At 43.1% G+C, this 144,179-nt stretch overlaps 1 protein-coding gene across 2 annotated transcripts; it reads right to left on the bottom strand.

Moving 5' to 3' along the window:
- Positions 1-83,762: 83,762 nt before the first annotated feature.
- On the bottom strand, positions 83,763-134,414 carry Lrig3 (leucine rich repeats and immunoglobulin like domains 3). Of its 2 annotated transcripts, none has more exons than XM_036170214.1 (19): positions 133,912-134,414; positions 128,287-128,358; positions 127,984-128,058; positions 104,329-104,460; positions 103,112-103,255; positions 101,919-102,062; positions 101,469-101,612; positions 100,916-101,059; positions 100,046-100,126; positions 98,864-98,935; positions 96,721-96,792; positions 96,073-96,236; positions 92,547-92,867; positions 91,036-91,317; positions 89,399-89,851; positions 88,648-88,806; positions 86,066-86,209; positions 85,700-85,969; positions 83,763-84,482 (listed from the first exon to the last, which is right to left on the bottom strand). In XM_036170214.1, exons 1-19 carry the CDS (start codon positions 134,148-134,150, stop codon positions 84,238-84,240), a joined length of 3,357 nt encoding a protein of 1,118 aa, XP_036026107.1. In that variant the 5' UTR covers positions 134,151-134,414; the 3' UTR covers positions 83,763-84,237. The 2 variants fall into 2 exon arrangements, with proteins under 2 accessions (XP_036026107.1, XP_036026108.1); XM_036170215.1 differs by having other exon boundaries at positions 88,681-88,806.
- Between the last annotated feature and the right edge of the window lie 9,765 nt (positions 134,415-144,179).

Genomic DNA, 144,179 nt, shown 5'->3' with positions numbered 1-144,179 from the left:
AAAATAAGATGGATGGCTTTTGAGGAATAACATTGAAGTTGACATCTAGTCTCCATTTACACCACACACACACACACACACACACACACACACACACACACACACACATTTGTTATTCATGAGAAGTAAACCTAGTAATACTAGCAGGAGGTTAGAAGCTACTCACTGCAATTCTCATGGATAACTTTGAAAGATTTGAAACTGATAAGGAAGTTACTGCAGATATGGGAGAAATAGCCAAGAACTACTTTTAGAAGTTTGCTAGAAGACCACATGCACCTGGAGGATTATGCTAAGTGAAATAAGCCAGAGACAAAAGGGCAAAAACCCCCAACACTACTCATGCCTGGAATAAAAATAGTCAGATTCATAGGAGCAAAGTATGATAGTGGTTTCCAAGGGCCAGGATGTGACTCTTGGGTGGCCACAGAGAAGGGAGACTTGATGTTAGTCTTATGTGGTAAGAGCTTGCTGTGCTCATTTGGGTATTCATCAGACTCCCCCGGGTTTTCTTGAAGTAATTTCCTGCACTATTTTGGTCAAAGAAAAAAAAATATATAGGCAACCTTTGTCAAGGTTGCATATCTATCTCAGACATCAGAAATCAGCCAATAAACAACTTTCTGGTCAGGCATGGAGCAGATGCTTGATGAGTATCTGTTGCATGAATTCAAGAATCAAACTTTATTCATGAAGAGAATGATCATTTTTTACCGAGAAAACCTCACAGTTTGAAGTTTTGACAAATCTTCCTAGTTTTAGAATTACCTTTGTCTTAACTTTATAAATATTTTGAAGGGTTTACTAGAAAATGTATCTTAGTAGCAGGATAACTGCCTGCTATTTACAAGGTCATTGGATCAATGCCCATCACTGCTAATAAAAGAACAAAGCAAAATCATTGCCCACACTCAGACAGCCCCCCCCCCCCCCCCCCCCCCCCCCGCATCCATGCTCATGACAGCAACCCTGGTTAAATGCAATGAGTTGCACACAAAAAGACATGAATGTAAGCAGGAGGCTTAGGAAGAAGGAATTTGGCTGAAGGGTAAAGGGAATAAGAGAAGCTAACGAGGGCTGATAAGATGGTTCAGTGGTTAAAGGCACTTGCTACCAAGCTGGATGGCCGGAGTTCTAGACCAAGATAGATCAAGAACCCACATTGTAGAACTGACTCCCACATGTCCTTTGAACTCCACACATGTGCCAAAGTGTTCATGTGGACCCCCCCTACCACAAGTAAGAAAAATAAATGTTAAAAACTGTTAAGAGAGGACAGAAGGTAACTTTATTCAAAGAACATTATATAAATGTGCCTATAGAATATGAAAATGTAACAGAATAAGTCAGTTTTAAAAACAGTCTGGTCTGATAATGCCAGTTATGGTTTTATTACAAAGGTCTCCTATGACCCACATCCAGGATTGGTTAGTTCATCATTTTCCATATCACTGTCGAGATGCAAGTGATTGCAGAGATGCATCAAACTTTCTTTGCAGAGGTTGGGATTGTTGTGTTCCTGAGCCTGCTCCTGTGTGGTTCTTGGTGAATTCTGGGAGCAGCTGCATTAAGAACAAGTACGTGGGAGCAATTCTATCTTTTCTTGGCCTCTGTCACCTCCTGGCAGCAAGACTTTGCTCTCATTTGTCCTCAAGAGCTGTTCTTTCGATCTGTCCTTCCTCAACCCTTTCCCAACCCAAGGCTTGTTTCAGGCATAACTTTTCAGAATACACAGAATCTACTCAAAGCTAAGTAGGAGAGCTATCACGTGGTACAGATCTTTCCTGAAATCCCCATTTCTGTCTGTTAATTCATCAAACACAAAAGGAGATGAAGAGGAAGGGAAATGGATGGGGAGGAGAAGATGAGGGAGATAATGATGAGAAGGGAATAACACCCCCCACTTTCAACCTGAGGCAGAACCACAATATAAGGCCTGAGCAACTCCAGCAGGAGCCCTGGGAAGGACTCAGCCCTGAGCAAAGGGAAAGACCCCTTAAGTCTCTGTCTGCTTGCGTTTGTACAAAGGACTTCCCCATGGTGGGATCTATGTGGTAGCCGTGACTCTGACACAGTATTTCACCCAGGGCGACTGTCACAGGTTTGAGGATTTATCCTCAGGCAAGGTTGAGCATCTCCATTCGAACCCAATACTGACAGGAATTTATCATCCCATTTAGACCTCTCCAGTCTACTGAGTGTACACTTTAACAGCATGTTAAATTAAGCTGATTGTGAAAATATTTTATTGTTTTTCTTTTTTTTTCTTTCTTTTTTTTTTAAATTCAGTGTTCTAAAACAAGTGCTGAGAAGGATTGCCGGTGATTGTATAAATAAACCAGGACTTACAGAGTGGAGGGCTAGTGGCTGGCCCTGGAAAAACGGTATTAAATGGGATTGCACTAAGAGGTGCGGTTCTGGATGTAGACGACCTGTTCACACTCACTCATCACCCATTTCAAAGGCTTGGAGAAATTAAGTGTCTCTAAATGAACAACATAAAAAGAATACTAAAAGGGGTTACGAAAATTTTATAAGCCTTTCTTATCAACAGAGAGATCGTGTTTTCTATACACATGCTCAAAGTTAGCTGTTTATCAAAATGACAGGGATTTACTTAATTTCCAAGTGTTTTGCTTCCCTAGAATGTCACTGAAGGGCCAGTAACAGCATGAACAATCATTCCACTTACACTGTGAGGTCGCCAGTGTTTGCAGAGCCCTTGTAAGGGAGAGGTCTATCTCCTTGTCCTCATGAAGGGGTGGGGAGCAGGGAGAGAGGAAGAGGTAGACAGAGAGAACTTGAAAAAAACAATCATGATGTCTTAAAACTCTGTCCTGAGTCTCAGAGCACACTAGAACACACACACACACACACACACACACACACACACACACACACACAGAGACACACACACACACACACACACACACACACAGACACACACAGACACACACACAGACACACACACACACAGAGACACACAGACACACACACACACAGACACACACACACAGATACACACAGACACACAGACACAGATACACACACAGACAGACACACACACACACACACACAGACACACACACACACACACACACACACACACACACACACACACACACACACACAGACACACACACACACAGACACACACACAGATACACACAGACACACAGACACAGATACACACACAGACAGACACACACACACACACAGACACACAGACACACACACACACACACAGACACACACACACACACAGACACACACACACACACACACACACAGACACACACAGACACAGACACACACAGACACACACAGACACACACACACACACACACACACACACACACACACACACAGCTGGGGTATGGGGGTAGAATAACAGAGATCTGTCCTCATACATATCCAAAGTATTTAAAATACTAGATGGGCCAAAGGAACCACAATGCTCTTTCCAGGTGGCTGAAATCACAAGGAATTAATCCTTATAGTGTCTCTGACTTTGGGGAGAATTGCGTCCAGTCAAGCATTCTCTCCTTTCTTTCCAGTTAATATACACATTTATTTAACAGTTACTTTCTTTAACAGAACAATATCCGGGGACACTTCAGGGCAATGTGGCTGATATAACCACCACCTGGCTAAGCTCACATCTTTGGTGTCTATCCTGATTCTCCTACCGCATTCTTTTTGTTTTTTCCTTCCTTCCTTCCTTTCTTTCTTTCTTTCTTTCTTTCTTTCTTTCTTTCTTTCTTTCTCTCTCTCTCTCTTTCTTTCTTTCTTTTTCTTCCTTCCTTCCTTCCTTCCTTCCTTCCTTCCTTCCTTCCTTCCTTCCTTTTTTTTTTCTTTTTGTAACGTTATTCAAGATACGTAATTTAACTAAAAGCTTCAGTAGGGTAATTTTCAGATCCCTTGAAGGCCATCCATGTGCCCTGATCGCGCTCCTTGTCTTCCCATGTCTAACACCCCCCCCACCCCCCCCCCGCGCGTGCGCAATAGTTTTCGGTGTGTATTCATTGGAGTTTAGTTAAATTCCTAGTGGCCGGATCTCTAAGGGAGGGAGAATGAGTCTTTTCTCTGCCTAAAGCCGTGCCAGAAGACATCTAGTGAGAAGAGCCTTGTGGTGGCCAGAGCCAGCTCTCCTGTGCCACAGGGCTGCCACCACCTGCACCACAGGGCTGTGGCCCAGCAAGGTGTAAGGTGTGATGTGGGGGGTGGGGTCAGCTCTCCCTAAGGGCCAGGTCTCCTGCGAGGGGTGGGAAAGAGTTTTCTTTTATATCCATTCATTTGCTGTTTTTCCCCTCATCCTCAGTTCGCTCGAATACACAGAGCTTGAGGAAAGAATTCTGTACAGATAGTTTTTTTGAAGGTTGTGATGGTCTGTTTTAATTGCCAATTTGACACAACCAGAAATCACCTGGGAAGAGTTTCAAGGAGGGATTGGCTACACAGGTTGGCTTCTCTTGAGGCCTACACTGCTTGGCTAATGTTGATATGAACAAGGGGATGAAAAAAAAAAAAAAAAACAAATAGAATCAGTTTGCAAAGCGAGGCAGTGAAACCCCATCAAAAAACTGACCTTGAATTTTGGTGGGAGAGAGAACAGAGGGGGCTAATGTTGATATGAGCAAGAGGGGAGAAAAAAAAACTTGGAATTTTTCTTTTTGTTTGTTTGGTTTTTCGAGACAGGGTTTCTCTGTGTAACAACCTTGGCTGTCCTGGATCTTGCTCTGTAGACCAGGCTGGCCTTGAACTCACAGAGATCTGCCTGCCTCTGCCTCCCGAGTGCTGGGATGAAAGGCGTGCGCCACCACCGCCTGGTGCTTAAAGATATTTTTATTCTTTGTGTGTGCATGTATGCATTGGTCTGTCTGTCTCTCTGTTGGTCTGTCTAGGCCGTGATCAGAAAAGGGTGTGGATTCCCTGAGGCTAGAGTTACTGACAGTTGTGAGTCATCTGTGGGTGGTGGGAACCAAGCTTGTATCCTCTGGACATGTAGAGGACTGTTAAGCCATCTCTTCAACCCCACGATAGAATCTTAATCTTATGAATCAAAATTATGTTTGTTTGTTTATTTATTTATTAATTTCAAGAAACCTTTTATTTGCCCCAAATTTGTGGTAATATCTTTCCCCCATTGTAAACACACATGGAAGAGTATTCCATTGAGAACATGGGTAGGGGCCGTGCAGGCTTTAAGCCGCCATTCTAATAAGAATGACATCTGTACCCATTCGCTGTGTATTGAGTCCCAGTGGATGCCAGGCTATGTCCAAATTCTCCTTTGCAGTTGCGGGCTTTATTTCTGCAGCCAGATGTGTCTCTCAGCTGTCAGCCCCCTTCATGGTGTATGTCAGCTCAAGAAGCCACCTCTCAGACTTGCTTCTTCCCCACAGTGGGCTGTGTCTACCGGCTCATCAATGTGAGACACCAGTCTTAGTCCCGTCACCTAACTGGGGACAACCCTAAAGTGTCTTCCTGCTTCGGTGACTTCTAGGGTGGACCGAATCCTCACAATAACTTCTTCCGTGACCCAAGCATCATAAATGGGTTTTCACAGTACGATAGATAAAACATTAGTTGTCTGCCATTGTTTTTACTCTAATATGCAACGGTAAAATGCCAGTTTCTCGTCTTCCCATTTTCCAGGGCCTGTTTTGATCTCTCTCTGCCTCCTCTGCTCCCCCACCCTCTCCTAGCTCCCCACCCTCCTCACCAGACTTACTGTGACTTCTCTAGCTCGGCTCTCGCACTCACTGCTCTTTGCCCAGTGCCTTGGGTTGAACCCGGACTTGTCTAGCTCCTTGTTGGGATTCTATTCATTCTTCCTAGCTCACCTTATACTTCGCCTCCTCCTTCCTTCCTTTGCGCCTTTCTATATTCTTTGATCTTTCTTTTGTCTACACTTATATCATAATTTCCTCTACGCAGCAACACAGGGCTTTCTCTTTCTGTTTGGAGTTTGTAGTTACATGTGTGCATGCCTTCCCTATTCAAATCAGATAGCTAAGTCTCAAGCAGAACTCTAGGCTGCTCCTTCTTTCTAGTCTCTAATACCCAGCACTGAGTAGTACCTATCTTTTAGTAAGCATTTACCAAGCACCAAGTACTAAACTAATTCCAGTGCTTGGTACTTCTTCATACTAGACCACTTTATTTTTTTTTCAAATACTTAGTGGAGCCTACACTGCCGTTATTCTCATTACTTCTGCTTTGAAAGTAGTGGAACCTCACAGAGGCTGAGGAATTGCTTGGGATCCCAGATGGAAGCGGAAGAGCTTCATCCCCCCTCGCTGTCAAGACTTAGTTCTGAACCTCCTTCCTACATGTTAACCATGTGTCCAAGAGGCCTTCGTGGGTCAGCTGATCTCAATCTAAATCACGTAGTATGGGACTACTTTGTGAGAGCCCCAAGGACAAGATGAAATCCTCATCCTCTGGGATGCTTTGCTCTTTTTTTTTTTTTTTTTTCAGTGAGCAAACAGCTGTGAGCAATCCCTCAGCCACCACATGACTTCCCAGCATCTCTGCTTTGGAGTAAGGTTGGCAGCAAGTCATTCATTTGTTCCCTAAATGCAACTTGGCATTGCTCTGTGCGTTTTAGTCATCGCAGGGGCAACAAAGTATTAGTCACGGTCCTCAAGGAGCTTTCACGGCCCACAAGGGCTGCAGGGAGATTGCGGGTGTTTGCACTCGGCAGAGCTGGGATTTCCTGGGAGGGACTGGCTGCGGGCATCCTGGCTATGTTCAGAAATCACACATATAATAAAACTCATGAGCACTCCTCAACGCTCGCTGTTTATCAAGCATCACTTGAATACAACGATCTGAAACAGTCTTCAGAACACATCGTACTCAAATTAGCAGACATCTGTGGACCACTTGAAATCATGAGATGTGTATTGTTTCAGCCTGTGAACTACGGCTTGTCCACTTCAACTACTGCCCTGGCCGTTGAAAACAAAGACCCTGCTCTCCTCAGAATGGCTCTACGTGCGTTTAATTTTCTATGTAGTTTTAGTTGTAAAAATTAAACTTGTGCCAAATAGACTTTCAAAGGAAAGGGATAGGCACTCATGTCATTGATGGACGGATACGTTGAACAACTATTGATGTTCTTAAAACAAAAGAATCAGACGGAGCTCACATTACCTATCAGGTTTAATATACAAATTCTCCTTTTCATTCCACATGAACAATACTTTGAGGTTCATATGGATGTAAGTAGCAGCATTTGAAAAATATTTCATCCCTCTTAGCCACTTCTGCTGTGAATGAGGGGAGCAACTCATCATGATATACTATTTCAGACTACTTGGGTGGACATTTTGAGAACATCCTCTTTGCCAGGCCATCAATTCTTGTCCACAACACAAGTAACAAGGGACCGTGGTCCACAGGCCACTCTCTTTCAGCCTCAAGGAAACAGTATTCAAATAGCTACATTAGTGAGAGAATGTGAAATGGCTGGTCCATCTCTGCATCCCTGAATGTGGAACTGTCAGGCATTTTAGGTCTCTGATGTGGTAAGTTTGAAGCATGTAGCGCTATCTAAAACTCCATTCTTACCAGAAACATTGAGCCTAAACTTCACCATAATTTGAGAAGTTAATTTCTTCATATAGAAAATAAAAATACAGGTCATGGAGAAGAAAGTGAAGTGACTCCATGAGGAACCAAATAGCCAATCTAGGGCACTGAATGTTTTGTTTTTGTAACAAGTAAACTATATAGAGGAATGGAAAAAAGATAGGCATGGAAGGTGGATTTATTTAAAGCAGGTTTGAAGGCTGCATCATATAAATGTAAAGTATGGATCTTGTGTTGATCCTGCTTCAAGTAAGCCAACTAAGGAGACAATTTTAAGAGAACTGATAAATTATATCTGTGGATAATAGATGACATTGAAGGATTATTTATTCTTTCTTTAAAATTCTGAATGCATTACAGGCATACAGAAAAAAAAATTAAATTTGTATTTGCAAAACTGAGGATTTAGGGGAAGAATGACATCATGTTTTTAAGTGCTTTAGTAAAGACAAAATGGTCCTCAATATAGCAAATTGATAAACGTTGAGTCTGGTGGATAGGCTTGTAAAATTTCACTGGTTGTCTTTATAAGTTGAAACTTTGCAGTTCATAGACATGTCATTAAACAGCACACAGGGAACATTTTAGTGCTTATAGCTTTTTTTTTAGTTCACCCACAATTTTTTCTATTTATTTATTTTATTAATTTATTTATTTTTCTATCATCAGCTTGATACGGTATAAACTCTTATCCTAATTGTGAAATGTTTCACTGAGGCTTGCCCAGTGATTGAGTAAACCAAAACTTACTATAAGCCACAGTCATCCTAGGGTCCCCCTGCTATATATATAGTCTCCCTGGATCTGTAGGTTGCAGTCTGATTGTTCTTTGCTTTATATCTAGAATCCACTTATGAGTGAGTACATACCATGTTTGTCCTTCTGGGTTTGGGTTACCTCACTCAGGATGATGTTTTCTAGTTCCATCCATTTGCCTGCACACTTCATTGGTGCTTACAGTTCTATACAATGCAGCTCAGTATATATGAGTGTAAATATAAAACAAAAGCCACTTGAAACTTGTTCGTTGAGAAATGACTATTATTGACTGCTAGTATTTTCTTAAGCAAAGGCCAGCCAGATGGTTCAGCAGGTAGAAGCACTACACAGAAGCCTGACAACTGAAGTCCAACCACACATAAGAAGAAGGATAAAGTGTGTATCTGCAATCCCAACACTCTGACCATCAGAGACCGACCAAAGAGACCAGAAGCTCATGAGTGGACTAGCCTGAATCATGCAATGCAGCAGAAACAAGAGTGATCTTACCTCAAACAGGGTGGGAGAAGAGAGCTGATGCCCAGAATTATTACCTTCTGACCTCCACATGTCCAGTGTGGCATTTGTGCCCTCTACCCCCATACCATACACATACATAGGTACCATAGAAACACACACAATAAAAACAATGGTTTCATAAACAGAATAAGGCTGAAAATAAAAGTTCACACTTGCTAGCATTCACTCAACCAATGTCAATATACATGTAAGATATGGAACTAACCCCTGGAGAAAAGAAGTGTTTAAAAGTTTATAATTGTGAACTCCTTTACTGTGCGCGGTATGTAATAGCTTCTACCGTGTGGTCTCTTTTTGGTTTGGACTTGAGATATGCCTCCTGAGAACAGCTACAGATAGAGGTAGCCACTCTTTAGGAGAACCACGATGGGAAAAGTGAAGTTCTGGGGGTGACAGGTGAGATAAAATGGGGAAGTGAAACCAACATGCAAGACAGAGGGGATAGCTGTGCCTCACAGGCTCTGGAGAGGCTAAGAGTGCGTGCAGGAGATCACCTGGAAACCAGGAGGCAGCAGGGTGCTCCACCTATGGGACAGGGGAGAGAGAAGAAGGACCCATAAATCCTAGCTTTTATGAACATAGATGTCCACAAGATTGTCCCTTGGGCTTTGTCATGGAGCTGTGGATTGGTTAGTTTAAAGGAAAGGCAGGCACACAGGAGAACTTATTTTACTGTTCCAGTATTCACCATTAGGCTTTGCTGTGGTTATGCAGGAGCAGAGCTGTGGGGTGTGTTAGATTTGGGGTAGTGAGATGGTGGAGCAGCGGCTAAGGCACAGACAAAGTCACAGAAGTCGGCACATGGAATGGTTTTCAAACTACTCTTGTTGGATCTTGTTGTCCGGCTGTTTCCTCTTAAAAACAAACCTTCCCACCTCAGAGGAAAGCTCCTCAAGATGTAGGATGTCCTAAAGGGAGATGAAACATTCCACCCTGTAGGGAAGCTCCTTAAGCTCAGGGAATAAACAACTGAAAAGCTTCAGGAAGTCCCTGAAACTAAACAGATACACTGGTTCCTCCCTTCCCACCCATCTATCAGCCGTAAGGACTGCCGAGAGACACTCTAAGGGAAGACAAGCCACCAGAAAGACAGAGACCAGCTAGCTGCCTGGGAGAGACTCAGAGCAGCTGAGAATGCCAGGAAAGGACATTCTCCAAACTGTTGAGCTGCCTGCAGGCTGCGCAGTGTGCTCCAGGTTTCTAGCGTTAAGGAGCTGTCACCTATGTTGGGTGAGCTTTCAGTTACACAGTTGTCTTTGAGTCATTTCTATTCCTTTTAGCAATCCCTCACCCATATTCCTATTATAATCCATATAAACCCATTGATTCACCAAAGTGGACTACGATGGTGGTATTAAGTGGATGTCTTTTGTGTCTCTACAGGAGTAGTGCTACCCAACAGGTCTAAAAGTAGATGCTGAGGGAAAAAAGCTATATTTGTAAAAAGTAGTTAATATTTAATAGACTAACCACTAACTGCAATGCTGTTCGAATCTGTTCAGTTTTACACATTATTTTGCGAAACTCATTTATTTTTCTTGGTCATTTATTGAAACTTTTGATAAAGAACATTTTGCAAATTAACAATTAATTCAGCAAATATTTATTGCACATCTACTCTCTGCCAAGTGTAGACGTGAGAGAGTGCACTGATAAATCCTGAGAATGGAAGTCCATTAAAATGCAGATTTATAAACTCAAAATCATAGTGAAATATGACATGCTCTAGTGCAGTGGTTCTCAATGTTACTAACGCCGTGACCCTTTAAAACAGCTCCTCACCTTGTGCTGACCCCCAACCATAAAATTATTCCATTGCTACTTCATAACTATAATTTTGCTGCTGTTATGAATGGTAATGTAAACATCTGATATGCAGGGTACCTGCTATGTGACACCAAAGGGGTCACCACGCACAGCTTGAGAACCGCTGCTCTAGTGGACGTACAGAGAAGGTGTTGTACAGCAGAGAGGAGGGAACAATGGACTTTTCACAAGAAAGTGAAGGAAAAATGCAGAGTTTCATCGAGCTGGGGTATTTGTGCTGCGTTTTGAAAGGTGGCTCAAGTTTGGGGTAAAATAACAGTGAGGTATTCATGGTCAGGGTTTGGAGAGATGAAAGTTAGGTGACATGGAGTCAAGTTGTGCGTTTGGCCCTTTAGTTCAGTGAGGGTGAGAAGCAGTGAAAAGTAGCTCATGGGGCTCTTAGAGAAGTCAACATAAAGGTAGGTATAGCTGGCTATACCAAAACTTTACACAAAACAAGGCTGTGCCATCCTGGCATTTGGGATTGTGGTCAGGAGTTCAAGGTTACATGCTTTCCTTTTCAGGGCACAATATAAATGTTAGAGTTTTTCACATCTAGGCCTCAGGACGGAGGCAAAAATAACAGATAACTCTGTAACACATGCACAGAACTGTGTTCTGGAAGAGAGTTCTGGTAGCTTTCAAGTCTGGCATCTGCTTGGTTGCAGCTGAGCACTGTGTTGAAGCCAAGCCATCCTGCAGGGGCTCGCTTGTCTCAAGACAGATTTTAGATGTGTTGGTTTTATTACAAAACTGCATAGATTCCACCCAGAGGAAGAATTTATTTGACAATCCAGAAACTATACAAGATTTGTTTTCTGTTTTCCTTACGTGCATATTCCCTTATGAGAAAACAAATCTGCTCTGTTACTGATTGGGCAAAGCATTTCAAGGCATTATGGAGTCACGCTGCCAGTCTGGTCAGCTCTGGCATTCTATTCACTTTTCCAAAAGTTTAGTTCATAGCACTGATGGAACAGCTCAGTAAAGACTGGCATTTTTCTCTGTATCTGTGGATCTAGTGTTGAGATGTTGAACACAAGACTGTTTGATGTTTTTTTAATATGAGTTTTTCTTTTAAACTTTATAGAACATCTTCTATTGCTCATTCTTTTTTGAAAGAAAAGACAAATTTTTTTTTGTTCCAAGTAGATGGACTGTAAATTCAAGTTTTCTCCTTTCTTTGGATGCATGGAAACGTCTTTTTGTCGCGCCCCCCCCCCTCACCCCAGAACTGCACAGAGCATCTCCTTAGATGATGTCTTGTTTCCAAGGAGAGACCAATATACTCTTCACAAATGAAAGTGTAAAGCAGCATGGAGTAAAAGCATTGCAACCCTTCTTAATCTCAAGTGCACCCAGCACAGCTCTGCCCCTGAAGCCGCTCCATCCTTTAGGTACCTCCCATGCTGCCCCTGAAGCCGCTCCATCCTTTAGGTACCTCCAATGCTGCCCCTGAAGCCGCTCCATCCTTTAGGTACCTGCAATGCTGCCCCTGAAGCCGCTCCATCTTTTAGGTTCCCCGTGTGATGCTGTCATGTAAACAATCCACAGAGATTTCTTTTTATCCCACCAGCTGCAAATTTAATTGTTGTCAAACACTGGAAATCTTTTGCTGTACTTTCTTAATATGAAAAATATGTGAAAATAATCACAGCGTGTGATTCTGACATTGCAAGCCTGGAGAAGGCACCTGTGCAAATAGGAACAAGAAGAAAGACAGGAAGTAATTTTCATGAAGTGAAATGGTCTCAACTCTACCTGGTGATGTCAATGACTCTTCTTCCTCACAGGGTTTCATACTCCCCCAAACTCAGCAAGTTATAGTACAGAAATTTATCTTTTAACCCTTTAAAAAACAGTGTGATCTGGAGAGAAGAGCAAGCATTATAAACCAAGGACAGCTGATTTTTTTAGGCCATTCCTTTTGTGAGCCTGGTTCTTCAACAATAGAAAAGTCTGTCCAAATTCTAACGTATTATTTATGGAGACATGTATACAACAATTAGATATAAATACATAGATGAAATACCATTTAGTACAGCCATCTAAGACTGTCTGCCCCATAAAGTGTATTTGGAAGTCTGCATGAAATATCTTTCTGGAGAGAGATAATTCAATGACAAGAGTATCAATGCTAAGTGCCTTTTGTAATACACATATGCATGGTTGTATACATGGTGTGGACACACACACACACACACACACACACACACCTCTAATGATGCTCTGATTACACACAGGCCATAATCATCAGTCCTCAGTACAACATCCTAAAACAATCCCTAAGGGCTGATGCATGCAAATCCTACCCGTTGCTAGGATACTCGAGTCCCCTTACCTTCTGACATTTCAGTACCAAGTTGGGAGCAAGTGAGAAAACCATTCCTAAAACAAGATGGCAACCTGAGAAGCAAACTGTTTCCATTATGCATTTGCTTACAGAACAGCACATGTATTAACCATCTGGAAGACCTCTTCCATAAGTGAAAGACTCGCCAAGATGTGGAATTAGAAACAACAGAGAAGTTTAGTTTGAAAGAGCTGCTGAAGTCTGTGTCATAGTGGCAAACCAAACTAAACCCATGCCTCTTCTTATTTGTGCTGAGCAGGACTTAACATGGGTTCAGTGAAAAAACAGTGTTTGAATATGTTGAAAAGCCTGGAAAAAATGTCGTGTTGTTATATCTTTTGAAAGAGGACAGGCTGCATGAGTGCAGTTATTAAATCACTCTACGGGCTTGCCCACTCTCTCCTAACCGATACACGGTCCCAGAGTGCATCCCAACAGTCCTCCCATTTCCCCACTTCTCAACACTGTAATTACTTTTTCTTTCTAATTAAAACTTCTCCGTTTTCCTGTGCCACTTGCAATTCCTGAATTGGAAAGCCTTGGTCAAATGGCTTTGTGGCCAGGCCATTAGTATTTAAATTTGTGCAAGTTGTACAGGTCTGCTACAGTAATTATTTTTCACATGTTGTATTGGCTTACACATAGTATTAATATTTCCTGATGCTGGCAGCATTTGAGTGAGGCATCTGGGGAGACTTCTATGTGATGAATCAGACCATCAGCATAATTTGAGCGTCTGTAAGACAGTTCTGAGTGGTTGTCTTGTTCCTGGAGGAAGACATCACATGATGGAGCAGCAATACAGACATGTCTGTCTGCAATGTTCACAGATAATATCGCTGGCATTGAGGCTGCCACAGTGGCAGGAACTTTTCTGAGGAATAAGGAAACATGTCACGGGTGTTGTGGTTTTTTTGGTTTTCTTCCCCCACACAAATACACTCAACTACCTTTGAGCAGCATTTTTCTTTCTGTTCTCAGCTGTATGCTCTGAGCAGCACTGTACCATGAGAAGACCATTTAAAAGGACTCCTGGGACAGGGTCATTTATGTCAAGCAAGGTGTTTGTGAAATTAACACATTGTACTTGTCATGGGGCCATTGTAACAGAAATCTATTCCTCTGCAGTCGCCTCCAGAGACTACAAATCATTTTCCCTGCCTGGGGCCGTGTTTTCCAGAAGAAAGCCAAGAGATGGTTTTAGGTTATTATGGAGGTGACATTGTTGGCAAGCTTAAGCTGACATATGCTGGGCACAAGAGTGGTCAGGCTCACATGATTTTTTTTTAAACAGGTGCAATTATTAGAAAGGTACTATGATTTTTTTTAAAAAAAAAAAATGAAAAATTCCTAAATTCTTAACTTTTGAAAATATTCTTTATGTCAGAACATTTTGAAGAATGAGATGGTGGGACTTGGAATTTCTAAATCATTTTTTTCTTGTGGTTATAGTGACGTCATCAAAGGACAACTCATTTCTCTGGACTTCTGTTAAGCCGTGTGCAACTGCGAACACCACAGAACCATTATAGCCTTTGCCGTTATTTGTAAAATAAAGAGATTTCCATCATGCCATGTCAATTTTGTTGTATAACTTACATTATGAGATATTTAGATTAGTTCAAGAAAATAACCACAAAACCACAAATCTTGGATCTCTGTGAAGCAAATGGGGGAAAATTGTGAGTTTCGGTGTTTCCTTGTAATTTAGGCATTTTAAGCTTTCTATAGACCTCACAAACAGCCTCCTGCCAAGTTGACTCAAGAATGTCATGTTGCCAGGCATATAGGGGCATTCCTTTAATCTCAGTGTGCCAAATTTTGATGCAGGAGAATAGCAAGATCAAGGTTAACCTGGGCTATAGACTGAGACATTGTCTCAAAGGAATAAAAGAAAGGAAGAAAGGAAGGAAGGAAGGAAAGAAGGAAGAGAGGAAGGAAGGAAGGAAGGAAAGGAAGGAAGGAAGGAAAGGAAGGGAGGGAGGGAGGAAGGAAGGAAGGGAGGAAGGAAGGAAGGAAGGAAGGAAGGAAGGAAGGAAAGAAGGAAGGAAGGAGGGAAGGAAGGAAAGGGAGGGAGGAAGGAAGGAAGGGAGGAAGGAAGGAAGGAAAGGAAGGAAGGAAAGGAAGGGAGGGAGGGATGAAGGAAGGAAGGAAGGGAGGAAGGAAGGAAGGAAGGAAAGAAGGAAGGAAGGAGGGAAAGAAGGAAGGAAAGGGAGGGAGGAAGGAAGGAAGGGAGGAAGGAAGGAAGGAAAGGAAGGAAGGAAAGGAAGGGAGGGAGGGAGGAAGGAAGGAAGGGAGGAAGGAAGGAAGGAAGGAAGGGAGGAAGGAAGGAAGGAATGGAGGAAGGAAGGAAGGAAAGGAAGGAAGGAAAGGAAGGAAGGAAAGGAAGGAAGGAAGGAAAAGAAGGGAGGGAGGGAGGGAGGAAGGAAGTAAGGGAGGGAGGAAGGAAGGAAAGGAAGGAAGGAAAGGAAGGAAGGAAGGAAGGGAGGAAGGAAGGGAGGGAGGAAGGAAGGAAGGAAGGAAGGAAAGAAGGAAGGGAGGAAGGAAGGGAGGGAGGAAGGAAGGAAGGAAGGAAGGAAAGAAGGAAGGAAGGAGGGAAGGAAGGAAGGAAAGGGAGGAAGGAAGGAGGGAAAGGAGGAAGGAAGGAAGGAAAGGAAGGAAGGAAGGAAAGGAAGGGAGGGAGGAATGAAGGAAGGAAGGAAGGGAGGAAGGAAGGAAGGAAAGAAGGAAGGAAGGAGGGAAAGGAGGAAGGAAAGGGAGGGAGGAAGGAAGGAAGGAAGGAAGGAAAGGAAGGAAGGAAGGAAAGGAAGGGAGGGAGGGATGAAGGAAGGAAGGAAGGGAGGAAGGAAGGAAGGAAGGAAGGGAGGAAGGAAGGAAGGAAGGGAGGAAGGAAGGAAGGAAAGGAAGGAAGGAAGGAAGGAAAGGAAGGAAGGAAAGGAAGGAAGGAAGGAAAGGAAGGGAGGGAGGAAGGAGGAAGGAAGTAAGGGAGGGAGGAAGGAAGGAAGGAAGGAAGGGAGGAAGGAAGGGAGGAAGGAAAAGAAGGAAGGGAGGGAGGAAGGAAGGGAGGAAGGAAGGAAGGGAGGAAGGAAGGAAAGAAGGAAGGAAGGAAGGAAGGAAGGGAGGGAGGAAGGAAGGAAAGAAGGAAGGAAAGGAAGGAAAGAAAGGAAAGAGGGAGGGAGAGAGAGAGCCTGAATGGTTCCAAGTGAGCTAATGGTCTCTATTGTATTTCTGCAAATATAGTTTGTAAAAGACTATATAAAATAAATACTCTTTCACTATTTCATCTGTATTTGAAAAAACCAAAACATTATATTTAGCATAGTAGATAGAGCATAAACAACACTATCAAGCCTGAGTGGTTACTACCTTCATTAGAATCTATATCTCTGACTGACATTAAGCAGAGCCCAGCCACACCCTGCCTTCAAGGCCTGTACACAGTGTTGCTTGCTATTGTAGGCCATTTGACCTCACTCATAACCACCATGAGGTAACTACTGATGCCATTAACTGGAAGAAATGATTATCAGTTAACAATAACTTTAATTGGGCCCATTCAATTTTTTTATGAACAATTGGGATTTGATTATTCCAAAAGTGTTCAAGTGGATAATTTGGGAAATTAAAATTTGTTTGTGCAGGCTTCCCTTCATGCACTCTTCTGTGCCACCATTATACTAAGATAATAAATGAAAAGAATTGCCAACTCTACCTAGTCTACTCACCTTAACTTATTTTTTCACTGGAAACTAAAACCTTGTTTTTCCAGTTACTGGTAACTTCTTATAAATGTTGTTCACACAACATTCAGATGAGTAAAACACCAATGTGGTGATATTATGTTCCCCCAAATATTGTACACCCTAGTAAACTTATCAGAGAACAGAGTCACTAGATATACAGGCCAGAAAATGGTGGCACACACGTCTTTAATCCTAGCATTCCAGAGGCAGAGTTCTGCACCTGGATCTCTGTGAGTTCAAAGCCACACTGGAAACAACCAGGCATAGTGATTCACATCTTTAATCCCAGGAAGTGATGGCAGAAAGGTATATAAGGCGTGAAAACCAGAAACTAGAAGCTTTTAGCTGGTTAAGCTTTTAGGCTTTTAGCAACAGTTCAGCTGAGATACATTCTGGGTGAGGACTCAGAGGCTTCCAGTCTGAGGAAATAGGATCAGCTGAGGAATTGGCAAGGTGAGGAAGCTGTGGCTTGTTCTGCTTTTCTGATCTTCCAGCATTCACCTCAATACCTGGCTCCAGGTTTGTTTTTATTAATAAGACCACTTAAGATTCATGCTACAGGCCAGGCAGTGGTGGTGCACACCTTTAATCCCAGCACTCGGGAGGCAGTGGCAGGAGGATCTCTGTGAGTTTGAGGCCAGCCTGAACTACAGAGTGATTTCCAGAAAAGGTGCAAAGCTACACAGAGAAATCCTGTCTCAGAAAACAAAAACAAAAACAAAACAAAACAAAAAGATTCATGCTACACACCAAGGGCAACCTTCTGTGATTGAGTGAGGGTTGGGATGGGTTGAGACTCGGGGGCCTCCCTGTGCACACGTATTACTTACAAGACACTGTGCTCAACAGAAATGTAAGAACAAACTCTGAAACCAGGAGAGGATTTGTAACAGCATACGCTTTTTCTTCCCCCAAATACGATAATTCAACTGTAAAGATGCATTACTGGTCTATAAAGGCAAGGGTGGGAAAATCAAAATGTCATACCTCAACAGCCTCAGCTTTCACTTTATTTTATGATGATTCACAAAATTAAGCACACCTTTCATGGGCAATAAAATAAATTTCATGAAAGAAGAATACAACATTCTGACAGTGCTCTGGAACCAGACTTAATCATCATTATAATTAGTGATCCACAAATCAAGCACATGTGTTAATGAAGGTATACCAAACACAACCCTTTAGTATGATGGTCAGAATAATTTATGACAATCGAGTCTTTTCTTATTTTTAAAGATCCATGTGATTTTTTTTATGTGTCTGAATGTATTTTTGTGCTCACATGTGAGTGGGTACATGCATCTGTGTGCACACGGAGGCCAGAAGAAGGCATTAGATCCCTCTGTGCTGGAGTTACAGTTGTTTGCAGGACTCCTGGCTTATTACGTGAATGCTGGGACCCAAACTCTGGTTCTCAGGATTGCACAACAAGAAGCTTCAGCCCCATCTATCCAACTCTGTCCTTTCCATTTTTAAAATTAACATAATTGAAGTTGGTAGTAAAAGAGGACTTGGTTAATATGGAAAACTAATCTACCTTAAATCAAGAATAAATATTCGGATTATCAGTGAAACATTATAAGCATCGTTATTACAAACTACTCAAGAATTTTAAAAATAGTAAGACTGTAGAATTTGAGGCAAGAAGACCAACGTTACATGTGCTCTGTCCTTTCTTCTTTTACTTTCATTCAGTAGCAACTTGAATACAAGATCTATTTACTAGGCTCCAATGATGTGCTTGGAAATTGGGGAGACCTCAGGGAGTTTAGTGATGAGCAAATGTAGTTGTTGTGTGTGGGGTGTCCTTAATCTACAGGAAATATATTTGAACAGACAATTTTAGGTGGTTCTGACACTGTGGTGATCAGGGCTAATCTGGTTGCTAGGGAAGCATGTGAGCAGAGAACCCACTGCAAGAAAATAGCCTTTACACTAATTCTCACCAACAAGAATGGGCTCCAACAGTAGAGTGAATCAAAGGTGAGTGTAGGATAAAAATGCAAGGACAAGGATGTAAAAAATATGGACCTACGCACGATGCTGTAGATGTCCAGGGCAGTTTTTAAATGAGTTAGATCTTCCATTAACTCTAGATTTTGCTGTATCTTGGAAATCAAAACACATCATAATCAAATCTCTTTCCAATGTGAGATGCTGTTGTTAATGTAGGAAAAACTTTTGTCACTGTTTTGACTTGGTTCCCAGTCATAAAAATGATTTCCTGTTTGCTAGTTCTCGAACTGTGCTGTGGGATGTTCTGTATGTCAAATGTGTTGCTCTGTTTGGTTAATAAATAAAACACCAATTGGCCAGAAGCCAGGCAAGAAGTATAGGGGGACAAGCAGAGAAGAGAATTCTGGGAAGTGGAAAGCTAAGGCAAGAGATATACTGTCAGCTGCTGCCATGACAAGCGAGATGTAAGGTACCAGTAAGCCACGAGCCATGTGGCATCTTATAGAGTAATAGAAATGGGTTAATTTAAGATATAAGAACTAGATAACAAGAAGCCTGCTGCAGCCATGCAGTTTGCAAGCAATATAAGAGTCTGTGTGTTTATTTTATAAGTGGGCTACGGGACTGCTGAGGCTTGGAGGGACCTGGAAAGAAGCTCTCCAGCTACAGAAATGCTTCTTACCTTTTATAATTCCTTGACTCAAACATCACTGCCTTCCCTTTGAGTTTACACTGATCACCATTACAGAAAGTCCATAATATTTCCATTCTTCTCAGTGCACTGGGGCTTTCATAGGACTGTGGGGCTATATAACACTGTCTTCAGAAACCTTGCACCATTTGTTATGTGTGGTAGACATTTGATGAGGTACTAACTGGAAGTCAGATGGGGTTAATATCAAACTGGAAGTTGCCTTCATGGAATTCTTAGTCTTCCTCATGGTTTTACACCCTTCAAATCTATAAGCAAACATCTGGAATTTTCGGTGTGTTCTGTTGAGCAAAACATGTCTCTAAAAGTACGTTCTCCCATTTCATTTCAATGAGATGTCTTTGTCTTTCATGTAAGCTTTATCTTTGTAGATGGAGTTCCATTTGGAAAGACATCAACGTCTCCACAGCATCTTTGTCATAGCTGTGTTTTGTTCAGTGGTTTTTCCAAGACAGGGTCTCACTGTGTAATCTAAACTGGCTTTGAACTCAAGATATAGCCCAAATTGGCTGTGTACTCACTGTGATTCTCCTGCTTCTACCTCCTGCATACTGGAGTTAGGGATATATACCACCACGCCCGGCTCTTTGTGTCATAATCTACTGACAATTTTCAGAATATGAATTTCAAATGCCTGCTGCATGTCAGTGTGCTACTACTCCCTTAGCCAGATGCGTTCTCCGGCTATCCATCACTGTGAGGGAAAAAAAAAAAGACTTGAGAAAATCAACTTGGTAAAGGGAGAAAACATTCTCAAAATGTTCTGGAAATGGTAGTGCAGGATAAAGTCTGGAAGAAAAGTCAGAAGGCCTCATGCTGCAGTTCATATCTGGGGTGTCCTCCACAGCTGGTATGTTGAAGGGTTGTGCAAAAGGAACACCCTGTGCTGTGAGATGTGCTGGAGCGTTTAGGAGGCAGAGCCTGGTGGAAAGTAGGATCCATCATGGAGGCATGCCCCTTCCTCTTTTCATGCATCGATTCCCAGCGTTTGCTCCTCAGTATGATCCTGCAAATATGATTCCCTCCCCGTGAGCTGAAAAAGAGCAAAGCCCATTGATCACAGACTGAAATCTCTGAATCGATGAGCCAGAACAAGCCCTCCCTTGTCATCAGTGACTTTCTCAAGTGTGTTTCTCACAGTGATGGATAGCTGGTGAACACATCTGGCCAAAGGAATAGCACACCAATACACAGCAGGCATTTGCAATTCATATTCTGAAAATTAACAATAAATTACTACACAAAGAGCCAGGCATGGTGGCATATAGATCTCTAAACCCCAGGACTCAGGAGGTTGAAGCAGGAGAATTACAGTGAGTGCGCAGCTGATCTGGGCTACATTTTTAGTTCAAAGCCAGCTTAGATTACACAGTGAAGAAAAACACCCTGGAGATGATACAGAGGGTCTGGAAATGAAAACATTGTTATCACGGCTTTAAAAATCACACCAAAAGCCCTTTGCTTTAAAAATCATAGATGGCAGCTTCTCAAGAACTATTTGTTCTCAACTAATAAGCAATTGTTGGCATGTTTTCTTATGGGATGTTCACATAAATTTCATGTTGATGCCAACAAAACAAGTAACAAAATTACCTCCATTGCTGCCTCCGTGTTTCTTCCGAAACCGTCGTGTTGAAGCAAATAATGGAGCGTGTGTGGATTTTACCCCAAATCATCTAGTGAAGCATGCCTCATTGACATCTCAGTCTTTAGGATAAAGTCTTGCTATTTCAGTGGCTCTGAAATGTACAGTTTTATTGAAAGTCATTATTTGTAAGATTTTGTGTGTTTTTTCACTTAACCTGGTGAATCTTGCATATGTCAACAAACTCAGTGGTTACTCATGTACATAGTATTTATAACTCTACCTATAAATGTTAATGAGAGTTATCTAAAAACACATCACACTTTGTGGGATTTTTATTGTTTCTTAAGTTTTCTACATTTTTTGAGAATTTCACAATAAGTATATCATATTAACATAATTTCTACATCTCCCTGTCCCCATTCCAACTACTCCTGTGCTCTCCCTCTCTTGAATTCATCACTTCTTCTTCTATAATTACTATTGTTTTACACACACACACACACACACACACACACACACACACACAGAACCTATTTAATGTTGCTCATATGTACAAGTGTTTAGGGTTGAACACTGGAGATTGAAAAACCTACTGGGGACTTGTCACTGGGAAAACTGATTCTCCCTCTCTTAGTGGCCATTAACTGTCTGAAGTGCTTTACCTAGGGGTGGGTTATTGTGAATGTTCCCCCATCCACCTTGGCATGTCTCCTTATGGGGTCATTGCACAAGTCCCGTTTAAGTGACTTTATTGTTGAGATTTCATGGGTGAAGTGTGCTTGTCATGTCTAGAAGACATGACCTCACAATAGACTTCCTGGTCCTTGGGCTCTTAGAACCTTTCTTCCCCCTGTTCTACAATAGTCCCTGAGTCTTAGGTGTATGTTGGAGCTGGGCAACCCATGGTCACTTATCTGTTTTTTGACCAAGTGTAGATCTCTATGGTAAACTCTATCTGCTGCAAAAAGAATTTTCTTTGATGAGGGGTGAGAGATAGACTTATCTATATGATAAGGATATGTATTTGGAATACAGCTAGAAGCTATATTGATGTAGGAGTGTGGCAGTCAAAGGCTCTCTTTTAGCATCTATGATCTTGCTAGTCAGTAGATCATAATAGTTAGCTGGATTTCCAGTAACACACATTATTTCCCTTCTGTTGGTTCCCTTAAGCCCAATTAGATAGATGTTGATTATCTTCAAGTTGTAAGTGGCGCTCTTGCAAGGTTTGAAGGTAACACTTTAGAATGGCTGCTGAGAGAGAGGATTCTATTTTAGACTTCTGAGTACTAAGGCATCCAAGAGGGTTTGTTGTGTTGCAGACACCGCCCCCTCTCTCCAGTGACAGAATGAAATCACTGAGTTCTGTGACCATGATTCCTTTACTCAAATGAACACTTTCCATGATGTAAGTAGATGAACCTGGGGCTTTTCAGGGTCACCAGTGATTCTGTGGAAAAGACATGAAGCTGAAAATCCCATGAGATGTCCCTAAAGGTCTTCTCTTTGACTGGGAAGCCATGATGAAGAGTTGTTCTTAACACCCACGTTTAGACATTATCCTGTGGGCCATAGTGATGTTCTTCCATCTGGAGCCCAGGCCCATTGAAGACTTTCCTGTCTGGTGGACTTTATTGTTGTAAGTCTTTATTTTGATGCTCTTAGGAAACATACCCATTGTTTCATTTGTATTTACTGGAAAATTGAATTGTGGGCCAATATCCGTTTAGCTTCCCAACATATTCATGTCCAGGAATTTTTCAATTATAATATCCAGTAACTCAAAATTTCTAAATTCGCTTTTGTGTTATTGATGCCTTTCTTTGTGGTCTCAGTATAATTTACATATGCTTTATTTTTTTTCCTCTGTAAATGAGCTTTGATTTCACACTATAAGGCTTAAGAGCTTAGCTTTTACACACTTGATAATCAGAATTATAAAATAGCCTTATCACTGGGGTTGAATTGGATAGGTCCCATTAAAATTGTCTATTTCTTGACTATAAGACAATTTTCTGATAAACTCAACCACACTCTTTGGTTTATTTTTCACTTTATTGTCTACAGTAACATTTGCTGAAGGTAGTAGAAATTATGTTCAACTCATTCTTTTTTTTATAATTTTTTCTTTATCATTATGTGTTTTAAATTTTATACATCAGTCATGGGTTCCCCTGTCCTCCCCCCTCCCATCCCCACCCCCACCTTCCTCAGCCCCTCCCCTCCATTCCCATGTCCTCCAGGATCAAGGCACCCCTGGAGATTCATTTAAACATGGTGGATTCAGTACAGGCAGGTCCTGTCACCTCCTTCCAGACTGAGCAAAGTGTCCCTGTATAAGCCCAAGGTTTCAAACAGCCAGCTCATGCACTAAGGACAGACCCTGGTCCCACAGACTGGGTGCCTCCCAAACAGATCAAGCTATTCAATTGTCTCACTTATCCAGAGGGCCTGATCCAGCTGGGGCTCTAAGACTACAAAAAGCACAGGGACAAATAGCCAAATGAATGGAAGCACATGAATTATCAACTCATTCTTTATTGGCTAAGTTATCACTTCTATACCTTGTTCTATTCTTGAAAGGATCAGCTGCCAATCTTGTGCCTGGTAAATGTCTCCCATAAGGCATGGTAATCTCAGATAACTAGCCACTCTTAACACATTCCATGTGTCACTATAGCTGTGTTAGATTCTAAATTGAACTCTTAGAGGGCAGACCCTGTGCTTAAATTTACAAATACAATGCTCAATAAGGAAGTTCATTTTTTTCCAAGACAGGGTTTTTGAGCCTCTGTAGTTGTGGAGCCTGTCCTGGAACTCACTTGGTAGCCCAGGCTGGCCTGGAACTCACAGAGATCTGCCTGCCTCTGCCTCCCGAGTACTGGGATTAAAGGCCTGCACTGTTACCACCCAGCAAAAAGTTCATTTTTGAAAATTTGCTCAATTGGCTGTTCAGTTCACAGCCTATCAAATAATCATAGTAAATGTTTAGTTCAAATCAATCACATAGACAGATGTTGTTTTTAACATAGAATTTTCCATTTTTATCTCTGAAATCCAGCAATGAGAGGTGAATAGGGGTAAGCTAACAACCAACCTAAAGTTCCCCGGACATGTACAATGAAAACATTTCTCTTGACCACATTTCAGTAAGGCAGACTGTGCTAGTTTGAAATAAAATGGCCCCCAAAGGTAACGGCACTATTAGGAGATATGGCCTTGTTGAAGGAGGAAGTGTGTCACTATGGGGGCGGGCTTTGAGGTCTCTTTTTCAAGCTTCACTCAGTGTGACAGTCAGTCAACTTCCTGTTGCCTTCTGGTCAAGATGTAGCCAGCACCGTGTCTGCCTGCATGCCACCATGCTCCTCACCATGAAGATAATGGACTGGACCTCTGAAACTGTAAGCCACCACCTCAATTAAATGTGTTCTTTATAAGAGTTGCCGTGGTCATGGTGTCTTTTCACAGCAATAAAAACCTAGCTAAGTGCTGTGAGATGTATTTCTGTGTGCTGTGAATATGTGTTGCTATGATTGGTTAATAAAGAAGCTGCTCTGGCCTATGGTGAGTCAGGTTATAGCCAGGCAGGAAATCCAAAAGAGAGACAGGAAGAAGAAGGCAGAGGCTGACGAGAAGCTGCGAGCCACCGTCATGTTGGGAAGCTGAGGAAGGTGGAATCAGCAGCCAGGGCTGAGGCTTTCTTCCTAGCCATGCAGTTTAACAGTTTAAAATCTCTCCTGGTCAGAGAAGGATTATAGATTCACAATAAGACAGATTCAGATGGAATACTCACACATTTGCTCACAGGCATACAAATATTTGCAGATATACACATACACACACGCACATAGACATACAAACACACACATACAAACACATGCAGGCATATACATACATACAAACATGTACACAGACATACACACATGCACAAGACATGCATACACACATGCACACACATGCAGGCATATATATATATGTATACATATATATACACATACACACAGGCATGCATATACATGCACAGAAGCTCACAGGCACACACATGCACATTTGTACACAGACATACAGACACACACATACATACTTGCACAGCCATATACACATATGACTAAAGGCATACACACAAATATACATATGCATGCAGGCACATGCCCATGTATTGCACAGTTATTTTCAGAATCATCAAGAGACTAAACAACAATTTTAATAATGTGTTCAACTCAGTCTTAAGGACATCCTCCCCCTTAAAAACAAAACAAGAAGGATGTGCCTACAAATATGGCCATGCCTCACTCTTTTGAGAATTGCCTATTTATGGTTTGGAGGAGAACACAGAAGGAGCATTCAAATTTAATACTGCATCAAATATTCTCCAAAAGGATTTAAGGAGGTCTATGCAGTGGATCTCTCATTGAAATATAAACATTTCTGTAGATAGAAAAGTGTCCTTTTTAGTTTTGGTAGGCCAAATGCTCATTTTGCAATGACAGAGAACAGACAGATTCTTACTGAAGTGGAAAGAAAGACGCTTACCACCAGTGAAGGACGGGGATTAAAAGGATGCAGGGGGAGAACATATCTCCAGGCCCACCCACTGTGAGGAGCTTTTCAGCTGGATCCAATAGCAGTCTAAAACCAACACGACAAGAAACAGAAAAAAGAGCTGAGCACTTGGACTGCGCTCCTGCCCACACACAGGCAAGGCTGTGGAAAATATCAGTGAGCTCAGTGGCGTCTGAGACTTTGCACACTCAGGGAACACTCAGCCAGTGCTTTCTTGTTTGTGTTTGGTCTGAATGCTGTTTTTTCTTATTCTACATTAAAAGAGAATTATGGACACATTAATCAAAAGAATGTACACTATTTTCATTCATCAGAAGATGATGGAAGCTACAGGAAGAAGTAAAAGCAGTGAGTAAGCACCCAGGAAAAGGTTACCTTGTGTCATTGTTGTAAAATTATGTATACTATATTCAAAAGTGAAAGCCATGATTCAGAAAAGTTTCCTTAATCATGAGGGACTGCCATGTCAGTTTTACAAACCGCTTGAGGTAGGAAGGCACCAGATTTATTGACTTAGCTTTAGTAACAAATCTTGTACGTTTCAACACTGATAACTTGTGACTACAATGATTCATACTGCACTGGAGTCCTTTATATTAAATTGTTAATATACTCTTATTCTGCTTTGTGTTTCTCTTCAAGAATAGTTGTGGGTGTTTCACACAGCAAACACCCAACATACTTGCCATGATCAATAAGAACCATAAGAGTGCTGGGCGGTGGTGGCACACGCCTGTAATCCCAGCACTCGGGAGGCAGAGGCAGGTGGATCTACAGAGTGAGTGCCAGGACAGGCTTCAAAGCTACAGAGAAACCCTGTCTTGAAAAACAAACAAACAAACAAACAAACAAACAAACAAACAGAACCATAGAGTAAGCATGATGACTATGCCTGAGATAATTATTTCTTATGATACAATGGTTTTCAAGTCAGTTTTGTTCCTGGGAAGCCTGTTTGGACCAGTGGCCGGCATGGAAGATTTAAATAAGGACAGGGCCCCTGTGCCTGAGCTAATCCAAGCAACCTAGCCATTCCCCCCAAGACCACTGGGGTCCTTCAGCAGCAGTGGTACCCCAGAATGGGGAGACAGGATGGCTCATGTAAAATGTCTATGGATTATGGAGGACTAGATGGGTTAGTGTTCCTCATTGCCGTGACTGTGCCCCAAATTGTTCTTTGACAAAGAGATTGGTAGAAAGATGAGATATTTTCAGGGTATATTAAACGTTTGCTAATATTCCTTTGTTAGTATCTCATTTGCCATTCAACGTCAACTGGCATTTCCTTCAGATGGATGGCTGAGCCTCCAGAGATCTTGGCAGTCATTTGTAGGAAGGTGTTACATAAGTCTGATCCTGACTGTCCTGCCCGTTTGTAAAAACATCTGGAAGAGAGTAAAGGCAGGGGTTAAGTAGTTTAAACAAAGGCACCTTGTGTTCGTGTGCGTGTGTGTGTGTGTGTGTGTGTGTGTGTGTATGTATGCGTGTGTGTATGTGTGTGTGTGTGTGTGTGTGTGTGTGTGTGTGTGTGTGTGTAAAGGGCACTCTTAGAAACCCTCAGATTGCTAGGTAAAAATCCCTCTGTGTTGTTGGCCAGAAAGGCCCCTGAGACACCATACACCACAAATCCTATCCCTACTGCTGTTCATTATGTACCCAAACTAGATGGTAAGAACCTATTGATAAAGACACCACACAGAGAAATAAAACTACAGTTGAACTATGAGCCTTCTTGCTGTCTTGCTCTCATGGTACAAGCTGCTGAGGGATAATTGGCACTACCTTGCTACAACACTGTATATGTGACTTTTCTGTTGCTGTGGTAAAACACCAGGACCTAGGACACTTATACAAGAAAGGGTTTAATTCAGAGGTCATGGTTTCAGAGGGCTAAAGTCCATGGTCATCATGACTAGGAGCATGGCTGAGAGCTTACATCTTGAGATATAACCACAAGGCAGAGAGAGAGAGTCACATAATCTTCTGAAACCCCAAATCCTACCCACAATGACACAGCTCCTCCAACAAGGATACACCTCCTAATCCTTCCAAACATTTCCATCAACTGAGAACCAAATATTCAAATATATGAACCCAAGGAAGCCATTCTCACAAATCACCATAAAATATTAACGTGCCAGGTGAGATGTGCCCACTAGTGCAATAGTGGCATGGCCTTTATGGGTGCAATCAATGGTTTCTGGTTGGCTTTAAGGCCTGCCCCACAGAAAGTAATGAAAAACTGTTACTTGGAAGCCTAGCTAACAGCTTGAGGTTCGGAGTCAACAGGCCAGAATGGGGGAACAGTTATGTTTTATTGGATGACTGTCAAATTAGCTTATAAATATGTATGCTTATGCCCATGAATCTTTGTTACTGTCAACCACAGTCATTAATAAAAGGAAACTTTCTTTGTTCAACAGACTCAAAAACACCAGCAAAACTCCTAAGAACAAATTACTGTGGCTGTGGCATAGTCACATGATGCTTGGCCATAAGTAGATGTGTATGTCACTCCTTCCAAATTCAAGAGACACTATAGAAGAGGAGGCAGAAAAATAGAAGAACCAGATGAAGAAATGTATTTTGTAGCAATTTCCTCTAAATTTAGACATTCCCTGGTAAAGGGAAGAAGTAAACACACCAGACTCAGGAGGTAAACAACAGAGTCCCTGAAACTTAACAAGACTCATTAAGCTCCTCTGAAAGGTTATTTTAACAGTAGTGATTTCTGGGAAGAGGAGACTGTCTGACTTGTCAAACTGCCTGGAAGCCATGAAGAACATCCCAGGGATGTTGCTTTTGTGAGTTGTCATCTAGGCAGAGGTAGGCTTTTCAGTGACATGACTGCTTTTGACTGTCCATGCTCCTGTGCTTAACCTCAGCAAGCTCATTGGCTTACCAAGTAGGACGTTGTTGGAATTATTAGTTTTGTCCGTCAAAAGTGCGCTATCTAAAGTGAACAGGGGATCATAAAATCATGAATAGATACAACAAGGAGTAATGAAACAAAACATTATTGATGGTTAAAAAAGAATGGAATTTTGAAATAAGCTCTGACATTCAGGAACATGGAAAACATGCAGACACAAAAGTCACACAGAATACTCCGATTCTGTTCATATGAACTCTTCACAGTAAGCAATGAGTGATGGAGTAAACTAGTGGTCACCAAAGGCTGAGCAACGGTGGCTATAAACATGCAATTTCTTTCATGAGTGTTAAAAACTACTCTAAAATTAGTGGATAAGGTTGTATCATTTTAGGAGTACACCAAAAAAAAACAGCACTGAATTGTTCATTTTACCAGGGCAAATTATTAATGCATAAAATGTGTTTCAACACAAAAAGGATTGATTTTTGAGGATTTTCATCAAAGTTCTTGATGTTGCAAGAATATATGAGCTACATCTAATGAATGCTCTATTTCATACACAATTTACATAACAGTTATTTCCTGTTCTTGATCATTTCATCACAATGCATACTTAATACAATCATTGATGTCATTATTGTATAATTGTCCACACAAATGAAGTATAAGACTATGACAGACTATAATCAACACACAAAATTGGCTGACAAAAATCATTAAATCATAGTAGCTGGTTGGAAATTGTAAAATGTATACTGCAAACATATTTACAGATATTAGTGATGTTTGGGTGTAGGGTCTATTTCTGTGAATATTTGTATATATGTATGTCAGAAAACAGCAGTAAAGAAAAGGTATGTTTGAAGGATACATTACCAGAAATGTTAATTATCACCACTGTTGTAACTCATGGAAGACCTCCAAAGTAGAAGATTCACTGGTTAATTCAGTTTGGAGATGAAATATCTTCCCTATAAAGGCCCATGTGTTGATGAGTTGGTCTCCTGATAGTGGTACAACTGAGAATATTGGATCATGAGGCCCTACCTTCTTAGGTGGATAAACTCATTGATAACTTTACAGTTTGATATTATTCACAGATGATGGATGCCAGGATATGGGACTTGGTTGGAATGTGACTTTGAAAAGTATGTCTTGTCCCAGGTTCTTTCCTCTTTCTCTGCCTCATTTATCATCTATCTATCTATCTATCTATCTATCTATCTTTATCTATTATTATTATTATCTACCATCTACCATCAATCAATCTATCTATCATCTATCTATCTATCTATCTATCTATCTATCATCTATCTATCTTCTATTTATATATATCATCTATCTAGCATCGATCTATTATCTATCATCTATTTATCACCTATCATCTATCTATCTATTATTATTATTATTATTATTATTATTATTATCTACCATCTAACATCAATCTATCTATCATCTATCTATCTATCTATCTATCTATCTATCTATCTATCTATCTATCTATCTATCTATCATGTATTATCTACCATCTACCATCTATCTATCTATCTATCTATCTATCTATCTATCTATCTATCTATCTATCTATCGTCCATCATCTACCATATAATCTTTCCTCATCCTACTGTTCTTTCCTCTTCTCTCCTTCCTGGATGCCAGAAAGTCACACAGAATACTTGATTCTGTTCATATGAACTCTTCACAGTAAGCAATGAGTGATGGAGTAAACTAGTGGTCATCAAAGGCTGAGGTAAGAAGGAATGAGCAATGGTAGCCCTATCCTACCATGACCTTTAACCATGGTACTCTGCCTCATCATAGCTCCAGAAATAAGGGAGCCAGTTTACTACTATCCAGTTAACCCCTGGGGACCATGAGCAAAACAAATTCATTCTCCTTAAAGTTGTCTATGTCAGGCGGTCCCCTCCCCACACTGTGACAAAGTACAGAGAGACATTGGTTATTCGTTCCTTTTCTGTTGCTGTGATCAAGTACCATGACCAAAAGCAGCGTAGTAGAAGAAAGTTTATTTGGGCCTACGGTTCTAGAAGACTAAGAGTCCATTATGATGTGGAGCTAAAGAGGTAAGCAACAGGAATCCTGACAGGAGCAGGAAGCTGGGAAGTCACACCCTCGACTGCCAGCCCGGAGCAGGAAAAGCCAACTGAAAGTAGGGCAGGACTAAAAACTCTCACTGACACATTTCTTCTAACAAGCCTCCCTAAACACAACACCTGGGGACCAAGAATACAAGTACCCTGGCCTGTGGAGGACGCTTCTCATTCCAACACATACTGGTGTGTGGTGATAGTGTGTTCCCCCATATATTGTGCACCCTAATAAATGTATCTGGGGTCAGAAACAGAACAGCCACTAGACAGACAAAGAGGCCAGAAAATGGTGGCACTCACACCTTTAATCCTAGCATTCCAGAGGCAGAGATCCAACTGGAGCTCTGTGAGTTCAAAGCCACACTGGAAACAGCCAGGCATGGTGACTCACTCCTTTAATCCCAGGAAGTGATGGCAGAAAGCAAAAAGGTATATAAGGTGTGAAAACCAGGCACCAGAGCCTGGTTAAGCTTTTAAGCTTTGAGCAGTACAGTTCAACTGAGATTCATTTTGGATGAAGATTCAGAGGCTTCCAGTCTGAGGGAACAGGATCAGCTGAGGAATTGGTGAGGTGAGGTGGCTCTGGCTTGGTCTGTTTCTCTGATCGTTTAGCATTCACCCCAACACCTGGCTCTGGGTTTGTTTTTATTAATAAGAACTTTTAAGATTTGTGCTACAAGTGTGTACTGTGACAATTTCTTACACCATCCCACAATTCAACAGGGTCCTGGACTCATGAAAATGAAAATGAACAATGGCTAGAATTTCCCAGTGAGTTACCTTGTCACATGAGCAAAGATAATTTTTCATTTCGTTTGAAAATTTTATTTTAAATAATGGAGCATTTTTTCCAATAATGTTCAATACTTTTTCAGTGATTTTTTTAATGTTTTATACCCACACAATGATTCTTTTAAAAATCTCATAAAAAAGAGATTTTTCATTTTAGTACTCACATTATAATTTCAGTGCCAGGATTTAAATAAGGTGTGGGACCCATTTCTCTAGTCATTTTAAGTCTAAAACTGAAACTATCAGTTAATATACGATTTCAAGAATGTCGTAGAGATTTCTTAATAATTTGTTATTAATAATTTTAAAACATTTTTCTTATCATATCCAATTATATTTCATGCTGGATTCCTTCTTACATAATTTCTACATGTTTCTTGTTAAATTCTTTGTTGTAAATAGTTGGGGTTTCTAATAGTTACTGTAGAGAAATAAATGTTTTCATTCCTATTTATGATTCAACCACATGATTATTTCTGCTGCTATCCCTCTCAAAAGTAATTTTTCCTTTCTAATTTAGTGTTCTGAGACACATGTATTTGTTCTCATTTGAGAATTTTCTGGATAAAATTATTATTATATATCATACTTCCCATACAATAAATGGATTCAGTGTCTCATCTTCATTTTTATCTACTCTCTAAAGAGTGACTTCTGGAATTGCTAATGTTTCTAGTTTTATTATATTATCCTAACTGCTGGATTCTACAGCCTTTGAGATTATATAATAATAAAATTAAAGGGAAATAAATGACCAATCCTCGGGGGTGAAAAAGAGAGAAAAATGGCTGTGAGTTAGGTGGGGGAGGGAAAGAGTGAGTCAGACTTCAGCTTATTTCTATTCTCTTACAAAAAAATTAAAAACTGCATAACCTTAGCTATGCGTTAAAGAGTTTTAAAAATGTTTACAGAAATCGGGATATGCTAGTGTTGGTTTGCAGATTTCCAGCGAGCCTTTGGTAGCTCCATAGAACGTATTTCTTTTCATTACTTCATGGGGGTAGTCAGATGAAGACAGGCCAATAGCAAACTCTGTGAGCTGTGTCTGGTGCTTTCATAAAAGCCTGGGTCATGAGTTTGGACTATTTATGTGCTTTAGATATGTGTGTGACAGTTCAGCCATTTTTTTTTTTCAGAAGTAAAAGACATTTTACATTAAAAACAGGTTTTTATTTCAGTAATTATAATAGGAAAGTATGCACGGACCTGCTGTTAATTGGCTAATACGTACAGTATGGTGCAGGTCTATTTTTCTTCGAGGTTCTTCCATGTTGGTAGCTATTTGGTTTCTACTATCCACTTGATAGTTTTATTTTCTCTGTGAAGAAGAGGAGGTGTCCATGCTGTTACTGTTGTTTGGGTGGCATTTCTGTGAGTCAAAGAAATTTCCCCTGAAATGCAGCCGCATAAATAATGGTGTATTAGGAGAAAATCCAGTTCATTCTTCTAATGAACAAATAGTTCTGAAAGTCCGTGGTCCTGTTCAAACACACAGTTAGCTTGAGAAGGAAGAGATCCAATAGTTCACCTCACAGAGTACCACACGTGGCGCCAGTGTAAGGACGTCACGCTGTGGGAGCCAAGGGGAACAAAGCTGACTGAGACCAGAATCCTAGGGACCTTCACAAAGAGGGAGCGCTCTATGTGGGCTTTGAAGAATGAGCGGTTTGTGAGGTAGAATCAATGCGATATCAGAACAGGCAACAGTTAAAGACTGACCCATTTATTGTGAAACCATGTGACAGTCAGTCTGAAGGCTTCCCTTGAGGACTCCATACTAAGTGTCAATGGCTTACGAAGTAGCAGCTCTGGCCCAGAAATTAGATTTTTAGCCTGAAAAACAGCCATACAATAAGCACGAGTCATTTTCACCAGAAATTACTGACAAATTTCTTTGATCTGGAAACAAAACACAGAGGTTAAGAGAAACTTCTGAAGGCCAAGCTCTGCCTGATGGGTTGTATTCACAAGCAAATAAATCTATTCCCTTCAAACCAACACACTTATCTGAGGTGAACTGCAGGGATGATACTCCAGTTCTCACAAGCAGCATCAGGACCAGCTCTGGAAAAGGCTGTTAGCTGTCCTCACTGTCTTCAGGGGTGAAATCTCCAAGGTTTGTCATGTTTACTGAACAATGATGGGGCCTCTTGGTCTTGTCTGTTACTGATTATAGTAAGATAAGCAAGTTCGGGGTGATAGAGAAGTATGTGGGTGGTGGTTTCTGTGGCATGTTCTTCGAGGTGAGGTCCATCTTTTGTTTTGCTTCCTGAGATGCAGGGTTGACTGAAGAGCTAGAACATAACGGAGTAGGAAGCTAGGGGCTGTTGTGTGATATTTTATTTGTGTTCTGACAAAGAAAGTGTGCCTGGAGATCAGAGTGCAGAGCTAGCCACCGGCTAACCATAGAGGCCAGGCAGTGGTGCCTCACTCCTTTAATCCCAGAACCTGGGAGGAGGAAGCAGGAAGATTAGGAGTTCAAGGCCACCTTGGGCTACAGGAGATTGAACCAGTCTAAAAGAGAAACAGGTGGCTCACATCTTTGATCCTAGTACTTGGGATCTCAAGTTTTTGATCCCAGCACACGGGAGGCTCACACCTCTAATCCCAGCACTAGGGAGGTGGAGACAGGAACATAAGGCAGATGGAGACAGGATCTCACCCCATTCAGTCTGAGATTCCAGAGAGATAAGAAGTGACTGTGGCTGCTTCTTTGTTTCTCTGAGCTTTCAGTTTTCACGCTAACATCTAACCCTGGGTTTTTATTAATACTAATTAGGATCACACTTCAGAGAGCAATCCAGGGGCCAGAGCAGTGGTCCAACCTTAGATGCCTATAGTGAATAAAAATAATCAAATTCTAGTTGACAGAGGCGGTAAAGAAGAGAAGTGGTTAAAAGCTTTGGCTGTTTCTCTAGAGAACCTGAGTTTGGTTCCCAGCACTTATGCTGGGTGACGCACAACCATCATGAGCTCCAGTTCCTGAGAACAGAGATCTAGAAGACCCTGCCTTACCCACACATCAGAGAATGTGTGTTGGGGGAATTATAATGCATGTTGTTACAGTATTTAAGAAAATAAAAAGGTGTGTTACTTATAGCCAAACTAATTAACCCCTCAACTAACTCCTCTGTAGAGCTTTCAATCTATTATATAGATCTATGATTTATTTCTCTTCAAAGAGGTATTCTTTTCTAGTTAGTAGATTTATTCCTTCTTTTGTGTGTGATATCTACTCTATTTTTTCTTTTTCTTTTCTTCTATTTTTTTGTTTTTTTTTTTTTGTTTTTGTTTTTGTTTTTGTTTTTTGAGACAGGGTTTCTCTGTGTAGCCCTGGCTGTCCTGGCACTCGCTCTGTAGACCAGGCTAGCTTTTAACTCACAGAGATCCGCCTGCCTCTGCCTCCGGAGTGCTGGGATTAAAGGCATATACCACCACTGCCTGGCTGATAACTACTCTATAAAAAATGCATAAATAGAAGGAGAGCCTATTTGGGTTCTCCATAAAAAGCAAGCCAGTGTTTCCAACAGTGAGCTTTCCCCAAAATGTGCAATGCCTTGCATGGACACACACATTGAATCTTGCTGGCTCTAATGAAGTATTTCCCATGATTAACTTAGTTAATCCTTCCAACAGCCCTAGGAAGTAGGTACTATTTCCAGCCCTGTTGTACAGCTGGCGGTGGGGAGGGAGGGTGCTAAGCACTGTATCTGAGTAACGTCTCCCAGCTGGAGAGGAATGAACTTGGGCTCTAGTGTACAGCTTAGCTGTTCAACACTGCTCTCACCACCCCCAAAGGTATACACTTGTTCCTGAAACCGGGTGTCTTAGTTTTTGTCCTCGGGAGAAAAGGAAAAAACATGGGGAAATGGACAAGTGAATAGCACGGGATGAGACATCTTTGTTAGTGGATCCCTCAGTTCTTAATGTTTTCTTTCTGTTGCTGAGATGTTGATAGAACAGGTTCCTGCTTTGCCCTCCATGACTGAGCTTTATGCTCCTGAATCCAGAACATATTTATTGTAACCCTGATCTTCATGGTCAGACTCTCGGAGCCTGACCATGGTCGGGACCATTTGCTGTCAATAATTATCTTCCTCATCCAATTGTTCTTCAGCTCCTTACTTCTCTCATCTCCCTGCAGCTTGCTTTCCATGGCTTGGAACCTTTGTCCCCATTCTGTATCTGGCTTGCCTTTGGAACCTGCCCTAAAGCTCTAGAATTGACCATGACACTGTTGGTTATGGTCTAGATTCCCACCGCATCTGTGGCCTATCTTATTCATCAAGCCATTATGGATCCCTGGTCACGTGCCAACTACTGTACTGTGCTGTGACCATCATGCATTATCTCCTATCTTTGTAGAGTATTTAACATCGCAAACAAGAGCTGTAATAATGAAACATAGTTATGACGGTAAACAATGATTCGAATAAAAACAATAACACCTAACAATACTGGTGATGAACATAAAGCAAAGAGGTCATCAACAAGCTGAGTGGAGCTTGAATACTGTTTCCACAAGCTGTGTGGTCCACCAGCTTGACTCAGGGGGAAGGACGTTACCATCAATAGACAGGTTTAGCAAGGCACGGAAGCACGACCCAGCACAGCTCAACGCTTGCGTTGAGACAAAGGGAATATAGCTGGAGGTGATATGGAAGAAAGATTTGAAATGCCCCGTGTGCCCTGTAGAGAGGAACTGGGGCTTTGGAGGGATTCTGTCCAGCTAGTGAAATGCTGTCTGTTTCAGGTCTACCCTCTCTGTTAGGATTCTGCACATCAACCTGCCATCCACCCAGTGAACACACAGAAGTGATTAATGATCTCTGTGACCACCCAGAAAACATTCCTGGCAGCGGCAAGCCCCAAGACACAGCCAGGAATCTGCTGCTCTGGCAACATTTAAGGCAGAAAAACGCCCCCCTTCATAGAGCTCAGCTGTTCCTTTAATCACACCTCCATCCCCGACCTCCCTACCACAGTATGCGGCTGCTGCCTCTTTCTCTGTGTTGTGTTTAATATCGAATGCTAAGATCACTGGATACAAAGGACATTTCTATTGCCTCCATTTTAAGCTAAGACTGACTACAAGTATAAAATAATGTGGCCACACACTTTAATTTCTCACAGCCCCAAATACAGAGATGCCTATTTCCCCTGTGAAATAAAATGATCATATTATAGCAGAAAATGGCAATGCATTCTTGAGAACGGCCTCTTGAAAGTCTCTGATGCCTTCCTGAGACCACCTGCCCCTCTTAACCCTAGACTTCCAAAGGCTGAAGGACCAAGGCGAAGATGTTGGCTAGGCTCCGTGGCTCTACCTCCATGAGCATTGAACTTCATGTGTGATTTTTCATCTTTCGACAGTATTGAGCGATGTAGCCTATTAATAACAGAGATTTATATAGCTAGTGTTTCCATCAATAGAGAGGGAGGTCCTTGCTTTCCATTTGGAACCCATAGAAAGCACCAAAATCTAATATTTAGAAGATGGAGAAAGTGTGTGGTCCTGAATACATTATAGAGCTGTGTGGTATTCTGCTCATTTGGAGACTTTTCAAACCTGGCCTAGGGGATCTATTTCATGTTTCCTTTTAATACGAGAACAACATTTTCCTCCCATTGTACAATGATTAAAATTCCCAGTGCCTCAACTCAGGCCAAAGGAAAAGAATATAAGCAAATAATAATAATAATGACAGGAGAGATGGTTTTCCTCTGTGCAGCAATGCCAAGAAATGAATGCGAAGATGTGGACTGTCTCCTTGACTATTTCATTTTTAATAAACGCAGAGTTGGCTACAAGAAGAAACGAAGTGTTCACTGGCAGGAGCAGCAGGGAAGGGGGTTTCCCACCTGATGGCCGCCAGCTCTCTGAGACAGTCTAGATGTCTTCTTGCAGACCAGTAATTGGAAATTAAATATTCCTCATCTAAAGGAGAGGCACCTGCTTGCAACTTTGTGTTCTATTATTCCTGCTTTTCCTCCTTTGATGCCTGATTTTCACGTGCTTGGAATAATTCATGAGAATTGCTTTAAGACTTCAGGGGAAAGAAAAAAAAAAGCAATGCATGAGAGCTTGCTACCTAGGAGAAAATTAGCTGATTTCTGAGTTTAAAAAAAAAAAAAAAAAAGAAAAGAAAAACAAACAAACAAAAAAACCCCCTGGGATTCTTCTTTTTCTGCTCCACAAAATAGGTGTCATTAAAAAATGATTTCAGAGCCAGGAAACTTGGGCACAGGACCCCACACTCACTGATAATGAATCAGATGTCTTTGTAAAACTGTATTTACATCAGTAAGTTCCAGTCATGTGACCTAAAAGAAGAAAGGGAGGAAAGAGTCTGATGTCACTAAGGACCTTGTTATGGATTGTTTATTTTGGGTTAAGTATAAGTGAACTATAAATAAGACACAGACATTTAAGGCATTGGCATAAATGCAGCTGGGGGTAAGGGGACCACCGGAACGCTGGGGCTGCTTCTACCCCACAGCCTATGCCAGGGTGAGCAATGATGTATTTAAACATGATATCTGGATGCAGAAAAGGACATGTGGACTTAGGACAAGGGAGCCAAGGGAAGTCTACTAAAACATACTTCGGATGACAAGGCTATAATAAAATCTAATATTTTGTATGCTGTTTAAAAGTTGAAATAAAAATCTATAAACATGGAGCTTTGCATATGAAAATGTATTAAGTAGGACATGGTTTACCAGATTTACAAAGCTTATTCTATCCCTCAATTGTTGAGAGTTTTGTTTTGAAATGCTGAAAGGGTTACAGCTGACATCCACTTGCAAAGGAAAACTTGGTTTTCTCCAGTGGAGTCTCCTTGGGGATATTAACCACACTTAAGGGTGGGGCCCTGTGCCCAGGAGTAGAAGTAGATGGCCAGTACAGAAAGAACTCAGTTGTAGACTTTTTGTCTCATATTACTTTGGTTTTGCTATTGGTCTTTTGCTTGTATAGTAGGGTTTCTGAGTTTGTATCTTTATAGTGTGTGTGTGTGGGGGGGGGTGTGTTTTCTCTTTGTTCTTGTTGATTTTAAACTCTGGTTTGTTTGCTGTTTTGTTTGCCTGTTTGTCTTCCAAAGAAAGAGAGAGAGAGAGAGAGAGAGAGAGAGAGAGAGAGAGAGAGAGAGGCGGTATAAAGTTGATGGGTGGGAAGTGGGGAGGATCTGAAAGGGATTAGGGTAGGGGAAACTGTGACCAGAATATTGTATTTAAAAAAAAAATGTCTTTCAGTAAAAATAAATAAATAAATAAATAAATAAATAAATAAATAAATAAATAAATAAAACAAAAGAAAAGGTTACAAGTTTAACTATCATTTTTATATCTATGAAAAACAATAATATGTTTTTTCCCTTCACAAGTAGGAATTTAATAAGGCAGAAATATAGGACTAGACAACCAACATGAGTCGGGGTCCTGATACAAACTCCCCTGCAGTCCACGAATATTTGGCACTCAGAGAGTGAGGTCATAACTCATAGGTGGAGCTCTTTCTCCACCTTTCAGACTTTTTCCTCAATGGTATTTGACAACAAGAGATAGCCTAGAGCTTCTGCCTTGAAATATCAAGTCATTTGGAGCCAGGAATTATTACATATTTAAGGTGACCTGCTTGAATAATGAAATAAAAGCATATCCTCTGAAGTGCAGATCCTGGCTTCTGCAGAGATCCAAGGGTTATTTTAAATGAATTTAAATAAATTTCCTTTTTTATTACGTTGAAAACATTCCTATAGAGATGCACATTGTCAATTGAAGATTGAACTGGTAAAGTACTTAATAAGGCAGCAATATAGTGGCTTAGAGCAGGACTTGGACAATTAAGTGATAGATCCTATCTGTGTTGGGATGTTACAACGTCTGGAGTAATTTCCCTTTAATAAACATCTGCATTCCAGAATGACTGTAAATATCTCCCTACAGGTTGTTGATTTTAGGCATGGTTTAAATCAGAAAAAAACAGTGAAAAATAGCACAGTGAGGCTTACTGTTGCCTGGGTTTGCCTTGATTACCAAACACCACAGGCACAAACAGTGCAATTTTCCTGCCAAAAAGAAAGAGGAAGCCGACTCAGCATGTCTCCAATACATCCTAGACAATAGGGGTTTCAGAAGGGAGCTCCATCTGAAAGTGCTGGAGAGTCACATTTTTGTCCTTGGCAGCCTTTAGTAGTTCAACCAACTTAAAAAAAAAAAAAAAAAAAAAAAAAAAAAAAAAAACCCACAGCCCTGTACCATCTGCAGCTTATCTTGCAACGTTTTTTCTAGACCGCCTTCTACAGATTGCAGCATCCGGTGTTCCCATGTTTTTGGTAAGGTAAGATCAATAATTAGAAAAAAAAATTCTGATTTCTCTTGTAGTACCAATTCCAGATTTCTCAGACCCAGCCTGGGACAGTTGTGTAGTCTCTGAGTTGGCTGATGTTGATGACAGTTCAAAGGCCACATCGTTAAAATATTCTCCTCTCACCAGTGGATGAAAGGGGTTACTATAAACCTATCAGGAAGCATTGGCATAACTCTTATTGTGTAGAAATATGCTAACCACCCCTAGCTTCCTGGAACACACGAATAAGTGTTCTCTAAAACCTGCAACTCCAAAACTACCTCGCTTACCTTTCTTCAGCTTTCCCAGATAAAATTACAAACAGTAGATATGGGACCCAAAATCATTTTTCCCCAGATTGTGATATAATGACCAGAAGCATCACTCTCCACGGCCATGTTTTGGGTGCTACACTGTACTTTCTTTTCAGTCCTCCGACACTCATTCATATAGTTCTGTATCAGAATGTGCCGCATATTCAGTGAAGGGTGGAGAAGAAAAAAAAAAGGTAACATCACTGAAATAAAATTTATATTTAGTTGAAAGAACGGGAAAAAAAATGTTACAGTGTAAATCAGTCCTTGACTCTCGACATCGCGTGGTTGCATATTTTTTACTCTGCATTTGTTAGCAACACTTCCAATGGCAAACAAAGTGGTGCTTCAGTTTGCGTGTCATTGTTTCCTATAACCAGCGTCTTTCAGCAACGATATGAAGGTGGCATTTGGGGAGATTTCTCTGCGGTACCTTGGTTCTTCATTTTTTTTTTTTTTTAAATTCGTTCTTGTTCATAGGCTTGATCTTTGTGTCCCTTCTGGGGCTTTAATTTCTATAAAATATTGGTCAACTGTCAGTTTTTTTAAAATATCTATTTGTAATCAGCCAATAGAAGAAGGTTGTAGAGCTGTTCTCTTTGAACCCCTACCCTGAACATTCAAAGAATCTACTTTAAAACCTTAGATTTTAGTATTTCTTCCATCTCTTTCCTTCTTGGCTTTAGATTTTTTTTTTCTCAGAGATGAAAAACAGAATATTAAGAAAAAAGCAGTTTATAACTTTATTGTGTAACAAGACCTCTGCCATTGGGCTAGATCTCAGTACTAACTGAGCACGATCCAGAAAGGAAGGGGCCATACACACACCCTCTCCTGCAAAAGTGCTATCCCCATGCTTTGAAGAGGAGCCTTAAGTGTCCTGAGATTTCCCAAACAATCTCATTATACTTGGGGTGGCCCAATATATTTGTTTTAAATGTAGACTAAGACACAACTGGGGGTGTGGGTTCTGCAATGCAGTGAAGGTAAGGACTGTTTGCCCGCCCCCACAAGCTGCCTAGAACCAGGAGCTGCAACTTGAGGCCACTGTTGGCTGCTTTCAGTGGACACACCTTGAACTGATGTTTGTTCTACCAGAGAAACCCGAAGAAGCCTGAATGGAGAAATAAACACGGTGAAGTTTTACCACAGTCCTTCCCCTAAAGTTATGAAGATTAGAGAAGAGAAGAGGGATGAAGGTTGTGGTTTCATTTCTGCTGTGATAAAATATCCCGAGTACAGACAGCACAGGGGAGGGGAGAGAGGGAGTTATCTGTCTCACAAGTAGCAGGTTACAGTCCATCACTGTAAGGAAGCTTGAGACATCTGGTCACACCACATCTACAGGCAAGAGTAGAGAGTAGAGCAGCAGGTAGGAGCACTGGCTGCTCTTGCCAGCACCAACATGGCAGCTAACAACTGTAACTCCAGTCCCAGGGTGTCAGATGCCCTCTTCTGGCCTCCTCAGGTGTTGTGCTCACACATGTCACACAGCTAGAGATGTGGCCAAAACACTCAAATGCATAAAATGTTAAAATGAATTTTAAAAAGGAGTAGAGAGAAATAAATGCACCCATACTGTCTGCTTGCTCAACAACCTTCTTTGCTTTTATACAGTCCAGGGCCGCCTCTAGGGAATGGTGCTGCCCACCGTGGGCTTAGGCAATGAACAATCCAGACAACCCACCATAGACATGCCCACAGACAAAGCCGACCCAGATAATTTCCTGAATTGAGACTCTTTGTTCCAGGTGATGCTAGGCTGTCAAAGGTTGACATTTAAAACAAACCATCACAATTACCAAGGGCACTACTCCCAGTCATGGACGTTCCTGGCCTGACATAACTGTTCCCACCCCTACTTCATTCAAACAGTGTTTAAGTTCTGAATGCAAAAACCTTTTGTGGATATATAAATTAAGTGTGTACATAGTACATATAAAAGAATGAAAAAGGAAGTACATTAACAAAGCCTGGAATCACTAATACAAAAACGCAGGTGAAGAAACATTGTATGACCCTAAGGGCACAGTAGTGGCACACGTACCTTGATGGTAACCAATAGCTCTTCCATTAAGACTTAAGACCCATTCAACAAGAGAGATGCCATGCCCGGTACTGGAAACATAGCTAACAGCTCAGGACTAGTATGGTCATAGGATTTGAAAGACCCTTCCAAACCAACATAATCCCTAACTACATTCTGAGTATTTGTCCTCATACCCACAGATACGTGTAGTCCTCACTCCTCATGAAGAAAAATTTCCTCTTCGACAGACACCACTACAGAAAACAACTGATCAAAATTTGGAGTTGCGGAGTCCAGTCCTGACTACACATACAATACAGCTCTTGCACCCGAGGCTGGGGGACCATTGTGGAAGATGACGCAGGACTGTAAAAGCCAGAGGAACAAGAAGTTTGCTATGAGACTGTGTCTCCTAGGGGTGTCAGAAACTATTCCCGTAAAGTCTCACCCACATGACTGCCCAGATGGGGAGTCGGGGATGTTCACAAATCCTTAGCTCTACAGAAAGAACTACAGGAAGCTAAGGAATGCAGAAGTGGAAAAAGCAGCCTTCTCCAGGGAAGAACTCACCCTCTGGTCATCTTAATGGTCAACTCTGGAAACATACACACACAGGTGACATTATTGTTTTAGTCAGTGCTCTAGTACTGTGAAGAGACACCATGACCAAGGAAACTCTTATAAAGGAAAATATTTCATTGGCGTCTAGTATACAGTTTCAGAGGGTCAGTCCATTATCATCATGGTGGGAAGCATGGTGCTGGAGCAGTATCTGAGTGGTTTATACTTTTGATTCATAGGTATCTGGCAAGTGGGGGGGGGCAGGACTGGCCAAGCATGGGCTTTTGACATCTCAAAGCCCACCCCCAGGAACATACTTCCTTCAACAAGACCACACTTCATAACTCTTCCCAAATAGTTTGTCAACTGGGGACTAAAGATATGAGCTTATGGGGGCCATACATACAGACTGAACATATTGCATTTATGTATTTAGGAATGCATACACATGTAGTTAGGAATATGTATAATATATATGTGTATATGTATGCAACAACAATTAATATAAAAAGAGACCATGAATTTGGAAGAGATCCAGCAGGGGTCTATGGGAGGACTGGGAGAGAGGAAAGGGAAGAGGAAATGATATGATTATACTATGACCTAAGAAGATAAAAAACTAATATTAAAAAATATATATTGTGGTGTGATGATGTGTACCTATAATCTCAGGAGGTGGAACAGGGAGAATCAGAAGTTCATGGCCATCCTCGGCTACATAGTGAGTGAGAGGCCAACCTAGGCTACGTGGGATCTTGTCTCTAGACAAAATAAAACTGACACAAAGAGAGAGTATGCTCAATGGAAAACCCAAGTAATAAAAACAAATGCCACATGGAATAATCTTACATATAGCCCGTAAAAGATCAGGAGAATCCATTCTAACTTAACAGAGGTTAGAAACCACTGCCCGGGCATGTGTGATCTCTGTGCCTGTGTATCTGCATGTGTGTGAAGGACTGTCCAGAAAGGACCCAGCTGAACCTCCAGGAGTATGGAAGGTATCATTGTCAAGTGTTCCGACAAAGTGTAGATGTTTTACTGCGGATATCTATAATGTAAATGTTTATCTCTGTGAAATAATGACCAACGTTTAAGACCTGCACTTGTTTCTTAGATGTAAATTGTGCGTGGATTAACTATTTATTTCATTGGTGGTAACAGACTTCTGACTCTAACCAGCTCCATCGAATGAGGAACTGAGAAGAGGGATTTGAAAGCACGCTGGATAACATGGGAGAGATGCACTGGTGTTTGACAGACCAGGGGTTTGAACATCTCCAGGACCCTCAGGAATGCTGTTCTCCCCAAATCTGCATTTCTTTCCCTCCCTCTGTGTGGCTCCCCCCATTTCTGTCCCAGCCACTGAAAACAAGAGAAGGAATTTCAGAAAAGGGGTGACAGGCTGGACAGATGTCTCAGCGGCTGATCTACCCCAGGAGACAGCTTCAATTCCCAGCACCTACATGGAGGCTCATGACTGCCTCTAACTCCAGTCCCAGGCAATCTGACACTCTCTTCTGGCCTCCTCCAGCATACATGTGGTGCACAGACTCATAGGCAGGCACACACACACACACACACACACACACACACACACACACACACACAACAATTATGGACATACACAAAATAAAAAATAAAATGAAGAAAAGGGGGTCAAAGCTGGAGAGTCTCATGAATACTCACTCTCCATTTAAAACTGAAATTCTAGGGACCTTTATCTACTGCCAAACAGAAGACCCGATGCTGATCACAATCAAGGCTTCAGGAAGCCATGCTTTGGAAACTGGAAATGCAGGCTGTGGTTTCTGCCTCTGTCTACATCATCTGCTCCAGAAGTGCTGATATTTCACTCAATAGTTGACGAGGGCCTGACACTTTCCTTCAGCAGAAAGTAGTTGGAATTACTGATGTCTGCAAGTGCAGAAAACTGACGTTTCTTCCTCCGCAGCTTAGGAGGGGGTGTTAACTGGGTCTCCATTGTTTACAGTTCCATCTGCCGTGAGTGTAACACACCAGGAACTTAAGACATGTGTAGAACATGTAAAACAAGATGCCAACATGACAGACTTTTACTTTATGTCTCTTCTGGAAACTCTAATGCTTAAGGAGATTGATTTCTTTAGATCACTAAAAAAGAAAAGGACGGTAGCTCAAAGTTTTTGGCACCAGGTCTGAAATTTTTGAAAATATTGGAGGGCTAGAGAGGTGACAGCTCAGCTGTTGAGAGCCCTTGCTGCTCTTGCAGAGGACCCCAGCTCAGTTCCCAGCACCCACATGATGACCAATAAGACCTGTAACTCCAGTTTGGGGGGAGCCAGTACCCTCTCTGGCTTCTAACCACATGGTGATCATGCACACACGTGGGCCAATACTCATACACATGAAAATTTAAAAATAGATCTGTTTGTAAGATGGGGGCTGGAGGGATGGCCTTAAGGATAAAAAGCACTTGCTATGCAAGTGTGAGTACCTGAGTTCAAATCCCCATAACTCCCAGGAAGACCTGCTCAGTAGCAATACCATCATTTCAGCGCTCTTACTGGGAGGTGAAAATGGGTTCCACAGATACTCACAGACCAACTAGCCTGGAGAACACAATGGTGGATAATAAAGAGAACCCATCCCAAAGTGTGGAAAGTGAGGCTTTACACTGAAGTTGCCTTGACATACTGTGTGTGCTAGCACACATACCACACACACATACACCACACACACACACACACACACACACACACACACACACACCATACACACACACACCACATACCACACACACACACACACACACACACCATACACACACACACTACATACCACACACCCCACACTCACACAACACACACTCACACATACCCCCCACACACACCATACACACACCACACACACAGCATACATACATACCACACAGCATACACACACAGCACAGCACACTCACACCACACACACATACACACACACACACACCACAAAGCACATACATACACACCACACACCCCACACTCACACACCACACACACACATACACACACACACCCCACACACCATACACACACCACACACACAGCATACATACATACCACACAGCATACACACACAGCACAGCACACTCACACCACACACACACACCACACTCACCACACACTCCTCCACACACACTGTGCACACACCCAGTGTACACACACATGCTGTACACACACACATACACACACACACCATACACACACACACCCCATACACCATACACATACCACACACACAGCATACATACATACCACACAGCATACACACACAGCATAGCACACTCACACCACACACACACACACCACACTCACTACATACTCCCCACACACACTGTGCACACACCCAGCGTACACACACATGCTGTACACACACACACATACACACACACCATACACACACACACACACACACACACACACACACACCCACACCGTACATACCACATAGTACAAGGTAGAGGGTTCATTTACCGTCATAACCTGCTTCATTAGTATCTTTCCTATTTCTCTCTTGTCTAACAGAAAGCCTGAAACACAGCATTTCACAAGTATGTGCTAAATAAACTATTACAAATGTATTAAAACGTGTTAAAATTGGAGATTTTTTCCAGTCATCTTGAAATATGTCTGTATACCACTGAGACATGACCACTGGCATGGAAACCAGGACTCTTTAAGAAGTGTATAAAACATGGAAACAAAATAAAAATTTCTGCTTTCTAATGTAAAAAAAAAAAAAAAATGTCTATGACTTTCCAGAAAAGAAATCTGAAAGCCCTCCGTTCACCTTGAGGAAGGGCTTTCTCTTGAAGCACTGTGGGTATGTGAGACACCAGCTGAGTGGAGAGGGGCTCATCCATCTATGACCCAGTTCTCTGGTGAGTCACTAGCCATGCTGACCAGCTAAGCCTCTGCCTCAGCCTTCTGTAGTATCTTACACGATACTGTTGAGGCTTGGCGACATCCTTGGGCAGAACTGCAGAAGGTGGATATGGAACACCAGCATACATACTTCTGCAAACTGCGGGTACCATAGCAACAAGATCAACACAGCAAAGTTTCGTGTCAAGACTGAGAACCTCATGTTAGAAAAGCTGGGAGGCAGAATGTCTCAAATTTCAATTTTTTTTGTATGTGTGTCTATATGAGAAGCCATTTTGGGGACTGAACAGAATTCAAATCTTCATAAAGCTCAGGGATTCATTTCCGTGGTGTGGAATTTTCCATTTGTGGTGTCATTTCAGCATTTTTTAAAAATGTGAATTATATCGTTTTTGAAGTTTAGATTTTTCTGGCTGGGTTTGTGCAATTTCTCTAGGCCTTATACATTCATGGGAGTGGGAGGCCATTCTGAGCCTTCCAAGAGCCTCATCAAGACTTCAACTCCAGAATGTGAAGAACCACTGTCATCCCAAATTTAATTTACAGATAAAACCTCACAGAGGTTACATATGTTACAGCCTCTGAGGATGTTGGTCATATTCCTGCCAGAGGAAAGAAGTGTTGGGTCAGTCTCTTAATCCTGAACAGGTGATTAAGTCCACATGCAGTCAACCCTTCCCCTCTCCCTCCTCCACTTTCCCATTCCAGGTCCCTACACACCAGCCCTGATGGCTCATGAGATCAGGGACCAGACAAGCTGAGAGAGCTGCAAGACATGCCTGGTCCCTACCACTGCAGGAAGTCTTCAAGTTAGCCAAGCCACGGCTAGCTTGTCGTGTCCTGTTTTCCACACGATGTTGCTTCAGAAGTTCATTGTGAACTCTCTCACATCAGGAAGCCTTGTATGGTTTCCTGGGCTTTACTTTGAAGATACATGAAGCCAGAGCTCTGTCTTCAGTTTGCCTCCATGTCATTGTGTTGTGACCCACCAACACAGGAATCTTCAAATCTTGCAGAACATCCTCATGGTTGTCCTGGGAAATAAGCATCATGGTTTAGGTTTTACGGATAAGCAAAAAGCCTTGTGCCACATCTGTCTATGACACTGATGTGGCTTCAGGTCCTGAGCACAATATTCTAATGTCAATGTTTGTGTAATCTCTGTATAGTACACACATTTCAGTAATTTTCCCTGATTCATTAGGTCTTTAAGTCTCTGAACAGGGAGAAGGCAAGGAGAAGAAAGAGGAGAAGGCAGAGAAGGAGGAAGGAGAGAAGGGAGGGTGCAGTGTTATGTAGTAGGGGACAGGAAAGAAGAGAGAGGAGGGGACAGAGCATGGGTAAAAATATTTAATATTGGGGTGAGGTGAACTGATCTAAAATATATTTAACACAATTATACTACAAAACTATAGTAAGTCTTTACTAACAGTTTTAAGAAGCTTACATATATCACTTTAATAACATTTATCATTAAATATACCTTGATTCTCTTCTAGAAGAAGCAAAGCCAAGACATAAAAGCTGTGTGAAAGGTTTCATTGCAAGAATGAGCATGTTAGCCATGCTGGTGTGTTCTGGATGCAGGATTTAGAAACCAGTGGCCCGTTAAATACTAAGAAGCTTGGAAGCTGTCCTGGAGGAAGGAATATTTAAGCCATAGAGATGAGAAAATATTATGAACCAGAACAGTGCATCAGTACACTGCTGCCTGTGTGTGCATGCCAACAGAAAATAATACGTAACAGCTGCAAATTGATTAATAAACCAGGGAATTAATTGAGATGTATTCACAAAAAGGAAACATCAGTACCTTAAAATCATACTGTAGACAAATAATAATAAGGAATAGTATAGACGATATATATTGCCACCTCTCTACTGCTCTTGGCACGGAAGTTCAATGCAATGTCATTGTTTAAAAAGCACACACAAATGGGAGCATGGATAATGGAAAGTTATACATGCAAATCTGAAAACTGGTCCTATTTAAGATAAAAAATGATGAAGTGTTTTGTTGTCTCTCTAGGTTTATAAATGTTAGGTGTTTACATGAGTTACTTTTGGAAAGCTTCCAAAATTCCCTCTAAAATCAGGGCCTTTATGTGCTCAGCCCTTTGTGTCCCTTCTCTGACCGTGGGGTCCCCGGCTTGGCACTATCGCCCATGCGGAAGGTGTAAGGAGCTGGCATACCACCGCGCTCAGAGCAGGAGCCAGGAGCCAGGCAGGCAGGAGCCGCGCCTCAGCCACAGCGCTGTTGTGGTTACTGGAGTTATCATGGGCAGGTCTCACTTCCCTGTGGGGCCAGAGGAGGACTGTCCTTGCCCTGGCTGTCCCTGCAGGATCACTGTCAAGACAGTGTAACCTGGTGGTTCAGGAAAAACGGGTACCACACGAAAGAGCCAGAGCATACAGGAGTTCAAGAGTGCTCCTGTGACTTTAGGTCAATCCCTGTCTCCCGTCTCCGTTTCCCAGGTTTTTTAAACCTGCATTATTTTAGCTACCAATCACCCTGCCTTACTTTGTCTGCTTTCTGGTGTGTGTGTGTGTGTGTGTGATGTGAAATAGAGGAATTCCTGACATTTTGATGTGTCAGAAAGTCCTAGTAGAAGTCTATAAATCAGTGATAAACATCATGATCTACCGGGTGGTGTGTATGTGTGGTGAGTAGCAGCACTGTACTGTGTATGACAGAGTAGAAAGTAGGCGCCCATTATTTAACATACAGAGATCACTGGGTAAAGGAGTAACCAGGAAATGTATACACTTCAAGGACAGACACAAACTAGCACAGAAGTGAGACTTTGGGGGAATCTCTACTCCTTGGGGCTCCTGTTCCTTTACAAACATATAGCATACACAGAAACAACAGCAGGAAGAAGTGCTTCCCCAAACAGTCAGTCTTCTTTAGCCACGTGGCCCCGGACAGGCTGTCCCTGCTCCAGCAGATGGCACGTACTGGCGTCACTAAGTGGACTGGGTGGGTGTAAAAAGAGGACATGAAGTTAGGAGAGAGGTGTGGCAGGAGAACAGGGGAGGAGCTGGAAGTGAAGGGAGGGGAGTAAATACGACCAAAATCCATTACAGGAATGTACGGAGTTCTTAAGCCAACACTCTGCCCAGCCTGGGAGACTTCGCGCAAGGAAAACCAGTTTATTGGCAAGGCTGAAGCTCTCACATTCACTTACACGTTCTCACGCACTTGTCTTCATCTCTCACAGCAGAGGTGAACTTCCTGAGACGTCGTGGGGTGGATCCCTTAGCGGCCACGGTGCAGCACATTGTATCTGCTCTACAACACACTTATTTTTTTTTTTTTTCTGGAGCTGAGGACCGAACCCAGGGCCTTGTGCTTGCTAGGCAGCGCTCTACCACTGAGCTAAATGCCCAACCCCAATAACACACTTCTTAATGAAGCAGGGAGTGCAGAGTTAAAGATGGAGAATGGCTACATGGGGATGTAGAAACAGGTCTACATGAAGGGGAGTGCTCTGTGCGTGTGTACACGTTTATACTGCTTTTGGCGGTCCTGAGGACATAAGCACTCTGTCCCTTCAAATACAGAAGGGGCACAACAAGGCCTGGGACAGGAGGGATTCAAAGATACAAGGCATGTTTGTCCAACGTGGAAACGGACGTCTGTCCACTCTTAGAGGAGACCACATCTAGCCAAGAGAGAAAAACAACTTGGTTTTCCCTGCATGGTCAGTACCTCCAGACTCTGCCAAAGCATAAAACCAACAGCAGGAAACCACCTCCGTATAACCTGCCTTCTGTATCTACACTGTTGCACCCCAAATAATTTCAATTAAAAAAAACTCATCTGAAAGGGTTTTTTTTTTGTTGTTGTTGTTTTGGTTTTTGGAGACAGGGTTTCTCTGTGTAGCTTTGCGCCTTTCCTGGAACTCACTCTGTAGACCAGGCTGGCCTCGAACTCACAGAGATCCGCCTGGCTCTGCCTCCCGAGTGCTGGGATTAAAGGCGTGCACCACCACCACCAGGCCTTTGAAAGTATTTCTAAGCATTGACTTTAAGACAGGGTCTCCCGGACAGTCCTGAATGCGTCCGTGTACTTGAGGCGTTCCTTACTGGAATTGTCACCGTGCTCTCTTGCAAAGTCACATCCATCTCTCTCAAGAATGTGCCCTTTAGAGAGTGCTGAAGAAAACTAGCAGACTGGTAGGGAAAACGGGCAGCTTAAAAAAAAAAAAAGAAAAATACTCAAGTGCTGCCAGCTAGCCAGCTTCCCAGATAAGAGCAATTAATGGAGCCTTAAATGGAGCCTTAAATGGAGACGAGAGGACATGTGGCATGGCATAGTTCAGAGCCACAGTGAAGATTTCTTCTGTATTCAGAAGGTGACACCGAACCACCATCCCGGCATTCACAGTGTCTCCCCCCCACCCACTGTGTGTGTGTGTGTGTGTGTGTGTGTGTGTGTGTGTGTGTGTGTGTGTCTGTCTGTCTGTCTCTGTCTGACTGTCTGTCTCTGTCTCTGTCTCTGTCTCTCTCTGTCTCTGTTTCTCTCTCTGTCTCTCTGTCTCTCTCTGTCTCTCTCTCTCTCACACACACACACACACACACACACACACAAGGCTTCGGAAACAGTGGAATCAGCTCTCCCTCTGAGAGTGTCCCTCAGTTGCGCAGAGAGTTGCATTACAAAGAACTAAGAGAGCTGAACCACCAGCCAGCAGAGCCCATGAGGCACCAGGGTGTGGAGGAACAGGATTGGGACAATTAGGAGTGAGGAAAGGAGGTTATAGATTTAAAACCAGCCTGTCTCCTTTCTCTAGAGCACTTTCAAGTTTATCAGCAAATCTATCTCTCGGCCTGCTTTTTCACACAGCAATTATAGCAATTTCTTAATCACAGGAGGATGCTGGTATTTTCTAAGGCAATAAAACCAGTTCTAGAATTATGTTATAGGCTTGCAGAACCCTTTTTCTAAGCCTTCCTAACAAGGCCATCTCGAGAATTTCCTACTCTGGCGATGGTATCGTATCCTGCATATGTGACATAATTAAAGAGGGCAAGGATTTGAGACACAATTGATTTCTGTTGGGGACAAAATAGGAAGTGTGTCACATGCAGATCAAAAGGTAGCCACAGAGTGGGCTTGTTCCAGTTCTGTTGGTATGAGAGCCATAAAGTGCTGAGGGAGAAAAAAAGATATATGATCTTGCATCTGAGTGGGGACAAATAAATCCGGGGGCTTCTCTAAGCAAGGGTGAGGAGATGGCTCAGAAACCTGTTTTGTGTGACCGTGGTAAGATAGATCAGGGCAATTTAACTGGCATCAAGATAGGAATGGTGCACAAAATTATGCCCCTGGGGTTGGTTTGCTGCTGCGATATTGTAGATTTATACCTAGCTCAGTAAAGCTTTCTGGAAAGACCCTTTTCTACCCTGAACACAAAGCCTGAAAGGAACCTACAAGGAGGAAACTTCTTACACAGTTGCCGTTTGAGTTTTTGGTTTTGTTTTTTGTGGGTTTTTTTTTGTTGTTGTTGTTGTTTGTTTGTTTTTGTTTTTTGTTTTTGTTTTTCAAGACAGGGTTTCTCTGTAGCTTTGGAGCCTGTCCTGGACTAGCTCTGTAGACCAGGCTGGCCTCTAATTTACAGAGATCCACCTGCCTCTGCCACCCGAGTGCTGGGATTACAGGCATGCACCACCACCGCCTGGCTTGTGGTTTGAGTTTTTAAAATGCACACATGGTCAACCAGGGACTGGGGAGCAGCCCTTGCTAATTAGATGATGTAAATTCTGCAAACTCCTCATGCTAGGATCCTATTTCAACCAGTCACCAAAATGCATGACTGTCTAAAATAGAAGAGGGAAGAGGCTGTAAAGGTATTACGTTCTGGGCTTGTCTGTCATGCAGAAGATCAGCAGAAACTGGGGAGGGGTCAGGAGAGAGGAAATGAAGTCCAGCTCGCTGCTACAGGCTCTACCAATCACATTTCTATTCCTCCCCAGGGCTTCATTGACGGTGGATGTAAGATGATAAACAGCAAGATGATAAAAAAAAAAAAGGTGGGGTGGAGGGTTGCCAAGCATGAGAAAATGTCCCCCGCTCTTTAATTGTCCCAAAATGAAACATGTCACTATACCAGAGTGAGGAACTTTGCAAACAAACAAACAAAAACCCCCTAAATATCTGTTGGGAAGGAAATCATTATCATCAATTACTATTTCCACAGAAGCTGCAGGAGCTTTTTAACTAGGTCTAGCACAGGAGTCCAGCAGTCTACTTACCAGGCAGTGTTCCTCCACACAGGGAAACAATTGTCTGCCATTCTGCATCTCATCCTTCCCTCAACATTTCCTGAGGTATGCATTATGCCCTTACCTATTTGAGGTGGGGAGGAGAAGTTGGCTTGTCCAGGCCATCACGGAAAAGGGGTCCATCTAAGTCCAAATCCTCCCAAGACCAGGATCTCTGTCAAAGGTGATCTAAGGAGCACTTTTCAAATATCTATGTACCTATGATGAAGGGCATTCTTTAAAATTAAAATGTATGCTTTTGCAAAGATGCCTTTAAAACGAATTAGAAAAAGAACGAAATACAATACCAATAATATATACCATAGGGACTGAAAATCTATTAGGAGATTCAGACAGATCACTGCCTCTGGAATGCTAGGATTAAAGGCATGAGTGCCACCATTTTCTAGCCTCTGTATCTAGTGACTGTTCTGTTCTCTGACCTCAGATAAGTTTATTAGGGTGTACAATATTTTGGGGAACACAATACCACATTTACCCTTTTTTGTCTAAAATTAAAAAAAAGCTTATAACGAATACAAGAAAAACTATCCAATAAATATATACAATATATACAGTCAAGAATTACATTAACTATGTCTAGTCCATTAACATTTGACAGATTCAGATAAAAACTTATATGTATATATATATATATATATATATGTGTGTGTGTGTGTGTGTGTGTGTGTGTGTGTGTATTAATGTCATTTTTATATCTTCCTCTTTTTCTTTTTAGAGTAGATTCAGTGATCTACCCATTTATCCTATTATTTCTTTATCTTTTTTCTCAGAGGAGAGTCAATGATCTACCTCATATCTATATTCTCTTCTTTCCTTTTCCTTTTTTTTTTCAAACAAAAACTCTGAATCTAATCTCCTTGTTCAGCTTTTTTCCTGACCATTAACAATTAACAGCTTGTAATCAACCATCATAAGCAATGACAATATCCATAACTCATTAAACGACCAAAAACCACCACCCCATCCCTTGGAAATGTGGGCATTGTTTTCTTAAAATTACTCCCTCCTTTCTGTGGGTGAAGACATGTTTAGGGGATTCTGAAAAGAAAATTTCTGGGTTAATTTTCAAGTCCTATATCATTTGTCTAGTCGCTGCATAATGAGAAAGTGCAGGGCTTGTTTCAAGTCCTTGTTCAAGTAGTCTGTCAGACTGGATCATCTCAGCTAGTCATCTCAAAATTGTCCTGACCAGTTTGTAGTCCAAAGGTGATCTTTCCGTGGTGTTAATCAGCTTAATGGCTTTACCATAGTCCATGTGGAATCATCGTTGTGGGGTCCCATCATCCTTTTGAAGATTTCAAAGTTGCTGGTTGCTGTTAGGCGTGGTCATGGTTCCCTGCAGACTTTTTTTTGTGTGTGTGTGCCTCCTCTGTGGTTTGGAGCAATCACAGTCTGATAAATGTCTGTCTCTGAGAACCATGAACGTTCTTCCCTAGAAGAGAAAATCTTCACAGCAATTTCTCCCCACCATTTGCCTTGCCAAACTTTTCCAAACTGACCTTTGCCGAGGCTTTCTTGTAACACGATGGTCCTGGTAATTCTTCTCTGAACAAGCAGCAGTAAAACCTTTGTCCCAGGTAGCAGCATCACCGCAGTCACCAACACGTTGAGAAGGAACCAGCAAATCGGAGCAGCAGCAGCAGCCTCCATGGTCCCACCACCACCTTTTGTGGCCAGGTCCGGCCCTGGTCGCTGTTTCTCCTCAGCAAGGCTCTTAGGCTGGTCTCAAACTTGGGATCCTCTTGCCTCTGCCTCCTTCAGCAAATCCTACCAGTGTGCCATCACAACTGGCTCATGCCTGAGCTGGGGCCCCCAAGGCCATGGGCAAGTAGCTTTTGTGAGAATTCATACCACAAACGTTGGGCGCCAGATGGAGCATGAATCTTAAATGGTCTTATTAATAAAGACAAACCTGGAGCCAGGTATTGGGGTGAGTGCTGGAAGATCAGAGAAGCAGAACAAGCCACAGCTTCCTCACCTTGCCAGTTCCTCAGCTGATCTTGTTTCCTCAGACTGGAAGCTTCTGAGTCCTCGGATCCAAATGAATCTCAGCTGAACTGCTGCTCCAAAGCCTAAAAGCTTAACCAGCCAAATGCTTAACTAACCTAGTTCCTGGTCCTCACACCTTATATACCTTTTTGCTTTCTGCCATCACTCCCTGGGATTAAAGGCTTGCTTTCTGGGATTAAAGGCTTGAGTCACCTTGTTTGGCTGTATCCTTGAACAGATTGATTTCTGCCTCTGGAATGCTAGGATTAAAGGCGTGTGCTACCACTGCCTATCCTCTATGTTTAATATTGTGGCTGTTCTGTCTCTAACCCCAGATAAGTTTATTAGGGTGCACAATATTTTGGGGAACACAATACCACCACAAGAAGCAAAATGTGCAGTTACAGCTGACCTCTACACTTTGGCTTGGTTTTGTGGGATGGCCTCCATCTTTGTTGAGGGGTTTGAGCTCCACTTACATGTATGTCTAGGGTTACATTTTGGAATGAATTTAGGAACGACGCCACGCTAACTGATATTTTCTCCAGGAGACAAGCTTCATCATCATGAGTACTGAAACTGTCAAAGGGAATCAGAGAATCATCTTCATCTTTCTGGCTGCTTCTTTCCAGCCTCTTATTGCTCTTCGTCTTCCTGCACTCTTGGTCCCATCACACCTCACTGTGCGTCCGCTCAGCATGCTGGCCCAGAGGAATGTGCCTCCTTGCTCAGAGCTCCTTTCTTTGTATATTGGAGACACATTTCACTTCCTCTGCTTGGCTTCAACAACAAATACTGTTTTAAAAATCTACTTCATAGACACCTTTTCACGTCTTTGTCTGTGGAAGAACCCCTGTTCTCTCCATTATTGAGGACTTATAACATTGATATTCCATAGTGCACAGTTTAAATCAGTATCAAGGAGGATACAGAAGGGGTGTGTGTGTGTCCAATTCACATGTATGGCCCAAAACAAAAACAAAACAAACAAACAAAACCCAGCTTCCTTTCTGCTGCTAGTCTCCCTCTTTTTATTCATTTATTATTAGTATGCATAGACACAGGCATTCCCTGGCACATGTAAAGGTCAGAGAACAACTTCCAGGAGTTGGTTGTAGCCACCAGGCCCTTGCAGTCCCCTAGCCCGCTTATAAAATAATCATTCAGAAGTTTATATTAATTATAACTCCTCGGCCATTAGCTCAGACTTGTTACTGAGTAGCTCTTACACTTAAACTCAGCCCATTTCTGTTAATCTATATGTTGTCGCATGTTCTGTGGCTTTACCTGTGTGCCATTACATGCTGCTCCCTGGACAGTGGGCTGGCGTCTCCTGACTCTGCCCTTCTCTTCCCAGAATTCTCCTTGTTTGCTCGCCCCGCCTATACTTCCTGCCTGGCTACTGGCCAATCAGTGTTTTATTAAATCAATTTACAAGAGCATTATCCCACAGCAGTTGGTTCTCTGCTTCTACTGTGGTTTCTAGGTATTGAATTCAGATTATCAGACTCGAACGGCAAGGGCCTTCATCCACTGAGCCATCTTAGCCATCTGATATTTTCTTATGTTTACATGGCGCCTGTGGTGTTTAGAACGAAAATGGACCCTATAGGTTCATATATTGGAATGTTTGGTTCCCACTTGGTGTGCTGTTTAGGAAGAATTGGGAGGTGTGGTCTTCTTGGAAGAGTTATACCACTGAGGGGGTGGGCTCTCAGGTCTCAAAATCCCATGCCAAGCCCAGTCTTGTGCTTTCTCTCTCTCTCTCTCTCTCTCTCTCTCTCTCTCTCTCTCTCTCTCTCTCTCTCTCTCTCTCTCTCTCTCTCTCTCCATCTTGAGAATCAGATATAAGTTCTCAGCTACTGCTCTGGTGCCATGCTTCCTTGTCTAAGCTGATCACAGTCTAAGCTCTGAGACTGTAAGTGAGCCCCCCAATTAAATGCTCTTTTATAAGTCGCTGTGGTCATGGTGCCTCTTCACAGAACAGTGACTAAGACAACACCAACTATCCCATCTCTTACTGCAGTTGGAGAAGAAGAGCGAGCAAATGGATCTACTTGATGCTATGAGTAAGAGACACTGTCCTTTATTCTGGATGTGAGTTTGCCTAACTAGTGAGATGATAGATAGATTGGGAAATGACAAGTTGAGCTTTTCTGTGAAAAAATAAATAAATAAATAAATAAATAAATAAATAAATAAATAAACTTTATTGCAAGTCCTGGGAGTAGAAAAGAGGCAAATGGGTATCAGCAGTTGCTGTTGTTTTGCTTGCTTGCCTCCTTGTTTGTTTCACAGAACAAGAGAAGCTGGCTCAGTGGTTAAGAGCACTTTCTGTTCTTCCAGATGACCCAAGTTTGGTTCCTAGCACCCCTGTATGCTGACTCACAGTCACCTGTAACTCCAGTTCCAGGGGATCCAATTACGCTGAAGGCTCTTGCAATCATATGCATACAACCATCCCTATGCACATATATACATATAATTTTAAAATAATAAAAAACCATAAGAAAAAACAAAGAAACATATTTTTAGCAGGAAACTCAAGGATCATAGATCTCCAAGTTATTAACCTGTGGCTCTCGGGCATGAGTGTAGAAGAAATGCATATAAATGTTTTTCTATTCGAACTAAATTTTCATGTGTTTTAAGATGTTGTCAGAAGTGAACCTCTATTGGTCTAAGACAAGAATCAGTAAACTAACCTAAGGGCCAGATTACCCTCAAGGTTTTTAAATAAAGTTTTGCTCATCTGTTTAAATATCACAAGTGGATGATTTTATAATACAGCAGGAAGGACCAGTGGTTATAGAGAGACTCAAGGTTCTGACAGCCTATGAATGTCAACCTAATGACTTCCCCATCTAGCTCTTTATCAATGAGGACTGCACACATATGTTGTGAGGTAAAAAGACTAAGCCATTCCCACTGCCAGTAATTAGTTTGGGAAAAGGCCTATGGATAATGGCTGCCAGTGAGACATGAAGGAAAGGCTGTTGTGGGGTTTTGGGGGAAGGTTTGCAGCCTTAAAAGGAAAACCTTTTTGTTGCTCTCTGGTGGGTGTGGTGTCAGGGATGAAGACAGCAGGAAGCGTGTGAAGGCCTGGCTGGTGCTTGAGCCATTAAATCATCCTACTTGGCAGGTGCTCTTCCTCAAGACTATTTGTCCTGTGAGATAATAAATGTTCCCTGTGGAAACCATCCATGTGAGTTTCTCTTGCAAGGAGCTGAAGGTCTCCTAACGGAAGCATCACCCTGCTTTCACCTGTAAGCCCTGCAGACCATCTAGACCTTCCTGCCATCCCAGTCCCTCTGTCCAGAGAACTATTGCTATCTTGCTTATGTGTTACTGTTTAGGGAACATGGCCTCCAAAACTGCATCAAGCCATGCAATGTCTATCTCTGGCTTCATCTTCTACCTTCTGGATATTTCTAGAACATCTGTTCCACCAAGGGATAGAGGGATTTGGTCTAGATTCTTTAAGATATCTCTAAGTTTCTTTTTTTAAAAAAACAAGAATTTAAAAAAAGAGAGGTTTGAGTTTAAATGTAGATATCAAATATATCAGCTCTTATAGTTTCTATAATCTTTTAATACAGTTATGGATTTCATATATATATATAGTTTTAAATATTTTATTCTTCTCTGTAGGTGATGGCATTAAATTGTGATGGTTTCTAGAAGCATAAAGTGATTATTTCATTTTGTCTTACTAATAAATACTTATTGAGTGAAGCACTTTGTGTGCTATCCCAAAGTAGTGACTTCAATTGAATTTAGTAAACCCAGTAACTTAAACTTCTTTGATTTACCACCTAATCTACATAAATCAAGGTTCCTCTGAGAACTAATTGAAGAACTATTTTCCCATTTGAAGTTGAAACAGGTATTTTTGCAATGCAGCCCCCATTTCATAATAAAATTCTCTCTGGCAAATTCTGTTCTAGTATGTAATTGCGATAGTCCTGAAGGTGCTTTTAATTTTGTTAGAGGAAAATTGTCCATGCTGCTGGAAGCAAAAATCATAAAATAAAGTGGAATTCCCAATGCACACAGAAAAAGTTGTATCTTATTGTTTACGCCACTATATTTTGTCTGTTTAATCTTTTATAAAGTTTCTTTTTGCTTCTTGGGGGAAAAAAAAGAAACAGAAAGTGACATACTTTTAAGAGATTTTTGAAGCAGGTGGTAAATGCGAGGTAATGAGCATTTTTAGAAATGTGTTATATTGTTACATGAAAACGTTCTTTTTAAAAATCATTTCACTTGAATACTAATTTTGTCCATTCCCCAGTCTGACTTCAGCGGTAGGAGAATAGAAGTTACAATATCAAATTCTTACTCTCCCCCTTGAGATTAAACACACAAATTCCACACAATAATAACACCAATGTATTATGTTATTATTACCATTATCTTGCAGGAAATTTTTTAAAAAGAAAAAAAAGAGCTTTTGGGGAAAGCTGTCCAAAGTACCCCAGTTCATAAGAGATATACAAAGAGTCCTATAAGGTCTGGTCTGTTTGACGAGATAGCCAACCTACAATATCCACTCAAGCTACAACAAAAAATTATAGGTAAAAATCTAGGGAATTGATCATCATCAACAACAATTTCTTAGAAATGTCTGTAAAATGTTGGGAAAGTGAGCCCCAAGGAAGCATTTATAAATTCTCAATCTGATCCTCTTGTCTAATTAAAAACAATAATTCTGTATCATGTCTTGGCCTGGAAAGATGCTCAGTGGTTAAGAGTGTGTACCATTTTGGCGTACAAGTTAGGCTGGGTTCCCAGCACTCAGCGCACAATGACATGTTACTCCAGCCTTAGAGTATCTCCTTTCTTCTGGTCCCCATGAGCACTGCACTCACATGAATGCACATGTACACTTGCATGTGCCCCCCCACACCCCACACACCCCACAGATATATATACATACACATAATCTTTTAAAAGACAAGATAGGATCTCTTCATCCAGAGTATGTACATTAAATTCCATTAAACTCAAGAAATAATTTCTCCAGTTGAGTCTGAGCTTGATCCTAGCAATAATTCTAGACATACATTACTAAAATGATAGGTGGGGGGGTATTTCAGGATGGAAAATAGAAAGACCCCCCCGTATCTTCAGGCTTTTAAATCCAAAGAACCATTTAGTTCTTTGACTTTTAGTTTTAATAATTTTAACCATTTAGTTCTTATTTACATGGTTGTCTAAACTGCCTTTCCTATATCAACTCTTACATGCCTCAGCTTTTGTATGCTTTAAATTTTTTTTTGTATTATGTGTGTGTTGTGTATGACCATGTGTATGCAGAGAGTCCATGTGTGTGGGGGCATGTACATGTGTATAGAAGCCTGAGGTTGAAGCCAGGTATCTCTAGATTGCTCTCCTTTCCATGGATTGAGTCCAGACCTCTCCCTGAGCCCAGATCTGGGTCTTCTGCTAGTCTGTGTAGCCAGTTGGCTCTGGGAATTCCTTTTGTCTACATCTCAAGGGCTGGGATTGCTAGTGGGCCCTTATGTGCACCCAGTTTTTACTGGATTCTGGGGATCAGAGAACTCTGGTTCTCAGGCTTATGCAATGAGTGATTTACCCACTAAACCATCTCCCCCACCTACCCCAGCTCACAGTTTTTACATGTCTGCCTTGTTGACCCTCTATGCGACATCTAAAGTGATTGCTGTAGCATCCAACCCTGACTGTGTCACAAACCAGTGACTTTTCTCATTGATTTTCTGACCATGACCAAAACTGCCCATAAGACCAACACCACCTGAATCATTTGATTTGGGTTTGTGTTCAGTCTGGACTCAAGCCACTTCCATTTTCTTCTAGATCCTTCAGTAACGGTGACATTCCATCAAAATTCCCAAATCTGTTGACGCTAACTTCTTTATGCATGTGTGCCTTTATACATAATCTTTTCTACCTTCCTGTAGTTTTCTGTAAGTTTCCCAACCACAGGTCTAGGGTCAGACTGATTGACTTCTACTCCATCTTTCGTGTGTGTGTGTGTGTGTGTGTGTGTATGTGTGTGTAGGGCCTCACATAGTCCAGGCTGGCCTCAAACGTGCTATGTAGCCCAGGATGGCGCTTACTTAGTTTCCAATCCTCCTATCTCTACCTTCTAAGTACTTGGATTACAGGTCAGCACATATGTCTTCAGGTACAACTTTTATCAATCAATTTAATTTCTTGGGCAGCGTATTTAAAGACGGCACCATTCATAATTTTAAGGTGCAAATATAGTATATCCATCCAGCTTAAAAGCAAATGGTGTTCATTTTATTTACTCTGGAAAAGAAATATTGACATTATTTTGTTGTTTCTTCCTCGATAAAATATTATTGCTAAATACACTCAGCTTTGTCAAATTAAAAAATGCTTCTGGTGAGGAAGTTTTAGGAAAATATTTTAGTTCCTGAAACATCTTTTCTTGGAGTGTTGCATATGCATAAAAATATGTAAATCTGAAGTTCTGAGTTCAATAAAATTTCACAATATGAATACCTCTATAATCAACATCTTCTGTCCCATTCAATAATACCACATGTGACTATTTAAAATTTAAATTAATTAAAATTAAATACAATGAAATATCTAGTTCACTTTAATTTCCAGACAAGTTGGAGTAACAGGGACCAGATTTATCCTTTTAACTACAATAATTGAAAAACTAGAGAAATATTGGAAATAAATGTTTTATTTTTTTTCAAAACCTTAATTCTCAGACAAGAAAGAAAAGTGAATAATGAGGGGTGAAAAATTATACTCTGAGCCTGGCCATTGCCTCATCCTATTGCTAGAAGGCCCCAGGAACCAGTACAGCCGAGGAGAAACCAAGGCAGGTCATATGGGCCCCTGAGTTGAAGACAGATTAGGATTTCCACAGTCCAAAGAGAAGCGGCATTCACAGGTCAGAATAAAGAGAGAGAGGAGCGGAGAGAAAGCAGAGCTTCCCTGTTGGAGTATCTAGCTAAATTCTCACGTACACATGCGTCTATGAAAATCACTGAAGGCTAAAACCACCTAAAGGAATTAGAGAGAACAGTGCCCATTCTGTTTAGTTTGGCTGTAACAAACTATGTGAGACCAGGTAGCACACAGAGAACACAGATTCATTTCTCACAGTTCTGGAGGGCTTGGAGGTACAGACTCAAGTAGCCATTATCTAGTAAGGGCCCCTTTGGGAGACAGCAGAAAGGCAACTGAGGGTGAGGCAGCAAGGTGGATCGACTCACTTTTATAACAAATCTATTCTGACAAAGAACTGACATACATTACAATATTCACCTATTGACCCAAAGCTATGTCTTTAACTACTCTAACTTTCCTACCTTTCAAAAATCTTTCATTAGAGGTCAAATTACCTACACATGAACTTGGATAGACAAGGTACATGCAGACCCTGACAAGGGTCTAACACTGCTTAACAAAGAGCCATGTTAGGCACTCCACAATTCATAAAGCATAGGTCAGAATGTAATGAAGCGCATAAACTTAGTAATAATGAAAGATTAGCCCCCACCTGAAATGGACTGTCACTAAGACACCAAATACCAAAGCAGGTCCTTGAGGTGGAAGAAACATGCCATTGCATGGAAACCCAGGCCTGCTCAGAGAAAAGCAGAATGGCATACATCTTGTAACTCTGAGAACTGATAGTCTTTCCTCATTGTTATCTGAGTTTCTATTTAGATGTTTAAAGCAAAAGCATCAACAGTGTATTATGGCGTCATGAACACTGGTAAAATGAATGGTATCAAGACAAGGAGAGGAGAAATGAAAGTTTGCTATCACACAGCATGTAGAGAATGATGGACTATGCCTTGAAGGGAGTGTACGGTAAGTCAAAAATGAGAGCTGTGAACTCTAAAGTATCTGCTGAAGTAACATGACAGAGGGGTGGCCAGTCATCCAGCTTCAGAGACAAAACTGAATTGGATAAAGTGAAGAACAATAAAGCTGAAGCAAAGATGTGGCAAGCAGAAAACCAATAGAGACAGAATATCTAGATCTGATTATGTGTACATTAAATACGAATGGACGAAATACTGAAAAGCAGAATTCACAGGATTGGATAAGAAATTATCGGCCACGTAAAAAAATTCCTTTAAGAATATAGATACAAAGAGGCGAACTGTTAAATGCTATTAAACAAAAGGTAGTGGGTGACATAAAAACAAAAGGAACTTCAAAAAGAAATAAAGCCAAAAGCTCAGTTGGAGACTTTAATGATCTTCCTCAACTCTTGATAGAATGTTGAACCAAAGGAGCATACCAAAAGGAAGGGCATAGGAAACCTGAACAGTATCAATAACCACTTCTGGCAATATCAAAACACTTGACATCATATACATCATTTTTAGAAAATTCCCACAATAATTTCCAAGTGAGATCATATACAGACTGAGAAAACAAGTCTCAAGTTTCACAAATGTCAAGCCATACATATATATTCCCTTTCCAGAATGTATTTAAATGAGAAATGAGTGGCATGGAGAGGATTCTTAAAAATTGTGATAAGGATGCTGAAGTGTAGCTCTCTCCACAGTTGACGGCTTCTGGCAGGAGTGTGGGTGGAGAAGGACTCAGTTTTCTCTAAAGGGTTGGCCACCGGGAACTTGACTATGCTCCAGTGAGTGTGTGGGCCACACACATTGGATGATGACTACTGCTTCTTCTTCCTCTTCTTCTGTCTCCTCCTCTTCCTCCTCTTCCTTTTAGTGAGGGAGGTCACAAGGGAGGGCACACTTTTGAGAACAGGGAAGTGGATGTGATCAGGGTGCATGTTGTAAAATTCTAAATAATCAATAAAAATATTACATTGAAAAAAAAGAGAGAAACTTATGAAAAGACTCTTTAACTTTGAACAAGTCTATGGCATACTTCTAAGTATCTTGGATGTAAAAAAAAAACTCACAAGTAAATTATAAGTATTCTGAGCTGAGTGAAATGAAATTATGCATATGAGTGCAGGATTGCTGAAGTGTTCCCTGCTGGCATAGTAACAGCACAAAACACTGATTTTAAGAACAGAAGAATCCACCAGCCTCAACTTTCACCTCCGGGGGCCAGAAGGAGAAATTCAAACTAAATGTCAAGTAATAATAATAATATGAAAAGCAAGAAAGGTGGAATGAAAATTTTTTTAAAGCTGACAGAAGGGCCTGAAGAGATGGTTCAGTGGTTAAGAGCACTTGCTGCTCTTAGAGAGGATCTGAGGTCAGTTCCCAGCACACCTACATGGCAGCTCACAATCACCTGTAACTCCAGTTCTGGAGGATCCAACACCCCTCTCCTAACCTCTGGGTCACCAGGCATGCAAGTGATATACACGGAAGAAAACATTCACACACACACACACACACACACACACACACACACACACACAATAAATAAATCTAAGAAGAGTTTTGTTTTTTAAAAATTGGACATAGACTAGTAGAGAAAAATAATGAAACTAGAAACTGTTTTCTAAGTGCTGAATAAAATTGAAAGATTAATAGCCAGACAGAATTAGCAGGAATTAAGTGAAGGAACAATTTTTCCAGTATTTGGAATAAGATACTAATATCACCAAAGAGTCTAAAGATGTCCTAAAATAATAAGAAAATGTTATATAAATTTTATACAGAAAATTTAACAACTTTAAGGAAACTGATAAATTCACTGACAGTAGCAAGCTACCAAAGCTTATTTAAGAGGAAATAGGTCATATAAAAGGCTATCCAGCTAATTAAATATTTACTAGTAGGACTTCCCACAACATGTAGAAAGAAAAAATCTCAGGCTTAGATGACATCACTAGTGAAGCACATCTACATTTAAATATAAACTGAACACAAACACATCCAGAAACACAAAGAAAGACTTCCTAACTCATTCTACAAGGCCAGTATCATTCTAATATCAAACCGGACAAGGTCCTTGCAAGAAAGATTATAGACAAATATTCTTAATGCATATCAATGTAAAGGCTGTAAGAAAAGATTGAGATTTGAATCCAACAATACAGTAAAGTGATGGACATAATAACTAAGTAGTGATTATTTCCAGGGTCTCCAGGTTTATTGAACATTTGAGAGTACGTTTGTCTCTTTATATCACCCTCTCCATTTTTTTTTGTTTGTTTGTTTTGTTTTTTCGAGACAGGGTTTCTCTGTGTAGCTTTGCGCCTTTCCTGGAACTCACTTGGCAGTCCAGGCTGGCCTCGAACTCACAGAGATCCGCCTGGCTCTGCCTCCCGAGTGCTGGGATTAAAGGTGTGCGTCACCACCGCCCGGCCACCCTCTCCATTTTTACATGATTAATAGAGAATATTGCACACGCTCCATCCCTCTGCAAACTTTCCCAATACGTCTTTTGCAACTTCAAACCTAAGCCCTCTCTGTTCCACATTCTCCATTTGTCCACTTCACCGTGTTATATAATTAATTTCCAAGACTGGGGAGGCTGTGAACTCGGTGCTCCTAGACAAGCTACATCTGGACTTTAGCAAACACTAATTATTTAGGTTGTAAAAAAAATCATATACTTCATTTTTTATTAGTTCTTTGAAATTTTCACATAATGTATTTTCATCATATTCACACACTTCCTATAATTCCTCCCAGATCCACCTTCTTCCTGACATACCCAACCTTGCGTCTTCTTCTTCTTCTTTTAATAAAACCATCAAAATCAAATCTAATTTGTGCTGCCCACAGACTCTTGGATATACAGTCTTTTTCACTAGAATGTGGTCAACCTATATAGGTCCACACCATTAAAAATTGATAGCTTTTTTCTACATTCATCAACTGCCCACAGCCCCTCAGCTAGACTTCATGTCCACCTTCCATCTCCATTCTTGGATTTTCTCTGGCTTGAGCTTCCACAGGTCTTGTGAGTGCCGTCACAACCACTGTGAGTCTGTATGTCCAGCTGTCCTGCTCCGTCCAGAAAACAGTTCTCCTGCAGTCATACACAGATTCTGGATTTTAATTCCCTTTCTTCCCCCTCATTCACAATGATCCCTGGGCCTCCGGAGGGGGTGCTGCTGTATAGACATTCCATTGAAGGATGAGAATCCTGTGTATTCTCTGCACCTTGGCCAGTTGTCTACATCTTCACTGTCGTCTACTGCAAAAGGAAGCTTCACCGATGAGTGTTGAGAGATGTCCTGCTCTATGGGTATAACAAGTCACTGGGAGTCAGTTTTTTATACTATGTCTACTTAGCAAAATAGTAGATTCCCTTCTAGGTCCCATGACCTGTCTAGCCAATGGTTCTTGCTCAGGTGTCAATGCTTGGGTTGCTTTACATGTTGTAGAGTAGGCTTTTGATCTTATCAGAAAGTAATTGGTTACTCCCATGACATTTGTGCCACCATTAAACAAGTGGACATGTCTTGCCAGGCCAGTCATATTATACTTCTAAGAGTTCACATGGGAATAAGATTAAAATACTTTGTGTTGTATTCTAAACTATGAAAAATAAAAAATGGAAACACTAATGATCTACCTCTCGAGACTTAAATGATTTGAGTGGAGTTGTTCTTAGCAGCTCTAAGGATGGATCTGTGCTTCATAAATCCTAAGTCCCAGAAGCTTGTAATGTGTATTGTGTGATGCTGACAACATTAGTGAGCTTTTAGAAGTTACATTTTACAGAATAAATAGTTCCCCTAGCATTCTAGATGAGTGTGACCTTCACTGTACATATCACACCTGATAGTACTTAGTACCAAACATACTTCAAAAAGCCTCCAACATGTTTTACCATGGGATATGAGACAAGTGTTGAATACTGCTGTACCCTGCCATATCTGCCTCAAGATAGACTAACATTCTTGTCACCAGAGGTGCTGGAGTTGAGCCTAGATGCTAAGCTTTATTCTCAGCCATTCTCCATGTTCAAGTAAACACAAAATGGTTACATAAAAGCCAATGCCCTGGCTATTGACAGTGACCCTTTAGAGGAAGCTACTTTTTAATATAGGTCATATAAAACATAAATCTTAAAGCTCATTCTTTTTTCCTCTTAAAATTACAGAATTAAATTTTATACAGAAAAGTCAGAAGGAATGTTTAAAGGAACTGTTTCTTAAGAATTCAGTTTTCTTAGTAATTTAAAAAATGTGCCTCGGCTGGGCTTCTGCACATTTCTTCTATCTTGCTATTTAAATAAGTGACTTGCTATTTAAATAAATGAGCATGAATTAAAATACAGCTACTGCCATATGTGTAATTAGCCAAAAAAGAGCTGACGATCAACTTCTGCAGATATCAGCTGTCCTAGGCTGCAAAGGGCAAGCAAGTACCACTTTGTGCTAGATGCAAGTCTCATTTATAACTGATGTGACCGACGCAGGCATGAATTGGTTCAAGAGAAAGACATGGATGATCCAGTTGAGAAGAGCAGCCACCGATCTTCCTCCTGGATGAGGCCACTGTTCGCTTTGAAAGGAGCTGAAGAGTTCAGTTTTATCTTTGCTTTGTGTAGACATCTTCCTAATTCCTCTCACATCAGCGTAAATAGCAACAGTGTCTCCCCTGTTGCTTATAGACAATAATCACCCACTTTGCAAATTGCAGAGAGTGAAGATCACAGCCATTAACATTTCTTGAGCAGGCCCTGGGTACAGCGGGCAGGACCAGGAAGAAAAAGGAAAAGAAATGAATGACAAAATGAGGCAGGTTTGCCAGCACACAAACAAACAGCCTACCTTCTTGTTTTTTGTCTTGTTTTCATAGTGACTGAAACAGCACCTTCCTTGTACAACCAGAAAGAGCTGTCAGAAGAGGGTGATGTTGCAGGCTTTATAACCCAAACCTTAGAGAGGTTTCGGGTCCGAACACTGCTGTCATTCAGTAACAGCTGCCTGTGGGACCGGAGCGTGAGGGAGCCTTGCTCACTGCCAGCAGTGGGCTGTAGAAATCTGAGCCAACTCTTGAGGCCTGGCCTGCATTTCCCAAGGAAGCTGTGTCTTCCTTGTTAAAAAAAAAAAAAAAAAAGAAAAAGAAAAAGAGAAAGAAAGAAAGAAAGAAAGGAAGGAAGGAAGGAAGGAAGGAAGAAGGGAAGGAAGAAAAGAAAGAAAGAAAGAAAGAAAGAAAGAAAGAAAGAAAGAAAGAAAGAAAGAAAATCATTCATCTTCTTTAAATCTTGCAGGAATGATAACTTTATAGGTTGGACAAATATTCTCTGCTTTACAAAGGAAAGAGAACCAAAGAAATTACTTGGCTAGAATTACATACGTATGTATGTACATATGTGTGTGGTACATATACACACAATACATATGTTGCCAAAAATGGCACTTTGAACAATGTTTTCTTAAAACTAAGGATGGTTAATGATATAAAACTTTGGCATGACAAGGAAGCATTTCATAACAGAGGAAAAGATATGGGCTGTTTAATAAACACTCTCAAAATAATGCCAAATTGTCTAAAAATGCTAAGTCTCTTCCTCAGTAAAATCCAGGATAGACCATTATTTAAATTAAAAAAATAATAAACACTGAAAGGGTTAGAAGAAAATGTTGATGGTGACTTCTAAACCTGGTGCGGTGATAACCCATGGGAGAAGTGAGTGATTCGCTTGACTGAATGGTAGGAAAGTTGTCTGAGCCTGATTGCTGGTTGCAGGATTAATTAACAGCACACCTGGAAACATTCACAAACTCTATTATAAAAAATTTTATAATTAACATATGAACATTGTTTGTCAATTAAACTTTAACATTCTAAAAGACCAAGAAAAAAGATATTGAATAACAAATTCAAACATTCACAAGAAGAGCCAATGAACATGAAAACATGGAGCGTCAGGCTGGGCTCTTTTAAGCCTTTTATAAGCTTTAGCCCTTATAGAACTCTTATGAGGATGGGGTTTAGATTCCTAGGACTCCAGAGGTGAGGCTCCCCTAAATACTCAAGAGGTGGGGACTTCCCAAAGCAAGCTGGCTGCTTAAACTAGCCTAATGGGCAAGCTCTGGGTTCAAGTAACCTTGCTTCAGTATATAAGGTAGTACGTTGTCCACCCCGCGAGAGGCTGTGGGACCTGGCAGAATTGAGCCAATAAATGAGGAGGACTAAATCTCATGTGATAGTAAGTTTTATTCAGGGCATCTGACAATTTTTACTCTGAGGGTAGAGAAAGGTCAGCTGACTAAAGTTATCATGTGTTCAAGCTGTATATAATCCCAAGGACAAGCGGCATGTGACAAAACACGTTTTTCCATAGAGGCATGTAAGCAAATAACAATAGCCAGTTGTCATGAATAATCCAAAGTAAACTCACTCCTATCTGCTGCACCTGGAAGAAGCATGAACCACATTCTAAGAACAAGTCTGTGTTTTGAAGAAACTGAGGTCACAACACTTTTGTTTTTTCTCAAACACTCAGAATTCTCATCATATCACTCCATTCTTGGACTTTGTCCTGACAGTGAATGATTGACAAAGATATCCAATATTAGCCTTGAGTGCACGCGCGCGCGCACACGCGCACACACACACACATTTACACACATACACTTGCATACACACATGTGCCCACAAACACGTATATACACATGCATGTATACTGTCTTAGTTAGGGTTTATTACTGTGAAGAGACTCCTTGACCAAAGCAACTCTTACAAAGGAAAATATTTAACTGGGGTGGCTCATTCGCTTACATTTTCAGAGGTTCAGTCCATTATCATCATGTCAGGAAGCATGGTGGTGTGCAGGCAGACATGGTACTGGAGAAGGAGCTGAGAGTCCTACATCTTGCAGGAACAGGAAATCATTTGAGACTCTGCATGGTGCCCTGAGCACAGGAAACTTCAAAGCCCACCCCCACAGTGACGGACTTCCTTCAACAAGGCACACCCAGTCCAACAAAGCCACACCTCTTAATAGTGCCACTCCCTATGAGATTATGTAGACCAATGACATTCAAACTACCTCACCTACCACGCACCCATACACAGGCCAACAAGAAAAAAGAAAGGGCAATGACATCATAATGCTTAAGCAATTAAGTTTCACAATATATGCAATACAATAATATCAGTTAGAGATGCTTCAGTGCTTAGGAGCACTGTCTGCCTTTCTAGAAATCTAGGGTCCTAGCATCTACATGGTGGCTCATAAACATTTGTAACTTCAGTTCCAGGGGCTCCAATGCCCTCTTCTAGCCTCCAAAGATACCAAGCACATACCTGGTGCTCATACATATACGCAGACAAAGCATCTATACACACACAAACAACAACAACAAAAAAAAACAAAAACAAAAACAAAAACAAAAAAAAACATTAAAAATCAGACAGGCTCAGCCGGGTGGTGGTGACTCACGCCTTTAATCCCAGAACTCGAGAGGCAGAGGCAGGCAGATCTCTGTGAGTTCAAGGCCAGCCTGGACTACAGAGCGAGTTCCAGGACAGGCTCCAAAGCTACACAGAGAAACCCTGTCTCAAAACAAACAAACAAACAAAAAAACCATGCAGGCTCAATGACAAGCTAATTTGTTTAACCTAGAATAAATTTCTAGTTTAACATTTTAGAACATGAAAAGGTATTTAGATTAGAAATTGCCTCACCACATCTACTTTGTAGGGTCATTATGTAGACCAAATGATGTAATCTCTTTTCAGTGTGCTGAAAACTGTTTGGCATAACCACGGAAGAATTTTAGGTAAATTAAAATAACAATGAATTCCTTCATATTTCAAGTTATCAAAAATGTATAGACAACTCAATACATCTAATAAAACAAGGAATTGCTCCATCATACACATATGGACAGCTCAAATTGAACTTAGTGAGTTGTGTTTTTTGTTTTTGTTTTTTTTAAGGACATGGTTCAGAGGTTAAGAGCACTTGATGCTCTTGCAGAGGACCCAGGTTCAATACCCAGCATCCCTGTTGGCTCACAACTGATTGTGACCACTCCAGGGGATCTGAAGCCCTCTTCTGACCTCCTCCAGTGCCAGGCATGCATACAATTATACTGAAGGGATTTCATCCTTCTCACAAATAACCAGTATGCGTTTGGACATACTGACATCTAAAACTAAAGAGAATTAAGAGCCAATCAGAAGAAGTAAAGGCACTTCATTTTTAAAAGGTCACGTGGGATGTACTAAAAATTTGGATTTTCATCACAACATAACAGCCCAGCTCTGCTTTGCCGTGCGTCCTCCGCGCGTCGTTTGAGGACGCCTCTTAGATGGCTCTTGGGCACGGAATGCGACTGTCTGCTGTGTTCTCAAGAGTTTTGCTAAAAGCTACCGAGAGAGCACGCGCCGCATCTTGGCGGCTGCTTGTGGAGGGTTTAATCAAAGGCACGGAAACGACAATTCGCCCTCCACACAAAGAAAACTGGCTGGATTCCACTCGCTTTCTCTAAACAGAAGAAGAGTCTGGGGGAAGAACTCAGGTCCTGAGCTTTTCCACCCTCAGCCATTAATAGTGGAAAATGTAAGTCACCGAGTGCAAGGCCCGCAGTGGTCCACGCAGAGTCGGGCTGCCGCGTCTCTTTTAATTACTCCCAAGGAACTGAGCGCATGTCTAGCCACGGTCTTTTCTTTTACAATTTTCCAAATAATGAGTCCTCTAATTGCTTTTGCTGGAACCCTTGGCCACCAGTATTTTCCCCTTTCTTCTCCCCTGCGTCCCGCCCACGCATCTCAACTTCTCCATTAAAAAATTTAAAAAAAAATTTTTTTTTGTCTGAATTTGATGAAGGTCTTTTTTTTTTTTTTTAACTCCTTCGGAGTTTAAGTGGTTGAATTAAATCACAACTTGCTTTGGCCAACCATCCAGGGAGTCCTTTAGGAACTGGGGGAACGTTTTATTTCCAGCTCAGCCATCCACCTGTGCTGACATGGCGTGGAATTTACGGCTACACGGAAAGCGTTACAACCCGAACCTCAGAAACGCCGCGCTCTCCTGAGCTGCATTATTATGGAACGTTTGTCAGACGGCCAAATTGTCATCAGCCCCTAATTGATTTATATTAGTATCTGTAGAACGAGGTGGCTGGAGGGGAGGGGAGCCTGGGCCCAGGTCTGACCCCTGAGTTTCCTGGGGGACAATGTAGGTCTTCGTAGACACTGGTCCCTTCCTTCCTTCCTTCCTTCCTTCCTTCCTTCCTTCCTTCCTTCCTTCCTTCCTTCCTTCCTTCCTTCCTTCCTTCCTCCCTCCCTCCCTCCCTTCCTCCTTCCTCCCTCCTTCCCTCCCTCCCTCCCTCCCTCCCTCCTTCCTTCTTTCCTTCCTTCCTTCCATCTCTTTCCTTCTTTCTTTACTTTCTTTCTGTTTCATTTTTATTCAACATGTTTAAAATTACATACATGCTTACAAAACCAGCATAAACTTCTATTATTTTCTTAAACGTGAGCTCACCCCCCTCTGTGCCGTTATGGCTAAATTCTAAAGAGCACCTGGCTCTAAAGGAGGGCTTCATTTTCCCTGGGGTGGGGTACTGGGTAATAAAACCAAGAAACCCCTTCAACCTTTCTATTTTGACAGCTTTCTTTATTTCTTTTTTTTTAAAAAAAATGGTCTTTGGCTTTAATAGCTTGTTTTTATATGTAGACCCCACTCCTGCTGGATTAGAAGTATATATAAATCTATATTACTTATTCAGGAACACCTGGCCTGAGGTGAGGTCCAAGTTGAGAGAGCTAAGGAATTCAGCAAAGGTGCGGGGTACACAAGACCTTCATTCATTACAGTTTAGAGCTTTGGCACAATTTTATATGTAGGCATTCCCAAACTAGTAGTAGAGTGTCTAGAGTGTGTTGGCAATGTGGCTGTTCCTGTTGGCATCTCAGGTTGTGGATCCAGCCTCTGTTGACACATAGGTGTGCAATGATTTCCAAGCAACCATCTGGCTGCTTCTGTGGGTGGTGCTGGACCTGATTGATGGTAGGCCTGTATGGGGCTAGAGTGGGTGTGAGAAAAGTGGAGGAAGAAAGGAAATACATGGGTTCGCATAAGCCTCTGTCTAGAAGGCAACCCCCACCAGGAATAGTGGCATGCCATTCATTGGCCACAGAGAATCCACAGTGCTTTAATTGATGGTCACTGTGTACCTGGCTGCTATGGGTCACTGTGTGCTGGGATCATGGTTCATAAAATGGAGTTGGCTATAGCGTAACTTCTGTTCAAAAATAGTAGTATTTGGGGACACTCTTTGGAGTTTGGGGGCTCTCAAGGAAGTCAGAGAAAGGATTTCAGAAGTGAGACTAAGATTATATGGCCAGTATCAACTGTGCTTAAAATTATGTTAATGTGCATACACTATCTTAGATCTTAAACATACCCTAAGGGACTGTGTGTTGAGGGTTTAGTCCCCAGCCTGCAGTACAACCAAGAGATAGTGAATCTTCAAGAGAAGCTTTAGCGGGTAGAAGTGACATCATTGGAGTCTACCCTTGAAGACTGGGCCTCTAAACCCTCTCTTTGTTCCTAGCCATTCTCAGATGAGCAGCATTCATTCACCAGGTTCTGACACTCATGAAATACTACTCAGCCCCCCAGACAAAGTCAGAATTGAAAACTTTGTGGCTAAGAACCAAAACAAAGCTTTCTTCTTTTTACTTGAGTTTTTTTTTTTTTTTTCAGGTATGTTATCATGGCGATAGAAGTCTGATTAAAACACCATAGCAAAATAATATGTGCCCCAGAATGTTAAAAATGGGCATTTTGGAAATCTGTATATATAGTAGATAACCAAAGAATGCACACTTCAACTTGTTAGTAAGTGATTTTTCCTGGAGTACACCTTTATACTTTGTCTTTTAGTGTTTGTACTGTATCATTTAAAGGTTTTGTAATGGTTTTACAGATGTCAATCCCTCTGTTGTGCAAGATCCATATCCACATAACCCTTCAATGAGTCGGGTCTCATTTATCCTAAGATGGCTATGAACTTTCTCTTATGGTCAAGGGTGAACTTTGGCTTCCCAAATCCTGGGTTTGCAGACCTGTACCACCACACTGGAGTTTATGCCACGTTGGGATTGAATCCAAGGCTTCATGCATTCTAGACAAGCACCAACTGAGCTGTATCCTGACTCTTTACTGGAACATGTTGCCAGGTGGCTTACTTCTGGCTTCTGGACACTGTCATTCACAAGGACTACCATGAAATAGTGATAGAGTGGGCAGGAATCTACTTCTTATTTATTTATTTATTTATTATTTTATCTCTCTAAAAGTATAGTTTTCCTGGACTGGTGAGCTGGCTCATTGGGTAGAAATATTTCCCACCAAACTTGATGACCTGCATTCCACCCCTGGGATCATAGCTCTTCATCAATCCTCCAGGCCTTCAGTGTCATATTGGGGCTGCTGAGACATCCAAGTCCTGTGGACTGAGGAACTCTTGGATTCTCAGCCTCTTCAATATGAGACAGCCACCATTGGACTACTAAGACCATGTATAATCCAGCCTGACAAGTCATATAGATGTATGAATGAATGAATGAATATTTGTGTATTCCATGTGTGTGTTCATTCATTCTATCAATCCTGTTCTTTAAGAGAACACTGAACAAAATAACATCTCTCAATCTAAGTTGACAATTTAGACAAACTGCTCTTCTCTGCAACCTTCTCCCCCCGCTCCCCGCAACCCCAACACCAGTTCCAATGGTTTTTGGTCCTCTCCTAGATTATTTTCTCACCAACATTAAAACATGCTGGGCATTTACTTTTCATTGCACAAACAAACTCCTCTTGTGGCTTTTTGTCCTGTGGTGGCTTCCTTATTTTCTCTTGTCATTTAATCGGATGCCTTAAGGAGGTTGTTTTGGAGTTTCTGCATCTAATGTCTTTCCTCTCATTCTCCCTGGAGTCCACGCTCACCGAGCTTCGCGCCATGACTCCAGCCCATTTATTCTCACAGCCGTTTGTGAATTCCACATGACTAACTGACTTACAGATTCTCCGGCTCCAGCTTTCTTGACCTCTCAGCAGATTACACATGGTCAGGAGTCATTGATACGTTTTTCACTTCGTTTCTAAGGATACTGTCTGTGCTTCTCCTGCCTACCAGCTCCTTCCCAGTCAGCTTAGAAGGACTCGTCATCTGCCACATGCTTTCTGTTGGCAAGTCCCAGAGCCTGTCTTGAACGTATTTTCTTCTCTCTCTCTCCGTGCTCCCTTAGTGAATAAGTTGATCCAATGTCTTTCAATAACATCTCTATGCTGATGACTCCTGAGCTCATAAATTCATCCTGGATTCATATACTGCCAACCTGACATTCATGGCTGCCAACCTGACATTTCCATTTGAATATCACTCAGAATTCCTGAGTCTGCCCAAAACTGAGTTGACATTCTCTGCAATAAACCTCACTGTCCTACATTGTCCCCCGCCTGGGATTAGACATCTGAGATTCATTCCATCTTTCTCAGCAACCTTGTTCTTATTTTAGTCTGTTATGAACATAGACACAGAATTAACGTGTAGTTAAATACATATTAATATGCACAAGGCCTAACTCATTCCCCAGTATTGAAAACATGCCTATTAACTCATGTCTTCCCTTTGATCAAAACCCTTCATGTCTCACAGAGGAAAGACCAGCGTACTTTCCCTTACGGTCCTGTCATCCTATGTTTCTACAACTCCATTCTGCTTTGGCCATCAGCTGCCACCTGCAGGCCTCTACAACATCGGTGCCCTTGAAGTTTGTCTTCACTGTTGAGTGACGTCCCCCCGACACGAACACCTTCTTCAGGATATAGATAAATGAGTGAATGTCCTCTGGTCATCTTATGTAAAATTTTATTCTCTACCTCTGATATTGTTAAAACCATTTTCCAGCTTTTTTTTTTTTTAAACACTTGTCACTTTGCACCATGCTGAAGAGCATTCATTAGCCTTATTATATTTACTTCACACTATGCTGAATGACGGGGTTAAGTCTTATTTATTTGGCCATTAAACTTCCGCAGGGGGCACAATACTCCTCACAAGTGCTCAGTGCACATTGCGGTTTTCTTACACCCTGCTGAAGCCTTTTCAGGATTATTCTATCATCGGTGTACCTCCTGCCCCTGGGTTCTCTTATTTGCATCTAGACATGTAACTTCTCCAGCCTCAGACACAGCTTTTCTCTAGCACAGTGGTTCTCAACCTTCCTAACGCTGCGACCCTTTAACACGGCTCCTCATGTTGTGGTGACCCCAACCATAAAGTTATTTTCATTGCTTCCTCATGACTGTAATTTTGCTACTGTTATGAATCATAATGTAAATATCTGATATGCAGGATATCTGCTATGCGACTCCTGTGAAAGGTCATTTGACAGCCCCCGCTACCCCCAAGATCGAGACCCACAGGTTGAGAACCACTGATCTAGCATTTTCCATGGCTTCATAAAGATTACTTTGCTCTTCTGGACTTTATGTTCTTTTTCTAATGGCCTACTGAAATTTCCACTTAGTATTCTAATAAATCCCTCATATTGTACAGAATAAAACCTATTGATTTCCTTCTTCAAACTTAGCACCTTCTGTACCATGGTACATAGTGCACCTGTATTATCACCCATCTAATTGCAAAAGTCACAGCTTCAGTCTCTTCTCCAGCTTGTAGTTTCTCCCTGCTTCCAAGGAGGAGGTCCTGCTTGGTCAGCAAGACACTCTAACTCCTCACTTTCATTTGGAACCAAAAAGTACAAGTGGGTATGCATAAATGTATGTATGTATGTGTATGTGTGGTTTTTATGAGATGCAATCACACAGAAAAAAAAAAAAATGAAATGGACCGTGCCTGGTGAGATAGCTCAGCGGGAAAAGGCACGTACTGCCAAGTCTAATGACCTGAGTTCGAGGGTGGAAAAAAAGGAAATGACTTCATAGTTGTCCTCTGATCTTCCTCATGCACTATGGCACACACACACACACACACACATACATACATACATGCACACACACAGACAGACACACAGACACGCACACACATACACACACGCACACACACAGACACAGACAGACACACAGACACACACACGCACACACAGACACACACGCGCCCGCACACACACACACTCACGCACACACACACACGCACACACACACACATGCACACACACACACATGCACACACACACACACATGCACACACACAGACACACACACACACGCACATGAAAGAGAGACACATACACACATGAGAGAGAGAGAGAGAGAGAGAGAGAGAGAGAGAGAACAGCAGGAGCAGAGGCTAAAGTCTGGTTTCTGCAAAGCTTTATGTAGCAAAACTGGCCCAGAGCTAGAGAGGGCCAAGATTTTCCCCACACGTTGCAGAGTGAGACTGGGTTCACTGCCACCACCTGAAACTGAGCCCTCAGCAGGGCTCTGCGGTTGTGGAAAGATTGGGAAGAGGAAGTGACCACTGGCCAGGTCTAAGACGTGTGCCAACCGTACACAGTCAGTGCTGGAACAAAGCAGACAGGACCCAAATCCAGCTGGCAGCCAGGTCTATGACTAAATGTGACCTGTACTCAGGCAATCTTAACTGGCTAATATGGAAGCTGATTCTAGTTCTTTTTTCTTTTTTTTCCCCCCCGAGACAAGTTTTCTCTGTGTAGCCCTGGCTGTCCTGGAACTTGCTCTGTAGACCAGGATGGCCTGGATGGGAGGGCAATCTGGCTGCTATGTCTGTCCCCCCATGATTGTCAGGAGAGTTGATTCGGTGGATCTGGCTGCCTAGGCGGGTGCTCCCTTCCTCCCACACCACTCCATGCTGCGTCCCTCCCAAAGCTGTACACTTGGTCGAAGACGATGATGACAACGAACTTCCCGGAATAGAAGAAGACCAGTCTTCGGTCACGAGTATAGGAGTAGCTGCCCTTCCCTAGGACCTTCAAAGAAGCTCTAAATTATTTTTATTTTATGTGTAAGGGAGCTTTGCCTGCATGGATGTGCCAAGTACCCTGAGAGGTCAGAAGGGAGCATATTGGAACTGGAGTTACAGACAGTTGTGAACTGCCGTCTAGGTGCTAGGACTTGAACCTAAGTCTTCTGGAAGGGTAATAAGTGCTCTTAGCCATGGAGCCACCTCTCCAGCTTCTGAAGGCTTCACAAGATGACCACTAAATCACTAAAAAATGATAAATGACATAAAAAGAGGAAAAACGAAAACTTGCACACATGAATCCCAATGCCCATAAGCAAAGCCAATGCTAGGACAGACCATTGACAAATATCTACCCTAGTACCTGGAAGGCTGAGGCAGGAGGATTACAAGTTGAGGCCAGCCTGGGTTCCCACCGAGATCCTCTCCTAAAATCTGGAAAAGAACAATCAGCAAAACATGAGTCTAGCTAGAGGAAGTAGAGATTAATAAGGATCCGTGAAATGATATGCATGTCTGGAAGAGTGAGGATTATGAACAGTACTCAGTTTGAGAACGGAGTCCCGGTGACCTGGGTAAAGCAGTTTCAACTAGATTTGAATGCGCTCTTAGGCTGGAAAGGAACCATGATTTTTGGAAGTTTTACTGAGAAAACTTGAGAGCAGAAAATGAAGAAGTGAGGTTTGGAAATGATACATATGGCTGAATATGATGCTGGCAAATGCATTTATAGATAGAGGGTGTTGGTGACCCTACCAGAATTCAGAAAGAGCCACAGCTCTCAGTGACAGCTGAGTCCCCACCTCCACACCACACGGTCACATGGAGCCATTGACTTTTCTAATAGGAAAAAAAAAAATCATTGGACACATCTGTTTACCTCTGGTACATTGCACGTGAGTGGAGTTTCCTGGTAAATGCTGGGTCATCACAGATAAGAGGTTCTCAACCTGTGAGTCATTAGCCTTTGGGGTCGAACAACCCTTTCACAAAGGTCGCGTATCAGATATTTACATTATGGTTCATAACAGTAGCAAAACTACAGTTATGCAGGAGGAGCGATAGTCATTTCATGGCTGGGGGTCACCACAGCATGAGGGACTGGACAAAAAGGTCACAGCATTAGGAAGGTTGAGAACCACGGGTCTAGAGAGTGTTTAAAACCAAACAACACACAAGCCAAAGAGGACTTTGAGCTCTGTGCTACAGAACTTCGGTTTCTGGTGCTGTCATAAAATACGGGGGCTGGGCACTTATAAAGAAAAGCAGTTTACCTCGGGGTTTGGAGTCTGAAGGACATAGTGCTAGCTCTGGTGAAGGTGGCAGACACCACCTCAGTGATGGGAGCAAGTGTAGGGTCACAAGGCAAGACAGGAAACCAGAGCACGGGGATGGCTAACCAAGCTCTTTGAAGCAGCTCTTCTCTGTGGGAACTAGCAGGTCCCACAAGAACTACTAAATTCCTCCTGAGGATGTCTGCAGTGACTCAGTTCTCTTGTACCGGGCCCCATCTTTTACAGACTCACCACCTCTTATCGTACTCAAGACCAAGCTTGCAACATACAGGCCCTTGGGGACACTACTAGATCCAAGCCATATCACTTTCACTTATTTATTTATTTTGGTTGAAACCACCTTATTGGCATACAGGTTGACTGTACTTAGTGCTTGTCATGCGTCCCAGATGGCTTCAAGAACAACTACTTTCTTGCGGTTTCTCATGGTGGCTCAGGAGCGAGGCTACCATGCTTGTGACAAATCCACAGGCTCGGCCAGGTGAATGAGGAGGAAAAACAATTTGGGAGATAATCATTTGTGTCCAACGTAGGAATTCGAGGGACTATTTATTTCAAGAATAAATATTTAGCCGGGCGGTGGTGGTGGTGGTGCACGCCTTTAATCCCAGCACTCGGGAGGCAGAGCCAGGCAGATCTCTGTGAGTTCAAGGCCAGCCTGGTCTACAGAGAGAGATCCAGGACAGGCACCAAAACTACACAGAGAAACTCTGTCTCGAAAAACAAAACAAAACAAAACAAAAAATAAAATAAAATAAAAAGAGTAAGTATTTATTTTAGAATAAATATTACAGGGCTGAGGAAATGGCTTTGCAGGTAAAGGCATCAGCAGAAAGGTAGTGAGTGGACACTGTGCTGAGGCTGGTAAAAACTATAGCATTGGAAGTCTGAGAGTGTTCTGAGGCCGGGCGAGGACACGGGGTGAAATGGTAGCGTTGGGATCACCTAGTTATTCTGTAACTAGCATTTAGTTAACCACTTGAGGGTTCTAACAGACTCTTGATCCATTCAGACCCACTTTAGAAAGGTTTTCTGGCAATAGCGAAGAGAAAAGTGACTGAATAAAGTAAGGAAAGAGACCTGCCCTGTCACCGCTACAAGAGACAGGTAAGAGGCGGAGCTCCAGGTGCCGCCATGCGATCCCAGGAGAGGCATGTAAGACCTTGAGGAAACCCAGGCGCAAAATCAACAGGAAGGGTGATGACGGACGATAATTAAACAAGGGAGAACCTGAGCTGGGATTGCGCTGGGCAGGTAGATACACCGCTCCAACGGCCTCAGGCACCACGGTGCTCAAGGGTCATGTGACACTCCGGGTTGTTTGGTAAGAAAACAAAGATTTTAGATACCAAATCAGTGCCAGCCAGAGGCTCACTAGGCAAGAAGAGTAGCATGTGAACCATGTCAGTTACATAATCAAGAAACTCCTTCTGTCCACTGATTAACCTGAGGAAAAAACAGAACTATGTATATAAAGTTGGGCAAATGAGTGGGCTGCCCAATTTCAGCTCTGATCTGAAGTTAGACCAAAAAGGCCATTTGTAGAAAAAAAAGGGACCAATCACTAATGGGCCTAGGGATGTAGCTCCCTGGGAAAGCACTCACCCAGCTCAATTCAGTATTTAAAACACACACACACACACACACACACACACACACACACACACACACACCCCTAGTCAAACAAACAAATAAATAAAAAATAAACAAATACAACAAACAAAACTACTCTGCAAAAACACGAAAAACAATAAAAAGCATATAAACCAACTTCATGAAAACCATGGTAATAACCTCATCATGATACTAGGTGCTGTCTTCAAACTGGACCTACGACATTAAACTAAATAAAACGAAGTCAGTCATGAAAGCCCAACAAAGATGCATGAAAAGGAGAAAAGAATTGTAGACAAAATCTAAGAATAGCTTGTAACAGTCTTGATGATTTTCATTCTTAAGAACCTTTAATAACGTAAATGCAATAAAAAGCTGCATGAATATTGGTTAAACTTTTCCTTCATTCGTGGATAGATGATATGGAATTTAAGATCAAGCATTAGATCCCTGGTATTAAATGGAGTAGGAAAAAAGTGAACCTGAAATTTTTACAGTAAGGATGGATTTGAGCAATTATCAAAATATCAAAATCAATTATCAAAAAAATGAAACGTATTTTTTTTTTTGCCAAAGATACTCTATCCAACATCAAATTTCTTAAAGAATAAAAGAAAGTCAACTGACTCCAGATATTGGGATAATTCTGTAAATGCATGTGTACATCTATTAAAAGATTGTGCCGATGGTTTTTAGGTCACATTTGAAACCTCCCGGAGCCCATTACCATATTGTTATGTGACGCGGGTTTAATGAATTCCTTGTTAAGAAAGAGAAGTTCTGGTAACTAGATATTTCTGAAGTCATTCATGAAGGAGTGGTCCTCTCTTTGAAGACTGATTTTGTTTGGGAGGAACAGGGCGCTGTGTTCTTCAGTGTGTTAGAAATTATAAGTTCCAAATTTTCCTACTGCACATGTCTCATCACTTCCGATCCTGAGATCAGGGGAGACAGGGGGGATATGCTGCCATGACATTCAGTTCTCAGCTATTGAGAGCTATCCCAAGATCTTAAACAGGTCAAGATCACACACAATAAATCTCTTTAGCATCAAGAGTGGGATGGAGAAAGATACCAAAGTTCTATAAACATCTATTAAGATACGTTTGTATGAAGTGTGATCTTCTACCAGAAAACAAGAAAGCTGTGCTCAAAGTTTAAGAATTCTGCTTAGCAATAAACTAAACCTTAGGTTGGAGGTAAAGCTCAGTGATAAGGCACTTGATTGAGACCCCAGGTTTGACCCCCAACATCACAAAAATGGGCAGACCAAAGGATTTAAGACTCACCCTTACCTTTATATTACTTTAGAACTTACTATCTATATATTTGTTAATCCGATGGGAGGAATCAACACAGTGTACACTCTTTTCTTGCTCATGTCCGAGGAACTGGGTTCTTCTTTTTTTTCTAGACAGGTAAGATTCATATCTGATCCTTAAGTTTGGCCAACCAGCACGGTAAAATCATGTTGAGGTACCCAGTTTTACCTTGTGTTAAGAAAGACTTTTTATTTTATGTGTGAGTTTGCCTACAAGCATGTCTGTGCACCGTGTACGTGTGGTGCTTGTAACATCCAAGGAGGGCATCAGACACCCCTGGCACTAGAGTTAGACAGTCGTGAAGCTCCATGCAGGTGCTGGGAACTGAACCCGGGCCCTCTGTGAAATCAACAAGGGTTCTTTCCTGCTGAGCCATCTGTTCACCCAATAATCTAGCATTTCAGTTTAAGGCGTTGTCTTAAACTTTTGTACCAAATTTTGAAAAAAAATAACTCCTTCAAAAGAAGTTCATAATTAAGAAGTCCATGTTCGGAGCATGTTGGGTAACAGTGTAGACAAATTCACAGTAAGAGTTCAAAATTTATCTGACTTTGATAAAGACAAAGCACAGGAAATCACTTCTCCTACTGAGTCGCTGGTTGTCCATGGAGGGATGCACTTCCTGTCTTAGATTCCAAGGTCTAAATAAAAGGGGATGATGCTTCCTGTGATCTAGGTTCGGGCTCCTGACTCTCAATAGAGAAGGACACCCAGCAGGAAGACCGTACCTCCACTGTGTCCTTGCAGAAGATCCTGCTTTCCCAAGTACTATTTTTAGTTTACTTTTAAAATATCTGCAAATGGCTGAAACCCACATCTTCAAGTTTTGATTTTTTTAAATTCAGTAATGCTACACTAACTTCTGTCGCGGCAACTTCTGTTGGGCCAGAGTGTTTTCCTTAAATGGCACGTGCTAACAAGTGTCTCCTAAGGATAAATGTCCTATCCCCAGGGACTTCAAGTGCAGTAAGTTTATCTCTTCTGTTGCTTGCAGAGAGGGTAGTGTTGAAACTCTCCCCTTCCTTCATCCCGTGCGTGAGCTGGGGACGTAGCATGCTCCCTTCATACTGCTTGAGACAAACACCTTAAAAGACTGTAAGTGTTGAAATGACAGGTTCAATGTCTTAAATTTCAACGTCGTGGAGTTGGCAAGTCAGTAAGGTACGTTCATTTAAAAAAATGCTTCAGAGCACTTTAGAAGCGCTGTGCACAGCCCAATCACGTTGCTCTGTGCACACCAACCACATCCAGGGAAGACTAGGAAGGGCAGCAAAGAGTGGGATGACATCTCACAGCAACCGTGGATGAGAGCCCACCTTCCCTGTGGCCCTTTCCACAGCAGAGACAGGAGATGAAGAGCCTGCTGCCTATAACACAAGCCATGGTGGGTGGGAAAGTCCTGCGGCAGACATTAGGTACTGGACCCCAGGCATTAGCATTATTAAGGAAACATGGATTGTGGGGTCATTTAAGCCACAGTTGTGACCGGATGGATGGCTGCCTCCACTTCTTTTTTTTTTTTTTTCTTTAACCTTTTTTCGGAGCTGAGGACCGAACCCAGGGCCTTGTGCTTGCTAGGCAAGAGCTCTACCACTGAGCTACATCCCCAACCCCTTTGCATCCTCTTCTTTTTGTGAGGTTAGGAATATGCTTCTGATGGCTGCAACTCCTTCTCCTGGAGTGTGCTTGGCTGTGAATCACGTGACGTCAGGCTTGTAACCATCCAGGGGGTGGGGTGGGCTGAATGGGCCCTTTGGCTGTACTTTAATACGTTAAATATAACTTTTAATTCATTTGACATGTGATAATACAAATGAAATAGGTCCAAAATGCATTGAAAACAGTAAAATCTCTTATTGTATAAATGGGGCTTGGCACCAAATGACACATTTTATTAAATGTAATGTGCAAAATAGAATGAAGTGGCCTCTATCCAAAAAAAAGGGGGGGAGGGGTTAAGGCAGGATTATTTAAAAGGCTTTTAGTACTCATTCTCAATAAAAAGAAATCTGACTTTATAAAAATACATAAAATAGTCATGGACTTATGCCATTAATTTACATAAGATATTTTTCATATAAAACAAAGTTATAAAATACTTTTTAAAAATGCATTTTTATATGAAAGTTATTCCCAGTATAAAATTTTTATAACTTTTTGTAATTTTGGTTCATCTGTATAAATAAAGCATTTTTTTTCTCCTTTTTTAAACTTTGTAAGTCCGTTTAAAAACATAGGATTCGATTCTGTGTCTCTTAAATAGAAGCCCAGATGAGGTAGTGTGTCGATGTCCCTTGCTCCCGTCCAGTCTATGTGCCCGAGTCACAAGGCTGGCAGTCTGGAGTCCTGTAAGTGTCTAATATCTGTGGATATGCACACCTGTGATTCTCCTCCCGAAAATCTGTCCTGTCTTTCTCATCCTCCTCTGACTCAGAGTCCAGTTCGGGAGAGGAAATCGCTGTCACAGGAAAGGGCCTTGGCTGACCGTCCCGTGGCTTCGCAAAGCTTGAAAACGCATCCAGGTGAGGTCTCCTCAGAGGTTTTCCAAAGGTACCTGGCAAGAGAAGAAACTCCCATGAGCACGTGGGGCCTTTTGCCAGCACATAAATGAACACACCGAAAAGAGCGAGCATGCTTCCATGAACGTGAATAAGTTTTTCCCAGAGTCCTATGCAGGTGTAGGTGTGTACTGTGGATACACTATTTACAGAATATTAGAATATTACAGAATACTATGCACAGAACACCTGCACACCTGCTAATTCAAAACCACCACATAAATCAATCCGTTTTAATGTTTTCTCATGACCCTTAGTAACATTAGTCACTCACTGAACACTGAAGTTCCTGAAGTTTGTCGATTGAAAAATGGCCCCGGACAGAGCCCTGGCTTGAGGGTCTGTGAGCCCATGAATCTCCAGGCAGGGCTATTACACAATACCCAGCCAGTGTCTTTCCACAGACTCTTGACTTGCCCTTTCTTCAACTGTAGCAAAATATGAACCAATCAACTAAAACTTCCACCCTTGTTCTACAAAACGTGCTTTCATTTTGTTCCCTCCCTTTCGGGAAGGTATATACATAATCACACTGGAACAATGAGTAAAATTTCTTAAACGTTTAAGGAAAATGATTTGGAATTTTCCTTTTAAAAACAAACCAAGGAGACTAGAGCATACCAGGGCATGTGGAGGCCTGTTTTCTGATTGCTTCGCTCAGTAAAAAGAACATTCACTCTCGGTTCTTCCCTCCAACTGTTCTCACACATGAGACCAGGGGAAAAAAAATCACAATCTACCTGAGGGGCTAGCTGTTGTTCAATGGCACCGGCTTTTGCTGTGAGCGTTGCGGGTCTCACCCCAAGATTATCTTAATGGTCTGAGCCAGGAGAGGTAGGGTGCTGTGCTCCCGGCTTCCACTGTGAGTTCAGTTAGGAGCCAGCAGCCGTATGAAACCACAACCATGCAGAGAATACAGCTCCACCCCTCAGGCTGCCGGGACCCAAAACCACTTTTTCCACATGGCTGACAAGCTCAGCTCCTAAGTTATTCCCCAAACTCTTGTCTCCTGCATGCCACACACAGCATAACCCAGAAAGCTCCTGGGGCTTAGGTACAGATTAAATACATAACCACACACAATTCCCAGCCCCGACTGCACTTCGGAAACATCTGCAATTCAGAGGATACCACAGTAACATCAGAAATGAAACCATTGTCCCAAGCAGGATGGAGTCTGAGTGAGAGACGATTCCCAGCTTGATAAACTTACCCATGAAAGAGTTACTTGAAGTCACTGATCCTGGTTCCTGACTTGAACTAAAATCCAAAGAGGACTTGTTTAAACACAGGGTCTGAACGGCGGGTCCCTCATTCTGAGAGTACATGGAGTTCATGAGATTTCTTGAGTGTGGCCACGGGATGCTACTGAGGCTCCGATCACAGGGCTCCTCTGAGGGATGAGCGCACGGGAAGCAGTCCTTCTTCATGTAGCTGGGCTCACAGTGGTCCATCAAAGCTATCCGGGGGTCAGAACTGCAACCTTTTCGAGTAGGGACCCACAACAGAAGGAGACACAGTTAGCATGCCTCCAAGTCTTTTCAGAGAACAGAACTGTAGTCAATCAAGAAAGCCATACCTGGAAGATAAACTTCAAATGGATCTGGGCCATAGACACTCCCCTTCAAGAACACAGGGCCTGTGGAGCCCACAAAGGGGCAGAGGAATGGATCGGGGGCGGCTTCTACATCGGCCTCACTGCTGTTGTCAATATGGCATGTCCCTTAAAGACACAAATCTCAGTCACTAAACTGTATTAAATGCCATTCAACTTTCTCTCTGGTTCTGATTTCCCAGATTTACAGAAGAAAACTTGGCTAGAATGTGATAAGAAAGAAAAAGTACACACATACATAAGATTTTTTTCTTCTCTCTCTCTCTCTTTTGGTTTTTCGAGACAGGGTTTCTCTGTGTAGCTTTGTGCCTTTCCTGGATCTCGCTCTGTAGACCAGGCTGGCCTTGAACTCACAGAGATCCGCCTGGCTCTCCGAGTGCTGGGATGAAAGGCGTGCACCACCACCGGCCCGGCTTTTTGCTAATTTCTTAAGGCCCATGCAGCTGGGCTTATAGTGGTCCATTTAAGCTATCCTGGGGTCTGGATGATAAACATTTCAAATTGGGATCCACCCATGAGGGCAGCTATAGAAAATCCTGATAAGCCTTTGAGCTAGGTGTGCCAACCTTGCTGCTAGCCCCATTTGAATTCTAAGGGAAATGGATCTATGTGTGGGGCCATGGTTTGAATACTCAGCACTACTGCATTCCTGTAAAATGTTCCAGATGACCAGACTCAGGGATTTGACTTAACCTCTCAGTGCCTTACCTCAAAGCTGACTCCCCCCCCCCCAAAAAAAAAAAAACAAACCCAAGCCAAATCAAAATATCTCCTGGTAGTTCAATTAATCCACATGCCTTTATCGCGGCACTCAGGAAGCAGAGGCAGAACCAGGCGGATCTCTGTGAGTTTGAGGCCAGCCTGGTCTACAGAGCAAGATCCAGGACAGACACCAAAACTACACAGAGAAACTCTGTCTCGAAAAACCAAACCAAACCAAAACAAAAACATCATGGAACCATACAATAGTTAACAGTGGACATAGCAGTCGGAGGATTACAGACAGGGTCTCCTTCGAGTTGCCATGGAGGCAGAGAATGGACGCCCTTTGGTCTAACAGAGAAGCACCCTGTGGCCCCTGGAGCTGGCCACCTTCCCAGGCCAGCTTGTCACTTCTATGCCTCAGCCCTGTCCCTTAAGGCGTTCTCAGTTAGCCTCACTATACCTGACTGAGGTTGGGTCTGTTCTTGGCCAGCACTGACACTCACTCTGTGCTTGGGTCTGCTGCCTCTGCTCTGACTGTCTTTCCTAGTACATCTTCACAGTTAGCTTGTCTTTCTTTCTTTTATATTCTTTGGGTGAGCATCCACCTCACCAAGGGCTAAATTCAGAAGCTGAAAACAAGTATGCATTCTGGTATAGAGCAAATCTAGACGCTCCATTAAGGATGGTGGTAAAAGAAAATGCTGAGAACAGCCCCAGGAGTTTTTGACATGCAGAGTTCTTGACATGGGACAAGCACTGTGTATGGAGTTTTTTTTTTTTTTTCCTTTAAACCACCTATCTGGGAAGTGCTGCAACCCGTTATGAACACAGGGGAATGGGTCTGGGCTGAGATGCCCCTGCATCCGGCTTCCGCCATCTTTAGTCTCAAAAACATAAGGCACCATGTACGACATCCGCTTTCCCCAGTAGTCTTCAAGCCACCTGGCCTGTGACACTATGCAAGAAACTCCCAACACAGGACATTACAATGTAAAGAAAATATGACCTCCTCAGAGAAATTAAATTTGACCTAATCTGCCTACTCTCCTTTCACCATTAAAAAAGAAAGGGGGCATTTTTCAAGAATTTAACAAAAGGATATAGAATGTGCCTGTATGTGTACATGCGTGCACACACAGGAGGTTGCACGTAAGAGAGCAGATTTCCCTGGAGCTGAAATGACAGGTAGTTGTGAGCCACTGGGAATCAAAGCTAAGTCCTCTGGAGGAGCAGTAAGTGCTCTTAACAGCGGAGCCATCTCTCCGGGCCCCCGACACTAGAATTTTGTGGGGACTACCATGCATCTGTAGATAGCTCCTCACAGTACAGCAGTTTTTCTCAGTAGTAATTCTTCCCCTCCACGAGCATGGGAGGTATTTCCATCTCCTACTATTTTCTTCACTTTCTTTGTTCTGGGTTTTAACGTTTTACTTTCATTGGTTTTACATTCTCTGCGCAGCTATAAAAGGACTCTATTCCTACTCAGAGGGGGCTGTTTTCTTTCTCTGAGAATTCACTCATGTGTGTCTTTCCACAGCATCTAGTCCTTAATAAAACCTTAATGTCCATTCTGAAAACAAACAAACAAACAAACAAACAAAAAAACCAGAAAGGGGGGAGGAGAAGGGGGGAAGAGAAGAAGGGGAGGAGGGAGGAGGGAGGAGGGGAGGGGGGGGGGGAGAGAACTGTGGTTTTGCTACTAATCTTGGGCCAGGCCCTCATCGCTGTTATCAGTTTCTTCTGAAATTACTATTGCATCTAGGACACCCCCCCCCCCCATCCCCACCCCCCCCCCCCCCGTGACTTCGAAACAACTGTCCACGGACGTCTTAGACACTCACCAGCCCCATCATGCTGCGGAAGGAAAAACCCACCTCCTGAAGACGTCACGAACTGGTGGTGACTTCCGCTCTCTGAGGAGATGTACCCATCCTGTCTGTCAGCTAATGTTCCCTGAGATGACAGATAACTAGGGATATCGGCCGGCAAATTGGTCTCATCTGCAATCAAGCAACAGGACTCCATCAACAGCCTTGCCCCACAGCTTCCGGGGGCGCTGGTAGGAAAAACCAGGGATGGGCCCACGACTGCTTTTCAGCTCTGGGCCGCGAGTTAATTTTGACTTTATTCCCCACAAAATACACCCCTGCCCAAATTTGAAAACCACATGTTCAAAAGGTAATGCCTCAAAAACACGAGCCCAGCCCTTGGGTCACTCCCATTTCATCAGTGGCAGAGTTTGCCATCAATCCTCATTACAAAATCCACTGCATGTGCTCCTGCCTCCCTGTGATCATCCTGGAGAAGGGCTATTTCACTCTGTGCTTCGGAGTTTTACCTCTCAGCCATCAGGATTTCCTGATGAGGTTTTAATAAAAAAAAAAAAAAAAAAAAAAAAAGATTGATCTTTGTGCATCAGCGTTATTCCAGGCTGGGTGTAATTTTTAGCTACCCGTATTCCTGCAGCTTGTAGCCCATGAGTCACCCTTCTGAGACAGGCTCAGACTGTGAGACACAGCCGAGAAGGGAATGCTTACGAGGCCACAAACACACATGACCACCGCACCCCGGGCCAAGCTTGTGTTTACACACCTGTGTTGGTAATACTGCAGTCCTCATTCCTACGCCTTGTGTGGTAGATGATGACCACCCACACGAGGGATGTGCCTACCACACAGCAAACCACGGCTATGATCACGACGCCCACGGTGGCCCATCCGTCATCGTCTAAGGATGGGGCAGTCATGTGAGGGGAGTCGCAGGTCGGAGTCGGAATCACACTGAGGCGCATGTTGCCTCGCTCGGTGCCCAGGGTGTTGGACATTTCACACGTGTACTTTCCAGCATCGCTGACGTCCGAGTCCACGATAATCAGCAGCTGGTTGCCCGCTGCAAAAAAGTGCCTCTCGGTCACCACCAGTGGGCTGTCATCTTTTGTCCAGTTCAGCCTGGGGGGTGGGCTCCCCCCAGCGATGCATTGCAGAACCGCCGTTTCTCCCTTGGTGACAGTTCTGTCTAACAGAGGCCGCAGAAATGATGGTGTCTCTGAAAGGACAAGGTTTGGGTTTCCTAAGTGAAAACTGGGTTCCACAGAAGACCTAGCAGGTGAATTGATTTAAACTGTGTACTCCTACAGCTCCTCAGACAAGTGTATTAAAGAGCCCCACACGAGGTAACCTCATCCCGCAAGTTAAGGGTGAAATTTATGAGTTTTTAATCTCAATCTCCCTCATCCATGCCAATGGATGGGTAGTGGGAAGATAAAACTTTTTTTTTTCTTTTTTTTTTTTTTTTGAGCAGAGAACCGAACCCAGGGCCTTGTGCTTGCTAGGCAAGCGCTCTACCACTGAGCTAAATCCCCAGCCCCCCAAAACATTTTTTAAAGTCTAGAAAATGTATAAAAAATAATAATAATAATAATTTCATGCACAAGACTGTGTTGATCTGTGGACAAAGGCAAAGAACTCTTTAGAGATTTATTTTTATGACTTCTAATTAAGTGTACGATATGCACGTGTCCGTGTGTGGGAATGTGAACACAAGAAGAGACTCCTGTGGAGGCCAGAGGTGGTGGGTTCCCTGGAGCTAGAGTTAGAGGCAGTTGTGAACTGACAATGTGGATGCTGGGAACCAAATTAAGGTCGTCTGAAGCGGTACACATTCTTAACCACTGAGACACCTCTCCAGGCCCATGCTTATTTATTTATTTTTTTAAATTAAGTTTCTCCTGCCAGATACCTAGGTCTGAACGGAAATCTTGGCAGGTCCTCCTCTACTGCCTGGCTCTCGGTAGGTTATTGTAACTCTCTCAAAGACATGTGAATTATGAACGCGCCCCAAATCTGACAAACACCTCCTGTTTGGGTAGGTGGTGAGAACCGGGTCTTCCGGGAGGTGGAGCCAAGAGGACGGGTCTTCCCCATCTGTCTGTAGACATTTTCTTACATGTTCTTTACAACACCGAGATGACCAGTGGCTGTGAATAATCCCCACCCGCAAAGACAACACCGGAGACTGTACTCCGAGTGAAGGGGGCAGATTCATCTCCCTGGCCACAGGCCTGATTATGTCAAATGACCCCTAGAGGTCCAAGCTAGCCAGAGGCTCTTTGTTCTTTTGAAGACAGAACTCTCTGGGTCTTCATCCGCCCCTGTTCCCCAACAGCTTCTATCATGGGGGGGGGAGGGTCTGGGTGAGTTGGGGCACTCAAGAGGGACTCAGAGTCTCACCTAGCACAGTCAGGGTCGCATTTGCAGAAACACTCCCTGCACTGTTCTGAGCCGTGCAGCTGTAGACCCCGATGTCCTCAATCTTCACGTCCACTATGAAGAAGACGTCGTCCTCGGGCATCACGTGCATACGCCTCTCCCGGGCAGCTGGGAAATCCGTGCCTCCGTCCTTCTGCCAGGCTATCTGTGGGGCCGGGTGTCCCACGGCAGCACACTCCAGGCGGGCCATGGCCCCGGCACGGATGGTGAGGTCCATGGGGGTCTTGGTGAAGGAAGGTAACACTGAAATCACAAGAGGCATGCAGGTGTGACCGGGGTTGCAAGGCTCACCCACGCTGCTCCTCTTCTAGGTACTCGAGGAGATACGTGACTTACACAAGGCAGAGGGCTATTGCTCTAAGACAGAGAACAGCTGGAGAAATGAAATAGCTTGCTCCAGGTTACACCGGCGGCCGGTGTGATGGAATCAGATGGCACATGAGTCACAGGATCCAGTCTCTGGCCGTATTTTAATTTTCTCAATAATGAAGTGCGAGATCTTGGGCAAATCAGTAAATCTCTCTGTACTATGACCAGTCACTTCATCTGTTTTTTTCCCCCCAGTCACATAATTTGTGACTTTATCCCGTTCTATACTCTAAATTCTTCTATGTGCCAGGCCTTAGCAATTGCCTGCTCAATGACTTCATTAATAAATCATATTCCAAATCTTCTACCAGGCAGACCTTAACCATTAAAATGATAAAGTGGAGAGCATCCAAAATACAATCTTAGAATTGTAGAATTGTATACCTGCCACACAAATGATGCTACAGTACTACCATTTAACAGTGGCTGCTGTGAACGCATTTACTGAGCAATACCCAAGCTCCACGGTGCTGGGCCAAGCCACTGACATACACACTTTATCTTATTTATGCATCATGATATTTCTAGGAAATGGCACTTAGCATCTCTTTATTTTTACGTACATTGGTGTTTTGCCTGCATATGTGTGTCTGTGTGAGGGTGTCAGGTCCCCCTGGAACCAGAGTTACAGACAGTTGTGAGCAGCCATGTGGGTGCTGAGAATTGAACCCAGATCCTTTGGAAGAGCAGACAGTGCTCATAACCGCTGAGCCATCTCTCTAGCCTCCCCCCCCATCTCTAATTGGAAGATATAGGTACGAAGGTAAGACATTTGTTGAGAATCATAACTATGTATCAGGAGTGACGGTATTCACATCCAGAGCTGAGTTAAAGGCAGTATACTGTGTGACCCTCTATATCATGGTACTCCAGAGAGAGCACAAGTGACTGGCTCATTTTCATTCTGGTTCATCCTGCCTGCCACATTCAGAGAGGTGAATTCAGTAAATCACTGCTTTAGAGACAAATAATAAAGAACGGTGATTTTGTGTAGCTAGGTGGGAAACTATGAGAAAGAAAAGCAGGGGTTGAGGGGAACAGACAGACACTGTAGCTGTTTCTAAACGGTCTCCTGAGACACTGGAGGAAAGGGGATCACGTACTGTTTACGGTGAGCTTGGCTTTGACCGAGTACGATGAACCGAAGTGGTTGGAGATGACACACTGGTATCTCCCTTCGCTGGTGAATTCCACGCTGTGCAGCCTCAGGATGGTGGTGTACTCCATCACCTCACCTCCCTGGGCCCGGAGGTGCGCATAGTTCTCCAATTCAGCATCCTGCAGCAGCTCATTGTCTTTTTTCCACGCAAACGTCATTGGGGAGTCACTGCTGCTGGCAGCTGAGCAGGTAAAACTCACGTTGGAGCCTTTTATCGCCGACTGCGTTTCTGGTTGAACCGTGATCTGGGGTTTGGGGAAATCGTCTGTTTAAAATGGAGAAGGAGGACACAAGGTCACTTGAAGGCCTCAGAGTACACCCATGCTCAAAAGCCAATACCAGGCAACACAGTAGAGAGCTAGCTTAGGGTTGACCCCATGCCTCTGTTTTATAGACACATCAGCTGTCCCAGGGCTGAACGACATCCTGGGAGAATGCTCATAGGAAACCTGCTTGAGTCCAGTGGAGACGAAGGCTCCGTCATTATTTACCTGAGAGAAGTGTTACCTTGAAACGATCGTAAAAGTTTACGCCACGTGTCTGGTATTTTGTATAAGCATAAGGAGAGCAGTTAAGAAGGCACAAGGGAAATTAGACCATATTTAAAACTGAGGGATGCAGTGGAGTGACGCTGGCTGACAGCAATTAAGTGATTATTTTATAAGAGCTTGTAGAGACGATCTGCAATCTTCCCAGCACAAAGAAATGATTGAAGTTTGAGGTGATGGATCTACCGGGTAGCCTGACCTGCTCACAGGACATTTTCTTCGTGTACTGAACTGTCACAGTATACACATACACCTGCATAATTACCATATTAATTACCATGAAACGTAAGAAGAATATTTTTTTAAGGACGAAAGAAAAGCAGTTTAAAAACTTCCAGGCTCACAGATGATCTCTGAATGTTATTATCAGCAATTACAACCTTTTGCTCAGGCTCTCCATTAAAAAGATCAAGTAAAACCTATGCAATCAAACATCAATGGCAGATAATCATAAATCCCTATCATCAAGACAGCAACAAGTGGCTTGAGAAACCTGGAGAGACCTGGCTGCTCTCGCAGAGGACCTGCGATTGGTTCCCAGCATCACACTGCTCAGCTCGTAACTGCCTGTGACTGGAGTTCAGATCCCTCTTCTGGCCCTATGGGCACTTGAATACACACGACGCACAAGCAGGTAGACAGGCATACACATACACAAATAAATTAAGAAAAGACAGTAATGAACAAAAAGCAAACAAATAAGAAAGCCAAAAATAAATCAAGCAGACGAAAAAGCATGTGCGAGGTAACACACTGGCTGGGGCCTGAAGTGGGACAGCCCATCAATCAGGCTGCTGCACAGCCTGTCGGGCTACATTATAATTAGAGCTGGGCAACTCTCTCATTCCAGGCCGTTATTTTTAGTTCTCTGTTACTTTTTGGACGAGTTACCTTTCTTGAACTTCAGTTTCTCAGAGATGGCCTAAATAAAGTACAGGAAACTACCAGATCTCCCAACATGGATTTCTGGATAATGGAGAATCTGAAGACACAAGTTTTCAGAAGGACCCTGAACGGAAACAGGGTGCTGCCCTGACCACGGCTTGGCTGCCAGCTTCCAACCCTATGCCTGTGGGTTGTTGAATAGGAGTTTCTTCTGTGTGATTCTTTGAAATTCCCATCCCATCACTCAGTGTTCTGATTCATAATGGAGAAGGGGGAAAAAAACCAGATAAGCACTCCAGATGATGCATTTGGGTTTGTCTCACAGAACCAGAGTTCGTATATCCGGGCGAGAGAGCCGTGAGATAAAGAGTATGGAGAAGGAGTAGCGTAGGCCCTGGTGGATGACTGCCAAAAGCTTATTTGGTTCCAAAACCTACATCAGAGGTTTTATTTCCAAAAATTGCTGGCACCATTAAATTCTGCAACCTGATATACATACATACATCAAAAAAGCAAAGCAGTGTGTAGTCAGGTTTCAAACACCAGGGTAAAATGCTGGCCTATCGTTTCTTCTCACACAGGCCTTAGCTTTAAGCAAATTTTGATTTTGTGTTTTGTACACACATTTATTTTTGTAAAGGCTTCCCTGGAAGCTAAGAGTAAGGAGCTGTCTGGTATTATGACAGAAAACTGTATCAGAGATGGGGACTTTGTTAACCATGGTCTGTTCCCTCCCTAGTCAGAGGAATTCTGGGTAAGAGGATTTCAAATACTGAAACTCTTGTTTGCTAAGACAATGGATCTTAAAATGATTTAACGATAAACTCAAGCTTGCCATTCCTCCTAAGGCTTTACCCACCAACGGTCCTAATTCCTTGGCTACTGAATTTCCTTTCCTCCAAGCCTCTCAACAAACCTCAGAGTTGAAGAACGGAAAGCAAACTGCAGAAATGCACCACAAGACCGGGCCACCTTGGATGGGGGAGGAGCTTACTGAGGCCCCACCCCTCCCTGAGAGCTATAGGCAGCCAGAGTTGTTGCGGGGGGAGAGTCAGGTAGCTACAGTGCCTTGCCCTTTCACCAGTAAATAATGCACCAATCATGTTCACACAGACAACACTTACTAAACACCGTGGGTCACCAAAAAAGACGTGAAAAATAGGAGCTAGATTCTGGAAGAAGGGGGTTTGGTGGGAGGGGGTGAAGGCTGAGAAAGGATAACGGGGGGGGGGGGAAGAGATTTATATATATATATGAATGAATTGGTGAAAATAATTTTTTAAAACAGAATATGGATTTTTGCAAAGGGGTAAACGGCAGTCAAGACGCCTTCAGGTTCCCTGGATTGGTAGCTATGAACCCATCTACTTAGGAAGCTGCACTGTGGAGTTCCAGGCTACCCTGAACAACTCAGTGAGACCCCCCATCTCCAAAATTAAAAACAAACAGAATAGTGAGGAGTGGGGGAGCTGGTGATGCCACTCGGTGGAGGAGCCCTGGCTCGGGGCACACAAGGCTCCAGGCATGATCTCTACAAACACACAAGAGAATGCAGCTCCTAGGCTCAGGGACCGTCTTTGAAAGCCACTACTAGGAACTGCCATTTTTCCCCCCACGGTCTCTAAAAAACAATAGCAGCAAAATCAAGAGATCGGAGTCAATGCCCCACCACCACAGGTGGCTGTTGATATGCCAACTACAGAACCAGCGTCAAAAGCCAGTAACACGCCTCCACAGCTGGGCGCAGAGGACGGTGGTTGAAGGAAGCGAAGAAGAGTCGGGTCCGACTCATTCAAGATCTGACTTTTCTCTTGCCACCAAACCATGCTGATGCTAAAACAGATATGAAGACACGTCGGTGAACTCTACCAGTGTCTGTAAAGTGTTAACGGGCAGCAACTTCCGCACCCACTTCGTCAACCTCAGCAGAAAGCAAAGGTCTATTCAGAGAACACAAATCTCTTCAAAACCATTATTTGGACAAATTAAATGGGAGGGAAAAAATTAATGAAAATCAAGGGCGATACTTTTACTCACCGCACACAAAGCCATCTGGGCTGACAGTAAAAATACTTCGCCCCTTTAGCAGCTGAGGGTGGGCACAACTGGCATTGATGAAGCTCTGAAAGCTGTTCTCCACCACCCACTGTGGGAGCCATTTTAGCTGGCAATCGCACAAAAGGCTGGATGTGTTCAAATGCCTGAGGAGAGGAATCACATTCAGTTTGTTTGCTATGAAATGCAGACTTCTACAAGTCCGTCAAACTTAAATATTAACCAAGTGAGGAATCTGGAAACTAAAGGCACGATGCTGCAAATACTCCATAGTCTTCCTTAGAATGCAAGGCACTGAGCTAGCGGGGCCTTTGGACTCGGTTGCTCTTATTGTCCTATTGAGGCAGAAGTGCCCACACATCAAAATTCCTAACGAATGCAAAATGAGAACTATATTTAGGAACCATACTCTATATGGTCCCACAAATGTAAGCTGCAAATTCAAAACAGAGAGCAAAAGAAATTCCAGTTGCAACCAAGGGGACAAATAACCCACTTCCCCTGTTTCCTGGTTTAAACATTAATAATGTCAAGAATGCGCTAGATATTTTTTTTTTTGGATGACATATCACATGACAGCTCCCCTTTGGGGCTTTATGTGAAACTGAAGAAGAAAAAGGAAACACTTACAGTTGCTGAAGCTTCTTCATCTGGGAAAACGCATTGCTCTGCAGAGACATGATGGCGTTGTCACTCAGGTCACTGGAAAACAGCCAAATCAAACACGTCAGAGTGGACTATGGCCAGGACGTGTCCTTAAGGTCTGGGCCACACCCGACTACCCGCCCCCCCTCAGCAAGCCAATTCTCCACGTTGAAACGTGTGACGGGAACCTCTGCAGTGGAACCCCTCAGAAAGTTCTGACCGAGGAACCCAGAGATGGGTCCAGTCATGGGGAGAGAGTATCATTTCTGTCACCACACCCAGGGCGCTGACTCCTCAAGGGCTCTGGCTGATCTGCCCACTGTTTATTTCTCATTATTCAAATTTGCTGTTAATGAAGTGTGCAACCTAACGCTTCATGACTGCGCACTTTAAAAAAAATCTTCCCTAGCCTACTTTCCATGATATGTGTTTCGAGATACACTAATGCAGGCGTTCCTAAAAGCAACCCAGAGAAAGATGGCTGACCTACGTAGCTTGGCACAAAAAGAGATGGAGACGGCTGAGCCCATTATTTTCTCCTCCAGCCTGATTTTGTCACACGCAGCTCACCACTGGCAAAAGCAGTGATGTTCCAGTGACATGCCTTTATTAAAGCAAGTAAGATTCCAGGAAGGTCATCCACAAAATGAGAAGATACTCGGTGTTGACTTTATGTTTAACTAGTACCTTAAAGCAGTCTGAATTAAACTAACCAGCCACAATGGTTACTTTTTCTCTCTTTCTTTTTTCTTTTTCTTTTCTTCACAGTTCACACAGAATATAAGGAGGGGGGGGGGTTAAAATGAAACCAGTAGACCAGGAAACAAAGAACGGAGGTGCCAGACTTGGGTATGGAAAGAGTCGAGGATAATCAGGGAAGGTTAGAGAAAATTGAAGCAGAGGTTAATACTCCGCTGATCCACTAATTCCACTTTCCCAGAAACGGATCGGGCCAGTTGACAAATGCTTTGGCTAGCTTTCCTTTGAAAATAATCTGTTTCAATAACAGCCATCCTGGCTTGGCCTGGCAGCACTCACTTCTGCCGACTCATCCTGCAATTTCCAACTGTGGCGCTGTCTGTGGGGCTGGCCATCCGTGTCTCTCTCAGACAGAACAAGTGGTACAGCTGTGAGATGCCCACACAGTAGCTGATAGACAATACCCAAATACACAGTCTTCGTGAGGTACAACTCAAGTGTGTATTTAAATGAGAACAGTTGTCCGAGTTAACATATGGGAGGACTTTTGGCAACAAGCTTTCCTCAATGGAGCAAACATACTCTAGGCTTGACTGTGATCTGACTATCCAGATGTGAGGCAGTGTGACGCTAACAGTAACAATCGGCCAGGTCAACTGTCACAATAGTTAAGCCATACTCCCCACATTCAGTGTCTTCTTTTATAACTGAAAGCTCTCTACCCTGAAATCTCATTTCAGAAATGTGTGCCAAAGGCTCCCAAAGACGGGGCAAGGATTGAGTAGTCAAGGGCTAAAGGGTCTTTCTGAAGCCAGAGAAAGCCTAATCTTGTGTTTTCCTAGCAATCCCCAACTGCTAGGTGGGGAGTAAGAGACAGGGCTGGTTTGTCCATTCTACAGCAAGGGACAGCAAGAACAAAGCTTCTCATGACAAATCTCTATCATGGCCCTCTCAAGGACAGTTTTCTGATCTTTTTGAAAATTCAAGCCATCTTAACTGCTAAACAGAACCCATGAATCTTCAGGAACTCTATTTAACGTTTTAAAAAAGATGGCAATGGCTACCGAACAGTATTCTTGCACATACTACATGGGACAATAGATACTTATATATTCAGGACCTGGCAAAATGAGCAGACTATGAGAAGTGCCCAATATACGGTGGATTGCTTTAAATTAAAGTTGCCACTGCTTATAAAGATGAATAAACATGATAAATAGAGTGATGTTCTCAAAGGTATCAGAAAACACACAAAGGTAAACTCAAGAAGATAAACAGGAAGCAAGACTGACAGATGATAGGTAGATGAGCAAACGTGTTTTATAGTATAGGGAGGATGTCGGCAGAGGCTGTTTGTTTCCTATTTCAGGAGTCATAAACAGAAACCGTCTGGGACCACCCTTGGGGGAATTCAATGCCAGGTACTCACAGGTGTTCCAGGGCGTCCAAACCAGTGAAGGCCTTTTTGGTAATAGATCGAATGCGGTTTCCCTGGAGTGTTCTGGAGGGTAGGAGGGGGAGAGGGTAACAATCCGATTGTAATGAATTTTTAAAAAGCCATTTAAGGAGCAGAACTCTTATAAACGGGACCATTCTCCTTTGTGAACAATACTGTTTTCTTCAAGGAGACAGTGTGACTTGAAATACCAGACCCCTGATATCACGTTCAGTCACATTATTTAACACGGGTTTCAAAGCATTCAACAGACACCTCCATGTAGGAGGTTGAGTGAGAAATGCCTCCTCGGGCTCATAGATTTGAACACACGGTCCCCAGTTGGCAGTTCTGTTTGTGAAGGTTATAGGACTTGAAGGATTTGAAGCCTTGCTGGAGGAAGGACATCACTGGGGGCAGGCCTTGTGAGTGGACAGTGTGCCCCATTTCCAGCTCATTACAGCAGAGACATGGTCTCCCAGCTGCCACTATGCCTGCCCTCCCATCACGGACATCGAGCTGCCCAGAACGATAAGCCAACACAAAACTCTTAAGTTGCTTTCGGTCATGGCATTGTACCACAGCAACAGAGGAGCGATTGTCACACTCCGCAAACACAAGTGCTAAGCCAGTGCCTCTGGGAATCACACTGCTCCAGAGTATAGCTTGCTCCCCTCTTCTCTGTGGCTACCCTTCATCACCAACTAAAAACAGAACGATCTACAAGACCATTTCAGGGCTGACTGTCAAGTGTTTGCATCCTTTGTGGACCCTGATGTGGTATGATTGATGGACGGTGGACTGTTTCCCTTGAGAGCGAATGGTCATAGTACACTGTTGGGGTTTTCTAAAGGTTGGCATAGACACACGCCCTTCAACACAGTAGTCATTCCTAATGGGTAGCAGTCAAAATGAATCTCAAGTTCTTATCTAGATATCCAAATGAATTAGACAAATCCCAGGACTGAAATTTCTTCCTTTCACTCAAGGAAGAAAAGCTAATTAATACGCACACATCATGGGCAATAGCATGCACCTGGAGGGAGAACCTAGGGTGCAACCAGATGACATATCTACTTCTAATGTCTCTATGATGTCAGCTTATGGATCTGACTTCAATTAAGACAATAATCTTAAGTCACAGAGGAGGCAAATTAAGAGGCAAATTATACTCACAGTCGCCTCAATTTGTCCAGCCCAGAGAAGGCTCCATTCATGTCTTCAATAGTCCATGAAATTTCATTGTTTTTCAGATCCCTAATGAAAACACAGTGTTCTCCTTAGACATACTTCTCAGAAACCTCACATCACCACCCAGGCGGTGTGCCCAAAGTCCTCCTAACTGCCTCACCTGCTCCACCCACTTCAGAATAAGAAACACAGTTCTCCAAGGTGCCTCTTTATATCCTGAACTCCGCACTCAACATTTGAAACGTTTTCCCCAAACCATGACAGCCAAGCCAGCCCTGTCAAATCTTCTATCAAGATGGCTAAACCCTGCAGTCTCAAACAACTTGAAAAATACATTAAATTTTAAAACCAAGTTCCCATCACACAAACCGACATGCGCCAAAGCATGCAGCTAACATGGGAGAGATTTTTCAAGCAGCCAGTTAATTCCACACTTTTCTTTCCCTTAGGAAAGAAATCAGGTTGTGGTTAACCAGAAGAGCCAACATTCACCTTCCTATAACTTTTTTTTTTTTTTTTTTGCTCTGGGTTATTTTTAATCTATGTTTTATAAAGAAAAGAAAAATAGTGGACTTAAAATTGTTTCTCTCCTCAACAGTTCTGAACTTCCTAGTGATCCTGAGAAGGAAGGCAGCAATCACTGGGTAGTCTGATCAGTGTACTTTTTAATCCCTTTAAGAAACACACATGGATGAAATGGATGTATTCTAATCAAACTGCTCTGGGAAAGATTAAGACCCCCACTTTAGAGGCTGCACGCATTTCCTCAACAACAAAGGAAATCTGCTGAGAGAAAAGTGGGCACATTTAGGAACCAATTAGGTTCGTGTACCAAGAGCACAATGTGGAACTTACAAAGTCTTTAAACTGGAAAGCCCCCGGAAGGCACAATCCGCAATGTAGCTGACTTTGTTGTGCCCAATGTGGAGGGTATTTAGCAGACTTAGGCCAAGGAAACTGGAATCGTCGAGCCTCGATAAGTGGTTGAAAGCTAGGTCCCTGAAAAGAACAACAGCAAAAATAGCTTTTCTCATTCCATTCAGTACAATAATCTGTTTTCTAAAAGAGAGATGGTTAAAAAAAAAAAAAAAAAAAAGTTAACTGCCATAACCCTGTTTTAACACTCTGCCCTCACAGTACCCAGGGAAACATTCCTTCTCGTCTCAGCAATTAAAATTAAATAAATAGCCCATGAAACTGCTTTTATCAACATGCCACAGAGCCGAAGAGAGCAGAGCTGGCTTCGACTTAGTCACAACCAAAAATGCAGGGACAACAGAGGGCACTTAGGAAAAGTGGCTGTCACCTGGGGAACTCTGTTATGAAAATTTCACGGATCCGTGGTAAGGACCTCTGGTGCCAGCACGATCTCTGCTCTCGAACCCGAGGACAATGAAAGGCAACTTACAGCTCCCCGAGTTTCTGGCAGAACTCCCAGGCACCCTCGCTGATCCTGTTGATGGCATTCTGGCTCAGGTGAAGCTCCCGAAGCATCAGCAAGCCGTAGAGCCAGCCTTTGGTGATCTCGGTGAGGTTGTTATGGTCTAGCTGCCTACAGGTACAACGAGAACCAAAGGCAGGATCCGGAGTTCATAATCTAGTCTCGACATGCACGGCTGCCTGCAACCCATGACGCAGCCCTCATGTGCCTAGATATTTGGCTTGGATATATAAAGACATCAGCAAAAGATATCTGTGCTTCTACATTCTCAGATTGTCAGTAACGTCACCGAGTCACACATTACAGCTGTGATTATATAGTATGGAAATGTGGGTTTTTCAATAAGAGCTACCAAGAGTCCACTGAGTACTCTAGGGTCATTCCATCTGAGTGAGAACCGTGATAACCCACACTTACAGGATTTCCATGTTGCTCAGACCCCAGAAAGCTCCATCCATAAGCTTCGTTACTCCGTTTCTTTGCATTTTCAGAGACTTCAGTGCCCCAAGCCCTTGGAATGTGAGTCCATCCACGTTCTTAATCTTGTTTCGGTTCAGTTCACTGCATTGGATGTTACAATGAAGCAGTTAGTTCATATGGCAATAAAATTCTAGAGGTAGTAATAAAATGTGCCATATACTACTACAATATATTTAACCCAATCAGTGCTAAGCTACACAGAGTGTTTTTAAATTTCCCAGACTTTTTATTGACAAGAATTTCACTTTTTTTTTTTCTTCAATTTATTATGGGGAGGTGGGAGTGGTGAATGTCTGGGTAAAACCACATGATATATTTTTGGAATAATATGGGTAGTACATTAGATTTTCATTTCTAAACCGTTGTCTGCTAAGGGTAGCAGCACACAAACTGGTGTTCATCTTTGGTGGATGCAGCATTAGAGCGATAATTGTACCAGGAGGTCTATGCAAGAGCGGCACAGAAATCCAGCTCCACATGCATGCAAAGCTGGTCACCGTCATTCCAAATCAGTTTTCAGCTTGGTGCTTTCTTGCAGGCTGCAACTCTCTAATTCTGTTCAACGCTGGAACCACCGAGGGAGCTTTAAAAGTTCCCAAAGCCCAAATTGCAACCCCTAGAGGTTTTGGTATAACTGGTGTACGGTGCAGCCTGGGCGCTGAGGTTTCGAAAAGCCTCCCAAGTCTCTGTAATGCGCAGCCAAGGATGAAAAGCGCCCTTGCGGGAGCCGGTTCACAAACCAGCCTACCGTCCTTAACAAGACGGTTCTCTACAACCACTTAGCTATCAAAGCGTCCTGGGGTTGTTGGCATTATTCTCACAAACCACAGCTATTGAGAGACCCTGTGGTTTCCCCAGGTCCACAATGACACCTTTGTGAAGGGGCCGCTCAGGCATCATGCGGCTTGCTCCTTCAGCAGTCAACGAACATGTCTTGTCAGGCAGCGGCTGGCATGAGATACCCGGGAAAGCCTTTTCCCAATCTGGAGATTACACCGCTCTTGCCATGAGAGGGCAAGGCAGTTACCTGCTTCTCCCCTAAACTTCTCCCGCCATACTGTGGGCATCACAGCACAGACGCCAAAGGGTTAGAGGTGAGGGCATGACATCCAAGAGGCCACTGCACTTACAGGTGCTGCAGCTGGGGCAGTTTAAACATCTTGGGGGGCATGGCTGAGATTCGATTCCTGTTCAGCTTCAGCACCAGGAGGGTGCTTGCCAAGTTGTCAAAATATCCCGGTTCCATGGACATAACTCGGTTGCTATTGATATACCTGTTGAGAGTTTGAAGGTCAGAGGTTTGCTCAGGTTTCTATGGGAAGTCCGAGTGCATTCAGTCTCCCCACTGCAAAAGCTCTCTAGTGAACCTATCAGTTCACTAGACTATCAGTGAGTATTTCAAAGTTTTCAACACTGAGGTCCCTGTAAACAAATTAAGGTTTATACATATGGGCTGGCATATTGGCTCATTGGCAGGATCCTCACCTGGTATGTACGAAGAAGCCCTGGGTTCCATATCCAGTACCAGAAAAATAATAAATAAAAAGATCCACACACTGCAGCTTTAATATAAAATGCGTGGTGCTCCAACGTTTATTCTCCAGCACAGGTACTCTTTTAGAAGGTGGTAAAGCCTTTGGGAGGCGGGGCTTAGCTAGAAGAAGTAGACTGTAGAGGGCGGGACTCGGGGTCTTATGATCTGGCTTGACTTCCTGTCCACACCGTGAAAGGGCTGCCTGCCATGATGGACTGTACCCTCAAACTGTCAGTCAAATTAAGTCCCGCCCTCCTTTACATGGGTTCTTGTCAGGAATTGAGTGACAGCGGCAAGTAAAGTAATAATACACACATCGTGACAGGAAAGACTGACTGACATCTTTAAAGGTGACAAATATCCGTTAAAGACACATAGAGACGTTGTGTGGAATTAGTTATTAATAAAAATACACCAAGACTCTAGTTCGGGGCATATTTTTTTTAAATTGTGACACGAAATCGTAAGAAAGAAGATTGTGCCTATTTAGGCTTATGCCAATTTCAACTCAGTAAGAAAGATACATTTTGGGGGCTGGAGAGATGGCTCAGTGGTTAAGAGCATACTGGCTGCTCTTCCAGAAGACCTGGGTTCAATTCCCAGCACCCACATGGCAGCTCACAACTGTCTGTAATTCCAGTTCCAGAGGATCTGACACCTTCACACTTATGCACATAAAATAAATTTAAATAAGTTTTTTTAAAGTTACATTTTAATCCAACGACAGTAAAATCGTGTTTGCTGTATCTTAAAGCCCACCCTATTCTAACAATATTCTCCCTGCGGTGAAAGGCTTTGGGAATTTATACTTACAGATGCTTGAGTTGTAAGGGAGGGAACGCAGTTCTAAGTTCTGAAATATTGTTGTTGCTCAGGTCCAAGGCCTCGAGGGACTGAAAGGCTTCCAGCTGCTCAGGGAAGATTTCATCAATGCTGTTCCCAGCCCTGCAATTAAAACAGCCCGGATAACAGGTCAACCACACAAACCAGCGGGAGAAGAGCACTGCCTCTTCCTGACCTGTTCTTCAGGAGTATGAAAACCTACTGGAGCTAAGCAGTACTTCTCAAAGATGAACAGCAACCCTATGGCCAAGTATTCTCTGAGTTCACGCTAGAGCAGATGAAGAGCGGTCCCATGTAAATTTGACAGGACAGTTAGCAGAACTGACTGCCATGCATGCAAACCCAACTGATTGACCTTTCTTCTTTCAGATTATTTTTCCAATTCTTCCAGTTTTATTAGATAGTAAATGAAATGCCTAGCGCCGAGTGGGCACACCAGACCACACTGCCTTCATTCCCCTTCCTAATATATACACATATATATTATAAATCTTCCTTCCCAATTCCTAATATATATATATATATATATATATATATATATATATATATATATATATATATATATATATATATATATATATATGTATATATATATATATATATATATATATATATATACATATATATACACATATTTTAAACTTGCTGTATTTATTACTACCAGTGGGAGGGGGCTACACATGGTGAGGTCAGAGGGGACTTTATGAAGTCAAAATTCTCCTTCCACTTTGATGTGTTTCCATGGGATCTGGGGACCACAGTCAGCTGGGTGGATGAGCATGGCAGGTATGTCTACCCTCAGGACCATCTAGCCAGCCCTGTTTCTTCTTGATTCCCGATCTGATTCTTTCCTTAGAAAGTGCCCTCACACCACGGTGCCAATCAACTTCCAATACGCATCACCCTGTGGCTGCTTTAGTGCCCGGCTGGAAAGATCACCTGTTTTTACAGCAAGTTACTAAGCCGCTAGAGACTTCCATACCAGAGAAGAGCTACTGGGCTTTCTGCCTTACAACTGTATCTCAGAAGAGCAACCAGCCTGAACAGTCAATCTCTAGACACAGGTATATTAAGACATGCTTGACATTACCAGTCCTCAATACCAGACCAAAGTAGACCACAATGGTAGTCACTGGCTACGAATAACTCTTTACATAATAACGTAAATGTACACACACTCACACATAAGTAAATGTTACTGAGCACAGGGCACACTCTCCTAGTCCCAGCTCTCAGGAAGCAGAGGCAGAAGAACTGAGTCATGTCTTAAACAAAGTGTTCCTTTATTACAGCACCTATATTTCAAGAGCGCAATAGTCAGCGTCCCTGATAGCCTCGAACGTTACAGAACATTCCCGCCATTTTTCTATTACATTTCAGATGGGGAGAGGGGGTGGGGTGCCCAGTCAAGCTCTTACAAACGGACACAGGTACGAGAACTTCCAAGGGGAAATTCAGCACTAAGTGACTCAGTGCCAGAACTTGTGTGACCTGGCCTATATATTCAGTTCACTCCTGTTTTCTAACAAAATTGTCACTTACAACACGTTAAAGTAAAAAAAAAAAAAAAAAAGCCAGAAACAATCATAATAAGGGGTTTTCCCTTACAACCCCAGGAACAGTGTGATAATCTGAGCATTGCACACAGGACTCTGCATTTGATAAAACTCTCACTCCAGTACTTCTATGTATGGTTGGCAGTAACTCTTCCCAAGGAAATTAGAACATATATCTCATGTGTGTGTGCTCTTTAGTGGAAAAACATCCCTCGTGTGTTACATCACTTACCCAAAGCTGGATTTTTGCAGTGATCTGGGTTTATTAAGCTTTTATTAATAACTCAGAGACATCTCTCCATCTCAGAGGTTAGGGGAATCACTTACATGGGCTCCCAAATCCTACGCTGCATCACATCATACCGTGCACACCCCAGGTCTCTGCCATACTGCAAACTCCTCTGAGGCAGGAATTCGTGTTGTAATGTGATGAAACCAGAAATAATGGTGAGCACACTTTAGGTGCCCCACGTTAAACGCATTTCATATGTTAAGCTGTTGAATGATCAAATAATTTCTCTTTTACAAATATAAAAGATAATCTAACAGTCGGGAAACTAGAGGCTTTTTGTATGACCAGTCCAATCACTTCTGAGCCACCTCACACAAGCAAGCCTCAGTCGGTCCCTAGACAATCCCAGGTTTCTTTCACAGAACAGAGCATCAGAGATATTTTGGCAATTCAATTCTCACTGCATATGTACCTTCAGAAAGAGCTGCTACTTCTTACCTTGACAAAAATTAAAAATAAATAAATAGATAGATAGATAGATAGATAGGTAAACTCAACTTCTAGTTTCAAACTGATGTGGAAATCCAACTGGTCCCCGGATCTCTCATCATAGGCACTGCCAGGGTCCCTTTCAATCACTCCTCCCAGACAGGCCAGGCCTCCAGGGATTTGTGTGTCCAGCGCCCCCTACAGTTGGAAGGCTGACTTCCTGATGCTGCTCTCTCTACCACAAGCCAGGAGGAGGGAACCCCACAGACACAGGCTGGAAACAACACACTCAGTAACTTCTCAAACGACAGTTAACAACTCTTAGTCTATTCCTTTTAAGGACTTTAGGGTATTGTTCTGCAAGACCCAACTCATCAGAGAGTGTAACTCCACCCAAAGCAATCCCACACGGGGTAACAAGCTCACAATGTGTAGTACACCTTAAAAGCTGAGATGATAGTCAAGTTCAAAAAGAAAAAAAAAAAAAGAAAGAAAGAAAGAAATCACCAGTCCTACACACAAGTCACAAATTACAAAGCCCCTTGGATCCCCATAAAGCCGTACAGACTTTGTTTAGAGTCAAGTCAGCCATGACCTCTGGTTTTGACCGTTTCCCACATCTGGATTTCCCACATCTGGATCCGCCGGGGTACAAAGTCCTTGATCTAGCTGTGAGGTACAGGCTCATGCAAGTGCAACAATTAGTCAATTTCTAGGTCCCGGAGATGGGGGCAGTCCAAGTCAAGAGGCCTTCGGGTCAGGCAGGGTATAGAGACAAAACAAAATCACAGTTTGGGGGAGAGATTTCCTCTCAAATACACAGCCTGGTGTGTCTGTCACTAGGATGTCTGTCCTTCCTGAAGCTGCCCAGCAGCCCAGAAGTGCCCAGACCCACCCTATTTGGATCACAGCTCCGTTCAAGTCTGTCCCTGGCTTGGGCCTGTACTCTCTGGGGCTAGCCTGCCGAGACTTAAATACTATTTATTTTTGCAACAACTAAAAGGACACAATAGCTGTAGTGTTTGGTTTTGTTATTATTAGATTTATTTATTTTTTATTTTTTGCAATAAAGGGAGCAAGTTAGTTTTTTGAGGGAGGGAGAGGGAGGCCCACAGGTGTCTATCATGTTGGTCAAATAAAGGCTGCAAGTCAGATAACAAGCCATACACCTTTGGTTTATATATTCGTTTGTTTGCAAGGTAATTATGAACAAGGTCTTAAAACTGCCAATTACTTGAGTGACGAATAAAATTTTCCTTGCAGTAAAAGTCCGGTCCAGCCAAAGCCAGCAATTTCCTGAACTGCACAGCTCCTAAATTGCAGTGTGAAAGTGCTCCCTTCTAGATGGAGCATGCACAGTGTGGTCTTTGTCAGCCTCGACGCCCAGCACAAAAATCCCTCACAACCACCAGGATAATAGCGCCTGTATCACAAAAATGTAAATCTGCCCTAATGGAACTGAGTCCAATCCAAAGTCGAGTTTCTTATTACCTTAGACTAACTGGCAAATTACCACCTGATAGGTACTAGTTTAAAACAAAAACAAACAAATAAAAAGAACTTGCCTTATATCATGAAGGAGGGTTTTAAAAAGAAAGAAAGGAATAACTACATTTTAAAAAAAAAAGAAAGAAAGAAAATTTCTTATCATCCAAGACACTCAAAATAAATGTATTTCAGTGACTGGGTCCTGAACAACCACTTGCAGAAGACCAAGGTTCAATTCAGTTTCAGCTTCAGCTTTTCTCCAAAGATGGACAAATGCCAAAATTTATCAACACATTCAAAAGCACCCCAGCCAATTCCTACTGGGGCAAAATGTGTGCAGTTCTTGATTAAAAACAAATTCCTTATCCATTGCTGAAGTTACATGGACATGGCATCTTTCCATCGCCCCAAATAACAAGGCCTGGAGGGTGTTTCAGCCCTGTACAAACCCACTGGAGAGTAAGAATATTTGGTCTTGTGTTTGTTGATGGTACAGAGAGTCCCATGGTCAAAATCACTGCTGAGGTGACTTATAATTAGTCCCTTCAAGACAAACAGACCTTTGGGGCATGGCTGGTGGGGAGCATAAGACAGTTGCTTCCTTCTTAGCTTCTGAAGCAGCCACAGGAAAAACAGTAGCCCCAGGTATGTCAATCTTGGCTTCTAAGGTCCAAAAATAATGGTTTCATTTTGTTACCAATGCCATCTTCCAGTCGACTTCACCAGATACCAGAAAACGTAGAGGTAAATATGGCCTTACCATTTTTTCCTCTGATGATATTTACTCTAAGAATGCTGGAGGGAAGCCTAACCATGAGCAAGATCAAGATGCCCTTGCCTTCCCTCAAGCCTCAGGTCTAGTGGGGAAAACAACAGACAGACACAGAGTGAGGTCACTAGCAGGGTTGGTGCTGACAAGGATGGAAGAGACTTCAGTGAAAGTACGAGGGTTAAACTCCTCAAGGGCGCTGGGAAGGGCATAGCAAGGTCAGCAGGATTCACCAAGGAAGTCACTGCTGAGACCCCAGGGACACTGAGTTCTGCCGGTGGCAAGAGGGAGAACAGGCCAGTGTCGCTGCAAGAAGCAGAGGCCAATGGTTCAAACAAGAGAGAAGGAAGCCCAACATCTCAAGGAAATGGAAGTGGGCTTGGCTAGCCGGGATGCAGTGTTCGCAGCTCTAGATAGAAAGGTTGACGTTCAACAGTGAACAGGAAGCTGGGGAACCAAAGAGATGATGCCCAGGTGAAGAGCATTTGCTGTTCTTCCGGAGGATCCGAGTTCAGAGCCAAGCACGCACATCAGGTGGTTCACAATCACCTGTAACTGGAGGTCCATGGATCCAACATCCTAATCTGGCCTCTGAGGGCACCCACACACACGTGACAAATATATGCACATTCACATAAACAAAAATAATAAATCTTAAGACAAATAATGAGTAAGGTCGCTGAGATGATAGTAGGTGAAGTTGGACCCTGGGAACCATGTTAGGCCATGGCTTTCCTATCAGGATCGCTCGTGGGGAGAGGTCAGAGGTTTCTTAGCGAAGGGTAGGCGTGGGTAACGACTAGCTAAAAGGTAGCCAAGAACAGATGCAGGGCATCCTGTGTGAGGTTTCTAAATCAGCAACAAGGGCTGAGGGTGGTATTCTGGTGTCATGGCAATGACCAGTGTGGACGTTATGTTTGGGGGTCATGCACCACGGTTCCTCTCGCTTCCAGAGCACAGCCAAGGCTTTGTCCCCCCCCTGCACACAGACCCAGGTCCCCTGCTCTACAGCTCTGGCCTTGAGACCAAGTTCAACTCTAGAGGAGTTTCCCTTCACTCTGTTACTTTCATGTTTTGTGTTGGATGTGAGGTACTTTCTAAGATGTGGGACTCCCTGTTGCTTGGCAGGTACGAGGTGTGACAGATGAAAGCAACCAATACCAGCATTTTCATGTGTCTCGAGCTTCCGAGAAAGTAGTTGACTACACTCTCTCCACATATTAGGAATGTGTTCCTTTGATCTGGCACTGAGAACACCTGCTCTGAATGTAAACATGGTGGAATCACTCAAAAGATGGCTGGTGAGGCTAGAACAGCCACTTGATGTGGTGGTGAGCGCACCTACTTTTGACTCCCTGTGATCTCCAGAAAGTACAAGCTTCTCAAAAGCTCTCCTGCACTGTTAAGTGGATTAAAATGGTGATAATTTACTTCCTAGGTGAGAAAAGGGACTTCCAGAGTGGAGGAACAGTCTGGGTTGGTGAGGAGCAGGAATAGCAGGTTTTTTCACACTGCAATTCCTGGACCAATCAAGCTCTGGGCTCCTTAATGAGTAAGAAACATCTGCCAATAGCTTCAACTCTGTCCCACCTACTGTGCCAGATAAAAGGCAGCTCAAGGCCTTGCAGGCGTGATGTGTAAGGGCATGCAACTCTGGCTCCTTAAGGATGCTATGTGGAGGAGGCACTCTCCTTTTGAGAGGCTGGGAGACTGTGTTTTAGATACTGTAGTCTATGTGGAATGTTTCACCCCACTTATAACCCTCCTGTCCTATTCTTCTGTATCACTAACCACAGCTGACTCTGTGGCCATCCCATGCAAACCCTACTCTGCAAGCATATTATTGACAGGTTCTGTATGGCCTGGCCACAGGGAAATACTGATCTTGATATAAACTTAACAAGCCATATATAAAGAAATCACAGACTAGTAACGAAAATACAACATGGTACAAACACATAAAAGGGCATTTATTTCCAACATTTCTCTCTCTCTCTCTCTCTCTCTCTCTCTCTCTCTCTCTCTCTCTCTCACACACACACACACACACACACACACACACACACACACACACACACACACAAGTTTCCTTGAGCCATCTTGAAAACTACTTTGGCAGAAACAACTAACTCCCCTTAATATCAGACTTCATTTGAAAGAAAGATTTGGCAGGAGAAAGGCCTTTCCCATACAGATAAAAATAAACAGCCTTTGCTCACCTCTGTGAACAAGATAATGAGGAAGTCTCATTAAAGAGAACACACATGTTTAGACTGGCCCACCAGCACCGTGCCATCGAGAAAGAGAGCCAAGCATGGAAACGTCTGAAGGGAGACAAGGCAGCCACATGAGGAGGAGAGTGTCGGTGCTTTTCCGCTGAAAGCCAGGTCAACACGAAGTATAATTACCTTTCAGATCACAAGCAGGATCAGGATGGCTACAGCACAGTGTCTTAACAGAGGTCCGACAATGATCAGGGCTCCGTATGTCTGCCAGTTACAACCCACGTTAAAATGAAGAACGGAACAAGGGTCAAAAGCCCATTCATACCACATACAACACAACCCTTCTTCCTTGATCCCAGGTATGTAAGTTCAAATTGGCCCTCTATGTAAACAGGAACTGACAACACATTCTCAAAGAAGGTGATAAAGCAGGAAGTTACTGAAAATTGATTTTAATGGGAAATTGTTATGTACAATAAAAGCGAACTCTGCTTTGGCAATAAAATTTTGAAATTCTAGGGTTGGAGAGGTGACTCAGCAGGTAAAAAAACACTTGCTGCCTGGTCTAACGACCCGACTTTGAACCCTAGGAACCACACGGCCGATCTATCTCTTGTCCTCTGACCTCCACACATGTGTGGGAGGCATTCATGGGAATGGTGATCCCAGATGCCTGGACACACCAGAAAATGGTACACCTCCCTCCCCACAACAGCTGCCCAGGAGGGCAGGAAAGCAGATACAGAGATGACTCCTTGCAGGGATCAGCTTGTTCCAAGTTGAGGCTCTTTAATACAGTAATTCAAACTGCCGTGCCCAAAAGGGCTTCACTCTCTTCCTAGTTCAATGTCTTGCTTTGCTCCACTTGGTGAATCCAGCCAGCCAGAAATGGAATACAGAGGTCTCGCCCGGTCATCATGAGCCGGAAGTCAAGAGCTGGATGATGGGGCACCACCAATAACTGGATTTGCTATGGCGGCTTCAGAGAAGAATTGCAGAACCCCTAGCATTGTGCCTCCCTCTGATAGACTTCTTTGACAGTTTGTCCCTGTACCCCTGATCCTTGTTGCTCTCAGTTTATGCTCTCCTTTTCCTGGACCTCACCTCCCATTAGCTTTTCTACATTTGGGAATGTTTTTGTGTGTGTGTGTGTGTGTGTGTATGAGCCTGACAGGTTAAGTGTGCACCGTGTTCAGGCAAGAAACAGTTGTCTTCTCAGACTGGAGAGGCCTGGTGCTCACAGACGAAGTTTGAGAAGCCAGACACTGTTGTGATCCTTCACTACAGCATTGCTCAAACTTGAGCCAACAAGGAGAGCATTCTGGAGGCAGGCGTGGAAAGCACCGCACCACTGGGGGTTCTTCTGTGTCCGTGTCCGTGTCCGTGTCCGTGTGTGTGTGTGTGTGTGTGTGTGTGTGTGTGTGTGTGTGCGTCGCAGAGGAAGGGAGACCTGCCTCAGAGTCTGTGTTCCAAGCTCTCAGGAATGCCCTGCTGTTGGGAGTACAGTGGCAAGATCACTGCCTGCATTCAAGTCTCCCTCTTCTCAGAGCTTCTTGTAGTCCTGAAATTTCACAGTAATGTACTGACTGGAAGTCTTCGGCTGGCACACAGTTGGCTTTTTCAGGAGAGAACTATGTGGCTTCTCAGTTCTCAGATTGTTTTTTTTCCCCTCCTGTCTTTGGTAATCTCTTCCCTCCAGCATCTACCTGTGTCTTTTGGTGGAATTCAACTCACAGGAGCCGATTCCTCAGCCACATTCCCATTCCACCTCTCTCCTCCCTGAGTCTCCATCCCTTTGTCCTCTGGTTCTTTCTGGTAGAATTTTTCAACTTTCGCCCAGCACTTGCATCTCTTTGTTGAAAGGAATGTTTCTGCATTCTTACCTTCAATTTTACAACCTGGTGAATATTTGCATTTTCAACTTCCAGTCTATTCCCTGCTTGTATGTGTTTTTTTCCCCCACGGGGCTCTTCTGTTTTTCTGGCTTTAGCTGTTCCTCTTTCTGCCCCCAAAGACCAGATCTCCATCTAATGCCTCCAAATCCCCCTTTTCCCATTGGTTCAGACTTTGACTTTCAAAAGCATTAGATATTCCTATTTTCTAAGTAAGTTCTTTAAAAAAAAAAAAAAAAAAAACTAGGCAGGGCAGCAAATACATGCAATTCTAGCATTCAGATGGCTGAGGCAGGAAGATACTGAGTTCAAAAACCATTCTGACCTATGAGGCAAGACCTGATACCAAAAACAAAAAACAAAACAAAACAAACAACACCAAAACAATGAGAAGGAGGTAGGATGGAACCGTCACTAAGGGGGTAGAATTCGTGTCCCGCAAACACATGGCTCTGGATTTGTCTCATCACACACATCAAACATGGTGACACATGACTTTAATCCCAGTTCTCAGGAGATGAAAACAGGAGGGTCAGAAGTTCAAGGTCACTCTCTGATTTATAGTGAGGGCATCCAGGAGCACATGGAAGAAGGAAACTTAAAGAAACCAAGGGAACAGGAGCTTCCTAAGGACTTCAGATGACGGAGGAGCTGGTGACCAATAAGCAACCACACAGGGGACAGAGGGGAACTGTTTTCTGCTGGGATGCTGTTTTATCTTGCAAATTCTCAGTCTCTAGTCTACAGTGTAAGCAAGGCTGTTATCACCTGAGAAACTGTTAACAGAGATAAGTTGGGAGGATGTAACCTCAGCATCCACGTTTACCTTGTTTACCTCGGTGTCCCTGACTCAGAGGCAATGCCCTCTATCCCACCCAAACTCCAAAAACTTTCTGCTCAAGTTACCCTAGAAATAAACTTCTAATCTCCTGAGTCAGATGCAAGGCAGTCACTGGGCTGTGAGTCTGGAATGAGAACATGGAGGTCACACTATTTCTTATAAACAAGTTTTAGCTAAGTCTTTATTTATTTTTTTTCCTTTCCAGTTCTATAGGGTACCTCCACCCTTACAGGTTTTGAATTCCTGAACTATCCTGAGGATCAGTAGCATATGCACATATGTATACACACACATGCACACACTCATACACACACATACACTCATATACACATGTACACACACTTACATTCTCACACACATACACACATAAGCACACACAGTAACACATGCACACATAGGAACAAACATAAGCACACACAGGAACACACACATATGCACTCAGACACACATGCAAACATACACTCACACACACACATGTGCACACACACACACACACACACACACACACACAAGTTTTCACTTTCAGGGATATCCTCTACTTTCTTCCTACTTAAGTTTTTCATTTCTCCATCAGCTTGCAAACTTTTTAGGACGTTTTCATTTGGCCTGTGATCTTGTCTTTGTTCTTGTTGGTATTTACTTTGGGTGTTTCCTTTTTCTTTGTTTTAGTCTTTTCATTTTAAGGTGGTTAGGAGAGAACAGAGCAGAATGAATGTGCCCAGTGTAACACGCTCTACAAAGTCTTCTGCAGTAATTTAATCAGTAACACCACATTTTCCTTAAAAGTAAGCAAAGTATTTACCGCTAACTCACTTCTTCCGTATGAATAAACTGTTTTATTGGCCTAAACAAGAAACTGTCACTTAATAATAAAAACAAGGGAGTATGGCTGTTCGAAACCACAAGCAAATAGCCAGATATCGTTGAAGGATTAACTGTGCATGTATACACCAGGCTAAATTAATTCTGTTTGATTTGGCTCATGGAGCAACAGGCAGGGGACATGGAAGGGAACCTTGGTTTCTCTGGTCCCTCTGAGGTAGAACAGAGTATGTGGTGGTTGTGATCCCACAGGTAGGTGAGCCACACCCCTCTTCTGTGTGCACACTGGCATGGAGCTTGGGATTCTTATCTCAGAGGAGTTACTGAGCAGGACTGGTCAAGCCTGCAAGAAAGGAGGCAAGAGAATGTAAGCCTAGAGATGGAAGGGGCTGTGAATGCTGGGACATGCCTGGAGTCCAGCACAGAGAAGCTGAGGTGGCAGAACCGAGAGAGCGCCGGGTCTGCAGAGTGAGACCCTGTCCCACCAAACAAACAATAGCAAAATGACAAATGGAGGACAAAAGCTTTATTTAAGAAAGAAACGTATGTTTTCAAGCATGTAATGCCCAAACTGGAAGTTTCTTCCCCACCACAGAGAGGTAAGTTCTAGCAAGCACAACCACAGAGCAGGTCTCTCTGGGAAGGACGCTCACCAGAATGACCTCCTGCACCGACGTGCTTCGTGGAGAGTTCAAGGGTCTCTCTTTCAAGGATTCTTTCCTGCCACAGAGGAAAATGCCTCTCCCAATCCCCAAATTGTGCACAGGCACATATACGAAATTAAAAAAAAAAAAAAAATGGGCCCAAGCAGTTACATAACGTATCAAACTGTTTCTAATTCTTTGCAAATATTCTCTTTGATAATTACATGGTGTGGTGGGTGAGAACAAAGACTCCCATTCCGTGAGCTGAATGTGTGCCCGAATCTGAAACATTTTTTTTCCTTGGAAGAATCCTGCTATCTAGTCTAGACCCATGTCATGTGTGGGATTACAATGAAAACTGACCAAATTCAAAAGCGCCTCTCTCTCTCTCTCTCTCTCTCTCTCTCTCTCTCTCTCTATCTCTATCTCTATCTCTCTCTCTCTCTCTCAATAGACACACATACACACACATACACATGTCTGTTTATATGTACACGTGTGTATTCACTCTGACTACTGCATGTTACATTTCTTTGCTGTGAAAACTTTAAGTTGCCCATATATACTAAAATCCACCGTTTCCCCGCAAACACCGAATGTATCCTATGCTGTAAAGTACCTGAGGTGTGGCTATTCCCTTCAGGTTCCTGCTGCCTTCGACCTCTCTCTACAGACCGCCAGACTGCCCTCCCCTCTGGCTGCAGCTAGGCAACATGGGGACGGGCCAGCCAAGCAGGTGGCAGTGAGCGACAGGAAGGCCGCGGTGTCCGTGTCTGTGACTGCCTTCCCTTTCAGGATTTGAACTTACTGCTTAAGTAACTTTCATCCAAAGAGAGACAAGGTCTGTTGTCTACAACACTGTTTCCGTCTTCAACTAACAAGAGCCCTCAACCTCCGGCCTTAGGAAGCTGCCAGAGAAACTGAGGGAAGAGAAGGAAGGGGCAGAAAGCAACCCGACCAGAAGGGTGGTGCGTGTTGAGTCTTGCCACCCCAAATCACGGAGTGCTAACTGGCTAGAACTCTGCTTTGTCGGTCTTGGCAGAACGCGCCTCACTTGGCATAGAGATGCTTCCTGGTAGACGTCGTCCCCAGTGCCGCAAAGCTGTGCTTGAAATGGCTCACCCCAAGTGGGTGGGAACGGCGAGGCTGGGGTAGCACAGTTCTGCTGCGGCAAGCATTCTGGTAGGACAAGCAAGGGAGGGGAGGTCAGTTTTAGGGGCTTCAAGAAGGTCCACTGACGAAAGATTGCCCAGCGGGTCCCTTCTGTCAAATCTACAACTCTTGGTTTGTTTTTGTTTTTTTTTTTGGCTGAGCTTGGGGTGGGGTGGGATCAGGTTTAATAAGTAAAAACAAGTTGTAGCAGATGGAGGAACAGAAAAGCTAACTGTGTGCTTAACTAGGAGCAAGCCATCCGTCCATTCATGCCTCTGTCCATCCAACAAATGTGTGCCGAGAACTTTCCATGTACCAAACACCAGCAAGCAAGCCATGTCCTCATGGGGATAGAAACAGAAATAAAATATCAGTTTGGGGAGGTTCCATTTGGAAGAGGAAAAAAAAACAGAAGCTTTAAAATCATGAATACAACTGGAAGAAGTGGTTTACAGACACACTTGAAAACGTAAATGTGGCTGAGCATGGTGGCCCAGGCCTTTGTCCCACCACCCACTCAGGAAGCTCATAGATCTCTATGAGTTCTCAGCTAGCTAGCCTGGTGTACACATCCAATTCCAGGCTAGCCAAGACTGTAGGGAGATCCTACCTAAAAAAAAAAAAAAAAAGCACCACCAACAAAAAACCCAAAACCAACCAAATGATCAAACAAACAAGATCCCAGAAAGCTGGAGCTGAGGCTGAAGCACAGGAAGTGTGGAGAGCGAGGTGACCGTGCTATATGGGCAAAGCAAATGTCAAGACACCTGGGACGGGAACACCAGGGCCCATCCCTCGACCCAAGGAGTGACTCCAATTTGGAGAAAAGTCGCAGAGCACTGTACATCTATCTAGACCAAGATTCCACTTTTCTTTTTTTTTTTTTAGTTTTTCAAGACAGGGTTTCTCTGTGTAGCTTTGTGCCTTTTCCTGGAACTCACTTGGTAGCCCAGGCTGGCCTCGAACTCACAGAGATCCACCTGCCTCTGCCTCCTGAGTGCTGGGATTAAAGGCGTGAGCCACCACCACCCGGCCCCTAGATTCCACTTTTGACCTAACGAGCCACGTAAAGACACTGGGAGCTCTCAAAGGCCATGCAACAATGACAAATGCGTATTTCAAATCTAGTCATTCTAGGCAGAGGATGGAAAACCCCAAAAGTCTATATTCTGGGGACAGGCTAGTATAATGAGCAAATGTGGTGGTATTATGTTCCCCAAAATATTGTGTGACCCTAATAAACTTATCTGGGGTCAGAAACAGAACAGCCACTAGACATAGAGGCCAGAAAATGGTGGCACTCACGCCTTTAATCCTATCACTTGGGAGGCAGAAATCCATCCAGATCTCTGTGAGTTCAAGGCCACACTAAAAACAGCTAGGCTTGGTGACTCATGCCTTTACCTAGGAAGTGAGGGCAGAAAGCAGAGAGGTATATAAGGTGTGAAAACCAGGAACTAGGTTGGTTAAGCTTTTAGGCTTCTGAGCAGCAGAGTTCAGCTGAGACCCACTTGGATGTGAACATAGAAGTTTCCAGTCTGAGGAAACAGAATCCCTGAGAAGTTGGCCAGGTGAGGTTAGCTGTGGCCTGTTCTCTCTCTGATCTTCCAGCATTCACCCCAATACCTGGCCCTGGATCTGTTTTTATTAATAAGACCTTATAAGATTTGTACTACAAGCAAATACCACAGGAAACAATGGGACACAGATACAGCTCTGTGCACAGCAAATTCTCTTTTGTATGAACTATATATAAACATTGTAAGGTCCAATAAAATACCACGTATGGGATTAAGATGCTCACGTGTTTATTTTGTGGGACTTTCACTCCGTGAACACAACAGTATCTGGTTTGCATACATGGGAGAAGGGTAGAATCCACTAAAGCATGACTCTTTGAATGAAGGAAGACACTAACTAGTCCATTCATCCATCCTCAGGACAGCATGTGCTCAGGAAGCATTTTGCAGTTCAGCTGGTCAAATTCCATCAGCTCCTCTACAACCAGATGTGGGCAAGCACTGGGTATGGTCGATGCCCACTTAATCAAAACAAAGCTTGTTGATTCCCCCTCAGAAACCTATGTTTTACTTTTGGCTAAAGTCTGATCCTCAGCTTTCTTAATATGACAAACTGGTGACCTCTTTCCAAATACTGACTTAGGAGGGTTTTGGTTAAAACAACTATTTGTGCTTTTACCTCCTAGTTATAAAATTATTTAGACACGTCACTACTTGAAATGTTTGTAATGCTTGTCTTCCCATATGCAGCTTGATTTCTGAACTACGAACCTACTCAAATCATTGGTGCTAGATTTAAAAGCTATGAATTGAGCTTGGTGAATTCCTCAGATAAACTCAGTATTACACAACCAAGCAACAGTTCCTTAAATGAAGCCCAAACACATCCAAGAGTCTGAATTTTGGAAAGCATGAGAACTGTATAATTAATATGGGTTGTACTCACTATATAAGTAACAGAATATGTACATATATATTTCTCCAGATTTATGATAGGATGACATCCCAGAAAACACATCATATACAGAAAAATTGTAAGTTAAAAATGTGTTTAATAGCAAACCTAACCTGCTGGTCATACAAGCTTAGGCTCAACCTATCGCAAACATGCTCAGACATATATTTACCTACAGATAGGCAAAACCATCTAATGGAAGCCTATTTTACAATTAGGTGCTGTCCCACGTAACTTGCTATATACACTGAAAGCAGGACCACTGTACGGGCACACTCTTAAACCATCAACCAGCCTAAATACTGAGTTGAAACACCACGGTTAAGTGTTTGGGGCAATGTACTACATTCTCCTTTCTCTTCGATTGTTATGCTCCATCCCGTGCATGAACCAGAAGACAACGCTTGTGTCACAGCCAGAGATGAACAACCGCCTTATGTGACTCTAACACACTCCAGGGCTCTGAATAGAGAAAAAACCGTCGGACCTGTGGGTGACAGGCATGTCACAACTGTTGATCCTCAAAGCCACAAAGGGCCCTTGATTTTTGAAAAGGAACAGTATGTTGACTATCTAAAAGGAGGAGGGAGGGAGGGAGGGAGGGAGGAAGGGAGAGAGAGAGAGAGAGAGAGAAAGAGAAAGGCGATTCTGCTACTTGAAAAAGTTAAGAGCTCGCCCGTGACTCCTTCTAAACCAGCCAATAAGGAAGAACCTCCATGAGCTCATCCTACCAACCTGTCAACATTTTCTCCCTGACATCCATGTTCTACCCAGGTAGCAACGGCTGCACCTCAAAGCCTTGGGTACCCACAACCCCTGGGCATCACCTCTCTTTAGTAGTCATACCAGCTCCCCTTCCCACTGTTAGAGCCACTACACAGCCTGACACACACCAAGTCCTCCTCTTCTTTGCTCTCTGTCGCTTAGGAAATGATCAACCTTGTCGTTAGGCTCCAAATTCACCCATAAACACAACATATAGGCTATAAATTATGGTGATATTTTATTTGCGCTGAAATGTAAATTTTATTTGTATGTTAATAAATCAAGTTGCCTGGAGATCAGAGCTAAGAGCAAGCCATTTAACAGAAGTAAAGTGGTGGTAGCCCATGTCCTTAATCTGATCACCTGGCAGGCAGAGTCTCTGTGTGTTCAAGGACACAGCCAAGCGTGGGGACCCAAATCTTTAATCCCAGTACCAACCATAGAGACCTGGAGGTCTGGAGAGACAGGCAGTGACGAGGAAGTCATGTGGTTGGGTTTAGAGCCAATGAGAAGGCAGAACAGAAAGGCAATACAGTGACAGTCACACAGGAAGAAGGTCTCTTTCTCAGGGGAAGGACGGCAGTGAGTGGTAAGCTAAAGATAGTCGTGGCTCTTCCTCTGATCTCTTGGGCTTTTAACTCCATATTTGGCTCCATGTTTCTTATTTAATAAGACCGCTTAGAAAATCGTCTACAATAAATGTTGAGCTATTTACTATTATCATGTTGTGTTGCCCCCTACTTCTTTTTGACCACTGAAAGGAAGTTCGGGTTTTACTGTTAATTTACTCATATAAAGTGCCTACTGCTCTCTCCCTCATCTACGGCTGCCAAGATAATTTTTAAATTTCACTATCTCCTGTGACCCTCATGTTCAAGCAACCACGTTGGCACCCTCGGCCTCTGCCCCTGAGCTAAGCCCACAGCATGCTGTGGCTGCTGCAGCCCCTTGGAGCCCTTTCAAGTACGGAATGCCATTTGATCCTCGGCTGGAACAGAGGAGGTAGATGGGCAGACATCTCCGACTGTTTGTACAGATAAACAAGGAAGAATTAATTAAGTCTGCCTCAGGTCAGACAGGCCAAGACACTGAGCCAGACACAAACCTGTGCCCCAACGCCAGCCCCAGTATTCGCTATTTTCGAGGGTTCTATGTGTCTCTCACCCACTGAGATTCTTCATGAACATTTTCCACAGGAATGGAACTGCCCTGGGCTGCTGCTGTAAGGACTGAGACCTCAGGAAGACATGAGTCCTACCTTGCCCCTAGAGGCCACACACCCTATACCTGTAAGAGTTTCAAAATGGAAATCAAAGAAAAAAAATCTCTGTGCTGGATGGCTAGTCTCATTAGTCAACTTAACTAAGCTGAGAAACATCCAGGAGGTTAATGAGGAGTACTTCCGGCTGCCTCTGAGAGGATATCTCCAGACAGGGCTAACTACAGAGGAAAACCTGGGCAGAAACGCAGGCAGCACCATCCCATAGGCCGGAGCCCACACAGAATAAAATGGAAACAGAGAAAACCCTCTAGCACGTAAACCTTGTTTCTCTGCTTCCTGGCTACTAAAATATCCCCTACTCTGCTCCACCAGGCCCTCCTGACAGGATGGACTCAAACCTTAAAATCAGAATTAAAGGTGACCTTCCCTTCCTTTTCTTCCCAGGCATTCTGTTACAGGACAAGAAAGACTGGCTAGCCATCACCACCCTTAAAACCTGAAGACCCTGTGCCCTGCCCACCCCCTCAATCCCCCCACACACATCAAGGGCCAACACTCCCTGCCACACAGTGCTATTTTTTTTTTTTTTTTTTTTTTTTTTTTGTTATAGTGTCTTGGCAGCTCAAGCCCCAACACCAAGGGAAGGGTGTGATTCACACACTTTTCTGTGCCTCCAACACATCTCAGGTACAGCAGGACAAGAAATGGGACAGAACCATGTGTTATCCACAGTAGGTTCGGAGGTCAGCAGTGGGGACAGACGCTGTCATCAGCACAGACGAGGACTTCATGCGGCACTTCCCTCCCTCAGCCCAGGAATCCAATATGGCTAGTTTTCTTCTGAAAGAGGTAGCTCAGTCTTATGGGACGTGTATGTGTGTGCACTGTGTGGCTGTAGGTGTATGGACGTGTATGTGTGTGTGCATTGTGTGGCTGTAGGTGTATGGATGTGTATGTGTGTGTGTTGTGTCTCTGCTGTGGATTCCCACTCAGGACTTGATAACGTAGCTAGCTCACAAAGTGAAAGGGACGGTCACCAAGAAAACCTGGTTTTCCGAACACCACTCTGCGTGACTTACAGAGACAAAAGAAAAGGGGGGGCACGGAGTCCCACTTGCTACTCACTCTGGGACAGGCTGTCACTGCAGAGTCATCTCATGAATTCGGAGCTCCTTCAATTGCCTCTCTTATTCTTTTTAATTTGGTCTTTTTAATTAGTGTTACTGCGGTTGGTATAATTTAACATTATTATTATTACTCTACCAAGTATGCATAGTTGAACACTGTAAATATCTAGCCACAGGTTTGGACTCTGTGTATAGAAGATCTGTCTGAATTATGCTAAGTACACATGGGCTTTCTATAAATATTCTCTAATTCGCATGTTAATTAAACACCAACTATACATTATTATATACCTGCAATAGGGCATGGAGCCACAGAAGTCTCCAAACACAGAGAATGGTGGAGATAAGGTTATTTGATAACCGGGTATCAGCTAGACAAACAAGGCAAGCGGGGTAAGGCAGAACGGATTTAGAGCTGAGCCCCAGCCTCCAACAGATACTGGGAGGCCATTGCTGACACCTCACCTGAGAAGCGAATCTTTTTCTCTCTGCATCCCCTTTTATTACATTTTTTTTTTTTTTACAGTCTTACTTATTTACTGTAGTGGGGGGTACATGAGCCACAGTGCACTGGCGGAACTCACAGGACAGTTGGTGGGAGCTGGCTCGCTCCGACCATACAGGTTGTGGGAAATGAACTCAAGTCCTCAGGCTTGGCAGAAAGTGTCTCTGAGCCATCTCGAAGGCCTTCCCTTTTAAACTGTCCAGTCTTCTTCAGCCATGCCCATTGCTTGGACTTCCTTCACTGCTTTCTTTTTTCTTCTCTCCAAGATCTACCCCACTCTGTAGACAACTCTTATTTGATTTTTATCTTCCCGCTTCAATGAGAAGGTGAGACATTCCTGCTATGAAGGCAAGGATTTTGGTCTGTATTGTTCCTTGCTGACCCCTGTCCTTAGAACTGTAACCTGACACATAGTAGGGCTCTGTCAATATTGGCCTTTCCTGAGCACATCAAAGGACAGCCACCAGGGCTCACTAACCACATCTTTGTCAGGAGCCAAAGCCACCTTTTCCTTTGAAGTTGGCGTACCCATCCGTTTTTCCTCTCCCTTCTTGATAGAAAGAAGTTCCACCATAAGAGGCAGTTTGTGAGCTCTTTGCTCGAAACAGATCCTGGCATGTAACATATATTCACTGCTACGCTCTAGGTGAATGAATCATCTCCCTCCCCATCGCTCCTCACTGTGTGTACCAGATGGCTTTTCCTGCCTTCTCTCCACAAATCCTCACAATGACTCTGGGAAGACAGGTACTGTTATTATTCTCGTGTTAAAGAAGAGAGCACACACACAGAAAAACCCACTGTGGGTGGGGGCTGGTCATGAATCCCAGGCCTCTAGATACAGGCTTTGCTTCTTCTCCTCAGTGAGGCTGACGGTGCAGGGTCTGGCACTCTACTGCTGCCCCACATGCCCACCCTTGAACTTTGACCTTTCTATAGGCACAACTCCTCCATAGATCAGGGCAGTCACCATGCTTCCGTTCTGCTGAAGGGGTAGTGTCGGACGCCTCCAAGCTGCTTTCTACACTGAAGCTAGACTGGTATTTCCAGGTATTACATTTGGTCCTCACACTGTTGCAAATCTCTTTAATGGCTTTTTACTGAAGCCCATGCTTTGAATTTAACTAGTACTTAGAAGAACATGGCTGGAGAGATGGCTAGGTCCCACAGTGCTGGACAGGAGGATCCTGAGGCTTGCTGGTCAGCCAGTCTATCGAAATCAGTAAACTCTAGGCTCACTGACAGACCCCATCTCAGATGATGATGATGATGACGATGAAGGAGAAGGAGAAGGAGAAGGTGGAGTTTGAGGAAGACACCCAACATTGCCCTCTGGCTTCCACATGGGCACACATACACCTGCACACATGTAAAAAGTTGACAATGGCATCTTGACTGTGATACTGACCTAACGGATATTTCCAGAAGTATGTACGTAAGAGCTGATCAGAACTCCAGAGGACAGATGTGTCCCAACAGCTGTCCCCGGCCCTGCCCAAACCCACCAACTGGGACACTCTAGGAGCGGGGTCAGAGAATGTCCATTTTTATCGCCACAAGCACTGCTAACAGCCACTGGTTTAACGCTTCTCATCTCTAGGACACTTGGCCAATGTCCACAGGTCAGCCAGTACTATTTAAACCATCATCCTCAAGACAGAGACTTGACCAGCCTCGTTTCACAATTAAACCACCGTGTCTCACAAATGAAACCCCCGCCCCAACTCATGTTACACGTTTCAAAAGTGCTTGGGCCGGGCCGTGGTGCCGCACACCTTCAATCCCAGTACTCAGGAGACAGAGGCAGGAGGATCACTGTGAATTCGAGGCCAGCCTGGTCTACAGAGCGAGTTCCCGGACAGGCACTAAACTAAACAGGGAAACTCTGTCTCGAGAAACCAAAAAAAAAAAAAAAAAAAAAAAAAAAAAAAAATACTGCTTGGAACCTGGATAAGTCACGCCATACCACATAAAGTGTGTGGCCAACAGTTTTACTTTGAGATATACTCATCTCAAATGGATTTTTCCATTTCTAAAAAACAAAGGGTTGGGGATTTAGCTCAGTGGTGGAGCGCTTGCCTGGCAAGCACAAGACCCTGGGTTCGATCCTCAGCTCAAACCCCACCCCCCCAAAAAAAAAATCAGACAAACAAACCCTATCTTGCCACAGCTTTGCAATGATTTGAGAGAGAAAGAGAAAAAAAAAATCAATCAATAAGAGACACAGACACACACACACAGCCCATGCCTTACCCCAGCCCATCAGAGAGTTCTGAGCCTTCTATTCAGGTCTTTTGCATCGTAAAAGATCTGTTATCATGTCAGAGATAAGCTTTGTTAGAGGCTGGCTGCTGACCTTCCAGCCAGCATCCCAAGTCCCTCATATTTTACCAGGCTTCAGAACTGTCTATCTTGTCTTTGGACATGGGATGCCATCTGACCCCACATTAGCTCCTGTCTCCTACAATTATAGGCAGAGACAAATATTCTACCAGCTAGTCATCTCTGAAGTCAGCTACTCCAACTGGGAGGGTCCCATGGCACACAGAAAAGGAAGACAATAGCATGAAGCTGGAGTATTAAACCTTTACCCTTAAGTTGTATAATATGCACGGAAGATATATACCACAAATGTTTTATATAAAGATATATATATATATATATATATATATATATATATATATATATATATGTGTGTGTGTGTGTGTGTGTGTGTGTGTATGTGTGTGTGTGTTTAAAAATATATATACATATATATATATATGCTTAAAACTCCAACTAATTTTTCCTTTTTATAACATAAATAGCCCAGAAAAATATTTTCTTCCCTCAAAAATGTAGAAAAACAAGCTAAAAAAAAAAAAAAAAACAAAACCTGATAACAAAGGTCAAATGTTTTTAGAAACTACTTTGAAAAATGCAGTTTGAATATAGTGCTAAGGCAAGTATGGAATCTGAGCCATGTCATGAAGTTTAATACCTTTTTTTTTTTTTTGCAATTTCAGAAATGTATTTAAAAGTACTGATATTTAGTTGAGATTACTTCCCAGGGCCTCTCTATGAAGGAAAATAAATATTCTGTCTACACAATAGGATACAGATGATATTAATGTTTTAGAAATAATAACTATATATTACAATATCCAGGAGAGCCTTCAGGAGAAAATAAAATATTTATACTAAGAAACCACCAGAGAGGTAAGGTTCTCAAGACCTTTCACGGGCATAAAAAAAAAAAACTATTTTTCACTCTCCATACTGCATGAGCAGACTCCTCACATAAATCACCCCCCACAGGGGCTTCCTAAGTTAAGCAATAATTGGGCCTCGCATTATGTGAGAGGTACAAAATAAGACTGCCCAGATGTGCTCTGACCGATGAAAGGGAAAGGAAGTGAAATTCTGGAGGCTAATTTGACACACAGCCTCATGAAAGCTAAGCACACGCAGAAACAGCATGTGGACCATTCCTAACTGCCCCCCCACCCTGCACCCCCATCGTTCCAGCCTCTGGCTTTCTAGATATAAGTGATGGCATTCAAAGGTGGGGTGGTAGCTAGTCAGTTCCAAGAGAAATTCATAACTTCCTTGCATGTTCTTAGACTTCCGACTCAACGACACGCCAAACTAGAAGCTGATATTCCACCCTACCCAGAGCAAAAGATACCGCAGACCCTCAGCCACCACAGTGCCAGGAGGTTCACAGAGTCTGCTGAAACACAGGACAAAGTCGACAGGGTAAAGAGAAACATTCACAGGCCCCCTTGGCCGGGCGAAAATAACTCCCAAGGCTGTAAGATGCCTTCCGCTCGGACACCAATAAAACATGAAGAAAATGGGTATTAATACTAATATGAAAACTTTTTTTTTTTTTTTTAAATTCAGTGTTTATTTGACAAATACCACGTGTCTTTTCTTTCGTTCCTCTCTGGTTCTGATCTTTGGGCAAACCACATGAGTATCAAATACCACTTAGTTCTTATTCAAACAGGAGACAAGCAGACTCGGAGGCTGCGGGGTGACTTGGCTGACCTGGGCCTTCAGTAAAAACAAACCACTATAAATCACTAGATGTAAGCAATTGGAGAGTGATCACTTTAATTAATTGACCAGCTCGCCTGAAATTTACTATATAACTTCAACCTTCCCAACACCTTTACCAGAAAAAAAAAAAAAAAAAAAAAAGGAACAATGGTAGCTTTTAATCAAGCTGTTTGAAGAACATGTTTTAACTTTGGAGACAAGTAAATTTTTAATTACTTAAGATCAGGACAGGAAATTGCTTAATTTTTGAAATTAAACCAGGAACATACAAAATGCCATTTTAAATGCTGCCAAGACAAGATGGTTCCTGAAACTGACCTGAGTACATGAGTATAAACATATTATCTGTACTGAAAATACAGAAAATCTGACATGATCTTAATTGTACCTGAAAAATTACTAACTCACGTTTTGACTTCACTTACTAATTTAACTACCTTTGTTGACATTTTCAGTGGGGGTTTCTAATCCTGATTCCCATGCCAGGCGCCATACTTAAAAGGTGATGCCAGATGACTCATTGATTAAGAGCAGACTCTGCTCTGGAGAGGACCCTAGTTCGGTTCCCAGCACACACATCCAGCAGCTGATAACTGATCCAGGAGATCTAGCGCCCCCTTTTGGACTCCAAGGGTACCTGCACTCACATGTGCACAAATCCACATACACATATAATGAAAAATAAAGACGAGACCTCAATGGCATATTACCAGTCCCTGTTATCCTCACAGGAAGTCTGAGCATTAACGACAAATATTATATAACGCAGGACCCACAGTTCTCAGGCCTGCCAACCGCTGAGCACTGTCAGAATTTAATTCTAGTCCACAGAACATAACCAAAGCTCTAAGTAACTTATTTTGAATCCCGGCAGTCAGGTTAGCAAAGACAGCAGAGTGTAAAGTGCATTGTAAGGATGCTTAAGGGCTTGGTAGCTTCATGGGTTGCCTAGCAAGCAAGAAGCTCTGGGTTCCACCCCCAGCTCCAAAACAAACAACAAACAAATACTTGAGATTTAGAAGTGGAAACAAGTTAATTTAAAGACGCCTTCTTTATTATGCCCTGGAAAGGGTATTCAAAGTTTGCTTCTAAGCGGTACATGCTAGTTCATATAAATCAGTGGTTCTCAACCTTCCTAACACTGCAATACAGTTCTTCATGCTGTGGTGACCCCCAACCATGAAATTATTTCATTGCTAATTCATAGCTATAATTTTGCTACTGTTATGAATCTTAATGTAAACATCTGATATGCATGATATCTGATCTGTAACACCCCGAAGGGGTCCACTGATTGAGAATCACTGATACAGATAGTACCTGCCACTCTCACAAACATACATGGGAATGATGGGAAAGATGTCGACATTCACTTACAAGGAGAGCTGTCTAATATTTGCGGAGACTGGTCCCAGGTTTGGAATGGTCTCCAGTTCATTGTTATTCAGCTTCCTAAGAATGCCAAAAAGAACAGAAAAGGCTAATTAGGTCATCTGAAATCCAAAGATGTGAAAACACTGTCTATTATTTAAAGACCCCGCCCTCCCGCCCGCCCACTTAAAAGTTTGTAGGAAGGTCTCCATAATCCAAAGGTTCATCCCGTGAAATGGTCTCGGGGTGGGGGTGGGGAGGGGCAGGACATTTTATGCAACCCTCAAATAGGAAGTGACTGGGACTCACACTTCTCGAAGGTTTTGGAGGTGGCTCAGGGAACTTGTCTGGATAGAAGATAACCTGTTGTGACTGAGGTCCCTGGAAGAAAAAAAAGGGGTATTACAAGCAGTTTCGTAAAAGTTACTAATATCACTTAATGATGTACCATGCAGAGCGGGGTTCTGAATTATCTCTCTCAACACCAGTGGCAAGAAGAGAAATAATCGGACCACTCTGCCCACAAACTAAATGGCAACCAAATGTCAAACTCGAAATGACAAACTCTGAGGGCAAATTTAGTTTAAGAGGCTGGCAGATTCAAATACTTGAAGCCCACAAGCATTTTAAGAGCTGTTTTTTTGGCACATGGTGAACAGACCTTTTATGAACTGGAGCTTGCTTCAGCCTCTCATCTCTCTCCCCACCCTCAACTTGATACAATGACATCATAGACTATGAAAAGTAGCTAATTAGACAGGAACCTTGTTGCTGAAACAAGGACTCTGAAGAAACATTTTGATTATCACAAAATTAAGTAGCAATGTCCTTATGGCAGTCAAAGAGAACAGAGGTTGGCATCCATGGGTAGTTATTTTAGCTATTTGTTTCTCTGCATTAGTTAAGGGACTAGAGGGTGTGTGTGTGTGTGTGTGTGTGTGTGTGTGTGTGTGCGCGCGCGCGCATGCGCGCGCGCAATCGCACACGCCCCTGAATGTACATGCTCAAAGGGATACACCACAGCCTGAATCCTCTCCCCTAAGAACTCTTTGAATTTCAATATCCAATAATGCAGCACACCATTTAAACCACACCAACCATCTATTAACGCAGGGCAAGCGGTACAAGCATTTTGGTCGCTAAAAGAAACGTGCTTCTTACTCAAAGGCCCCGTAAAACTTCACAACAATTCCCACAGGCGTCACAGGACTAAAAGTAACCAACTCCTAGCCACACTGCTCTGGGTTAGGAAGTCCACCCAGCATCACGATTTGAAAAAAGGAACAAGATCCAACAAATGTTTCAACATCCCATCTACATGCCTCCAAAGTAGTACAAGGAAGACAAAATGGTTGGAACAGTCACTAGGAACAAGGTTCAAGCCCAACGTGGCTGGAAGCTCCCTTTCCGGAAGAGGCAAGCCCATCCTTGGCTAATTCCTCAGTGTTGAAAATGAAGACTTTTAAATCACCAAAGTTTTAGATAACTAAAGTTAGCTGCTGACAAGCATGAACCACACTACCTCCATCAGAATGTTCTCCCACAAACAAGAGAAAAACAGAAATCACACACCCAGAGAATCAGTGTTGCTGCTTGCTCAATCGACAACTGGAAATGAAGGAGCCTGTCATTCTCCATGCTTTTTGTTTTGAGAGTTAAGCCCTAATTTCTGTGTTTCACCCTAAAAGAAAATAAAAATAAGGAACTTGCAAAGATTTTATTCAAGCTCTGTTTGCCTAGAGACCTACCAGACAGTAACAGACATGAGCAGATTTGTTCTGGTGGAGTTATAACATGAAGGGGGGGGGGGAAATCTGGCTCCCATTTCAACTATAAAAATCCTGCAATTACAACCACTGCTGTGCACGCTCACCACGCTGGCTGGAGCCAGACACTTTCCCCTCTCAGTCCAGCCCAAGTCCATCTGGAGTTCATCAAGGAAGCAGAGAGCCCAACAACTCACGTTAGCAGTCAAACAAAAACCTGAGTGCCTTTAGCACCCCAGACAGTCACAGATTGCTCACATGGTTTAAGACACAACCCAGAAAGGAGTCTTCCACCTGGGGCTTTAGCCTTACTCCACAGACCGTCATTTGGACCTACTTAACTCAAGAATGCTGAGCCTGCCCCCACCCACCATTGTTTCCTCCGTTTGAAAAGCCTGGGGAGGGGGCAATCTGGTATTTACATTTCATCCAGTTGATTTTCTTTTAAATTAAAAGAAAAGCTCATTGTAAGGATTATTTCACAGGGAATCCTGGGAGAAATGAGATGTGGGGGCTCAAAGTTTCCCACCAGTCAGGGGATGAGGTCTCCCTCCCCAGCCTCCCCAACAAAAGGTCTTTAAACTGGGAACAGCCTGCAGCCCAGTGTACATTCTGGGGACACTGGTTTCATGTCTTCCAGCAGGAGCTGGCAGCCATACGTATTTCAGTTACGGCAAAGGCTTCCATCCTCAGATCTGTATACTATTAAAACCATATTATATGTGGGGAACGGAGAGAAAAAAAATTCTTAAGTGACTTTTACTGCTAAATACTTAAAGCCATGGAACGTTTAATTTACCTAAATTTAATTTTTTTAAAGTAATATACATTTCGGAAATAATTATCTTTTCAGAGGATGTTACATTTTCCTACATCGTCCCTCTATTATTTTTATGGATGGAACACTGAGAGATTCGGGACATAAGACGCCAGTGTTTCCTTGAACCCAGGATAGAAATCATTCCATGGGAGGGCATGATTGTTATGTGAAGTTCCTTAAAAGAACATCTTTTCCCGGGAAACTTTTTTTCTTTTTACAAGATTTGCTGTGATGAGGCCAATACATGGGTTGGGCAAGGCGTTAACTATTTACCCAGAAAGCCACTGGGCAAAGGCTTGGGGAAAAAAAAAAATCAAACCCTGTGTATGGTAGAGTCACTTTATCAAGGGAATGAGCATATGTGAAAACTATTGACTTCACAGCACTTGGGGCTAGCTAGTGTTTTCTTCTTTTTAAACATTTGGAAATCTGGCTTCCGGCTCAAATTTGAAAAAAAACAAAAACAAAAACGCAAAGACAGTGGTGCTTCTTCACCCCAGAGGGGCCTGCCAAGCTGCTAACTCAGCAGAAATATGGAAAGGCGAAAAACAAAAAGTCAGGCTTGTAGCTGTTTTAAAACACGGACCCAAAGCGACTCATAAATCAGCCTACTAGGCTCAAAGTTTGGGTCTGGAAAATATAGACGAACAGCTGGGGAAACCATAAGGACTTTTACTCCCCTCCCCACCCCCAGCTGCCATCAACTCCAGAAGATTCCCTAACAGGCCAACACCAAAGAAGTCACCCCAGCACAAACCACCTTTCGGACTTTCGCCTCAGCCCTGTTCAGAGCACAAACATTTCCACGTGATCAGATGCATCATCTGAAATCCCAGCTAGAATCTCGAAACACTTGAGGTGCCAGTTGGCAATCAAACCATCTCCCCCCGCCTCCCCCCACCTTGGCTAAATCACGTATTTTAACAAGCCCTCCTCCTCTTTGGGTTCAGAGCTCCAAATGCACAAAGGTTTTCGAGCGAGGCTCCAAGCAGTGACTTTATTAATAGCCACTTTCATTACAGGACTGCAGGTTCGTTCTCAAAGCAGGAGCAAGTACAGTGTTATTATTGTTCAGTTCCAACTATTCAGCTTTCCACTCAAGGCGCTCCTGTGGTAATAAATGACAACTGGATAAAGTGGGGACACACACACACACACACACACACACACACACACACACGCAGCACAGACGTTCATAACTTGCACGTTCAACAAAGGGAACAAAAGGCCCACAAGCATACTTTCCTGAACTTTCTCATCAACTGTTGCAAAGACAAACTTTTGCTCTTTGAATGACCCGAGGAAAGGAGAGCTGTGCCGAACAAGACACATTTTTCTACTCACTCGCTCCCTGGTCGCAGAAGCGGTCTACTTAAGAGCTTTTGTAATTATGTAAGATTTAACCAGCAGCAACTTACACCTCCTGTTGCAATACACCAAATAACAGGGAGAGGAACTCAATGGCACATTGCTTTTTGTGCTCTTCTCTGAAGTGAAGAACAGAACTCTAGGGCTTTGAGGACAGACAAAAGAAACCCTGACAATAAAGAACTTAAGACCACATGGTCTGGTGACACCTAGGAAGATGGTCAGATGTCACAGGAGTCCAAGAGCGGAGGGGAGGCTGTCCAGATGAGAGGTCACAGCGGGACCTCTGAAAACAGACTTAAGTGCTTATTTATACAAGTGGGATGTATTTTCACATACATTTAAGGAATGTGGACTTGTATTGAGAAGATTTACTACTGGCGGAAATGTAATTAAAGACTGTGCTAACCAAATAAACTGTCATTTGTTAGTGTGCCACCAAATTATCTGCAAAACAAAATCCTAATTAGGTCAGCTCTCTTTAAGAACTTTTAAATAGGCATTGAATCCCCCTTTCGATTCAACTCTGCTTCCAATCCAGATCCACGGTTCTCTAAAATGCCTCTAGATTCCAAAGCACAATACTGTGTGTACTGACGGCATTTTATGGGCCACCTGTCATTGAGGAACCAAAGTTAGACTGAGCAAGCATTTCTAAAAGGCACTCCAGGGAAGGGCCATTTTAGTTTGCTCTCCATGCCTCGGCTATCCATAGGTGTTCGCCTCCAGGCATTCACATGTTCCATATGTTGTCAATGGAGCCATTCTGCTTCCCATGGAGGCGGCAGCGCGACCCCCCACCTCCCCCAAGAGGCAATTGAATGGAATTAGCCACAACTAATTGAAAGTCTTCCTGCTTTAGGCTCAAGTCTTTATCTTCCCTTTCACGAGTAATAAAAGCTGCTCCATCAGACACTCCATAATCAGCCATTAAATATCAATCCAATTCTCGTTAATTCTATTTCCTTATTAAAACCCCTTCTTGAAACAAGGCGCTTTGTTTGATGGTCAACAGTTTATAGCTGATCAAAGAATTTAGGTTGGCACACTGGTTCAAAAACACGACTTCTTAGGCCGCCTGACCACTAGTGTCAAGACCTTCGACGATTGTTTAAGAGCTGAGAATTTCCACTAGGCCTAAATTTAGGAATCTTAAGTATGAAGTGCAATTTGATGATTGCAATTTTTTTTTTCTTTTAAGCAGGACAACTGTTCCTTTTTAATACAACTTTTTTTAAAATTTATTTATTTTGCTTATGGCTTAAACACCCCCTCCAATTTTAACAAAATTAGGGGTTGGGAGAGAATAAGGAGGGGTGACATTGGTAAAAACTCGCATTTCCAAGTAAATTACATTTTCTTCTGTGTTCTTCCACACAGTTGGCAGCGACTTCGGGCTTTCAGACCTCTCAGCTGAAAATACGCCAAACAGCACTAGGCGCTGGTCCTCAACCTTCACAGCGCTGCTGGAGGAGGTGTCGGTTCTGAAAACCCACGTTCCTCCCCTTGCTTATCTACAGATCAGACTTCGCACCCAACTTCTCACCGGAACCAAGACGCATTACAAAGTGGCCCGGGAGGGAGGCTGATGGTCTGCTAATGTGAAATTAAGCACAGAAAGAAGAAAGGTCTGTGCACCACAGCTTGAGGAGGGGGTTCTACGTGAAAGGCGCGAAAGCAGTGACTGGGGACAGGCAGGGACTCTAAACCACTGGGAAGACAAGGTTGGGTCCGTTTCCCAAATAATAAACTCAGAAGAAAACATGGAAAATCCGGGGTCTCCACAGACTGGCTCCTGCGGTCGCGGGCGTCTGGTCCTCTGGCCCGGGAGTGGCGAGCCAAGCGCCCACCTGCGCGGACGCAGAGGGAGATTGAGTTCCCCCAAGGGGCTCCACTCGCGGCCTGGGCAGACTCCGCTCGTCCACGCACCCCTCGGTGGGGCCGTCCCCTCCACCCTACGGGAATGATACTGATACTCACAGCCGGGCGACCCAGGCCGGGAGGGGATCAGGAAGGCGAACGAGCCGCCGGCGGCTGCAGTCTAGCAGGTCCCCGAGGCAGTGGCAGGCGGCTGGGCATGGGCGCCGTGCAGCATCCTCCGAGGGCTGTCCCGGCGCCCCGTGGCCTCCGTGTCCCGCCGGGCCCGTGCGCCCCAGCCCCGCGCACAGCAGCAACCCCAGCGCCGCCGCCGCGGCCGCTCGGAGCCTGGGAGCATCCATCGCCGGAGCTCCGCAGCCTCGTGCCAACTCTCTCCCTCTTCCCCTCCCCCGACGAGCACCGACTCCCCGGACCGGGTTGGACACGCCGATCGCGGCCGCGTGCTCCTCGCCTGCTCAGGGTCGGCACCGAAGGCCTCGCATGCCCGCGCGCAGCGGGAGAGCCAGCAGCGAAGGACGGCCAGCGGCGGCGCGGGCAGCCCGAGCGGCGTCCGAGAGCTCGATCGCCTGTAGAGAAACTTTTCCGCCTGCGGCGGGCGGCGGGGGCGCGAAGTCCCGGCGCGGCCGAGCGGCGAGGCGGGGCCCGGAGGCGGGCGCTCGCCCATTGGCTCGCCCGGGCCCCCGCGGCCACGTGACAATAACAAGGCTCCAACCCTCCCCGGCCGGCGCCTAGGAGAAAGTGGAGCTGAGATTGTAGGAAATTCCGAGTTACATTTTTCCAGCGTCTGCAGCCAGAAGTCTCCGCTATGTCCTGGGAACCATAGATGAGATGGAATGGAAGGGGGAAAGCGAGCCAGCGGAGGACTGAGCTCGCTTGCTGCTCAGATGTGGAGTGACTTGGAGAAACTTTAGGGAGTACAGTTAAAGTGGTTTTGGTGTGAGGGAGCGGTTCAATTCCAAGCGAAAAGAACTGTGTCAATTAGTTTACTATTCGCGGATGAAACAGCTGCTTTGATGGGAGGAAAAAAAAAAAACAGTTTTAATATTGATACCAGTAGGGTCTTTTTATGCCCACAAATCGGATACATACATACATCCATAGCCTGGCAATCCAACCCTGGAAGACAGAGTGTTGTGAGTTCCAGGCCAGCCAGGACAACACAGTGAGACCCTTTCTCAGATGTATGTATGTATGTATGTATGTATGTATGTATGTATGTATGTATGTGTGTACACGCAGACAGATAAGACACAATATGATTTTGAGTCCTGTAGCTTGGTTTACAATGGATGGAGCTGGAAGAAATAATCTTTTAATAAACCCGAGTTAGCAATCAGATTTCCTTCAATAGCTAAGAGCAGTAATATATACTAAGGCCTTGGAAGAAAAAAAAATACACGTACCTTGGTCTACCTGGCTTTTGGGTGATGACAGATCTTGAATGAAAAGGTTATCAGAATTAAATATACTTGCCTGTTTGTGGGGTTAATTGGGGCTGTGAAATCAAACTACAAGACTTCCCAGTAAAGTCTTGTCTGGACACTTCTGCAGGTAACCTGGGCAGCAAGGTGTTGAATGTGATGGAGACCTCGGAGATGCTCGGCTATCCCCTCCTGGGGGAAAAGTAAGAGGCCCTAAAGAGATACCTAATACTTTGTGGGGTGGCATGAACTAACTTGAAGGCTCCATTTCTCTGGGCTGTGTGTTGCGTGGTTTCTGCCCACGCATGTCTGTGGCTGGTGCTGCTTAACATGCTAGTTGATGTGCAATTGAAATAGCTGGCGGCGATGCCCATTGGTTCCCACTGTAGCAAATCACCTGTGTGAGCACTGTCTAAAGTTGACACACCCTAGTTTAGGTAAGATCTTTCCATCTGCCCGTAGCTCTGTCACACTTCAGGACGATAGACAAGAAATAGTTACAATTACAGGGGCCTCGGTTTAGAGTTGTGTTCACCACAGTGGGGCCATGGATTTTTCCAGGCTCATGTTGTTTGAGTAGTTTACATAAGGGAAACCAGGTTTGCTTCACTGAAGTTTCTAAACACAGGGGAGATCTCAGTACACTCATGCTGGTGCTGTTACGTGGGCTGAGTGCCTCGGCACGCTTCTGAGATGTCAGGGACAATCAGAAGTCTGTCGTCATTTTGGCAATGTAGGGCTCACTTTTCCTGTGTGCACTCCATTTCACTTTCTTTGTGAATTAAAATTGCACTTCTGTATGTGTATTTACATCTCACCCTGGTTTCCAGTCCAGAACTTTCTCCTAAATAACACACACACACACACACACACACACACACACACACACACACACACACTTTTACCAGTCACCCACAGGACACCTCATACTGGGTATTCAAATATGAAGTGTCTAGAATCCTGTTTCAGCATCCCCGAAGTTCACTCATTTTCCTCCTGTGTCCACTGTCTCAAACAAGGTTGCTTCTCTCCATCCAGGTGACTACAGGTGACCCATCCTTCATCCTTAGCCCCACCTCCATAACCAACCAGCATGCTCTGTTGAAGCCAACCAGGAAAGGACCTTGTCTCCATCTCCTCAGACATCACGCAAACTCAGACTCCACAGGCTCCTTCCCATCTGGCAGTCTCCAGCCCTTTCCTCACGAGGCAAAGACCGCTCAAATCAGGGCCTCGGCCTATGGTTCCACTGCTCAGTTCCTTTCTTGGGTTCCATTGTCTTGGAAGTAGAGTTTGAAATTCTGAGAGTGACCTATGTCGGCTTTCTTTAGCTGACTATAATCCCCTAACCCGAAAACTCTCCTGATTCACTGCAAAGCTGTGTGGTTTGCTCTTTGGTCCTGACACCTCTTAGATGTCCAGGTCACTCTGCCACTCCTCAGCCTGGTCTGTTTGCTTTGGAGTCCCTCCTAACCCAGCTTCTCTAGGCTCTGCTGAACTCCCCCACCCTCCATTTTCTCCCTCTGCATTCACTGGGTTGAGTTTCTTAATCAGCTCACTGGGAATACAATCAAAGCTTAACCAATCTTCCCTCTATCAGTGCCTTGGATAAGTCCCTGTCGTGCACTGTCCTCTCTGCAACACCTACTGACTGTGGCCTAGGTCTCCTCTGAAGGCCACCAGCTCCTCCCCATTATACTCTTTTGCCTCTGTGTGCCCCTGACAGTTAGTAGCTAGCTGATCCTCAGTCGGTGCAGACTGGTTTGTATTGATAACTACACAATTAAAAGGCTTTGACTTACCCAAGTAAATATGAGCGCAACAAGAAGAGACACACTCACCGGGCAGCGGTGGTGCAGGCCTTTAATCCCAACACTCAGGAGGCAGAGACAGGTGGGTCTCTGTGTGTTTGAGGCCAGCCTGGGTTACAGTGTGAGTTCCAGGAAAGGCACCAAAGCTATGCAGAGAAACCCTGTCTCGAAAAACAAAACAAAACAAAACAAACCCCCAAAATAAAAAACAGAAGAAGAAGGAGAAGGAGAAGAAGAAACACACTCACTTTTATGATAACTTGAGAGCATGGGAAATATCCTTTACAGGTAACCCCTTAAGCAATGTTATCAAATTAGATTAGAAAAAAAATTTTTTTCCCAAATGGGAAGGAGGCTTCTACTTCATTTTTATGCTTCTGTAACAGAACACCTGATGCTAAGAAACTTACAACAAATAAGGTTGGCAATTCCAAGATTAGGGGTCCATATCTAGTGAGGACCTTCCTATATTGTACCACCCCATAGCAGAAGACATGCAAGAGAGGAAGAGGGGGAAGGAGAGAGGAAGAGAGGATGCGGGAAAGGAAGGCAGTACTTATCCTTTTATAGGGATCCTCCTGTGGCCAGAATAGCATTAATCTGGTCATGAAGCCAGAGCCTTTAAGATGCAGTCAATGTCAACAACATTGCATTGGGGTTGTGTCTGCAGGACACGAACATGGAGGAACACATTCTACCACTTCTGAATCTCTAGGAAACGTCATCCCACAGATGTCTTCCCAGGGAACCCAGAGTCAGTCAGCAGCAGCGAAGGAGGCTTTCTGGGTATGGTTTACTCTTACACTGAAAGTCACATGATGACTGAAGGTAGAAGCCAGGGCACGGAAAGGACGTGGAGTGTCATCCATCTCAGCACATCCTTTAGTCACACGGTCAATGGAAAGGGTGCCTCTCCTGCACAGCAATGTAATGCAAGGCATTGCTTTTGACTAACTCACCAAGGCCTTCATCAAGCAAAGGCCGGAGAAAGGTTTCACTGGACACGTATCTATCTAGGACAACGGGGCCCAAATGTGACTTGAGGTTCCCCACAGTTCTGTGTGGATTCCTTTGTATTCTGTAGGAATAAAACTGAAAGCAAAGTCCCTGGGAAATAGATAGAGAAAAGCACCGTGCTTTTTTTTTTTTTTTTTTTCTGACATGTTTGTCAAGGTTGAGAGGGAACCATGGAGAGCGATTACATCACAGAGGTTTGGCTCTGCTTTTCTGGGTGGTGGTGGCCAGTGCTACCACCCCAGTGGGCGCACATTTCCTAGGCTGACAGTGGATTGTTGCAAAGTTGAGCTTGGCTCTCTTTCCCCTCCTTCTCTCCCACACCTTCCCTCTATCTGTTCTGCCTTTTACTATGGGATGGTTACAACAGGAAGTCCTCCCCAAGTATGGGTGCCTTGGGCTTGGACTTTGTAGCCTCAACCACTGTTAAGAAACACATCTTTGGGGTTGGGGATTTCGCTCAGTGGTAGAGACGCCTTAGCCAATTGTTGATCCTCTCTGGTGAATGTCCTTTCCTACCCTAAGCCTCACCTATGGCCAACTGAGTTGTTGTGGCTCATGTCTAATCAATACGTCATTAGGAATGAAGTAGTCACATCCATTCTGACTGGGAGTCACTTACCATTTCTACTAAAATGAGACGAAGCGTTGGATTTCTTCTTCCTTCTGAGAATCACAGTGTCACCAGGTAGCTGAAAATGAAAATTAACTTTTCTTTGGAAAATGTCTAAATCATACTAGTTTCTCATTTACACCTCCCCTCCCCCAGGGAACTAGAAATCTATTTCCCAAAGTGCCTACTACTGCCCATTTTGTGACTAGTACATCCCAGACCTGGTGGCTTGGGGTTTTTGTTGTTTTTATTATTATTATTTTTATTTTTTTTTTCCTTCTTTTGCCTCCGACAAGCATTTGACTGGGTTGGCTCATTACACACTCATGCACGCAAGCTCTTCTCTCTTTCCACCCCCCACCAACAACAAGTGAGAGACTTTCTTATCTTGAGTGCTGGCAAGGCCAATGACTCAGAGATAAGAGGTAATAGAGGTGCTAGGTTGTCAGTTTTAACATCCAGGGACAAGCATGAAGCTGAACTGCAAGGCCCTTGCCTTATCGTTAAAGTGAATGACAGGGTTTGTGTACCTGTGAACTGTGAAAAGAGGGAAAAGATAAGGCAATGGAGAAAGAAAAAAAAAAAAAAAAAAAAAAGCAACAGTCCCTGCTAGTGTTGCCAAACGGAAATGCCCCTGTGCTCAGTCACCTGCCGGGGCTTCCCCCTCACTCCCTTTCCGCACACTCAGGCACACACAAAATGCAGTTTCAAATGGAAAACCCCCTCTTGCTCTACAAAAATCTGTGTCTGGAAAGAGGGGGTCCGCTGATTGTGACATTATTTAAATTAAAAGCAAACACGGTCGTCTGAACATTGACTTAGCTACAAATTAAATACATGCTGCTTTACGTTGTACTTACTTCTCAAATCACCCTCTAGGAAGAATGTGTGTGTGCTCTGCCACTCATACTTTGGATAAAAGTAGATACCCAGGAAATCAACTAGGCACCACCTGTCCTGCGCTCCTGGGTGTCTGAAGATAGAGCTGGGGAGGTGGGCAAAGGTGGGCCCATTGCCCTCACGGGGTTCTCCTCAATGCAGCACCCTTTGCCAGCAAGGGCCCCTTAGGGGGTTTAGTCCTTCTGGTCCCTTCACTCGGCTCCTAACCCCCAGCAAGCCTCAGTCCTCAAAGTTCACTGGGACATCCCAAGCGCTAACCACCTCCCTAGACCAGCCCTTCTTTCTGATGTGCAGAACACAGATGCGTGACAAAGTCCCTGAGGTGGAAGTGGAGAGATCAGAGGTGAGGTGGCACAGCTCTCCACACCCTGAGGGCTGCTCACTCCACCCTCCTCTTCTAGAAAATGCCTCAAATAAGACTGTGCTTCACAGTAAAACTTCAGAACTTAAAAGTCCCACGTAAAGTCAGATTCTTAATATTAATTTGTAATGTGTTTTAATAAATATGTAATAGTAATTATTAACAATATAGGATATATAATGTAATACATACTACAATATGAATAACTTAATAAAAATATAAACACATTATATAACATATAATTATATATAGAGAGAGATAGACAGTAAGATAGATAGATAGATAGATAGATAGATAGATAGATAGATAGATGATAGTCTGTTTGTGTATGTGCACTGTGAGCATGTAGTGCCTACAGAAGTCAAAAGAGGCATCAGATTCTCTGGGACTAGAATTGTAGATAGCTGTGAGCTACCGGGGTAGGGAGGGTGCTGGGAATTGAACTCAGGTCCTCCACAAGAATAGTCAGTGCTCTTAACCACTGAGCCATCTCTCCAGCCTGGAGCAAACCCTTTAACTTCCAAGTTGTCACCCTCTTTTCATTGTTTGGAGAGGTCAGATGGGTGAGCCACAGAAACCATTTGCTGCTGGAAGAATTTACGAATGCGGGTGCTGGAATTCACTGATGCTCCAGCTGTTAAATGATAATGAAATGGAGATAGAAGAAAAAAAAAAGGTATTTTTGTGACCTCACATAAGGTCCTAAATCTATGTGCTATGGTAGCATACTGTATGAATTTTTATTGGGAATTGTATTATGCCGCCTGAAGAAGTTATGCATTAACTCAGTTTGCTATGATATATGCCATGAGGTCAAAAAGAATCACTAAACATATTTACTAAAAAGGATTCCTGTGTGCCTCTTGGGACCTTCCTGTAAAACGTTTTTCTCCTACTTCTTGGATGAACAGTTAGTCTACACGATTCTAAGAATTAATTTGCATTCCCAAGTCATGGGCGTGTTCATAAATGGTTTATTTATTGCTTTTCTATACAGCTGCATCCTCTTCATGATTTTACATTTACTCAGGCCTATCCAGTTATTAAGGTGACTTTATGTTGCACATTCTCAGGATCCAGTGCCCTGTATTACACTCAGCTTCTGTTCCTAAACACGAGGACACACACTATCACACTGTCCCTGTGAGTGACCAGTCCCAGGGACCCACACAGTAGAAGGAGCAAACCCACTCCCACAAGTTGTCCTCTGACCTCCACACTGGCTTACACACACACACACACACACACACACACACACACACACACACACTAAATATAATAAAATCATAAACTAGTTTAGCAAAAGGTCTTACATACTTCGGTGGTGTTCAGACATTAATACAAAAGATTCCTATTGAAATATTGGTGTAGAGTGTAAAGATCCCAAAGGAAGCTTGTGATCTCGCCATCTCATCCAGGCACACCTGTCTGCTGCAGGCAAGGACCTCTGCTCCCAGACAGTTCACTCAGACCTGAGTGGCTTTGTGGGGGCGGGGAGACATGGGTCCTTTCAGTTCCCCGGGAATGAATCATGCCTGCTGTTTGCTGCCATTTGAACTTTTCGGTCCCCACCCCTCCCCCAACTCCCAGAGGGAAACTGAGGTCTTGTTTAGCCAGCAATGTTCTTGAATCTTGTCTATGCAATTTAAAGAATTGCAATTATTTTTAACATCATCTCACAACACCCGCTCATCTGACACGCTGATCAACAGATGGAACACTTAGTTTCATCTTACATGTTTGACAGAGGTTAAGCGTGCAGACATGGGGGGCGAAGTCCCTTGCAAACTCCTTATGTTAGCAGTGTTTGCAAGCACCCACAACTCATTATTACCGTCACCATTATTATTTCTACAGTGCTGGGGAATGGGCCTAGGGTCCCACACATGCTAAAAAGGTGTTCTGCCAGTGAACGAGCTTCCTAGGGTCCTCTATTGACTTTTGAGTCAAAGTCTTGCTAAGTTTCCCAGACAGGCCTCAAAGCTTTGATCCAGCTGCCATGGCACTCCAGTGCTGGGAATACAGATATTCCCCAGCGCACTTAGCTTCTTAATGTCTCTAAGTGTCTGCTGTGTACTAAACCATTATTTTCTACGGCTCCCCATAGAGTATCCATGTATTTGTCAGGTAGAGAAACCACGGTATGAGATGCTAAGAAATTTACCTGTGTTGGAGTTGGGAATGCCAACCTACTCCATCTGACTCTGCAAGTTGCCCCTTTCCCACTGCATTACATCCCTTTACTGTAGAGTTGGAAGAGGTGGTTTTCCAAAGTCTCCCTTTCTGCTCCAAAGAAGAACTTCCAAGTCGGCAGCCTGGGAGCAACAGGTGAAACATGGCATTGCAACCACTGTTCCTCAGCCCCTTCTTTGGACATTGATTAATGTTTGGGAAGAAGGCTTGTGCATATGCACGGCTCAGTCACTTGAGAGTCTGGTCTGTAAAGGTTGAAGGCTGTTGCCCTTGCCTTGGTATCACAAGGAGGCTTGAGATTCTGAGGACAGTAGACTCTTCAGAAAGATTTCTTCTACTGTCTAAACCACCACAACTCTCCAGGGGCTGCTGACTTGTCAGGGATATTTTAATCATCCCTGCTCCCTATGGGAAGCTTGGCTAGGAACCTAAGCAGTTGGTTATTAGAGTTAGAGAAAAACAAAAACAAAAAACAAAAAAACCAACATGCTAAAAGAGAAGGCTGCTTCCCTTTCTTCACAAGTTTGTCATGGGCTATACTTAGTTTAGAAAACTGTGAATGATGCCCACGTGCTCCCAGAAGTCCGGACAAAAGGTATGTTAGTGCTATAGTTATATTCCAACTGTTGACAATCTTTACATGTGGTAACAGTATTTCTTTTCCTTTGGTGTGGGGGTTAATGATAATCTTTGTGTTTCTCTGACTCCTGTATGGTCTAAAGAGAGCATTTAAAACACATAAGATTCTCAGACTGGCTCAGTTTCCCATCAGTTTTTGTTTGAGGTTGCCCTTGAAGCCATTGCCCTAGAAGCATTGATGAGGCTTCCCTGAATTGGGAGATGTTCCCTAAGTTGCTCAATGATATTATGAGTTAATCATTGCTCAAATTCAAAGACCAGGGCTGGGAGTATAGCTCAGTGGTACAGAACTTCCTCAGCATGCATGAGACCCTAGGTTTGATCCCAGTACTGTTAACAACATCCTACCCTGGGATCCAGTAACCAGCACTATTAAAAAAAGGAATCGTTGACCTAATTCAAATCATAACTTTTTTGTTTTTACTTTGTACGTCATTCAGCACAGTGATAATGATTTCTACAAGGAATAATACAGCCGTATGAAATTGAGCCTTCTAAAATTCTTATATTTTTGGTTGTGAGCCTAGCCTTTAACAGCTGAGTCATCTCTCCAGCCCGCCTTCTAAAATTCTAATACAAATAGAGAGACATATTCTACTATTAGTAAGAGAAAGTGCTAGAGACATGCCCACCCTGGGTTAAAAGTTGTAAATTCATTTTCATCATCTAATATTATGTGTTCTCATCTATGATGTCCTATGCAAAAAGGACTTCATATGAAAGTATATTGAATTTTCCAGATATTTAAAAAATACATTATTAAAAGTGAAGTTTATTTGAGCATTTAGTCCTGATGCATTGAATTATGTAATAGTAGTGTCTTGTTTGCTTAGCTTTAGGTGTAGGATTAAATCCAGGACTGAAAATGTGTTCGGCCACTGTGCCATCCTTTAAGCCCTGGTGGCTATATTTTTAAGCAATGGGCCCCTTCAAAACTTGGATTAGAAAGAGATCTTTATTTGTAATGATGAAAGTGTACCATGGGAAATTAGAAGAGACGTGAATTATTAAGTACATCAAATGCCCAGTGACCTGTCCCCAAAGAGTTCAAGAGCATTGGCAGTATTGGAGTGTTTCCTTGAAGTCTGTGGTGGGTCATTGAGACTGAGACCTAGGAAGGAAACACTGAGGAGTCCTGGGTCTCCATGCATTGGATCATTTCCTGTTATGCCTGTGAGAACTCTTGAGAACTGCCTCAAGGTGAGGGATGGATTCTCCATCTTGTTAGTAATTACCCTTGCCTTCCTTTGATCCAAGGATGGTGACAACCAAATTATGCAGAATTTGGACACCCTGATTGTGGCTACAAAGGCACTTTTAAAAGGTTTTTTCAGAGGCATTTAGGAAAACATCTTTTTAATAAAACCATTCAAATATAGTCTATCTGTAGATGAAAGTTTTCCTGTGTCCCGCAGCCC

The sequence above is a fragment of the Onychomys torridus genome, chromosome 20, assembly GCF_903995425.1.
Source record: "Onychomys torridus chromosome 20, mOncTor1.1, whole genome shotgun sequence".
Taxonomy (NCBI): Eukaryota; Metazoa; Chordata; class Mammalia; order Rodentia; family Cricetidae; genus Onychomys; species Onychomys torridus.
The sequence above is the reverse complement of the archived record's forward strand: the minus strand, read 5'-3'. Positions and strand labels throughout refer to the sequence as shown.

What these genes read in the sequence shown, in the direction of transcription:
- Lrig3 (XM_036170214.1), bottom strand. Translation starts at nt 134,150, where the DNA reads ATGGATGCTCCCAGGCTCCGAGCGGCCGCGGCGGCGGCGCTGGGGTTG. An exon ending in CCCTTACAACTCAAGCATCT is followed by an intron (nt 103,256 to 104,328) that starts GTAAGTATAAAT and finishes AACTCTCAACAG; the next exon opens with GTATATCAATAGCAACCGAG. An exon ending in CTGCCCCAGCTGCAGCACCT is followed by an intron (nt 102,063 to 103,111) that starts GTAAGTGCAGTG and finishes CATCCAATGCAG; the next exon opens with TGAACTGAACCGAAACAAGA.